This window comes from Chionomys nivalis, chromosome 14 (genome assembly GCF_950005125.1).
Source record: "Chionomys nivalis chromosome 14, mChiNiv1.1, whole genome shotgun sequence".
In the NCBI taxonomy this organism is placed as follows: domain Eukaryota; kingdom Metazoa; phylum Chordata; class Mammalia; order Rodentia; family Cricetidae; genus Chionomys; species Chionomys nivalis.
Genome location: NC_080099.1, coordinates 47,847,171 through 47,991,349, shown reverse-complemented (window position 1 = coordinate 47,991,349; position 144,179 = coordinate 47,847,171). Strand labels below are relative to the sequence as shown.

Genomic DNA, 144,179 nt, shown 5'->3' with positions numbered 1-144,179 from the left:
GTGACCTGTGGTGTTTATTATGTTACTTAATGAATGGGACATAAGAGATCATAAATGGTTTATAGACAGACCTAAGACAGGCCTTACTCCTTTGCAGTGTGGCTCAGTTCTACAGCTCTGGGCTATCACTCCTAGTCCACCTCCACACTCAGAGAGCCACAAACTAAGATGGCTGAGGCAGGTGGTCCCTGATGAGGAGCCAAAGCAGATACAGCCACTGCTCCTGAGCCGCCGCCTCGTCGGTACGATTTTAGAACTGGAACTTAGAACCCTTCAAAGTGGACATGTTTTATAATCATTATTTTTGTCCAGGCGAAATAACCAATCATAAAACCACTTTGGAAACCTTTTATTAAGAAAAAATGATAGGGTTGGTGTTGTAGGAGGGCTACTTGTTCATTTCCCGACCGCCCAGCATCTCAGACCCGAAGTAACCACACAGAAACTGTATTAATTAAACCACTGCTTGGCCCATTAGCTCTAGATTCTTATTGGTTAACTTTTACATCTTAATTTAACCCATCTCCATTAATCTGTGTATTGCCACAAGGCTGTGGCTTACAGGGTAAATTTCCCACGTCTGTCTTTGGTGGGGCTACATGGCTTCTCCCTGACTCAGCATTCAGTTTAGTTTTCCCCACCTAGCTCTGTTCTACCCTATCAGGCCAAACCAGTTTCTTTATTAACCAGTGGTATTCGCAGCATACAGAGGGGAATCCCACAGCAGGTTGGGGAGATGGCTTATCAGTAAAGAACACTGGTTATTCTTCCAAAGGACCCAGATTCAAGTCCCAGCACCCACATGGCAGATCACGACTGTCTGTAACTCCAGTTCCAGCAGATCCGACACCCTTGCCCAGACATACATGCAGGCAAAACACCAATAAATGAAAATAAATCTTTAAAAAGAAGAAGGAGAAAAAGGAGAAAGAGATGGAGAAGCAGAAGGAGAGGAGGAGAAGGGAGGAGGAAGAAAAGATGACGTACAATGGCCCTGGGAAGCTCCTCGCCAGCACAAGAGAAGTCTGAGACGAGAAGCTCCCCTTCAGTTAGGAGGAAAGAATGTTGTCATTGCTCTCCCCGACAAGCCCAGTCTGGTTTGCCTTTAAAAAATCCATGGTGTGAGCCAGGCGATGGTGGCGCACGCCTTTAATCCCAGCACTCGGGAGGCAGAGGCAGGCGGATCTCTGTGAGTTCGAGACCAGCCTGGTCTACAGAGCTAGTTCCAGGACAGGCTCCAAAGCCACAGAGAAACCCTGTCTCGAAAAAAAAAAAAAAAAAAAAAAAACAACAACAACAAAACAAAACAAAAAAAAAATCTATGGTGTGGTCTGTTTATGGAAATCCACCTGGGTGTAAGCAGCCGTGTTTAGTTCTTCTCAAATGGTTTTGAATTTACAGTTTCCAAGGTGTGTCTCTGATGTCAAAGGTTAAACAACTGCTCACATTCTCCAGGTCCCCTCGCCCTTGCCCCTGGGTGCCCATACTTTCCCCACGGTCCTTACCTTATAGTATGTGACATTTTGTGTTCTGCATTGTGTTTGTCTTTTCAAGACAGGGTTTCTCTGTGTAGCCCTGGCTGTCCAAGAACTAATGCTGTAGACCAGGCTGCCTACCTGCCTCTGTCTCTGCTGGAATTAAAGGAGTGCACCACCATCGCCCAGTTTGTGCTGCAGAGCCTCTTTCAGACTCACTGCCTGGCCCTTGCCCCTGCTGCTAGCTAACTGCTCGAAGAATCTCCTGGGCTCTCTTTCTGGGCTGGTGAACTTCCTCAAAGGAATGTAGGTGGCTCCCCTCAGAGTCTGACCCAGGAGCCAGAGAGGTAGAGGGAGTTAGGATGCCTTTTGGGTCCTGGGTACAGCTTTTCATCCCTACCGTCTCCTGCTCATTAGAAGACAGCCACTACATCCTTTCAGAACCAAGAGAAAAGGAATTAACCACTGTCTGTTGGAGGTAGGATGCCAAACAATTTGTAAGGTATCTCTAACCACCAAAATGAACTCTGAAAACTGAAGAGGGGCCTAGTGTCCTAGACGGAAAGGGACAGGAGAGGAGGGAGGGGAGTGAATGGAAGGCATCAACTTCTAGAACAGAGCAGAGGATCATGGGAATGCTCTTGTCCTAATTAAGCACCATTTTAGGCACTGTACAAGAGTTGACAAAATCCTGTCAAGGATTCTCACCAACACCTCAAAATCTAGAGTGTTTGTCAGCTTTTCGTCACTGTGAAAAAATCCTTTAAAAACGAACTTAAAGGAGAAAGCGGACTGGATGTGGCCACCCGGGCCTCTGATACTAACAGGGCAGGGTGGGGAGATCTTTGCACTGGAGGCCAGTCCTTGGCTACATAGCGAGTCTTAGGCCAGCAAGGGATAGGTAGCAAGACTCTGTCTCAAAAACAACAACAATTTAATTAAAAATGAAAGAAAGAAAGGTCTCTTTTGGTTTGTGGTTTCAAGGGTATCGATGCATAAGCATTGAGCTCCCTGTGTCCAAGGCTGGCACAAGACAGAACATGGTGGCCGGGAGGACATGGTGGTGACCAGGAAGCAGAAGAGGTTCCAACACGTCCTTCTAGGGCATGTTTCCAACCACCTACTTCCTTCAGCTCTACCTACTAAGGACTGCAACACTTTCCCTAAAGTGCCGCAGACTAGCAAACAAGGCTTTGGGGGACATTTCAGGTCCAAACCATAACCCTGGGGAGTGTTGGGAGTGGATGTGTCGGGGTGGAATGGTGCGCACAATCTGGGAAGAGCGAAAGGTTCCTCTGGGGCGGCCAGGGCAATCGTCTAAAACCTCGGGGTAATAGCAACATTGTTGCGGTTCTGCAACACCTGCGGAACGCCCTAGGTTCCCACGTCTGCTCCTCAAGCTTCCAGCTACAGCCACCTACAAATGTCTGAAGTACCCATTGCCCTGTCTGAGCAGGCAGAAAGAACTGGAAAGTTCGTGCCTCGGGGCAAGGGCCACCTGTTAGGATTCAGGCATTATGCTGGCCCCTGTCACCTGGCAGAACAAACCCAGGCAGTACCCTAGTCAGCCCAGGGTCCTACGACTGCTATGTCACTACCTAGTCTGTGTGTGCAAAGGACCCTTTAAGAGATAAGCCGAGAGAGAGAGAGAGAGAGAGAGAGAGAGAGAGAGAGAGAGAGAGAGAGAGAGAGAGAGAGAGAGAGACAGAAGCCCTGCCCATTCCTGCTCTGTTTTCCACTGCTCTTCTGGAGAGGCAGACTGATCCTTGCTTCTTCTTCCTCTTCCTCTTTCTCTCTCATTCTCTCTTTCTCTCTTCCCTCCCCCACTTCCTTTAACTCAATAAAACTCCCACATAAGCTCTGCCAGTATGACATGTCTGTCCCTCACCTGCCATGGGCTCTCACCTGCCGGGTGGCCCCTTGGCCCTCCAAGGTCCCTCTCCCACGGCTTCACAACATCAGCTGATAACTGACTGATCATAGGCAAGTCCTCATTCTCAGGCAGGTAACCCCGATGTGTCTTCCTGATCACGTGGTGCGCTGTCTGCCCACAAATGTGCCCTACTCTGTACCACCCCCTTGACCAACTCTTTCCCTCCCTTCCCTTTCTACTTCCCTGCAGGGCTTCCTGGAACCCTCAGGGATGAAGTCCTCCCTCTACCTTCCTTGTCTCAGGTTCTGCCTGTGGGGAAGCCAACCTAAGAATTAAGGAAAAGAATGCAATGTGGTAGGGGCCCGAGGGAACTCTATTTCCCCAAATTCTAAAAGGCAGAAGGGACCAGAAAAGCGCAAGCTGGCCTCCAGGCTCCCTCATCTCCTCCCCTACCCTAAACTTCTCCAGTGCATGGGCCTCCCTCCCCGAAGCTGCTCATTCTCCTTATAACCCTGCTATTTTGGCTACTTGACTTTTTAAAAAAAATATTTATTTTGTATACAATATTCTGTCTGCTGTGTGTATGCCTGCAGGCCAGAAGGGGGCACCAGACCTCATTACAGATGGTTGTGAGCCACCATGTGGTTGCTGGGAATTGAACTCGGGACCTTTGGAAGAGTAGGCAGTGCTCTTAACCGCTGAGCCATCTCTCCAGCCCGCTACTTGACTTTTTTGCCTTCCTCATTCACTTCTGCCTTTCTTTTTCTGTCTTCCCCTCCCCCCACCTTTTCTCTCTCCCCCTTTCTCTCTGCTCTGATCCAGTTTCTCTCACAGCCAGGTCCAGTCTGCCGACCACGTTTGGTCTACTACTTTCTTTGCTCCGGACTCTACCAGACGCCTCCGGCTGTTCTCTCCCTCATGTCCACGGCAAACACCTCCTCTTAACCATATCGTGAGTGGTCATGCCATCAGCTTACACAAACACAAACCCAAATGAAGGCAACAAATCAAGCTACAAACCAAACACAAAACCCCAGAAGGAAGAATTGAGGTCAGGCATAGTCAAAGGCTACACACCTATTATTATCTGTAGTATGACATCATTCTTCTTAAAGTAACCCCCCCTACTGTGAAGCCAGCCAGCCATACGCCCATCTGTCCTAATCTACCTAACTGTAGACATTCAGAAACTGTTAATCTAAAAATCATTCAGCATTGGGCCTAATTTGTCTGCATGGTATAACATATGTATATGTATATACATATTATGCACTACACACACATATATATGTTTATATAACACACACACACATATGGGGTGACTCTAGCCTTCACATTTGTTTCTAATGTGGATATTTTTTGTAGTAAGCATGTATAATTTTTATGAAAACAACCGCAGTATTCTTTTCCCTTAAAAATCAAAGACTAAAGGTTGGGATTGAGGGTGGGATATTGGTCAAAGCCTACAAACTTGTAGTCATTTGTTGGATAGCTGCACTGTGATATGTGCATGATAGTGTGCTGTGTAATTGTGCTTAAGTGTTTTCATTACCAGTAAAAGAGACAGTGGGACATGACAGGTGTGTTCATTCACTTGACCGAGCCTGCTTCACAATTCACACCAAAGCATCAAAGAGTAGACCTGGAGTATATACAATTTTGCTGGCTGCACATCAATAAAGTGTATGAATAAACAAGCAAATGCCAAGTAAAAAGAGGAGAAAACAGCCATGTTATCAGGATGTAAATCAGTAAATCTAGATGGTGTGGATACAGAGAACTATGATTTCCTGTTATGACTTTTGCATGTTAACAAGAAATTGTCTTCTTCATTCCTGACCAACAGTGATTGTTTTTAAAGCTGATAACTCAGAACACTGATGAAAGACAGCAAAATGGGCCGTTTTACACAATACAGTAAGACAATTAAATCGGTGAGACCTTTGCGGGAGATAAATTAACAATATAAATCAGAGGCCCTCACAGTCTTGGTGGATTTGAGCCAGTAATTCTGCTTCTGTGTGTTTATCCTGAGACTTGTTTTTCCAAAGCTCCTAGCACCAGAACCACCTGGCTTGTCCAAACACCTCTGAGTCAGCTTCCCTGGGCTCTGATCTGGGAATGGGGCATTGACAGCTTCTCCTGATGATTCTCCACACACTCAGGTTTGGACTTTCCAGGCCCGGGAAGTGAGTCATCATTAATGCAGATTCCTTAGCAAGGATCAGGTTCTGTTTCCCTCATGGGGAACATCTATAAACAGCACAGAAAATGGTCAGGAAGGTTTTTTAAATTATTATTATTTAATCAGACAGTTTATATAAAGAAACTTATTGACATGCTATCTATGATAAAAATTAAGATATAAGGGAATGGTTCAATGATCTTTTAAAGAATAACAAGAAGCCGGGCGGTGGTGGCGCACGCCTTTAATCCCAGCACTTGGGAGGGAGAGGCAGGCGGATCTCTGTGAGTTCGAGACCAGCCTGGTCTATAAGAGCTAGTTCCAGGTCAGGCTCCAAAACCACAGAGAAACCCTGTCTCGAAAAACCAAAAAAAAAAAAAAAGAATAACAAGAGTACTGTTCACCCTGTGCTGTCAGATAAAATAGCTATGGTCCATTGAAATGTGTGTGTGTGTGTGTGTGTGTGTGTGTGTGTGTGTGTGTACATTGGTTAAAAGACTAAATGCAACCAGAGATTCTCTGATCTTTGAGCTTTCATCCCCTAATATCTGTCTCTGGGATTTTATTATTAACACCAATTAGAACTCATGCAACACCCACCTCCTTGCTTCCTGTCTCCCATGAGGTGAACGTCTGTGCCCTGCCATACCACAGCCCAGGAACAATGGAGTCAGTCAAACACGGACCGAAAGTCTGAAGTCAGAAGCCAAAGTCAATCTTCCTCTGCTCTAATGTTTTTTTTGGATATTTGTTCCACCAATGAGAAATGACTAGCAAATTATCAGCTTAACTAAGTAAAATTTGGTCTTTGGGGTTCTAGAATGATTAAGAGACCCACGTTATCTACTGAGTGTGGGTCAACCTGTAGCCACCACTTGTTCTTCCACACTCTCTGTTACCTTTACTTAACCTCGCAATACACCCCAGCAATGGCGGCTTTGAATTGCAGGCAGTGAAGTCAGAATGAGGAGGTGGTAGCCTGCCGGAGGTTCTAATTTACAGTTCCCCACTTCAGGCATTATCCTGTCTCCAGTTTCCTGCTTCTGCCACTTTCTGTCACAGGAGACAAAAGAGTTAGGAATCCTTGGTTTGTGCTGTGTTTGCACCTGTTTTCTCACAAAGCCCTAATCCCAGCGGCATGGTGGCAACCTCGGCGGTAGAGCTGGCACTTAGCCTGATGCGCACGATGCCCTTGGTTCTATCTTGGCTGACACTTAGCCTGATATACACGATGCCCTTGGTTGAGTAATATACACATCATTTTTTTTACTTCATATATTGCCCTAAAATGCTTTTTAAATGACACCTTAAATAGAAGATAGAGCCAAGTCATTAAGTATCAGAGAGCTTCCATGGATAAGTAATTCTTGCCACATTTTGGTGGCTTGGATAACTAAACATAAAAACATTAATAAAACTAATGATACTATTAAGCCACTCAAGGAAGTTGCTTTGAGTTGAGCAGAGAGGAAGAGGATGTGTGTGTGTGTGCGCGCGTGTGTGCATGTGTGTGCATGCGTGTATGTGAGTGTGTAACCTTAGGTATCATTTTCCTTTGATACCATCCACCTCATTCTTTGAGACAGGATCCTGTAAACAAATCAGTGCTTTTCTTTTGTCCTGACCGCCCAGCTCCAAATAATCACACTTATTAATTACAGAATGTTTGACCTATAGTCAGGCTTACTACTAACTAGCTCTTCCAACTTAAATCAACTCATTTCTATTAACCTACATTTTACCACATGGCTTCCTGGCTTTACTTGTTCTCTAACATCTTGGTTCCCAGGCAGCTGGCTCCTCTCTCTCTCTCTCTCTCTCTCTCTCTCTCTCTCTCTCTCTCTCTCCCCCCACCCCCAACCTTCTTTCTCCCTGTATCTCTATTTGGCTTTCCTGCCTGTATTTATTCTGCCTTGCTGTTAATAAGCAGCTTCCTTATTAACCAATGAGAGCAACATATATTCACAGCAAACAGAAAGATTATCCCACAACAGGATCCTTCCCTGAGAGCTGGCCAGAAAGTCCCAGAAGCTGACCTGCCTTTGCCTTCCTGGCACTGAGACTCCAAGCACGCTCTAGCACACAGGTGGTGTGTGTGTGTGTGTGTGTGTGTGTGTGTGTGTGTGTGTGTGTGTATCAAATGCGGGTCCTTAGGCCCATTTTTATCTATTTGTTTGTTTGGGGGTTTCCAAGACAGGCTTTCTCTGTGTAGCCCTGTCTGTCCTGGAACTCTCTGTAGGCCAGGCTGACCTCAAACTCGGAGATTCATCTGCCTCTGCCTCCTAGCTTCTGGGACTAAAGGCGTGGGCCCCCATGCTTGTAAGACAAGTGCTTTAGCAACTGAATTGTCTTCACAGCCCTGGGAGGAGTTAATTTTTAAAAATTATTTCCACTCAATCTAAAAGGCAGAAAACTGAAGTTATTAAGGCTTTGGCAGAAAGGGGGGAACAAGACTCTCTGAGGTCAGCACAAGACTGTCCATACTAAGTTAGAAAAATTGGAAAGTTATGCTGTTTTTACTTAGCCTCATCTTGTTCTCAGTAATTGCTTCCTTTCAACCATAAAGTTGTTTAGTGTGGGAGAGATATTCCAAGGCTTCTCTTTATAGTCACTGCTGCAAGATCCCATTTTAGCATAATTACAGTCTTGGGGTTGAAGAGACAAGCTCACTCTATCTAGCTGTGCAGCTGGCTTTCTCAAATGACAATAGGATGTTCAGCAGCTTAGCAACGTCCCAGGCTGTCAGCTGGGGGGAGGCCCTCAGGCTGCAATTTGCCCTTGCTTTGTCTGTGTTTCCTCCCTGGAGAGGGAAAATGGTTTAGAGCTTTCAACAAGGGAGCTTTTTGATTCTCTTGGGGGCTTTTAAAGGGACCCACTTAACTCCCAAAGCAGATTTAAAAATCTCAACTCAGAGATCATCCACCTACACACCTCAAAGGGACATCACCGAGCAAAAGCATGAAAAGCCAAGCTGCCCCCCCCCCCCCCCCCCCCGTGATATTCTCTTCTCCCTCATGAGGAGCCTCACGGAAGTCCCACCTCCTTTGCCTCCCAGTGGCTCCATGTTGTGCTTGGCAGCTTACCATGCACATCCTCTCCGTGATCTGAAATAACAGCTGCTCGGCTCAACCCTCTGCCATCCTTGCGGAGACTGATGCTTCCGTGCATCCTCGCTGACTCCTCAGCTTCTCCCAAACACCTTCGTCCTAGGCGACTGACTGCCTCCCACTCTGAGTCCTCGTCTTTCCTGCGTGAAATTTGCTCATCCACCCCTCTCTACCTCGTGTATTACACCCTCCGTTTATGTCTTGACACGTCTCATTTCTCAATCTTTAGAAAGCTTTAGAATAGCCCGTGTACTTGTAGGGCCTCCCCACGACACTCTTTCTTTACATTAAAAAATACTTCTGATCACATACGCCAACACTGCCACTTCCAAGTTCAGCTGTTTACGGATCGCGGCATGCCGCGACTTCAGTATCATGACTATGATGTCAGACCGTCACTTGCTTGAGTCACTGGGTAGTGTCACACTCAAAGATTTCAGGTAAGTTTTCTTATAAAAATGAAGTGAGCGAAAGACTTTCAAAAAACAGTCCACGTGTGACAGAGGCCAAAATCAGAATGTGCAGTACAAAGGAAAGACACTCTCATGAGGACTTTCTGCCCTGGTCTAATTCAAACCCTCCCTGTTTGAGAGACAGGCTCATTCTTGAGTGGAGTGGAGCTACTGTGTTGCCTGTCAGGTAACATTTGCAACATTTGGAGATCGATTGTCATGACTGGTGTGGAATTAACTGGCATCTAGTCCTGGCAGCAAATAGTATCTAGTACAAAAATGTCCATGATGTCTGTGTTAGCTACCTCTACAGGTAAGAAACTCCCTCTGGAGTCCACTGCCACAGATTTCCCTCCTGTCAAGTCCTACAACCCATCTCTCCGAAGGCTGTTTTTGCTTTCCAACTCTTAGTGAAGCTATCACCTATCATCTTGCCTGGAAGTAATGCACTGTCCTCCATGTACCCTAGGACCTGTGACCCCATCTTGTCAGAATGTTGTTTCAGGTCACTGGGCCCATATTATGCTGTTATGTCCATAGCACTGAACACAGAGCCCGACACGCATGGCACAATTAGCAAATGCTTCTAATTCAAATGATGAATCCATTAGCACAGAAACTCACAATTGAAGTGGTAGAGAAAAAAATTGCTAAAGCTTGAGATTTGGGCAACTGATCTTGTTCAATGCAGAAGTGAAGGAAATGAGGATAGAAAGGGGGAGAGCAGTCATCAGAGGTCTTAGGGTGAGAAAGGATGAGTCTTCATTGGATTATTTTTTTTTATAGGTAAGACATAAAATGTATCATGTATCATCTTTTTTTTTTTAAATGTATCATCTTAACTACATTTAAGCCCACTGTTCTCTGGCATTAAGGACTTGCATACTGTTGTGCATGGTAAAGACATGTTCTTGGACATGTGGGAGACGGGGCAACACTTCCAGAGAAGGATGACACTTGATGTGGAAGCTGCTTTTCTCATTGCTGTACGCAGAGATCAGGTTTACTATGGCCCAAGTGACTACATACTGTGTAAGGCAGAGGTTGCAGTCTGGCTCTTGACCTGGGTGCCTCCATTTTACAAGCAACATGTGGTCCTGTGTTGCGTGCAAAGGCAGAGGAAGGGCGACTCTGACTTGGTGCATGGAGACATCAGCTCTTACGCAACCCCACTCGTAGGGCACAGACTGATAAATAACTTACTCCTGAAAGAGGAAAGGTGCTAGTCTATAAACTTATTATAGTAGACCACAGGAGTACACTGGAGTACCAAAGCCATATGAGGAAAACTAGGCCCGAGAACTTTCAAAATTCGCCAGACTGAGAAAGGGTGCAATACACTTGCTTGGACCCACAGAAAGGAAGATGCCTAACATCGTGATCCTGACCGTCTGAGCACTCGATGTGCGTGTCAAGAGATCAACCAACAGTCAGAGAGCTTCCGAATGTCCCAGGAGCTTCATGTCAGTTCCATCTATTGTCAACACAGACTATTAACGATTGCCATCAATTCATCCCTCCGGTCTTGGGCATGCACCTCACCTCTATGGTCTCCATGGTCTTGCAGTTTGCCTCCACAGCCTCCACAGTCCTGCTGGACCCCATGTCTGCAGCTTAACTTGGCATCTTACAGCTTTTACATCTTTTATCTCTCTCCACATTGACTTTCTTTACATCTATATCTGCTCTCTCCTCTGCCTTCAGTAAGCTTCTTTAACCTTTTTGTGGTCATTTAGTAAAACTATGTACGTACACACAATAGAGAGATCTATAATTATTATGTGATACATAATGTGTGATCTAAGAGTTAATGTTATTAATTAAGATGGGAATAAATGAACCTATGTTTGCCAGTGCCCGGATACCAAGAGAAATATGAGCTACTTAACAAGTTATAGCCAATGAAACTAACATAGCTTGTGAATGTCTTGTTATTCAGCAAACCCTGACATTGTGGAAGCATAAACACGTGGTCATTTACTTTTCTAATCCAGGGTGATTACAACACTGTAACAGAATGCCTGCAAAAGGCAATTTAAGAAAGGGGCAGGTTCTTTTGCTCACTCTTTGAGGAGATACATTGTATCTCCAATGCTGTGGAAAAGGAATAGCCACAGGAGGGTCATACAGCAGCTGGTTGCACTGCTTCCTCAGTAAGAAAGCAGAGATGAACACAGTTGCTCAACACCAGTTCTCCCTTTCCCTTCTTAGTAAGCAAGGATCGATCCCAGATCATGGAATTGTGCCACTCACCACAATCCTTCTTCGTTTCTTTAAACCTCTGTAGAAGCACGCTCACAGACACCAGAAATGTGTCTTTTCGGGGATTTTCAACCTATTCCAAATAACAATGAAGCTTAACCCTTACACTTGCTACAGCCACTCTGAGTGGTGAGTGGCGGAGAGTAAACACGTCCTGGACCCTCCTCAACCTTTAGCAACCATTAATCTATTGCACTCAAACCTAATTATTCTAGAAAACATGTATGAGAGGGATCATACCGTATTTGTCTTTTTGTGACCTATTTATTTCACTTTGTATGTCTTCAAGTTTCACTGATGTCATGTCAGAATTTTTCTTTCTTCTTTCCTTTTTTTTTCTTTCTTTCTTTCATTCATTTTTTTGGTTTTTTGAGATAGGATTTGTCTGTTTTAGCCCAGACTGTCCTGGAACTTGCTTTGTATGTAGACAAGAATGGCCTGGAACCCAGAGCTCCACCTGACTCTGTTTTCTGAGTACTTTGGTTAAAGGCATGTGCCACTACAGCACAGTGAGGAGTCTTATGTAGCCCAGGCTGGACTCATAACTAAGGATGGCCTTGAAATCCTGAATTACTATCTAGTAATTATATTATAATATATTTTTAAATTTTTTTTATTTAGCATCATGATTAATCCATAATGTGCATGGGTGTAGGCTACAACATCTGTGTGTAGATCAAGGGACAACTTTGTGATGTCAGCTCTTACCTTCCCATTTAATGGGTCAAACTAAGGCTGCCAAGCTTCAACTGAAAATCCCTGTAGGCACCAAGTAGTCCCATTGGCCCAGGGATTCTATTTTTTATGTTTTGAAGAGTCACTATATTACTTTCTGTAGCATCTGCAATGCCCACAGTTCTGATTTCTCCACATCCTCACCAACACTTGCTATTTTCTGGAGGGTTTTTTAAAAGAATAGTAGCCAACTTAAAAAGTACAAGGTGGTATTTTATTGTGGTGTTGATTTGCATTTCCCTATTCAGTAATGATATTAAATATCTTTTATTTTGTTTATTGGCCACTCGTTTCTTCTTTGGAGAAATATATATTCAGTTTCTTTGTCTAAGTGTGTGTGTACGTGTGTATGTGTGTGTGTTTGTGGATATGATGGTGCACATGTGTGTGGTTGCATGTCAAGGACGGAAGACAACCTTAAGTGTTATTCTCCAGATACCACCTACTGGTTTTTTGTTTTGTTTCGTTGAGACAAGTTCTCTTACTAGCCTAGAAGTGGCCAAGTAGCCTCAAATGGCTGCCCAGTAAGTTTGTCTCTGCTTTCTCAGTTCTGAAATTGTAAGAGGATGCCCCATGCCAGCTTTCTCTAGCTTTATTTCTTTTATTTCTTTATTCTTTTGTTTTGTTTTTCGAGACAGGGTTTCTCTGTAGCTTTAGAGCCTGTCCTGGAACTCAGTCTGTAGACCAGGCTGGTCTCACAGAGATCTGTCTACCTCTGCCTCCCAAGTGCTGGGATTAAAGGCGTGCACCACCACCGCATGGCTCCTTTGCTTCATTTCTAACTCTTTGAGTTTTGTTATTATTTTTGTGTATGATGTTATAGCGATTCCTTGCATATTATAGATGACAATTTCTTGTCCCATAAGAGGTTTTCAGATATTTCCTCCCATTCTATGAGCTGTTTGTTTGTTTGTTGCTAGTGTCCTTTGATGCACAAACTTTTTAAGCTTTAATAAATTCCAACTCATGTATTTTCTATTGCCCTTTCACTACCGAACAATCATGGCACTCATCAAAAATAGTGATGAGGGTGGCTCAGTGGGACTTAAAAGAGCATGAAGACCTAAATTCAGTCCCTAGAACCCACAGAGAAAAGCCAGGTGTGGTGGATTCTGCCATCTCAGGGTTACGGAGGTAGACACAGGAGAATCCCTGGCCTCACTGGCCAGCCTAACCTAATCTGTCATTCTCCAGACCAGCGGGGAGGAGAGACTCTGCTTCAAAACACAAGATGAAGAGCTCCTGAGGAACAACCGAGTTTGACCTCTGGCTTCCACACATAATTTTACACACACACACACACACACACACACACACTCAAATACATGTGTTCTCACACACATTCAAACAAAAACAAAGCAGAAAGAAGACAAGAAATATAAAGATGCCCCTAAGGAGTTTGTTTCAGTGCTCAGATGAAAATAGTTTAAATTGAAGACAAGAACAACTGCTTAATTGTACCTTCTTTGAATCTTATCTCTTTTTTGTTTTGTTTTTTTGTGACAGGGTTTCTCTGTGTACTGCTAGCTGTCCTGGAACTCACTCAAGTGACCAGCCTGGCCTCACGCTACCACTGAGAGGTCACTAACTCTTATTCTAAAATATAGTATAATAATTTTGAAATCTGTCTTAAGAAGTAAGAGCCCCACAGTGTCAAGAACATTTATTTGTGACACTTTTCGTGGTCAATGACTGTCATATTTCTGTCCATTCTGTAATGCAGTTACTCCAAGTCTTCAATGACTGGTCAGAAATTCTACAAGATTTGATCAAATGCAGGTAGAATTTTATATGAAGAATCTCCTTAGCAATATTTGGTCTTTTCATCTTTCTCAGAATGAAAAGTCAAGCAGACAGTGTTAGAAGCTGAATTTAATAGTATAAATTGGTGGAGACAGGTGCAGGGGCATTGCCATGTCAAGGTTTATCATCAGAACAGGGAGTGTTGCCCCCACGGCGAAGAGGTCTGCCTCCTAGAATTCTCTCTCCTTCAGTGGGTAGACGTGTATAGACTTGACTCCACTATGGAAAACTTCTGCTTTGCCATTCTTCCTAAGATTTGTGTTGTTTCTCATATGAAACTAGAAACTTGTGCAACGTAAGCACAGATCTTAGATTAGTTTTCTTTCTTTGGACTCTCCCCACTATTTCCTTAATTTGGAGATCATATTTTTCTCATCAGACATTTATCATAATTATCATCATCTTCAGTGTGTATGGGTAATTTTGCCTGCATATATGTCTGTGTATAATGTGTGACCGAAAGAGGTCAGAAGAGGGTGTCAGATTCCCTGGAACTGGAGTTACAGATAGTTGTGAGCTGTTGTGTAGGTGCTGGGAATGGAACCTGGGCCATCTGGAAGAGCAGCTAGGCCGTGTCTCCAGCCTCATTAAACAGACATTCCTGAGACTGTCCACAAGAAATCCCCTCTACCACTTCCTTTCCTCCCTCGCCATCATGAGACTTTGTTCCAGTTTTACAGCTGGTTTCAAAATGGCCTCAGCAAGACACATTTCTCTGCTGCACTAATTTTCCTGGGGCTCAGAAACTGAAACCTAGGAAGTACTAACCAATATTCCTTTTAATTAACTTCTGTTTGCTTTCCCACTCTGTTTAAAATGGAAACATTTTCTAACTGGAATATATTTGACAGGATTGATTAAAACTGTTTTAACTCCCAGAGTCCAAGTCTAAGAAATCTGAGCCCTTACGCAGATCTCGGAGGTTAAAACAGCAAACACCACTGACTAAACCGCTACTGGAGAACTCATTAGTTTAACGTCTTAGGCGGGGTGCCCACAGTGAACTTTCTCTATCCATGAGCTACACCCACCTAATTGTAAAGAACAGAATGAGCACATTCTAGCCACTTGCTTTTAACATGCTCTAGGGAGGCAGATAGCTCCATTAGTCCGTGTCATAGAAGATAAATGTACCCAAATTAGCTGCCAAAAGTGCTTAGTGGGCATCAAAGAGACACATTCTGCTTTCCAAATTATTAAGCAGACTATTCAAAACTACTGAAACATTCTCTTTTTTTTTCTTTTCATTGCATATCATTGACCATCAGCCAAGAGCAGCTGTCTTTCTCTGACACCCTGCAGTGATGCTCACAGGAAGTTCCCTTCTTCGATGATCAACACACAAACACACAAAAAGGTGTGAAAGGGTATTTAGTAGCCCTCACATTAAGGATTTGACTGGAGAATTTTGTGCAGGCACTTATGGGCCCTGGAAAGGCAAACATCTACATTTAGATGCATTTTTCTCGGTAGGATTAGTTTCTCTGTATAAACACATGGAAATAAATAATCAAGCCTGTATGTTTGATTTTCATATAAATGCACCATACTTGGTACATGTGTATCTTTGTGAGAGGCAGATGCTGAATCTAAGCCATAATGTGTATGTGGGGGACGTGCACAGGTGTGCCTGTGTGTATTGAGGATAGAGGACAACTTTAGGGTCATTCTCCAGGAGGCTACCCATCTTGGTTTTTATTTTTATGCATATGTCTGTGCATATGTAAGTGAATATATTTCATGTGTGTACAGGTACACAAGAAGCCAAAAGAGGGTTGGTATGGGATTTCCCTCTGTATGCTGTGAATATTTTTTGTTAACATTGGTTAATAAAGAAACTGTTTCAGCCTATGGCAGACAGAATAAAGCCAGGAGGGATATCAGAACAGAGATAGAGAGAGTAGGCAGATTCAGGGAGATGCCATGTAGCTGCCGAAGGAGAAGGACACCAGAAACTTTCCGGTAGTCCACTGCCTCATGGTGATAATAGGTTAATAGAAATGGCTTAATTTAAGATAAAGGAATTAGTTAATAAGAATCCTGAGCTAATAGGCCAAACAGTGTTGTAATTAATATAGTGTTGTGAGATTATTTGGGTCTGGGTGGCTGGGAAACCAAAAAGCAGTCTCCATTTACAGAGGGTGTCAGATCCCCTGAAACTGGAGTTACAGGTGGTTCTTCCTGCCCAACATAGGTACCAGGAGCCAAGGGAAGAGCAACAAGCTTGATTAACCACTGAGCCATCTCTCCAGGTCTCCATCTTGTTTTTAAAGATAAAGTCACACATTGGTTTGGCAAGCATGGATTTGTATTCGCTGGGCATTCAGGGAGTCCCAGGAGTCTCTTTGCCTCCACCTTCCCGGTGCTGGAACTACACACATGCTACCATGTATGTTTTGCCTGTTTGTTGTTTGTTTTATAACATGGGCTTCAACTCAAGTGCTCCTACATGTGTAGGCAAGCATTTTATCAAATAAGTATTCTCTCTAGCCCCACTATGCATTTTGAATATGACGTTTTGCTTCATGTAGTAGAGAAATTGTCCATTTTTAAGTAATGGTCAATTTTTGTTGTTTGTTTGTTTATTTTTGGTGTTTTGAGATGGAGTTTATCTATGTATCCCTGACTGTCCTAGAACTCGCTCTGTAGACCAGGCTGGCCTCAAATTCAGAGATCTGTCTGCCTCTGTGTCCCAAGTGCTGGGATTAAAAGTGTGGGTCACCATTGTTCTGCTTTTTTGGTTTTTCGGTAGCAATATTTTTTAAAGTTACATTTTAATTAATTAATGTTGTGTGTGGGCATGTGTGTATGTAGACATGCTTGTGCCAGAGCGCATATGTGGAGGTCCGAGAGCAGCTGGCAGGAGTCAGTTGTCTCTTTCCACTGAGTGGATCCTGCAGTCACACTCTGGTCTTCACGCGTGGCAGCAACAGGCCCATTCACTCCTGAGTCACCTCGCCAGCTCATCGGCTACGCTTTGAAATGAGACCCTGAACTACCTAACAGATAACAACTGAAGGTCCTCACCTTGTAGTAAGCCCCACAGGTGACAACCCCTTTCTTAGGCATCATATGTCTGAGAAGAATACCTTCAAAATCCCCCTGAGAGGACTATGTTCCTTCCCTTAAAGGAAGGAAGGAAGTGAGAGTTTATTCTAGCAAATGTAGACAGAATTGCTTGTAAAAAATAAACCCATTCAATAACATAGCTTTGTCTGTAGATAGTCATAGCTCCGCTCTCATTTCAGTGTTCTCTCTCTCTCTCTCTCTCTCTCTCTCTCTCTCTCTCTCTCCCCTTCCTTCCTTCCTTCCTTCCTTCCTTCCTTCCTTCCTTCCTTCCTTTCTTCCTTCCTTCCTTCCTTTCTTCCTTCCTTTCTTCAATTTTTCCCAAAATGAGGTGAATCCTGGTTCTCCAGACCTAGGGGTCTGTTTTCACATAGCTCCCTGAGAGCAGAGGCTCCACCATGGCCACTGTTTAAGGGATGGGTAACCAATCACAAGTGGAGTTCTGGTTAGGTTTTGTTTTTTCTTCTGACCACTGGGCTGCCTGGGATTGCTATAGCAAAATGCCACAGAGTTGGTGGCTTACACAACTGAAATTGATTTTGTCATGAAAGCCAGAAGTCAAAGATTGAGGAACTGGCTAGGCAATTTCTGTAAGGCCTCTCTTCCTGGCTTCCCTTAGGGCATTTTTGTTTAAACTTATGTGCATTGGTGTTTCGTCTGCGTGAGGATGCCGGAGGGAACTGGAGTTACAGACAGCTGTGAGCTGTGTGTGGGTCCTGGAAATTGGACCTGGGTCCTCTGGAAGAGCAGCTGAGCCATCTTTCCAGTCCCCCTCAGGGCCTGTATTTAGAGAAAGAAATTCCTGAAGTTTCTTCTTTCTTTCCTGAAGGCATCGACCTATCAGATTAGGGCCCCTCCCTCATGACCTCATCCAGACTTCACTGTTTCTACAGGCTTTATGCAAAGGCTGTCACTGTGCCATTCAGGTTCCATTCAGCAGTCAAGTTTAGAGGGAACAATTGAGCGCACTGCAGCTGCCGAACTTGGGGATGAATAAGTAGACTGCTTTGTCCCACGGTAATATATGACTGGACAAGAAAAAGGATAAACTGTTGATACACAAACCAACATAAATGAATCTCGAATTACTGTGCTAAGTGATACAAACGATGAAAAGAGTCTTGTATTATGAAATGTGTTATATAGCGCTGTCTAGAAAAGGCAACCCATGGACAGAGCACAGATCAGTGGTTTCGGGGTTGGTGAAGGGTTTCACTAATAGCAATATGTCTAATATCTGATATGAACCTGATACAATAAGGATGAAGTTTTTGGTGTGATGGAAACACCCTGTGTCTTGGTTGTCATGGTGCTTGAATGACTGTGTGCGCTTATCAATAGCTGAAAACCTCTACACTACAAGGGTGGCTTTACCATAGTCAAATTATGTGTCATTTAAAATTTTAAGAATTTTTCCTATATCCTCATCTGCCAGTGTTCATATTATAACGAATAGTGCTGGTGATGCTATAACAGTTCCTCCCTGATAAGGTGGTGTTTTCTTTCTTTCTTTCTTTCTTTCAAGTTGTTTTTTAAAATTTAACAGAGCCCTCCAGAAAAAAGAAAATGACTTAATAAAGCCGTGAAAAGCAGTAGAAGTTTAGGAAAAGATCTGTGTGTAGGGGAAGAGATGTACAGATGTGTGCCGGTGTGCTAACCCTGCAGACACATATGGAGACCAGAGGTCAACACGTCTTCCTGTGTTGCTCTCTGCCTTACTACTTTTAAGATGTATTTATATTTATTTGTGCTTTTGTCTGTCTATATTTGCAGCAACACTGCTTCTCAGTGGAAGACGTCAGGGGTCCCATTCCTCAACCCATTCCCCACCCGCATCCCCGCTCTCCATTTCCCTGCCACCGGCCCAGCATCGACGCAGCAAACAATTCATTTCTACCATGTTCTTTTTTTTTTATCACCAACCAAATAAAAAGTAAACAAGCGAGCAAAGCCTTTTGTTATAACAGCCCCAGAAACTTTGAAAAACCCCACCAAGCAGGAAATAACAGATGGAATCCGCCATCCCCGGGGGAACTAATTCAGAGGAAACAAGTGATGTAGCATTGACGGGCTGTCAGACTGGGCATGCAGGCAAGCTCCTAACACATTAGCCCACAAGGAGTTCCTCTATTCATTTGATAAGCAGTGAACCCTTCAAATACTCGCAGGGAGCATCAGACTCAAAAGTTCTAATGACGTCAACTTGTCCAGCGTGAAAATAAAAACAACTTTGCTCTAAAAGAAGGTTATCCACCAGATAGGCTCCTCCCACCACGGGCCGGAAGAGTTGACACTGGACCTCATCCCAATGGGTAGGCGTCTGGCACTCAAACACTGGCCAGTAGGCTTCCAGCCTATTCTGGAAGGCAAATGGAAGTGGGATGAGCACATTTGCTGAAGATACAGAGACCTATGTCTCACTTATCTGGACCTTTTGAGTCTTTACCAGGAGGCTGTGGGCTGTGTATGTTGGGGTTGGCGTACATGGGAAAAAAATGTGCTATTCTGCAAGATGGCTGGGGTTCAGATTTGTTGCCAAAGCTTGTTGCCCAGACTGCAGCTGCAAAAATCAACCCTGCACGGCCTTTGTCAGGTTGACGCTACTCAATGAGCCCCCTCGAACTATCTAGTCCTCTTTGCCTCTGGTCATTCTTCTCTAATTTTAGGACTCCTTAATGACTGAGCAGCCTGTTACTGCGTAACTAATATTTTTCTTTCCTGATGACCATCTCTGTACCCACAGCACCACCCCACCCTCAAATGTATGCCATCCGTCATCACCTGTGAGTTCCTAAGGGACACGAAAGGCACACTCATCAGTATGTTCTAAGCTGTGCACACAGAAAATTCTTCTCGCGTCCACACTAAGCTCCATCTAATGAGGCTAAGTCCCATTCCTAGATCTCCATCTTCCCCAGAGAAGAACTCGCCATGCAATATTTCTTCTGGAAATATGCTTTTATTTAATGTTATTAGAAACAAGAAAAACATGACAATAAAAAAATTAGTTTGCTTCTTTTCTATCAAAATCCACACACAAGACAACTATATCTCACTGCACAGCAGCTCTGTATGAGAGCAGAGGGGAGAATTGATGCTTTAAGACTCCAGGCCTGCTGTAAGCCACAGAAGTCTTTCTGCTGCTGCTGCTGTAAGAGGCCATACCAATGGGGGAGGGGAACCTCTGCTTCTGTTCTGTATTGGCCCATTTTTAATCAGCCCATCTTGGCAAGTCTACTTCCCACCCAGCACTCCTCTGAACTAACAGCTTGTTCCTATTCTTAGCCTGGTGAGAATATTTGGCTCTAAGATGTATTCTGGGAAAATCAACGAGAGTCATTGAATGTGCAATCAAGACATTCATCTTAAAGGTGCATACATTAGTGTCATGAAATACTACAGCGTTCAACTTTCGAAAGTCGATTTTTCACATGAAAGTCTAATTGCAAAAGTGTTGTAGTTCCCGGATGTGGTGACACCCACCTTTAATCCCAGCACTTGAGAGGGAGAAGCAGGTGGATCTCTGAGTTCAGGGTCACCCTGGTCTACAGAGTGAGTTCCAGGACAACAAGGGCTACACTGAGAAACCCTGTCTCAAAAAACAAAACAAACAAAACAAAAGGTATTGTATTCATTATGAATATTATTTTTTGGTGGAAAAAACATGTTTTTTTCCTAGTACCATAAGAACACAGCCAAACCCATCTCTTTGAACACGAATATACTTTCATATAGGGCGCATAGGTTCTAGATTCACTGGATGGCATCTACTCCTGCTTCCCCATGGCAACCGATTTGCTCCACTGGAGAGCATTCTTGGGGACAGGGCTTTCATTTACTTGCCGACTATTTGAAGTGTTGGCTGTGCACTTCACGGCTCCTCTCACCCTCGTACTTAATGGAATGATGGGAGAGGAATATGAGTAGATGCATTCGTGTGAAACTGAAATCGTGGGTTTAGCTTCAGAATATAATCTAAGTCTAATGTTGAAATCATCCCTCAGTAGATGTAAGGGAGAAGAGCCCCACAGATATCAACATCGGCAGATACTCGAGTAGGAGACATGCTCCAGCAGTATTTACGTAAACCCCATAGACTTCTTCCTCTGTGCTTTAAAACAAATGGTTGACAGACAGTTGTTCCAGTGTACCGCCCAGGAAGTAATAACAAGGAAAAAGGGGCACATATGAAGTACAGATAATATTTTTCCCAACTGTTCTCAATTTGCAATATTTGTGTTCATGGGTACAGAGAGCTTTTATCTTGTTTCAATATTAATTTCAGCTAAATAAATCAAGACAAAAAATAAAGACACTATGTGATTTGGCTAGGCACACTGATTGGTACAAAGAGCTCTTTGTTGTCCAGACTATTACACATTTCCTAAAATCCCAATGGAAAAAGTCACTATTATGAGGTTATCTATGAGGTTAGAATACACGAAGATTTCATACTTGATTCTGCAATTTTAGCATCAGAAACCTTAACACATTGTCATCTGCTCCTAGAAATGCTCTGGGTCTTCATCCTTGTTAATGTACCTTTGCAAAAAGCTATTCTGTGCTCTTGATACCTACCGCGTGACACAAACAGCTTTTATTATTATATGAAATCAGTAAGAAGATCAATTTGCATCAGTCATGTGTGTCTTTGAACAAATGTACATCTTGGTAGAACTGCTTAGACTGTTTGCTTCCATTTTCAAGACCCCTTTCCTCCAGCTAATGTTCTGTTTGTTGTAGCTAGTCCAGACCAACAGTGAGTGAATAGTGCCACGGGCTACACATACGTACACGGCTCTCTGCAGGCTGTGAGGACCTAGAATTCTGTCTTTGGTTCTCTAACTCTCAAATAGAAACTTCCAGTGGCAGAGCTAGGGGAAGAACTGAAAGACCAAACTGCTTCTGTCTTTCAGCTGCCTTCCCCGCTACAAGCCGGACAAGACCAGCACTTGGGTCCACCCAACTCCACCCAATATCCAGCTTGCTCTCTTTGTTTCAGAAAGCACCAAGAATAAGAAACGCTGTTCTCTGTGGGTACATCTCTTGAATTCCCACCAACAGAATTTGGTGCTTTGTTGTCTTTTCCATGGTCCTTTTGTCTGTCATCAGCAGGAACAATGCCGGGCATCATCTGTCTCCAACCACAGCCACAAATGGATTCCATTCTGGTATTTTGTTTCCTTACTAAAAACAAAGCCAGTTTCTTCTTTGCCTAGCACCCAAAAAGTAAGTCTGTATCAGGATTCTTTGGCAACATACCTAGAAACAATAAATCCGAGTAGCTCCTTATGAGGAGCGTTGGCCAGAAGCTCTGTTTCCATCTTACATACTCCCTAGGAGCTGATGCATGGAATGAAGTGTTGGCCCATGAAAAGTTCTTAGAAGTAAAATAAGAAATGGAAGCTACTCTTCTGTATCTCGACCCCTATGGATTTTAATAACTGCTTTTAAAATAGCTTGTTTTGAAGCGAGCTTTGTTTTTCTCATCGCTTCCTCCCATCTGCTAGGTTTTGTAACATATGCAGCTATGAGGTTAGTTACTGTGTTAATGAATGCACTGCTGTGCTAGCAATGCTTGCTGAGACAGCGTGGCTAAGTAAAGGGGTTTGGACCACGAGTATTAAGTTACAACAAACTCAAAAGACTAAAACATTTGTGAAACAGAATCAATTTTGGAATCAATGCATTATTGCTTAGCTGCAGGTGTAAAGGATCAGGCCAAAGACAGGTATATTTGAAAACACTTATTGCTTAGAAAATGGAAGGATATATGAATAAAGAGATTCAGCTCATATTTTTTTTCTAAATATATTGACCAATATACTGGCCCCATGAGTCCAGAAAAGTGTATTGGGTTCCCTAAAACTGGAGTAACAGGTGGTTGTGAGCCACCAGGTGGGTACTGGGTCCTCTGGAAGAGTAGCCAGTGATTTTAACTACTGATCCATCTCTTTAGCCCCCAAACCCTTATATTTTAAAGTAATCCTTCATTGCCTGCCCCAGCATAAAGTTAACTGACTTCTCTCCTTCCTTGGAATAGATTGTAAAACAGTGTGCATGCATGTGCGTAGGCGCACGTGTGTTGGGGGTAGACAATTGATACAGAGAAAAGACGAGTTCCCTGAAGAGGGATAGAGAATATTCATCTGCTTCAAATAATAATTTTCTTCACACCTTTCATCCTCACTCTAGAGAGAAAGGAAATGAAGACCTCATCTTCCTGGCTTCCCGGACCCTCAGCTCCCACTCCCACTTTTCTGCTATTGCATCAGCAGACTGCCCACCCCCACAGTGCGCCCTGTGTCTTCATTCCACTGCACTTTGCCAAGGGCTAAACGAGAAGGCCTCAGGTCAGAGAAAAAGACATTTCGGTGGCCACGATGTGAACTTTAACTGGTGGGAAGGGAGGGATCAGTACTCAGACTCAGTACCTCGCTCAGACGACATGCCAGTGTTTAGACAGCCCCTTTCCCATCGTTCCAACTGTGCCCTTCCTGCTTCAATGCCACCACATCCACTCTGACTCACTCGGTCCTGCCCCCGACTTCGTACACTGTCTCTTTGCTGCCCTTCGTCATCAAGGGAAAGGTGAAATCAGTCTATTATTTGAGAGATTTGGCCTGGGTTACATATCAAAATGCTCTTTTGGGGGGAGGGTTTTGAGACAGGGCTTCACTGTGTAGCCTTAGCTGTCCTGGAACTCACTCTGTAGACCAGGCCGACCTCAAATTCACAGAGAGGTGACATCTGTTGGTCTACTTCTCCCCTTGTTGCTATTAGTGAGCCCCTTGAAGTACCATCTTTCAAGCACGTTATTTACCGACCAGCATTAACATACCGTGCATGCCTGAGAAATGCTTCTGCCCTTCGCAGTCATGTTAAGATGACGAACAAATGGATAACGCAACCTAGCCTCTGAAGAAGCTGCGTCATCATTGAGCTATTATTACTGGGGGAAGCCAAAAAGTGCTGCAGTCTCTAAGCCATATGCCCAGAAAGGGAAATGTCCCTCAAGGTACCAAGAGTACCTCAGAGACCCACAAACACTACAGATGCTGAAGTTGCTTCTGTCCACACCACACACAAAATCTAAGACTTCAAAGAAAGAATATGATAGCGTAATGGGCTTAAAATTCACAATCTACAGCTCAAGTGGAAATGGTTTATTTCTCTATCAAGGAATTCATCTTATCTCTAAAGTCCCCATTTTCACTGATGGGAGCAAACTCAGCCATACCACTCTTAAGAAAACTCTTTACACTTTCAAGACCAGTCTCTTGGAGTAAATACTCATTTTAGCCACCCGCTCAACAGCCTTCAAGAGTCTCTTCTCTCCCCCTTAGGATGTACCTGGACGGAAAAGACTCACGGAAGGGCCACATCTGGTTGTGCCCTCAAATACCTCTGTTCAGCCTTCATCTTCAGCTTGTCATCTGACTATGATAAAGGCCCAAGCCACCACCCCTCGTTCATGTGAAGCTTGGAGACTCTTATGTCTGTCCTTTGGGCTGCCCGCCCTAGAACCTGAGCCACAGTCACTGTGTCCCAAGACAAGACAAGCCCACCCTTCTACGTGCTGGAAATCCAAGTCCATTCCTCCAGGCTGTGATCATCTGTAATCCCCTCACTTCTCTCTGTTTAACTTTCCTTTGTTTCTGAACACTACCTGTAGCACGAATAATAAAAACCCAGAGAGAGATGTTGGGGTTAAAGCTGAAGATCAGAGAAGCAAGAGTGCCAGCCACTAGAGAGTTCTTTTACCTCTACCACCGCTCTGTACCAAACCTCAGACTGCACCGCTCTGCACCAAACCTCAGACTCACCGAGACTGCACTGAACGACCGCCTTATGATCTTCTCTAGTGCTGCGATTAAAGGTGTGAGCTCTGTGTCTTTTTTTAGACAGATTCAGTCTCGAGTAGCCCAGGGTGGCCTTGAGTCCAGGGATTGAAGGTGTGTGCCACCACTCCCTGGCCTCTAGCGCTTACCTCTGCACTACACATAGAAAATAGGACTGCAGCTACCCAGATGGGTGGCCTCTCATGACTCCTGAGAGAAGAATTAGAAGGCCCCTTGGTCTAGTGCGCCTACCTTTACCTATAACTCTCTGCTACCAGGAAGGAAGGGAGGAGCCTGGAGCCACATCGGGGAATGGACCAGACAACACAAGCACTCTCAGCTAAATCCTTTCGAATTTTTCCTCTTCTTGTCATCTTGCTGGTTTTGTTTGTTTGTTGTTTTGTTTTTGAGACAGAGTCTCACTATGTGGCCCTGGCTGGCCTGTCTATGTGTAGACCAGGATGGCCTCAACTCCTAGAGATCTGCCTGTATCTGCTACCTAAGTGCTGGGTTTAAGGTGTGCACCACCACACCCCACACCTGACCCCTGCCAGGTCTTCCCAGGCAGGGAATGGAATCCACTTGAGCATCTAACCTTAACCCTGAGCACAGCAGCTAGAGTTCCCTTGGGGTGGGGGGGAGGGAGGGGAGTACTCACAGCGATGGGAGACAGGGTGAGACCTCTTTGTTATTCTCAGCTCCATTCACAGTTCCCGAGCCAAAACAAATCTTTCTCTTCTTCCATTTTCTCCTGTATTTTGTCATAAAACAGTTGGCGAACACCATCATGCCAGAGTCAACCTGGCTATTGGGGGTGGAAGCTGCTGGCTCTCCTAACTCCCCTTTAAGCACACATCAGCTACTCCCTGACACAGGGGTCAGCCAGATGTGCGGACATGTTGGGCAATGGCTTGCCTTCTTTCTCACAGACCTGCCAGCCGATGAGGACAGAAGGAGGCAGGACACAAAGCTGAACAGAACTGATCTTTCTTCCCATTCCTTCCTCTGCTATCCTTCCTCTCTCCTCTGGGGCCTGTACCCACAAAATTTTTCTCTCGCCTGCTGATGCTCTGCTTCGGGAGGTCAGTGTTGGGAGCAGACATCCATAGCAAGCCGGGCAAGCAGAAGACAGGTGCTGGGACATCACTCACTTGTCAACCATGTGAACAGCGTGGATGGCTCTGACAATTGTATTGAATGCTGGGAGAGTATGTCCTCGTCCTTTGTGCCATTTGTAATATGACAGTTATAGACAGGATAAATTTTAAATTAATTTACAATACTAATGTATTCTCCATCATCAGACAATTTACAAAGCAACGGATGAGCCCAGATTTGGAACATTTGTTGATACGCATAGGATGAATACTCCAGTACCAAAGTACCGGTGTGGCATCACTGAGCATAGATATGAAAGCTGTGCCCCGGGACACCATGCAGACACAGCAGCTGGAAGAGCAGCAGGAGTGTAGGACCCGAAAACGCAGTAAACTGATCTAAAAGCGATGGCTCGAGTAATCACTAGCTTTGTTTTCAATATAATTATTGCATTATAATTTTATGCCATTTAATCTTTAATAATGACTGTCTTTATTAGCCAGCTCATAAAACCTCTAAAATTTCACAACCAGCTCTCCTCTTCAAACCAGCTCCAGCCTCCTGAAGATCCTGATGCAACTGTGAGGATCCCTTCCTCATCCAAATTCTAGGGCAGCAGTGGCACCGTGAAGGGAGAGGAGTGGTTGCTTCCCTGGACCTCACTAGTCCCAGGCTGCGCTGGACTGCCTTAGTCTTATGGATATCCATCCCCTGAAATACTCAGACTGCTGTTAGTTATCAATGTCATTAGTCAAACCGTGAGTTGTGTAGGGACATGGATATGGCTTTCAGTGAAATCAATAGTCTCATTTTCTTCATTAAATCTCACTCATTAATTTAATCTTACATTTAAAAAGTAAGCATTTAAAACAAACTTAGATACTCCCTAGGAAGAAGGGATTCTATTTTGGGAGTTTGTTGTCCTTGTGTTGGTTTTGGTTTTTGAGACAGAGTTTCATATAGCTAACCCACCTTAGAACTTGCTAAGGGTCTAAGGAACTAACCAAGGATGACCTTGATTTTTTTTTCTTAAATGAATTTTGTATTTTAAGCCTTTATTTATTTATTTATTTATTTATTTATTTATTTATTTAGTTAGTTAGTTAGTTAGTTAGTTATTGTGTGTGTGTGTGTGGAGTGCTTGAGTGCCTGTGTCCTGGTGCCCTCGAGGAAGTCAAAGGCCTGTTTGGAATAGTTGGCTCTCTTCCTCCACAATGTGGGTCCTAGGGATCCAACTCAGGACTTCAGGCTGGGTGGCAACTGCCTTTATCCACTGAGTCATCTTGCCAGCCCTCTAGCTCTTTTTTTAAAAAACAGATTTATTGCTGATGAAGAAATTGTTAGGGGGGTGGTGGTGGCGCACACCTTTAATCCCAGCACTTAAGAGGCAGAGGCAGGTGAATCTCTGTGAGTTCCAGGCCAGCCTGGTCTACAGAGCAAGTTCCAGGATAGCCAGGGCTACACAGAGAAACCCTGTCTCAAGAGAGAGAGAGAGAGAGAGAGAGAGAGAGAGAGAGAGAGAGAAATTGTTATTCTGAGCTGTCACTTGTGTTAAAAGTAAATCTGGAAAATATCCATCAAAATGTTAGCAATTATCATAGATGATAAGGCTGTTGTTTTCCTGGTGATTTTCTATGCTTCTGGCTTTTGTTTTCAATAAATACATTACACTGGTAGCATAAAATGAGACAAATTTTTAGAAACTTAATAATCAAACTGAGCTGATGTTGTCTCTTTAAAGGCTAGAAGGACTAAATAGCATTTTCAATAAAAGCCAAGAGAAATAAACATCACTGTGCCGAGTTTCATTTAAAAGCCAGATACCCAGGAATTGGATACGGCTGATTGTCAATTTCTGTCCAGATGGAGTGTTTTCCTTTCTTCTGTCATTAGAGGGAAAAGCACAGCATCTCTGGCTGCTTCCTTACATCCAGTTGACTCCGTTGGAAAACATTCAGAGTAGGTGGAGCACCAAAGAAGGGTGGAATATCGGATAGTGAGCGGGAAGTTGATGGGCACGGGCGCAGCTTAGGTCAACCCCTGGCAGGTTCATGTGTGAGTGTACACATGTGCATGAGTGTGTGCATGCGCATGTACATGCACAAAGAGAAACAATAAAACCATTAATGGTTTCATGATGAAAGACCGCAAGTCTGTTCTACGCCCGCCCCAGCTGGGAATGGAATTCAGATCCTCCTGTACACAGCCATAATCGATTGCTGTGTAACATTTTGCCAAGACATAGCCACTTACAAGAAATGTATATTATTTTATAGTTCCCATGGAATGCGAGCCGGTTTTTGCTGGATGTGTTCGTCTCAAGATCTGTCATGAAGCTGCCAGCAGGAACTACGTAGACATCGGAAGGTTTGACAGGGGAAAAATATACATCCATGCCCCTTACGTTTCAAAATAATCTTTAGAACACAGAGCAAACTTAGAAGATTGTCTTAATAAAAGGGTGCCCCCGTTTGCTTCTCTGTTGCTGGGACAAAACAATTACCCAAAGCAACTTGGGGAACTAGGGATTTATTTGGCTTGTAAGTTCTAGCCCATCATTGAGAGTGCTGGGCCAAGGACTGGAGGTGGGGGCTGAAGCAGAGACCCCCTCGGAACACAGCTTCCCTGCTCACTCCTCAGTTTAAGAGGAAAAAAAAAAAAAGCATAGCTGATAGACAGGCCCACCGACCAGTCCAATAGGGGCAATCACTCAGCTGAGGTTCCCTCTTTCCAGGCGACTCATGTTTATGCCAACTGACAGGAAGCTAACCAGCACAGACGGGCTGAGGGCGTGGTTCATGTTAAATGATTGCTCAGGTGGGCATGGGGTAATGAATCCTGTGAGGTGTGAGAAGAACTTCCCTTTGGTGAAATGGAGGGGGTGCCATCGCAAACGTGGAGATGGGGGCCCGAGGATCAGGATGCCTGAGGCTGCTTTTCCAGACCAATCAACTGTTTTTTCCCTCTGATTTTTTGAGCCAGGGTTTCTCTCTGTTTCTGGCTGTCCTGGAACTCGCTTTGTAGACCAGGTTGGCCTCGGACTCACAGAGATCCATCTGCTTCCGCCTCTGGAAAGCTGTTAAAGGCATGCACCACCACCACCTGACCGGACCAATCAGTTTCAGAAGCAGACCCAGGTCGTGTTTGGAACTGAAGTACTCTGACTTGGCTCGTTCATCACTTTGTCTTCATTTGTCAAAACCTCTTATTAACTGATAGGACATGCTCTCATTCTCAATAGCTATAGATTTATTTCCCTTTATGTGCTCTTACTGTCCAGGAAGGAGATCCAGATTTTATTATGAAAAAATGTTGGATTTTATCAAATTCTTTTTTTGCATTAATTGATAATGATGCTACAAACTGTCTTCTTTAGCCTGTTGATATGTAATATAATTATACTGATTGATTCACATACAGCTAGGATAGATAATAGCTATTTGGTCATATTGTATATTTTTAAAATCATTTTTTTCTTGGCCTGCTAGCACTTTGTCGAGAATTTCTGCCTCTAAGTTCCTGAGAGATGTTGGCCCCTAGCAGTCTTTCTTGTACTCTGCACGGTTTTGGTGTCAGAGTAACAATGGCCTCCTGAAGTGAGCAGAGAAGTATTTCTTCCATTTCAGTTTCTGGAAGAGACTGCAGAAAGTTAGTAAAAATCCTGTAAATGTTTGCTGGAGTTCTCCAGTTGAAACTATCTGTGTCTTCTTCCAGGCTTTCAACAACGAGTTCAGTTCCTTAATGGATGTAGGGCTATCCTGTTTCGTCTCGTTGAGTCTCAGTACTTTGTGGTTTGTATAGATTGGCCCATTTTCTTCTAAAGCTGTCGGATTTCCAAGTGTAGCTGTGTCTGCAGCGTCCTCGCTTCCTTTAGTGACTCAGCGCTGCAGTGAGAGTCTGTTCTGTGACTGGCCTTGGTGATTTAGTGTTTTCCTCTTTGTTTCATCAGACTTGGGAGAGGTGTACTAGGCAGGCTTTTGTGGCACTGATTTTCCCTGTAGTTTTTCCTTTCAATTTCACCTATCCGTTCTTGTCTTGATCACTTGTTTATGCTTGCTTTGGGGTTCTTTTTGTTTTGTTTCGTTCTGTTTCATTCTCTAGATCCTGAAGACAGAGGAGTACAGATGATTATCTTGCGGTTTTCTCTCATTTCTTCTTTTCTTTTTTAGACATTTATACATTGACTTATTTGTGTGTAAGGGCATGCATGCCACAGCAATGGAGGGTGAGGGACAACTTGCAGGAATCAGTGCTCCCCTTCTGCCAGGTGGATCCTGGGGTTCAAACTCAGATCTTCAGGCTTGGCAGCAGACACCTTTACCTGCTGAACCTTAGCGTTGGCTCTTTTCCTCTTCTCTGATGTAGTTGTTAGCGCTATACATTTCCCTCTAAGAGCAACATCTTAGCTCTGTTTCAAATTTTGATACATTTTATTCGTGTTTCACTCAATTTGTGTGGTTTTTTTTCTCCTCTGAGACCTCCTCTTTGACAATATTTTTTAGAAGTGTGTTGTTTAACTTCTACAGTTGAGGATTCTTCTTCCGTTGCATTTTTCTCACTAATTACTCAATTACCTTGCAGTCAGAAGGCATAGCCGGCTTGGTTTGCCTTGGGGCTCCTAAAATAGTCTATCAAGATAAAATGCATTCAGTTTTTCATTCTATAGGGAATGCTGGGATTGCACACCATATGTGTACCACATCTAGTGTTTTGTAAAGAGTAAGTCTGTATAGACCAGTGTCTGCCTCTTTATATATGTCTTGTGTTCACATCACAATGATCTCTGGCTCAGCACCTTTGGGTCTTCCTGGAAGCGGTTCCTCTGCCACAAGGGTCTGCAGTAAGATACTATACACATTCTGATTCTGAGAGCTGGACTGTTGGTGTCTTCCTGGAAGCAGTTCCTCCACCACAAGATACTACACAGAGCAGTGACTGTGAGAAAATATTTGTGTCCCAAGCTTAACGTTCCCATAGAGGACCTCGAAATCCCTACAGCCATTCTAAGGATGCTCAACACAAGAAGAACTGTGACGGGCAGTAAGTCACACTAAGAAGAGATAATGCTCTTCACCAATTGTGGTTCGGATAGGTTACCTTTATAGACTCTTCTAGGTTTCCAAAAGATCTATGAATGTATCACTAAGATACTTTCCATCAACTTAGGGCCTATGAGAATGATGTTCCACAACATTCAACACTCCTTAGTTTCACCAGCTGACCAGAGGAGAGGGAAGTGCACATTTGTAAACATTCGTACGTAGTTCCTCGTTTTGAAGAAGCAGCTTCTGGGATGGCTTTAAAATCACTGTTCAAATTTCCTAGCACATACAAAAGCAGTAAGAGCAATATGAATCACTGTGTTCTTCATTTAGCTTCTAAAATTATTAATTTTGTTGCTTTTGGTTGGATGCTTTCAGTACACACATACACACACACTCAGAAAGAGAGAGAGAGAGAGGAAAGAGAGAGAGAGAGAGAGAGAGAGAGAGAGAGAGAGAGAATGACCAAATCTCATTTATGCCCTTATATATGTATCTAATGAAAAAAGGCATGAGCCCTGCAAACAACAATACTATTTTAACCAGAGGAGAATTAAAGGCTTAAAAAAAAGATATTGCCGGGCTGGAGAGATGGCTCAGCAGTTAAGAGCATTGCCTGCTCTTCCAAAGGTCCTGAGTTCAATTCCCAGCAACCACATGGTGGCTCACAACCATCTGTAGTGAGGTCTGGTGCCCTCTTCTGGCTGCAGGCATACACACAGACAGAATATTGTATACATAATAAATAAATAAATAAATATTTTAAAAAAGATATTGCCTTCAGACATGGATAGCTATCTGTAAATGCACAGAAGTAATGGGCTACTTAAAAAATAAAGAAACATTCTAACTTGTCCAAGCTGAGACAGAATAGAGATACCAAAAATATACATTGTCTGGATTTTTATCCTAGAGTTCTGATGTGGGATGTCCTTCTGTACACATGTTGCTTTTTATTGGTTGATGAATAAAGATGTTTCTGCCAGTGACATAGCAGAGTAAAGCCAGGCAGGAAATCTGAACAGAGATAGAGAGAGTAGGTGAAGTCGAGGAGACTCCATGTAGCCACTGAAGGAATAAGATACCAGAACATTACCAGTAAGCCACAGCCTTGTGGTGATACATAGATTAATAGAAATTTAAGATGTAAGAACTAGATAGGAATTCGCCTAAGCCATTGGCCAAACAGTGTCATAATTAATATAGTTTCTGTGTGATTATTTGGGTCTGGGTGTCCTGGAATCGAAAGCGTAGTCTCCATTTAAGGAGTTACTCTTGGTTTTGGTGAAATCTTCTAGCCTCTTTTCTGTTTACTGGTTCCTCTAACCATATGCTCAGATTTCTTCATATTTAGTTAACATTTTTGAATGTTTATTAAATATGATAGTTAATTTTCTATAGCAACTTAACTAGGCTTTGGCATGCCCGCAGCTTTGGTTAAAAAAAAAAAAAAAAAAAACCTTTTCTTTTTCCAGCTTTGTAGGTACGTTCCTGCTCCAGTCCTTGCACATAGCTACTCCTGTTTGGAGTTTTCAGATTCAAACCAGGACTTATATTCATGAGACACTCAACTCACAGACCTTCGGACTCACTGCATTATATCACTGGCTTCCCTTCTGGCTTGCAGAACACAAACTATGAGACTTCCTGAGCCTCCATAGGCCAGCCTATAACACACACACACACACACACACACACACACACACACACTGCTTCCATTTCTCAAGAGATTGTTGAATCTACCAGGAACTAGACACTTTCACATCCACTGTGTCATGGGATCTTTGAAACAAGCCTGAGGTGGACGGTATCATCCTTGTTTCTGAAGGTGAAGAGAGAGGTTCAGAGGGGTAGCTTGGCCAAGGCTGCAGAGAGAAGACATAGCTACAGCCAAGGACTTCTGGCTCAGTTCAAACATTCTCTTCATCACCAACATTTGCATGGCTCTTTCAAATCTCAAAGTACTTTCCCAGTTTACAAGATAGATAAAATTAATGGTAAAAGTCTTTAATCTACAATCGAATATAGTTTTATCTTCCATCTGCAAAACTGTATCTTAAGTTTCTTCCTCTGTTTAGGAAATTGTCCTTCTCATGAAGTGGAGCCCACCTCTTGCTATTGGATCAGCTTAGAACTGTTATGAAATATGGTAGCCACTCACCACACATGACCACTAAGCATGTGAAAGGGGTTAGTGTCCATGTTAAAAGGATATTTGGACATATTGAATTAAATGAAATATATTGTTAGGTGGCTAGAGAAACACTCCTGCAGTTAAGGGCTTATAATGTTCTTGCAGAGTTCACAGCACCCACGCTGGGCAGCAGACAGCCATATGTACCTCCTCCAGCTCCAGGGGATCCAGTGATCTCTTCCAACCTCCATGAGCACTGCACTTACGTGCCCAGCCCCTTCTTATATGCACACAATTAAGATCTTTAAAGTATATGGTTAGAATTTCACCTGCTATTTTTAAATATATTTTTATTAATTCTTTGAGAATTTTACACATGCATCCAATATATTTTGATCATATTTACCCCAACCCCTCCCCCTAACTCAGATCCATTCCCAAACCCCTCCAAACTTGGTGTCTTTTTTGCTTTTTTAAAAATAACACATCAAGTCCAATTTGTGCTGCCTTTATGCTTGTGGAGATGAGGCCATCCACAGGAGCCTAGTTGCCCCACTGGGGGCCACACGCTAAAAGCAAACTGACACCCTTCTGAAGAAGCCCTCAGCTGTCAACAGTCCCCACCTGGGGTCTGGGCTCATAGCTCCTCCCTGCTCCAGCTGGACCGTTGACTGGGTGGAGCTTGTGCAGGTAACTACAGCCATTGTGAGCTCAGGAGTGCAGCTGCCCTGTGATGTCCAGAACAGGCTGTTTTACTCTAGTCCCCAACTGGCCCTTACAGTCTTTCTCTCCCCCTTCCAGTGTTCCCCAAGCCTTGGCTTGAGGGTTCACTTGTAATTTAAAAAAAAAAAAAAGCCCTTTCTTAATGCATCTCTTAAAAAAAATCTTAAACTAAATATATAGCTTACATTATATTTCTGTTATTTTTGTTTTATGCTTTGTTTTTCGAGACAGGGTTTCTCTGTGTAACAGACCTAGCTTGGAACTAGCTCTTGTAGACCAGGCTGGCCTTGAACTTGAACTCACAAAAATCTGCCTGCCTCTGCCTCCCAAGATTAAAGGTGTCCGCCACCACCGCCCGACAGCTTACATTATATGTCTGTTGGACGGCATGAATGACACAGCTGAGATGTGACTGAATTGTGTCGATCACTTGTCCCCATTGTGGCTGAAAGCTGGTGCTATGAGACAAGGTGACCTTCCATTCCATCCCACCGGGAGTAGCGACAGTGATCATTGCTGGGTCATGTTTCAGGGCCTTAATCGATCAGGAACAGCATTTAATGTCTAAGTCATGAGGTAGCACAGTCTCAGTTGTTTCGACATCAACAGTGGCTGCAGGAGAGGTTTTAGGGACCCGTCGTGAGCACTGTCATGATTGTTGCACATGAACATCCTACAGGCCCCCAAGACCCAACTAAGAACTTCTTTTCCCATAAAGGCTCTTTCTGAAGCTCCCTCCTCTGCCCTAGTTCACAGGATCTTTCTTCCTTTCTGCAACAATGGCAAGACACAAGCCACACACTTGTCATCTGCTTGTGAGAGTCTCAGGGTGACGTGCCTCGTCTTCTCAGCCACACTGTCTCCAGTGGTAAGAATTGTGTTGCCTGTGGTAAGAACGATGTGTTTCAGTTCATCCTTAGTATCTGTCAGACCCTCTTGGTGACATCACTGAACTAAGCACTTGTTATTACTACAGATCTCAAAAGCAGGCAGGGAAATAACCATTATCCTTGTTTGTAGACAATGAAACTACTACTTAGTGACTAGCACGCAGGTTTGCAGCTGGTTTGCTGTCAAGAGGGAGCAGAAGTCACACTGCCTACTCTCTGTTCTTTATTCCGAGCTCTGCCACACTGATAAGATGGTGTCTTAGTTAGGGTATTTATTGCCGTGAAAAGATACCAGGACCATGGCAACTCTTATTTTAAAAACCATTTAATTGGTGATGGAGGAAGGTCATTGGTTAAATAATAAAGAAACTGCCTAGGCCCATTTATAGGCCAGCCCTTAGATGGGTGGAGTAAACAGAACAGAATGCTGGGAGAAAGAAGCCGAGTCAGGAGTCGCCATGATTCTCCCACTCCAGACAGATGTAGGTTAAGATTCTCCCTGGTAAGCCAGCTCGTGGTACTACACAAAATATTAAAAATGGGTTAGATCAATATGTAAGAGCTAGCCAATAAGAGGCCGGAACTAATGGGCCAGGCAGTGTTTAAAAGAATACAGTTTTCGTGTAATTATTTTGGGGCATAAGTAAGCCATGCGGACGGCCGGGTGCCGGGGCCGCAGCCCCGCCACTCTTATTACAACAGAGTGGCACCCAACGTGCTAATAAACTCCACATAAAACCTGAGAGGGCTTAAAAAGGACACAAAGAGAATTTAAGACAGCTTTTTGCTGTTTGTGGGTTGCGTGCGGCAAAAAAATTGTCCTAACTCAACAACAGAAAAAAACTGGCTGTTTTAAAATGCCGGCTTTCTGGGCTGTGCCGCCATTGCGATCTCTGTCTGGCTCCTGCAGGAGACAGAGCTTTTGAATGAAACATTTGGAGTAAAGTGCTACGATTTGTTTGATGGCAACTAGACTCACTGTGTGCCTAAAAGAAAGTCATTTTGTGCTGCGGCTCAGAGGCACAAACAGCTCCACCATGCTACTGGTGCAATGTGCAAGGATCAGAGACACGAGCGGCTCCGCCATGTTGGACTGGGCGGGGCAAGCAGGCAGTACCTGTTTTTGACCTAGAAATGTCACAGCTTAGATTCTTAAGTGCTTAGCAATTTAAAAGCACAAAACAAAGTGCTCCTGGATAGTAAAAAAATTAGATTCACAATAAAACTGATTCAGACACTGTTGGATAAATGTACGTAGGCTTGAGAGAGAGAAATATATATATATATAAAGAATAAAGTTAATGTCTTAAAAAAAGGGTAAAGTCTTTAAAGAGACAGAGTACAGATAGTTATAGATTAAAAGAAATAAAGAAAAATAAGCCACGTAAAAATGGAAAATTCACAGAGAGTCTGGATTCTTTGTATTATTGTGTTTTCTTTAAAATTTTTGACTGTAAAGGAGCTAAGTACAGAGAGACATTTCATTATATGGGCTGCCAAGCTAAACCAAAATGGATACAAGGGTATTATGATTTCAAAATATGGGTCTAAGGATATGATGCTTTGGAGAGGGTCTTCTTTTGTTTTCACAGAGGATGAGACTCTGTGGATTGCGTCTATCCCAATATGGTATGATAGACCACACCCTCCTAAAAGGTTGCTGTAAACACCTTCAAAAAATTACTTCACTCAACTGCCGACTGAGATGACCCTGACACACAGGTTACACCATAAAAGATCTAAATACAGCGCCCCCATTCAGCAAAAAGCAGTTTGGAGAGAAAAAAACTACGCCCATATTCCCAAATATTGTTTATAAATATTCTTTTACATTTAAAGGGGGATATGATATAGATATGAATAATTTGCATTGGTATAGATTTTAAGGTCAATTTTGTTATATGTATACATATTTCTGATCTTGATTAAGGTATTGTGATTGTGTAGTTCATTTAAAAATGTAATGTATAATTAGGAAATATAGGTTGCTAATGGATAATCATAAATAATAGTCAAGCTTGTAGTCATGTTAGTTAGATTTTCTAGATGTGCATAGATATATTTCAGATAGGCATTCTTCATATCTTTCAAAGGCTACAGAATATGGCATTTAAGTGTTTTAATAACTTAGGGCTTTTTATGACAATGAGACACATCTGCTCCTGGCAGCACCAATCTACTTCAAGAGAAAGATGGGCATCGAAGAGGCTCCTTATGGAGTTTGATAGCCATTTGGGCAAAAAATTGCTCTTGCCTGGACTGTTGCATAAACTGGACACAAAGAACCCGCAGAGAGAGGACTGCTAAACTTGCCTGAAGGTGAGATGGTCTTTTGGGGTTCCTGACTCATAAAAGAGTCTGTGAGACATTCTGCAGGACACAGCAGAAAGTGACTAAACTGTCTTTGGAATTTTCTGCTTCATAAAAATGTCTGCTGGTTACTATGGGCCTGTAGGCCAAAGATGGATGCCCCAACGGTACAAAAGAACTTTGGGTGATTGTCCAGGCAGCGAGATGTCTCTGTCATTTCTAAAGTTTGAAGTTTCTTATTTCTTGTTTACTTAGGTAATATTATATCCTTCTGGAGTCTTTGATGGAGTTGAAGAATGGTTAGTTATAGTTTTCCTTAGTTATGATAAAAGATAAAATAGATATAAATATTGTAACTATAATTCTTGCTTGATAACTGTTTTGCTATATGTAATCTTACTATGTTAAAATGAAAGCCTTTTTTTGTTTAAACAGAAAAAGGGGAAATGATGGAGGAAGGTCATTGGTTAAATAATAAAGAAACTGCCTAGGCCCATTTATAGGCCAGCCCTTAGGTGGGTGGAGTAAACAGAACAGAATGCTGGGAGAAAGAAGCCGAGTCAGGAGTCGCCATGATTCTCCCACTCCAGACAGATGCAGGTTAAGATTCTCCCTGGTAAGCCAGCTCGTGGTACTACACAAAATATTAAAAATGGGTTAGATCAATATGTAAGAGCTAGCCAATAAGAGGCCGGAACTAATGGGCCAGGCAGTGTTTAAAAGAATACAGTTTCCGTGTAATTATTTTGGGGCATAAGTAAGCCATGCGGAAGGCCGGGTGCCGGGGCCGCAGCCTCGCTACTCCTATTACAACAAATTGGGGTGACTTGCTTACAATTCCAGGTGTTCAGTCCATAATCATCATGGCAGAAGGCATGACAGTGTTCAGGCAGATGTGGTGCTGGGGCTGAGAGTGCTACATCTTGTAGGCAACAGGAAACTGACTGATAGTCACAATGAGGGGAGCTTGAGCAAAAGAGACCTCAAATTCCACACCCACAGCAACATACTCCTCCAACAAGGCCTCACCTCCTAATAGCGCCACTCCCTTTAGGGTCCATTTTCTTTCAAACCACCACAAGATGGTGTGTTAATTTCCTAGGGCTACCATAGTATCACAGGTTGGGCAGCACAAAACAGTGTATGTACTCATGATTCCAAAGGATGGACATCAAAAATTGAGGTGTCAACAAAGCTTGCTTCCTCTGAAACCTAGAGGCAAGCAAAGCCTTAGTCACCTTATCTGAGCTGATGGCTTGCCCATGGCATCTGGCTTTCCTTGTCTTGCTCACCTCAGGAGGTAATGGCTTGCCCATGGCATCTGGCTTTGCTTGCCTTCCTGCTGCACTTCTCCAGCCTCCATCCTTGTCCTCGCCCGACTCTCTGTCTGTCTGTACATATCTTCTCATACAGACAACACTTGCTATATCACTGCTCCCATTGCAGTGAGACCCAGTTTTAACTTAGCTGTAATTTCTAATGATCCTGCTTTCAATCATGGTCATGCTCTGGTGCTTAGCTGAACCTGTCTGGGGTGAGCACAGGTCAACTCATATCAGAGGGTCAACGTAAGGACACGCTGTCATGGGTCCATGATTTGCTCCAAGGATTACACTATAGTCAGAAAGAAAGCAGAGGTGAGCCTTGTTTATTTATTTTACATCCCAGCTGCAGTTTCCCCTCCCTCCTCAACTCCCAGTCCCTCCCCCACCACACCCCCTTTCCCCACCCCCTAATCCATTCCTCTAGAGGTATTAAACAGTCTCATCTACTACTTGGTTTCTACGTGGACTGGCAGAGTTCAGTTGATCAGCATATAACATCACTAATTTAGTGTACCTCTTACCTCATATAAGAACTGAATGGTCCCCACAAATAAGATGACAGCCCTAACCCCAACTAGCAGTTCTCTCCAGCCATCCCAATGATATAATTGTGAGAAATTAATAGGGAAAGAGGTTGTTACTGTGATCCTGTAACTCTTCCAGAAGATTGCTTCGGGGTCTAAGGGATTGGGAGTCTGGATGGAGGAGCCAGTAGAACACACTAAAGAAGTCTAAGAAGTGTAACTCGCACTTAGGATCTGATCCAGTCTTCAGGCATGTCTTAACATACACTGAAAAATGTTTTTAATAAAAATACAAAGATTAAAAAATGAAACTGGTAAAGTGAGTTCTGCTCTAGCTAAGAGGAAGGACTGCTGCAGTCTTCAGTCAGGACTTCAGTGGGAAAGCACAGGATGGGCGGCAGCTGCTCAGGTAGCTGATGAAAGCTAAGGACAGAGGCAGGTCCAAATAAGCTGCTTCTAGATCTGTTTCCCTTCAAAGGCAAGGGCATGACTGGGCTTTGGGTCAAGACTGTCTCCAAAAGTTTTCTTGGTCCAGTGACTTAATCTCTTTGTATCTGCCCACGTTCAAAGTGAGAATGGCTACCTAGACGGGCTGTGGTAAAGAGAGGATCTGCCGCAGTACAACAGACATACAATATACATCACATTTACTTAAATCTTTCCTTTGTCCACCCCTACAAATACATTTAATATAATTCCTACCTACTCCTCCATCCCCCTGACAAATATAAAAGGTGATTTACATTTAATTTTAAAACCCAGTAGGTGAAAAACAATATAACACAATTAGTTAGATTCAAATTCCCACATTCATTAATTCAACATTTACTGAGTAACCACCCTTGCCAGTCATATATATATAATTTAAAGACATAGCCAGACCCTGTGGCACATGTCTGTAATCCTAGCGCTTGGGAAGTCGAAGCAAGATGATCACAGTGTATCTGAGGGCAGAGTGGATATATGAGGCCCTTTCTCAAAAATAAAATAAAAACCGAAGGGCCACAATTATGGTGGCATGTACCTGTAATACTGTGGAAGCTAAGGCAGGATGATGACCAGTTCAAGGTCAACCTGGGTTACAGTGACGTCGTGTCTCAAAACAAACAAAGGCGATGGTTTTCGAAAACATCCTTCGTGCCAAAGAAGAAATGACAAGGTGCAATGCTGATGGGTAGGAAGGCAGATTTAGTTCGTAAACATGACCCAGTGGCCTTTCTGAGGTGGCAATTAAACCCCAAACCTTGAAGGACAAGAAGAAGTCAGACCTGTAAAACGCAGGAGGAAGTTCCTGCAGCTGGTCAAATCCACATGTCCGAAGGCAGCCAGGCGCTAAGTGTTCGGCGTTGTATTTGGGAGGTTCACAGGTTAGAGAGACCATTCTGCGTGTAAGTCCAGCTTCCGACCGTGGCCTGGAGGCCCTGAACATTGCCTCCTCACCCCTTCCTCCACTGTCACCGCTCTCTAGTTTTTCTGCCCCCCTTCCTCACAAACTCATTCCACCCGAAGCCCGTTTTCCTGTCCCCCTGGAAGGCTCTGTCCCAGGATCTTCCCAAGGCATCTGTCAGTCAGTCTTAGGCCGTATGTCACCTGTGGTAAGAGATTGTTCAACACTGTCCCACAGTGTCCGTTCTGTTTCCTGGTTTGCTCTTTTCCTATTCCTTACCACTACCGGTTTTTGCCTATTCCTTCACAGTAGAGTGTGAATTCCACGAGTTTATATTCTGCATTGCTGTAACCCTAGAGCCAGGATCAGTTTCTATAAGTGACAGATACCCAAAGGATACTTTTTAAACACCCCAAGAAAATTATGATGAACAGGTAACTCAAGGTGAAGAGCTGATTGCTGTTTGAGACAAACTGAGAGGGAGTCCAGAATAAGTAGGTTTGGAATTAAAACGGGCGAGGAAGGCTGGAAGGGCACCTACAGAAGAAAAACTGGTTTTGTCTTCTCCATTGGGAAAGGGACTGACTCCCTTAGCGCTAGAATTCATTTTCAAATTTTCTATCATCAGTACCTAGCCCAGGACCTGGCATTTGGTGAATGCTTGATAGGAACAGATGCTCACAGATAACCGTAGCGTACGCACAAAAAGTCTACTAATTCGTGGTTTCAGCTTAGCTGGGAAAGGTGAGCAGGTTGGAGACTCAGGATTCCCGGTGCAGAGAACAGAAGGGACTAACCAAACCACAGATGCAGGGCACCGGCCGCTGCGGCTGCGCAGTCCAGTCCCTCGGCCCCGAACAGCGGGACGCCCGCCCGCCGCGCCCACCGCGCGTGCGCACTGCACGCTTCCCGCCTCCAGCAAGATGGCGAAGGCCCTGTCCTGAGTGGGCGGAGTGTGGCTGCCGGAAACCCGGCTGCCGCCTTGGGGGAGCTTCGGGCTAAGGCCCGGGAGCAGCGGACGGAGGCTGGCGCGATGCTGTTCCCGGGAAGCGCGGTCGGCTGCCGCTGAGGAAGCTGGAGCGAGGAGTTGCCTTTCCAGCGCCCCCTATGTACGCCTCCTCGCGCTCGGGGCCGGTCGCCGCTTTGCCCGCCTCGGTACCGCCCGTGACTCTCGGGGCCCGGAGCTCCGGCGGCGGCCGGGACCGAGTCCCGCGGGAGGGGAGGCGCCCGGGCGGCGCCCGTGCTTGCGGCCGCGGAGCGAGCGTCTGGCAGGTGAGTACGGCTGCGCACGCCGGCGACTCCCACCCCGGCGACGGCGACGGCGACGGCGACGGCGCCGGAGCCCGGCGGCCCGGGGCCACCGCTCTCCTCCGGGCTGCACGTTCCTGGCCTGCCCGTCTCCGGCCTTCTGCTGGCCGCGGGCTCGCAGGCTCCCCGGCTCCCCTTCCCACACCGTGGGCGGGGGTCACCGTGGGTGGGAGGGTGACTCCTGCCGCCCTCGCACCTTTCCTGGCTTCGCAGGCAGCCTCGCCCCTGCTTGCAGTTCTTTCGCTCTAGGTGCGTGGGTCATCCTGCCCGTTTCATTTGAGCCCAGCCAGCTTTCTTCCCTTGAAAACTTTTGAGCTCCGGGAAGATTATCTGAGCCTAGTTTGTGGAGTTACCGAGGAAAGCGTTGCTTGTTGTGCAGAGGCTGGTGGGATCCGTCCCCCTTGAGAAGGGAACGAGTCCCGGTAGACTGGGATGGTTTAGGCTTCTGACTCCTGCCTAGTGGAGCCTGCGATGGCAAAATGATTGATCGCTTCTAAATCATTAATCTCTTTCGGCATAGTCAGTCTTTGGTCTCCAGATGGAGGCGAGTTTTGTGAAGCGTTCGGTTTTGTAGATCCATTGAAAGAATTGGGGAGTGTTCCGTTCCTTTGGGAAAAAAAAGACCTTAGACATGTAAGATAACACAAAATGGCACAAGAAAGGAGAAGTGGTTTATACTTTCTTTTACACTTTCTTTAGTTATTAGCCCACAGTGCGCATTGAAGCTTTGGAATCCCCAGTGTGCAAGCCCTTTGTTTTTTTTTTTTTGTTTTTTTTTTTTTTTGTTTTTCAGAAAGGGCCGCTCACATTTCTTGTATTCTCAGTTGTGACTAATGTTTAACAATGCATATACACCTGATAGTCGCTGTAACGGGGGTTTGTGCCAGTCTCGGCTACCCCTCAAGGATAATCGCGATTACTGTACGCAAAATTGTCCCGATTAATTTAGGGACCTTGCCAAAGCTTGCAAGTGCAAACTGCCCCATCACAGTGGCGGTGGAGGAAGTTGTCGGGGGTGTTTGTCTCCTCTGTTCCATTCCTTGGATATTTCAAGAGCCCCAAAGTAGGATTAAAAATACTTAGACTTTGCCCTTCGAGGCTGCAATACAGTGGGGCTTTGAATGCTAGTTCAGAAAACTGAGGCGTTAGCTCAGTGCTAGAGTGCTTGACTCCGTGTTTTATTCTCCAGGACTGTAAAAAAAAAAAAATTTAAAATTTCACCATAGGATTGCCCACTTTAAAAGAAGAAATCTTTTTGAGTCTTCCCTCGTTTGTGAGTGGTAGCCCTCACTCTTCCCCACTAAAGACTGCGTGTTCTTAGCTCTTGGCTGTCGCTCCTACGCTTTCATTTCCATTTGAAGGAATAAGAAGGAAGCTGGGGCTTCTAAACTCCAGTGACTGAGAAAAATCTCAGCTGTCTGAGGCATACTTCCTCGATTTCCCAGGTTCTCCCCCCCCAATATTATATCCCTATTTAATGCACATATTTCAGAGACAGAAATGTCTGTTTTTGCAAGAGCAACCCCTTCCCATCTCTCTTTATTTAGAACTGTCCATTATTACTGTCTGGAGGCCTTCTTCAGTCGCTCCCTCTCTCTCCTTTGTACATTTGTGTTTTCCACTGAGCTGCCAGGTACAACTCCAGGAGGCCATTCTGAGTTACAAATTTCCCTTCAGAATTCTTTCATCCAAGGACTTTGATGTAGTCAGATAAATCCTTCTGTCTTGGTTTTGACTGGTGTTAAAACTGCTTAGTAGTGGGTGTGATCATATTACCATTTAGACTATTCTGTATCTATAAAGTAGGATGAAATACCTTGCATCGTGGATCCAGAGGGAGTTGATATGTTAAATGTCCATCTAAGTGTTTGGGCACATCTTCATCTTTCATTTCACTATGAAGTCACCATGAAAGTCACAGTGCTGTAGGGCCATCAAGATGGGTCGGTAGGTAAAGGCGCTTGCTGTGGAACCTAACAACTGGGTCAGACCCCCAGGACCCACATGGTTGAAGGAGATAGCCAACTCTTGCACGTTGTCTTCTGACCAACATCACACACAGACACAATAAATAAATGTAGTTTTTAAAAATCCTTTAAAAAAATCCCCAGCTAATACTAAGCACCAAATCTATTCTGTTTCATCTTCATTTTGCGTAGGCAATTTGTAAAAAAATTATATAGTGCTCTGTAGTAATGAATGACCTGTTCTTAGCATTCTGCACTGTCCTTCCTGGTTTCTTCCAATGTCCTGCCCTCGCTCGGCTTCATTTTTCTCTTACTCCTGCTATCAGCTAGGATGCAAATAGGATTCTCAAACAGAGGTAATGCATTTGCCTCTTGTAATTGGCAGATACGTCCTTAGAAATGGCATGAAGTGTGGTTTGTTTAGCGATCATATAATCAGTGCTGAAACTCCATCTTTCCTCTCTTTTCTCAACATTGTCCTCCTGTTTGAGTTCTTTGCACAGACTTGCTTCTAGCCTCGTAAGAAGATGAGTAGATACAATGTTCGTGTATGATCTTCATTTACTATCAGAGGAAGGTAGAAGGCTTCTCTTCTAGCCTTTCCCCATAGTTCTCAGCTCTCCTGTGGTTGAACAAAACAGAAGGTCGTGCTGCTAGGTCTGGAGCAGGATCTTTTTCTCTGGGGGTGGTAGTTAGGTAGGAGTGGATCCTGTCTAAAAATGAGGACTGGAGCTCAACATGAGTGGGGTGTGTGAAATGGGTCCTAAAAGGGTTGCTAATATCCTCAAGGCTTTCTATGTTCTTTGGTGTGTTTTCTTGGTGGTTATGTACATTTTTCTTTTGATATAAATGATTTTGTGTGGATATTTCTAATTTCTGGAGCTCCCCTTCCCACTTCCGCTGTTCGCCGTGAATCCGTCCCTATCTCAGATGTGCTGCCCCACCCCACATGACAACAGAGCAAACCCGTTTAGTCTGCACCCACCTACATCTTCCGGTGTGCTGCATGTTTGTGTTTTCCTCCTTCTAGCTTCTCCCTTGTAGCACACTTCTCTCAGTCACCCAGTATTGAGCCTTACAGAGTTGTCAGATCTTAAACATATGTTAGTTAGGCTCCAAATTACAGAATACTTAATTGGTGTCTCACAGAAAACATGATCAGAATTAGAGGAGTTCATGACTAGTCAGTTGTGCTGCACAGTGAGGTTTCGGGGATCATCTCTATAATTGACAAGTACTAGTGTGCTGCCTCAGTTGGGTTTTCTATTGCTGTGAAGAGACACCATGACAACAGCAGCTCTTATAAAGGAAACATTTAATTGGGGTGGCTTGCTTACAGTTCAGAGGTCCTGTCTGTGGTGGGGAGCATGGCCATGTGCAGACTTGGTGCTGGAGGAGTAGCTGAGAGTCCTACATGTTGCAGGCAACAGGGAATGGTCTGAGTATCCCACTGAACAAAGCTTGAACAAAAGAGATGTCAAAGCCCACCCCACAGTGACAATCTTCTCCAGCAAGGCCACGCCTCCTAATAGCGCTATTCCCTTTGGGGGCCATTTTCTCCCAAACCACTACATGCACTAACTTTTGAATATACTCATATCGCATCATAATTGTCCATGACTCTTTTTTTTCTCCAAGTACCATACCCACCAAAGATAAGTATGTCCTCTTATCTCTTAATTAGGCAAGTAAACCTTCCACAAAAGGTCTGTATCAATCAGGTGTCTATCTTAATTGTAATAATAATTGGAAAGCCCACTTATGGCATTTAAGTATAAGAAGAGGCTGAAGAGAAAGTGGCATTTGGTGTCAGTGACATATTTCTGCAGTGTTCTATGGAGAAGTAAGCTTTACAAAGAGAATTGCAAACTAACAGTAGGTAGCATAAAGCGCTGTTTGCCAATGCACTGTCATAAACCATACATGGCTTTTTGCCAAACATTTTGATAACCATAAGTAACTATCTAAAGTGGTTTCTTATATAAAATTTGTAAGATTTGAGTGGTAGATTAGAATATTGGATTCTTTTAAAGTTGGTATGATATTAAATGTCTCTGTCTGAACCAGATATAAGCAATTATGAAACAGATTTGTGGTTCCTTTTCAGGGAAAGCATTTGGAAATTCAGGGAACATTTTTGGTTGTCACAGAACTGTCAGTCTCACCAGCAATTAGAGAGTAGAGGTCAGACACACTACGTAGTCTGTGACGTTTGAAATGACCAGTCTCACAAAACAGTCACACCTTAAAGCGCCACTGTATACACGCTGAGATTAGCCAGTGTTTTGCCTTTTAGAAGAATTCACAATGATCTACTTATAGTCTTATATTGTAAATGACAGGACAACAAATTCAAACTGATTTTCAAAAAGCAATGATTCGATCTTGTGTTAAATGTTAGCTCAGGCATCATCCAGTGGTTCCCATGAAAGGAAGAACTTGGCTCAATTGTTCTGGTTTGCTCTGCTGTCTCATTTCCTTTGATTCTGGTTTCATTCTTCTGCCTGCCTCAGGGTAGCAAATTACTTTGGCACTTTCAGACTTAATGTCCACATTTCACATACAAAATAAGATGAATCACTTTTTTAAAAAAATATTTATTTATTTATTTGTTATGTATACAATAGTCTATCTGTGTGTATGCCTGCAGGCCAGAAGAGGGCACCAGATCTCATTACAGATGGTTGTGAGCCACCATGTGGTTGCTGGAAATTGAACTCAGGACCTTTGGCAGAGCAGGCAATGCTCTTAACCACTGAGCCATCTCTCCAGCCCCATGAATCACTTTTATATTCAATGTTGTATTTGTTTTGAGTATCACTGCTCCTGACCTTCCCTAAGCACCTGTTCCTACAAAGTTTATTAGTTTTTCTGTCTTGGTACAACTTTGCAGACTGTGTCTTCATTATGTATCATACTTTGTTTTTTCTCTCTCATGCTCTATTCTCCCTTAATTATCTTTATGTTCTTAAATTCTGTCTAGATTATTTAATGGTTTAGTGGTTTGACCGTATATAGAATAATTTTATACTTAGCACAAAGATAGGTTGTGGAGAAAGCAGAGAAACGGAAGGTCCCACCTCTGTATTCCTTCAACAGCTTTTTTGAGCCCTGAAGTATGTGCATTGTACATGCCACCAAGCATGTGTATGATGTTCTTGTAATTCATTCTTTGGCATCCAAGAAAGATTTCATTTTGGACCTTCTGTGGATGACCAAGACTCTTAAATAAGTATGATAGTATTTGCATATAATCTGTACATCCTCCCAAATACTTTAAATCATCTTTAGATTGCTAATAATGCAAATTTAACATCCCTTGATACAAACAACTGAAATCTGAAAAGCTCTAAAATATTAATTTTTTTGAGCATCAACATGACAGGTGGAAAATTCCACTTACAACCTCATCTGACAAGTCACAGTCAAAATGTGGGCACATTAAAAATATATATACTATCTCAAGTTAAATGAACAAGGTGTCTGTATGCAACATAAATGAATTTTATGTTTAGACTTAACATTCCTAGGATAGCTCATGCATATGCAAATATCCAAAAATCTGAATATTTTTTAATCTAAAATATTTTGGATAAGAGACACTTATGTGTACTTAATGAGTGTTAATGGTAATTAAACTGTGTTGTTTAGATAACACTGACAAGAAAGGCCGTATGTGTTCAGTACAAATAAGTTTCTTCCAGTTGTTTCTAATCTACTGTCAGTTAAATTCAAAGATGCAGAACTTGTGAAATGTACAGTTCACTGTGTTTTCTTAGTCAGCAAATCTTAAACACAAATACCACTCATGTAACAAGTGTTTTAGGTAAAGTTCTTGTCTAAATGTGCAGGGCTCTGGATTTGATTTCCAGCACCCCAGAAAACAAAGCAAACAAAACCCAACTATTTTTGAGGCCCTGCTGTGTAAGTGGGGTGGTGAGAATGGAGAATCAAATAGCCTGTGCTCTTTCTGAACTTACATTTTAGAAGAGAATATAGACAACAAAGAGTGTACATCTGTGCGCAGGTCATGTTTAGGCTTTGAAGTAAATAAAATAATAAATAGGTAATAAAGCTCATTGCTCTAGATAGGTTGGAAAAGGACTTGAGTTAACGAAGTATTGGTAAAAGTCACGAAAGGATCTACTGAAGTGAAATAGTCTGTGTTGTCCTTGTCAGGATTTCAAATCAATGTTACACTAACTTTGTAAAATAAATAGACCCTCATTTCTGCTCTGCACAATCAGTTGGAATTATTTCTTCCTTGAATGTTTGTTTTAATCCAGCAGAGAAAACATCAGGGCTGTGGGGGTGTTTTTCTTTGTGGAAAGGTTTTTACTAAAGGTTTTACTAATTAATTTTCTCTTTTCTCTCTTTCTCTTGCCCTCTTCCCTCTCCTTACTGGGGATCGAACCCAGTGCTTTATACAGACTAGGTAAGCTCTACCACTGAGCTGTACCCCTGTCCTTGGTTCCTCATCTGTGTGCACAGGTGAATGTGGAGGTCAGAAGTTGGCCCCTGGCATCTGTCTGGGGTCTTCTACCTTGGCTGAGACAGGATCTCACTGGGACCTGAGCTTCAGAGGGCTTCCTATTAGCCTAGGCTGGCACCAGCCTCAGGGAACTCCATCACCATCGTCTAGGTGGACAAGTTCTTTACCAACTGAGCCATCTCAGTCACTGTTACTGTTTACTTCCACCATCAGTATTGTTTAGCGTAACGCATGTATTTACTGGTTTTAGGTTTCCTATAAACGTCTGTTTAGGATCCTTTTTATTTATCTTAAAGAATCTAAAACGCATCCTTTAGAATGTCCTCCTGTCTGCCTGAAAAGGTTTTACTTTTCCATTCTTGAAGGATGTTTTTGCTACAGAATGCTAGGTTAGCAGTTACTTGTTAGAATACGTTCTAGATTGATTGTTGCTTTATGTCGGCTCATTCTCTTTATTGATATTATTATTTAAATGTTTTCAAAGACAGGGTTTCTCTGTAGCTTTGGAGCCTGTCCTGGAACTCACTCTGTAGACCAGACTGACCTCGAACTCACAGAAATCTCCCTGCCTCTGCCTCTGCCTTCCGAGTGCTCGAATTGAAGGTGTGCGCCACCACAGCTAGCTGACGCCATGACTCTAAAATTTTAAAATCATGTTGTCATATTCCTTTGAAGGAAGGAACGCTTTTTAACATTGTCTCCTGCTCTATCATCAGTGATTCGGGTTTGAATCCATTCTTATCAGTGCGACACATTTGTCAGCCAGAGGCCTTCAAGTACCACCTTTACCTCAGTATTCGCTTTTACCCTTAGCAGGGTTCTGCAGTAATATGTGCAGATATTCCTGCCTCTCGTGTGCCCTGATCCCTCCTATGTTGTCTTAAGGCTTTATCCTTAAAGTTCCTATTTTATTCACCTATATCTATTATTTGGTTACTCATCAAGAAAGTGCTTAATTTAGGTTGTTTTACAGCCTCAATGTTTTTTTCAAATCTCTAATTTTTTATTCTTTGCAGTTACACACACGTAAGTTTAACTGCTAACTTCTTATGTAAAATAATTAGGAAATTATAATCTAACTCCAATATTTGTAAGTTTCTGTGAATCTGTTGGAGAAATAATTTGTTGTATAAGATAATGCTAACATTTTTATGAAGGTTTTTATTTGGTGTCATCAGGAGTCTGGGACTTATAAAATCACCTTCATCAATTTCACATTGTTAACTTTATGTGTGGCGCCAGAGTGTCATGATTTCTGTTATGATTTGAATGAGGGGAGTTCCTACAAGGTCCATGTGGCAAAGGCGTGGTCCCAAGGTCGTACTGTTAGGAGGTCTGCTGTGAGATGTTGGTGTTGATGCCACTTTGCTTTTTGGGTCATAAGATGAGCTGCTTCCTTTACTGTACATGCACTGTCTGTGCCGCTCTCTAGAGTCATAAAGTGGTGGAACCACTAGGTTATCTTGTATCTGTTTGTGTTAATTACTCAGGTATTTGTTGGAATGAAAAACACAATATGGTCTCTTGTCTTATTCTTCAAATGAAGGGCAAGGAGGTTTTTACTATAGTTGGCACTTCGTCTGGGACTCTGGCTCCCCATCTTTGAAGTGCAGGCAGCATTAAATGTCTATTCTCAGCACTAAGGAGGCAGAAGCAGGCAGATCTCCGTTGAGTTCGAGGCCAGCCTTGTATACAAGACAGGCTCCAAAGCTACTGAGAAACCCTGTTTTGAATCCCCCCCAAAAAAGATTATTTAATATCTCACTTTTAAAATTATTTTCAGAGAGATAGTTGGTCTGAAATGCCTGATACACCATTTCTACAAGTAGAAGTCCAGGCATTTGACAACTTGTCCAAAGAAGACTAAGCATTCCTGTGTTAGTGTGTTACTCATTTGTGTTAATGTCTCTTTGTAGCATAAATGAGAGACCCGAGAAACGTAAAAATTAACATGTAGTCGTTTCGTAATACCACTGTTTTTTTTTTTTTTTTTTTAAAGACAGTGTCTGCATAGCCCTGGCTGCCTATAGCTCATAGAGACCCACCTGCCTCTGGAATTAGAGGCCTGAGCCACCTCCTCCCTGCTCTAAAATGTATTATTTGCCAGGCTAGTTCCTGTTACCTGTGGGAAGGGAGGCGGGATATCACGTCTGATTGTGTGTCGCTGGAGCAGGCGTCGTCCTTTTGACCTGGCAGGATATAATCTTACATTGTAAAGTAGGGTTCTACAAGTTTGCAAAGGACATGAATTGAGTTGACAAGGTCTGCAAACAAATTGTCCTTTAATGGTTGTGCTAGAAGTTGAGTTTATTTTCAGTAATTAATGTGAGAATTCTTAAGCCATGTAGATGTTGTGATTTTTTAAATTACATGTATTTATCTTGGAGTGTGAGTGTACGTCTTGGTCATAGCATGCATGTAGTGATACTTTGTGTTTTAACAAATGAAGCTTGCCTGAAGATCAGAGAAGCAAAGCTGCCAGCCACTGGAGAGTTCTTTTACCAGTACCAATGCTCAGACTGAAGGTGCAATCCTGTCCTCAGACTGCATCTGTCTCCACCAAACCTCAGACTGCACTGAGCTCCCAGCTCCTCCCACCTTGTATTCCTCTCTCTGCCCAGCCATATAACTCCTGTCTCCACCTCCCTAGTGCTGGGATTAAAGGGTTGGGATCACCTTTGTGTGAGCTCTGTTTGTCTTTTAGAGGGATTCAATCTTGTGTAGCCCAGGGTGGCCTTGAACTAACAGAGGTTCTCTGTGTCTTCTGAGTCCTGGAACTAAAGGTGTGTGCCACCACTCCCTGGCCTCTGGTGGCTTAGCTCTGCACTCTGAGCAGGCAAGCTTTATTTGTTAAAACACAAACAGAATATCACTGCACAAGCAGATGGAGGTCCAAGAATTGCTTGGGGGCATCAGTCCTCTCCTCCCACCCTGCGTGTCCCTGGGATCAAACTCTGGTTGTAAGACTTGGATGTAAGCCCCTTTACCCACGGAGGCATCTTGGCATCCCTGGGGGTTGTGAATTTCTTTTTCAGGGATAAAATAAGAGTTTTAAATCTTAACACATCTATAAAAATGCATAATTTGTATTTGGATTTATTTAATTAAAAATGGAGGTCAAACTTTCAGTTTAGAAATTCTAGGCTTGCTGGGCAGTGGTGGCACATGGCTTTAATCCCAGCATTCAGGAGGGATTGGCAGGTGGATCTCTGTGAGTTTGAAGCGAGCCTGATCTTCAGAGCTAGTTCCAGGACAACTGGGGCTGTTACACAGAGAAACCCTGTCTCGAAAAACCAACCAAAAAGAAAAAAGAAATTGTCAACTTCACATTGGTTGACAGTCTTCCTTCTTTATAAAGTTATGTTGGGAATTTAGAATAACATTCATATTTTATAGTTATTTGACTTGGTATTCTTCATAGCCTTTAGCATGAGATGCCGTCCATTTCTGCCCTTAAATTGATGCATTAAAAAAAAAATACAGAAACAGGCCTCTTGGAAGGAGCTTAAAATTTCTGAATTTTGCCTTATTCTTTTTCTTATCTGCCAAATGGGTATACTAACTTGAAGATCCGTGTTGATTATGGTGCCTTTGCTTCCTGTTTATTTCAGATTTGTTCACTTGCATTCAAAACACTGGGTGCTAACTTGGAATTGCTCTGTGCTCGGCCATCTTACCCACCTATTTACACTGTGTGAAGTCAATGCCTTTGTCATTGTTCCTGAAGTGCCTTTCTGCCCTATCCCACTTGCTAGGCACAGCAAGATAATGATTCTCAGTGTCTTTTAAGATCCGTTCAATGGGTAATGCACCTTGGTTACTTACGTCTTAGTTGCCAGTGCAGTTAATTTTAGACCTCATGAATTAGTGAGTGTGTTTAATTTCTTAAAGTTTGCTACCTGACTGAATTCAGGATGAATCAGTCTCACCCTTCAGTCTTGGCAGCTGTTACTTTCCAAGCTGTTCCTTGGCCTGGCCTGTCACACAGGTTGAGTATTCCTTATCCAGAATGCTTGAGACTAGAAGTATTTTGGATTTTTGTCTTTCTTGGACTTTGCAATATTTGTATATGCATAATTTGAGGATGGGACTCAAGTCCAAACATGAATCAGTTTATATTTCTCATATACCTCAAGGTGTGTATATGTACATACACATATATTCTTCTGGTTGTGCTGGGACCGGACCCCAGGGCTAATGCTATGTTAAGCACACACTGAGCTATGTATTTTGTACATTAGTACATCAGTTTGTATTTTGACTGTGACCTGTTACATGAGATCAAGTATTAATTTCCCAAGTCATGTTGGCACTTAAAAAAGTACTGGATTTATGGGAAGTTGAATTTGTGGTTTTCAGATTGTTCAACTTGTATAATTTCTAAAGAATTTTACTTAAACAGTAAAGCAGCAGTTATGTTAGATTAAGTGCCTCAGAAAAGGAACAGATGATACTATTACTCTATCATAGCATTTAATGTATTTAATTAGGGATCCTGTTATCTTATTTTCAAAATCTTGTCATGCTTGACAAGGATAATGCTCACTTTTCCTGTTACATTCTTTTGTAAACACTGGAGTGTGGTTTTAGTACCTTATTTAATTAACCAGTGACAGTCTACCCACTTCATTCTTTTAAATTCTCTGTCTTTGCTATAGTTTAAGTTCAGAAAAAATCTGATGTATTTTATAATATTCTGGTTGTCTTTCAATAGTTTCTTACTTCAAACACATTTCTCCTGTGTTTTCTCTAACATTAATGTACATATTGACAGCAATTAAGAATATATTATCTACCTGGGCGGTAGTGGCACATGCCTTTATTTCCAGCACCCTGGAGTCAGGGACAGGCCAGTTCAAGGACAGTCAGGTTTGCAGAGGGAGTTCTGGGACAGTCTCCAAAACTACATAGAGAAACTTTGTCTTGAAAAACAACAAATATATATATATCCATTGAAGCAAATTTAAGGATTGGAAAGTGTTACAGTGGACAAAACTCTTAAAATTGTTATTATTTAAATACTTTATTCATTTAATTTTTTGGGTATGTGTCTGAGGTGTATGTAAGTTTTCAGGAGCCTGAGGTGGTCAGAAGAGGGATCAGAGCCCCCGATTTAAGATAGAATTAGATAGATCTTTGACAGAAAGTTATATGTAGTCAATAACTTGTTCACTAAATAGTGTAAGTATGTTGAGGACTGAACTTGAAAGAATGGCTTTCCACCTTCTGTAACAGGTGTTCAGCATCACTTTGTTTTTTTTCAGACAGGGTTTTTCTGTGTTACAGCTCTGGCTGTCCTAGAACTCTCTTGTAAACCAGACTGGCCTCAAACTCACCAGAGGCCTCAAACCTTTCTCTGTCTCCCTAGTGCTGGGATTTTACTGAGTTGCAAATTAAAATGTTTTATTTGTCTTATACTGGTTGTTAAAGGCCATATGATTATTGTAGCAGAGGCTTCCAGTTTATTACTTTGAGTATTTTCTGCAATTTAATTCTTACCTAGTAGATGTATACTCACTGTTTGTCATTTTTATTGAAATTAAGCACCCACCATTGGTATAAGAATATTGTGATGATAAATAAATATATTCTTTATTTATATGAGAATTAATTGCCTTTGATTCTTAGCGAATGGAAACCTGGACTCAAATTTGGCAGCTGTTTTAGTCAGTGTTCCATTGCTGTGAAGAGACACCATGACCACAGCACCTCTTATAAAGAAAGCATTTAATTGGGGCGGTTTTCAGAGGGTCATGCAGGGAACTTGGTAGCAAAAAGCATGGTGCTGAAGAGGTAGCTAAGAGTTCTGTATCTGGATCTGCAGGCAGCAGGAAGAGAGAGACACTGGACTTGACTCAGGCTTTTGAAACCTCAAAGCTCACCCCCAGTGATACATTTCCTCCAACAATGTCACACCTACTCCAGCAAGGTCACACCTCCTAATCCTTCTCAAGTAGTGCCACTTTCTAAACATTCAAATACATGAGCCTATGGGACATTCTTATTCAAACACCACAGCAGTTTTAATTAGGTTAGGACAAAGCATTGACTTCTGCCTGATTGATTTACTTGCAAGATAAAGGCATACCATATTTTATGCTTCTTAAATGTATTTCCTGACGTAATATACAGAACCCCTCTTTCAGGTAACTTTTCTATAAAAAGAGCTAGACACAGACATTTAAAACTCAGATCACACTTAGATTAGCCAACATAGATCATTTCTTGTTATATTTCCTTGGATGTTTCCAGAATTGTAACACTTGCTTATTGACCTTAAACCTTATAATAGTTATCCCCCACACACACCAACCCACCAATGATAGAAACTTGTCTAGCAGGTACATGGCCCTGTGCTCAACCCCTAGCACTAGGAAGGGGAGAGAGGAGGGGTAATGAATATGATTTCAGACTAAAAGCTAACTAAAGTAACTTGAAGCTTCTCCCACTGAGTATGTACACATGTTCCTATATGGTGGTGCACATATGTGCGTGTGGAGATGATGGTAGCCTCAATTGCCATTTCTCATTTGCCATCAGTGACTTGAAGCTTGCCAAATAGACTAGCTTGGCAGGACAGTGGGTTTCAGGGACCCACTTGACCTGTCTCTCCACCAGCTGGGATTACAAGCACATCACCATACCCAGCTTTTTAGATGTGGGTTCTGGGGTAAGATAAGCATTCTACCAATTATGCCATCTCCCCCAATTAGCATTATTCCCATTCTAAACATAAAAGAATTCATCTTTGTCAAGAGACTTCAGGTTTTTTTTTTTGTATTAGAATAGATATTGCATGCATGCAATATACATTTGAAAACTGCAAGTATGTGTCTATAAAATGAATCTCCTATACTTGCTTCCTAACTATCCACAGAAGCAGAGGAAATCAGTTCTGTCTACCTTTTTAAGTTATTCCAGACTATGAGTATTCTTTTGGAAGGCAGAAATTATATTATTAGAACATTAGCATTCAGGAATTGATGTACTTAAGCTTTTCATTGATAACTTTTTTGCACTACAACAAACACTATGAAACAGATGATTGAAGCCAGTCTCTGCTCACATAGCATTTCTCTTGGAAATCTCACTGGCTTGGAGTTTAAAAGTGGCCCCATAGTGGTAACAGAAAGATCTGGCTGGGGCAGCTCAGTTGCTAGCTATATAGGCAGCCATTATAAGGAATTTGCATTGGGAATTAATTACCAGCATAATTGCTAATTGCTTACCCACATAAGCAGTTTTTGTCAATGTGGCTGGAGCTAGGAAATTCACTTCCGAGTTCACTTGCTCACTTACCTGATTGGCAGGTTGGTGTTGGTCTGGGCCCTTAATGTTGGCTTCTCTGCAGGGTTACTGAAGTATCCTCAGGACACTATGACTGGTTCCAGAGTAAGCAGTCAAGAGAGACCAGAGCAGGCGCTATTATGTATAGATATCATATATTATAGATCTTTACTGTCTATTGATTGAGATACCAGTGTCTTCTAGAAAAATCCCATCGGTACACTCAAAAATAATATCAGATCTTTGGGTATCCTCTAGCTTAGTCAAGTTGACACATAAGATTAGCCATCATAAAGATGTGAATTTTAACTATATTCTCTATAAATTTAAAATGCTGTGATAATTAGGCTGCTAGATTAGTGTGGAAGAATAAGGCTGCCACACTATAAAATGGAATTGGGAGAAAATTATTATTATTCAAAGAAGCTTTTGATGGGCTGGGGGGGTGGGTGTCAGTACAGTACTTACCACACAAACATCAGGATCTGAGCTGAGATTCCCCGGCACCAGTGTAGAAAGCCAGAAATGGCAGTGCGCACCTGTAATCCTCATGCTGGTGAGGAGACACAGAGCATCCTTGGCGAGCTCCAGGTTCAGTGAGAGACCCTGTCTCAAAAAATAAGGTGAGTTGAAGAAGGTATTGAACATTAACTGTGGCCTTCAAACAAATGTGCACACACATATACACACCCAAAGTAATTTTTAGAGAAGAACTTGAAATATCCAGTTATAAGAGGGTGTGATGACAGGAAAGACTGATCACGTGTTTATTTCATTTATGTTTCATGCAGCTGAGTGAAATATCATGTTGAGTATTCAGGGGATAAGGTTAAGATAGAAACGCCAATTTGAGATTTAGTGTAACATAGTTTGGTATTCTTTGAAAGAAGTTTAAGATCAAGGAGGGATTTGTAAAGATTAGTAATACTAGGGTGTGTGTGAGAATGAGCCAATAGGAAAGGAGAGGCTGATTTGGGAGAAAAGACTAGCCAGATGAAGAGTAGTTGTAGTTTTTCTCAGGTGTGGACCATTTATGGGGCAAGGGAACTTAAGAGGGAGGGCAGCCCACACTCACGGCCATGGGACAGAACTCATGCTTGGAATCACAGCACTTGATAGGCTGAGGCGGGGGGTGAGCAATTTCGATGAGAAAAGAACTGGAACAAAAGGAAAAAAAAAAAAACAGGAGTAGGCAGCTGGGTCTGTGGTGGTGATGAGGTTCCAGTCCCACCCACTATTGCCAGCTGCATACTGTCTGGGGCGTGCTGGAGTGTGCACGAGTTGGAAAGTTGACTTCTAGTTGTTGGCAGTAAGAATTCACCAAGTCAGAGCAGAGTGGGAAAGAGGCTGGCTATTTATATGCTCGTGGCCCTTTTTGTTTGCTTGTTCCTAACATATACATGGTTGGTCAGTGTTTAGCTCTAGTCAGGGACAGGCTTTGTAGGGTCACAGCTCTGTGTTGGAAATTCATGTCACCATTTCTGTAATGCCCACCAGACCTAGCTTGTTCCCCCACAGCTAGGACTGGTACTTTCAGTGGTCCAACTGCCTAGTCACTTCTTGCTCATTCTCTTGTAAGCAGCTCAGTAAACTCACTGGTACAACCTAGCTGAGCTTGGGTGGAATCTTTGGTCTGAATCTGGATAAAAGAGTCATTTATTTATGTCTTTCCAGGAAAAGATATGCTTCAGATATCATTACAAATGTGTGTGATGTCTGGCAGATTATATAAGTAGTTTTTCTCCAATAACTTTTTATTGTTAAATAATTATATTAATTCTTGAGAATTTCATACATTTTGAACATGTTTGTTCCCCTCAACCTTTCCATCCCTTCTCACCCACCTGTGTTATTGCTTCTTTCTTTTCTTCTTCCTCTGTAGTGACATTTCATTTATATTTTAATAAATAAAGCTTACCTGAAGATCAGAGAGTAAAACAGCCCTACTGGTCAACTTTACAGACCAGGTAATTGTGCACACCTTTAATCCCAGCTCTAGAGAGGACTTTAAGACAGGAAGAGACAGCTCTTAGACACAGTCTCTGAGATTCTGGAAGGCAGGATCACCATTTCAGACTGAAGTAGAGGTAAAGAGCCTGTGGCTGGCTGTTTTTTTTCTTTTCTTTTCTTTCCTTTCCTTTTCTTTTCTTTTTTTCAAGACAGGGTTTCTCTGTGTATCTCTGACTGTCCTGGAACTCACTCTGTAGACCAGGCTGGCCTACAGATGTACTCAGAGAGATCCGCCTGCCTCTGCCTTCCTGAGTGCTGGGATTAAAGGTGTGCACCACCATGACTCAGCTGCTGTTTTGCTTTTCTGACCTTCAGTCTGAACCCCAGTATTTGTTTCTTGGTTTTTATTAATAATGTCACATTTCCCCATCAAGGCCAGCTTGTGTTACCCTACTAGTATTAGGATTGGGACATGCTCTGGTGTGTGATCAGCCCAATAGGTCACATTATTAAAAAACAAATAACTGACTCTCTCCCAGTACCATCAGATGGTACTAGCTCCTCAGCTGCTAGTGGTGGGATCTCTCTCTCTCTCTCTCTCTCTCTCTCTCTCTCTCTCTCTCACACACACACACACACACACGCACGCACACACAGAGTGTGCATGTGCTCTCTGTTGGGATTTTGTTTGGCTAGAGCATGTGCAGGTCTGTGCATGCTGTTACAGTTGATATGAGTGCATATGTGCCCAGTTGTGCCTGGAAAGCTAATTGCTTTTATATTCTCAGGGAAGTTGGTCTTTAACTGAACCTATCATAAGGAGTGAAAATAGATTTGTTACAGGTTTGAGGAGACATACAAAGCTCAGAGTAAGAAATAGAGTTGTCCTTCTAGGCCAGTGTTGACTCTCCTTTCATGTCTGTAGTTATAAATGTAAAGAGAAGTAGCCTCTCCTTTCATGTCTGTAGTTATAAATGTAAAGAGAAGTAGCCAGCGCTGTTCCTGAACAGTATGAGTGCCACTGCCACTTCCTTCTGTTGCCCAGGGCTAAAGAACTACTTTCTTTGTGCTTTCAGAGTTTACAAATGACTTATTGTTCTTAGGGCCAGAATAGAGTTACTTGTTTGTTTGTTTGTTTGGTTGGTTGGTTTCCCCTATTTTAGAAGGTAGAGGGAAAATGCCAGGCCTCCCACATGTAGGCTGATGAGATTTTATGTAGTCTCAAGTTCAGCTAGGTTGATTATCACTTCAGCGGATCTCTCTCTCTCTCTCTCTCTCTCTCTCTCTCTCTCTCTCTCTCTCTCTCTCTCTCTGTAAAAAGAACTTTGTATTCTCAGCCATGGAGAGCACTTGGAAAGGTGCCCCTTTTCTGCCCCACCTGTTTTATTGAACAATTTTGTTTTGTTTTAATAGCAGAACTTTGGGGAAATGTTAAGAAAAGGCACTTTTCATACTATCAGAGGTATAGGATAGTTTAAGATCAAGAGACTTTTTGATAGTTGTTATTAGTTGGGAAAGGTATTTGAATGTGAAATGAAATTTAGTACAATTCTTGAATCTTGCTTTTGGCTTCTATAAAAGAACCTATGTAGTGTTTCAATAAATTCTACCTGACTTTGGATACCTTTACAAAATACATTTTAAAAGACTTAGAAAATGAATGTTTCTGTTCTAAAGACATTAGTCTGGATGGGGGTGTACTTTAGTGGTAGAAAACATGTCTAGCATCAGAAGCAGCCAGTCCCCAGCACCAAGAAAGGTCACAGTGCCTGATGTGAAAGAGGGTTCGCATATACTAGGTGCATTGGATTCATTCGTCCTCGTCTCTCTGGAATGTAATATTAAACACTTATATGAACCCATTTGTTAATGACCATTCTTGCCCTGGAATGAAATGAAATCCGCATGTTAAGTACTACCTTTAGTAGTCCGGAAACCCAGCGTCTCCTACTCTAAGTGACACTGGCCTGTTACATTAGGGAAGGTTTAGAATTTGTTTTCCATTTAGCAAGCTTGGATCATTTGACCTATAATGACAAATTTTTTTTTTTTTTTTGGTTTTTCGAGACAGGGTTTCTCTGATGACAAGAAATATTAATGAGAAATTTTAATCCTGCTTTACTACGATGAATAGTCTCTCAAAAACATGTCTCTGTGTGCTCTTCACTCTCAAATAGCCCCTTCCTTTGTATTCATGTCAGATAGACAGAAGATGGATGGAGAGAGGGAGGGAGGGAGGGAGGGAGGGAGGGAGGGAGGGAGGGAGGGAGGGAGGGAGGGAGAGGGAGAGAGAGAGAGAAATGATGGAGGAAGGTCATTGGTTAAAAAATAAAGAAACTGCTTGGCCCTCATAGGTTAGAACATAGGTGGGTGGAGTAAACAGAACAGAATGCTGGGAGGAAGAGGAAGTGAGCTCAGACGCCATGCTCCCCTCTCCCGAGCAGATGCGATGAAGCTCCGACCCAGGATGGACATAAGCTAGAATCTTCCCGGTAAGCACACCTCGGTGCTACACACAGTAATAGAAATGGGCCAGGCAGTGTTTAAATGAATACAGTTTGTGTGTTGTTATTTTGGGGCATAAGCTAGCCAGGCGACCAGAAGCTGGGGCGGCAGGAACGCAGCCCACAGCTCCCGATAGATAGATAGATAGATAGATAGATAGATAGATAGATAGATAGATAGATAGATAGATAGATAGATAGATAGATAGATAGATCGATTTTACATGAGAGGAAACATTTGCCTTCCCTTACTACTCTTCCATCTCAAATAATTTGCCTTTTTTGTTGGGGCAGAGGTAACAAGACAGGGTTTCTTTGTGTAGTAACCCTGGCTCTGCCTCCTGAGTGCTGGAATTAAAGCCATGCTATAATCTGCCTTTTTATGTCATATTCTCTCTCTCTCTCTCTCTCTCTCTCTCTCTCCCTCTCCCTCTCCCTCTCCCTCTCCCTCTCCCTCTCCCTCTCCCTCTCCCTCACACTTTCTCTTTCCTTTTCTCTCTCCCCTACACACACATACACACATACACAAGCTCTCTGTACTTTACTAACATGAGAGAAAACAAAGTATTTGTCCGTCTGACTTATTTCTCTTTATGTGATGATCTTGAGTTCTTCTACCCATTTCTCCACAAATGAAACAATTTCTTTTTTTCCTACGGTCAAATAAAACTCCACTGTATGTTTACAACATTTATCTATGGTGGACAGCTAGACTGATTCCATATCTATTGTGAATATTACAACAGTAAACACGAATGTTCAAGTATCTTGGTGGTATGCTGACTCAGGTTGCTTTGGGTGTGTACCCATGAGTGGTATAGCTAAGTCCTTTGATGATACTAGTTTTAATTATTTTTGAGAAACCTCCATGCTGGTTTCTGTAATGACTGTACAGTCTCATCAGCAGTGTGTAAATGTCTGTGTGTGGTGTCCATTGCATTCCCACATCTTCACTAGCATGTATTGTTGATTCCTTGGCATTCTGACTAAAGTGAGATATAACCTTGGTTTAGCTTGTATGTGGTGGGGGTGTTGTGGGCCGGTGCATGTGGAGGCCAGAGGTCAAGCATCTTCTGTCTTTCCTTCCTCCCTCAACCCCCACCTTTTTTATTTTATGACACAGGGTCTCACTGAACCTGGGACTTGCCAAGTCAGCTAGATTGATCAGTCAAGGAAGCCCCCGGGCTCCTCCTGTATACTTTGCAACACTGGAATTTTAGGCCTGAACTCAGCTTTTTAGTGTGGATATCCAAACCCAGGGTCTGGGCCTTGTGCAGTAGGTGCTCTACCTGTGGAGCCTTCTCCACGGATCTACGTGGAATTTTTAGTTGCCTTTTCCAGGATGTTTTGAACAACAAAAACAAAAAATAAAGAATTTACTTGCTTACACACAAATTTAAAAGTTAATAAATAAAATTCCTATGGCAGTCCATAGAGCATTCCTATAAACATGTTCTTCCAGTTGAAAATACTTTTGACCGTTACACTTGGCTGTAATTTTATGGCTGTAATTTCTCATTATTTTTCCTTTTGAGTAGGAAGAGACACTAGTCCCGTTGCTTTTTGAAGACCTTGCTCTTGCCATACATTCCTCCTTATTTGAGATACTTATTCCATTGTCTGTAGAATAAAGCTTAAAAATTTAAGCTAACAGGTAAGATCAGACGCTCTGCCCCAGCACCCTTCAGGACTAGTTCTGTCACTCTGCTCTCTGAAGTCTTTTCCTGATAAGCTAGACAAGACCTAACCTGTCCTCTTTTAGCCATATAAAATTGGCCTTAACCTTTGTATTAGAGCTTACATTGTACATGCCTCAGTTCAAGTTAATAGATTGTTGTGTTCATCTTTATGTTGTTGTGTCATAACAACATATTCGTACATTGAACGGAATACATGAAACACCAGGTGTTCCAGATCTCAGAGAACAGCAGGGTCCTCATGGAGTTTATGTTCTGGTTTGGGAAATGAGAAGACACACACCTTAGTAAGTATGTAGGTAGAACGTTTTCTATTTCCGGTGGCTCTGCGTGAGGACAGCACCGTGGTGTGGGGGAAGGCGGAGCAGAGGGCAGTGACTCGGTTAGCATGGAGGGTCTTTAACAGTGGAGGCTGTGAAGGAACTGTCATAGTAAGATTTTGGAAGCAGAGTTGTTTTCTGGGGACTGAACCGAGGGTCTTTTTCTTGGTATGCAAGTGATCTTCCACTGGCTGTACCCCCAGCCCTTTTTGTACACATACATACATATCCATACACAGACATACACATAATCAAAAGTATTTTTTTTGTTGTTTTTGTTTTTTGAGACAGGATTTCTTTGTGTAATTCTGGCTGTCCTGGAACTCTCTCTGTAGACCAAGCTGGCCTTGAACTCACAGAGATCCACCTGCCTCTGCCTCCTGAGTGCTGGGATCAAAGGTGTGCACCCAGCTTAAAATTGATCTTTTTTAAAACTGTTAAGAGAAAATGCAGTACCTGGGTTGATATACTGTATGCATAAACAAGGTCTTGGTTTGTTCCCCAGCCCCTGCCCCCCAAAGTTAGTTGGTGTTATATATAATAATTATATAAAACATTATATATAAAATACATAATGTTCGGTATTTTTATAATACCACATGAATTATGTAATTATGTTATCTTCTACAATATTCTAATCATCTTGGAAAGGTACCAGAAGTTCAGTTAACTAGCCTGTTGTTAGAAATATGAGGTTAACATTTTAGTAATATAAATAATGCTGAATATTTTTTACAGTATAAATATTTTTCTTTATATTTATTTATTTGTCTCATTTTGGTTTTGGTGAAACAAGGATTGAACCTAGACATAAGCACTACCATTGAACATCTCTCAATTTTACCCTTCCTCTTTTTATTTTTTCAAAGTTTTTTTTTTTTTAATTTTACCTGCATGCATGTCTGTGTACCATGTGCATGATTGATGCCTGTCAGAGGCCAGGAAAGGGTGTTATGTACCCTAGAATTGCATCTCTTTATAGGTAGAAATTTGTTTTGTTTGAATTCTCCAGTAAAGAGACAACTGAAGTTACCAATAAAAGTAAGAATTAACTACAGCTGTCAAAAGGAGCACTGATTTAACTCACTTCACCAAACTCAAATGCTTTTATTAATATCCTTGTCAGTTCTTTAAATGTTCAGTTTTTTAAAAGACATGTATGAATGAGTGCCCTTTGAGGCCAGAAGAGGGCATGAGATCACCCAGAGCTGGAGTCATAGGCATTGTGAGTGGGAACTGAACTTGGGTCTTCTGGAAAAGCATTCTCTAACAACTGAGCTATCTCTCTAGCCTCTAAACTGTGAGTCTTAAATTAGGTTTAATGGATATATAAAATATAGAACATACAGTTGAAGACATTAATAATCCTATTAATCTTATTTGGTCTTTTTGTTTTATTTTTTTAAGACATGGTTCTTTGGGTAGCTCTGGCCACCCTGGAACTAATATTCTAGAGATCAGGCTGGCCTTGAACTTGGAGATCTGCCTGCCTCTGCCTCCTGAATGTTGGGATTAAAGGTGCACACCATGATTGACTGGCTTGGTCATAATTCTTTGTAAGGTTCAAATTTTTCAAAGATAAAATTTGCATTCCTGTTTAATAACACTTGCAAGTTGAGCCATTTACTGAAAACAAACTGGTAAAAATTTAAATTAAAAATATTTCTGAAAAAAAGATCTTAAAAGAGTCTATAAAATTTCAGTGTTATATTTTGAATAAAAGTTACCTTTATTAGTTTTTATCACTCCATGCGCTTGTGCGAGAGTACATGTACTTGCGTACAGAGGGATCTGTGGGGCCCAGAAGAAGATGCCAGAGTCTTTGGGAAGTTGTTTCAAGCGTCTGAACTACCCAGCAAGGGGCCAGCTCTCCTGATAGAGCAGCAAGTGATCCTAACCCTGAGCCATCTCCGTAGCCCCGAAATGCTGTCTTTAGTTCTTTTTTTTTTTTTAAGATAAAATTTAGTCTTGAAGAAGCTGGCTTAATGGCTACTGCTGCTGCTGCTTCTTCCTCCTCCTCTTCTTATTCTTAATTGAGTTTTATTGAATAATCCAGTTGGCAGCATGGTGACTATAAAAGTCTTTGGACTTCTTATACTTGAACCACAGTCTAGGTTTATGAACATGTAATGGTCATAGCTTTCTTTGAAACTTAATCATTTGATGGTCTGTATGTAAGGAAGCCTTGGGGTCATTCTTTAGCACCCCGTGCCACTGAATCACTGACTAATTTCAGTATTAGTACATGTAGTTAAAATTTAAACAAGTTTTGACTACCAATTCATTTCTTAAAGTAATAGCTTAAGTAACTCATAACCCGAGTCAAAAGTAACAGGCATAATTGTTTCATAGACTATTAAGAAGTTATTTTGAGGAGCTTTTAAAATACATTCTTTATTTTGCAAGATAATTTTTCTTTCTGGAGGGCCGATCCTGAATGAGAAATTGTGAATTTGTCATAGACGATGACTGTATAATGAGTCCTAGAGACTGAGTGATGCATTTCCAGTAAGAAGATCTTAAAAAAGTCTTTGTAAAGCCATGTCTTTCATGAAAGATGTTTAGAATAGAGTCAAGTTGATTCACGTTTCCTTTGTTCAGTATGAGGCTTTCTTTCTAAATATGTTTAAGATTTTAGTATATAATTCTAATTACAGTTATATTGTGGTCAGTGTGGAAGTCCTGACTTACAGCAAATATATACAGCATATTAGGCATTTATAGAGACTAATAGAGGAAAAAAGACCCAAAGCCCAAAAGAAAATTAGAAATCCCTCCCATATTCTGACCTTCAAAAGAATATCCCTATTTTGTTGTGTGTTATCCTTTTTAAGATTTAATTTTTATTGTATTTGTGTATTTGTGTGTGGTTCTGTGACATGAGTGTATTACCAGTTGATAGGTCTGGAGAGGGAGTCAGATTCCCCTGGAGCTGGAGTTCCAGGCCACGTGAGCAGGCACATGGGGTGCCACAGTAGTGTGGTTCTTACCACTAGACTCCCACTAGCCCCTAATTTTCTTCTGTGTGTAATGTTTTATAAACGGGAATTGCCTCAAAAATGATACTTAGTAGCTTCTTGTCATTTTATTTGAAAAAAATGCAAGAAATTATAGTGAATATACTTCATTTAGAACTCTAAATTTTAGTTTATTTTTAACACTTCAGTAGATAGGGCTAGGGAAGGGATGTAGCTTCGTAGGTAGAGTGCTTGACTAGCCTATAAGAAGCCCCGAGTTTAGGATCTAACTCTGCATAAACCCTGGGTGGTGGCATACACACACACCTTTAGTCCCAGCCTTTGTGGAGGCAGAAGTTCAAGGTCATCCTTGGCTCTCTTAAGTGCTGTGCTAGCTTGGCACGCATGAGACCCTGTCTTAGAAATATTTGTTTGAAAAAATTTTCATGTTTAAGACAAAGCTTAAATCAGACTTTTAAGCTAGAACTTAATGTGAATCCTTGCCCTTCTAATGCATAAATCAGTAAATGTGGAGTATGCAGTAGGATTAGTGGTAATTAACAGCTTGCCCTATATGCCTGGGAGTGCTTTAAATACACCCTGCATATACTAACTCCTATTTTATGCTTGTTCTTGTTTAATAAAAGAAGGAATTTAATCACTGAGAGGTCAGATGACTAGTTAGAGGGTGAGAGGAGCAAAAATATTTAGCCCAGGCTGGAACTCTGAGGTCAGACACAAGTCACTGTGTTTTGTCATCATGGCTTTTCTGGTAACTGTCCTAAATACAGTCATAATTAGAGTTAATCTACTGAACAAGTTAATGATTTATAATGTCAGATTATTCATTGTAAATCACTGACTAGAATTCTGTTTCTCTGCTGCATGTCAATCATGAGAATGAAATCTAATTTACTGCCCCTCCCACCGTCAGTATCCCGCATCCCATGAGGGGCTTTCCACCCTGTGAACCTCCTGGTTTTGAGTGTCAGCTAACCTGGGTTGCCGAGGTAGGGATGTCCGGCTGGACAGTGCGGTGCAGTGGGGTGGGTCTCTGCCCTGCTGTGAAGCAGGTCAGAAGCGTGAAGCAGCTGTGTAATCCGCTGGATGCTGACCAGGGCGCTCCCCATTCCAGTCAGGAGCCAGCGGATTGGCTGGGCGCAGACACACGTGACCGACATGTGGCTGTATTGGCGCAGCCTGCCGGGGTGTCACTGGAGACAGAATGGAGGTGCTGCCGGGCTCGAAAATGGGGTAGGTGCTGGAGCTGCGATGGCCCGGCTTGCTGCAGGGGAGAGGGAGGAGGTGGTTTTCTCATGGACTGCCTTAAACCGATGACCTTTCCTTGGCACAGGGTCTACTGCCACATGCCAAGCCTAGGAGGCAGGGGCGTCGTCCCACTCCTCTCCCCCACCCCCCACTGCAGCACAGGAGATGGATTTCCTGTGCTTCTGATCCTGGGATTTTGACAGAAGAGGAAGAAGGGGGAGGGGTAGAAGTGGTAAGGGGAGCCGGGAGAAAGCCGTTTTGTTTTTTATAATGCCTGTTGACAGTGGAGTGGGATAACAGTATCTAAGGAAACGAGTAGAGGACAACAAAGAATGGAGCACATTCATGGCGAGGAGAGAAAGCCCTAGCCCTTTGAAAGGCTCCTTTTCCTCCTTGGCCACAAGGACACAGGCAGTGGTAGCCAAGAGTGGGCATACAAAGCTGCAGCTGATGGAAAGGGCTACCGAGGACGGGAGGAAAAAAAGCGGAGCCCAAGTGATCTTTCGCTTGACTAGCGAAATAACGTTCAGTAGTAGTAACGTGCCGCTTTCGTACAACATGTAGGTGAACTCGTTGAGAATAGGATGGCACAGATAGCCGTGTCTTTGTTAGCGGCAGGATGCAGTGGTAGTGGCTTTCGGTGGTGATGCAGCAGGGCTCTGCTGTAGACAACTGCAGAGAGTAAGCACCCTGAGCAGATGGAATGCTCAGTCCGTCTACAGGAGGCCAGCGCACAACTACACCCAGATAGGAGAAAATGCATAGTTTGCCTTTTTAAAGTGGGAGGAATATCAGATTATGAATGTTTTGACAGAGGAGGATATCAAACACTTTGATTTTATATCACAAGAGATGTCAAATGCTTTGCTTTAACATAAATCCTATAGGAAGTCTTAATACATTATGTATGGAACTCGGTCTTCCCCTTTGTTAGTCTAGTTCTTATGCCGTTAATTAGATCATTCGAGGGCAAATTACTTTGTGAAAAATTTCAGACAATACATTTTTTATAGGCCTGATATTTAAGACTTATATTTATTACGTAAATTTCTATTTCTCTTCTGTCACTTTTTAATGTAGTTTAATAAAATCTACAGATATTTTAGCTATATCTCTATTTAGTGAGTATCCGCAAGATACAGTCTCAGTCTAAAGTGTTTTAATGACATTAAATGTCTGAAAGCGTCTGTCTGGGATGAGTCTTGGCCTTATTCCTGTGCATGTCTCTGGCAACCCCCCGCACCTCAGGCTCAGAGCTACACCAGCAATGGCTTTGTGAAGCCCTCCAGGATCAATGCTCCTCCAAGATAGTTCCTTTTAAGTTGTTTATGTGGTTGTCTTAATAGAATTTCCAATTTTGTCTCAGTATTTTTCAAAATAATTATACCTGAGTAAATAATACTATGCAAGATTTTCATTGACAAATGAAAATTAACAGTTTTATTATTTTTTGTTTTGTTTTGCTGTTTGTTGTTGTTATTTTAAAACAAAGTCTCATTGTGTAGTTCAGGCTGGCTTCCAACTTACTTTGTACCTGAGTGACTTCAAACTTAGGCTCCTCCTGCCTCAGCCTTCCAAGTGCTGGGGTTATAAGACTATGCCAGTGTGCCAGTCCTAACTTTATTCCTTAATATTTTTAATATTTTAATTTTATGTGATTGTGGATGTCAGGATTAAAAGTACTTGGGATAGCTTTTAAATCTAATGGAAACCATACCTGGGGTTAAAGGTGTCATGTTGAACTGGCAATGAAATTTAATAGCTAACATTATCCAATCCCTTGAATCTCAGTCTACTTCTTGAGTTTATGGAATTATAATTTTTACAGATGTATTCTCATTTAATCACCTAGTGAGTGTAGCATTATTCTCATTTTATATGTTTTACAGTTATTCTATCCTAGTATGTGACTTTATCCAAGGTCATCAGGTCATCTACTGTGTAAGGATAAGAGCTTGCCTTTTATTTAACTTCTGTTTTGTTTTGTTTTTTGAGACAAGATTTCTCTATGTAGCCTTGGCTGTCCTGGAACTTGCTCTGTAGACCAGGCTGGCCTCAAACTCACAGCAACCACCTGCTTCTCCTCCCCAGTGTTGGGACTAAAAATCTAAAGACATGCACCACCACTTACTGGCCAGTTTTTAACTATAAGAACGCATTATAAAAGATTTGATAACTTAAAATTACATGTATATATTTACTCTGTGTGTGTGTATTTGCATGCATGTTGCCAAGAAGCTTATGTAGAGGTCACATGACAGCTTATTGAACTTGGTTCTCTCCTCCCTCCATGGGAGTTCCAAGGATCAAACTCAGTCTATTGGGCTTGATGCCAAGTACCTTTACCCACCGAACAATCTTGGCAGTCCCATTAATTAGTATATATTTTTATTAGTGTTATAAACATTTCTACAATATTAGATTACAGTATTTTTCCAAGTTAAATGAGAAATAAGGCTAAATTAAGAAAAGATCTCCCTTTAGTTATAATAGTCTATATTTCACTGAGCTTTGTAAAGGGGTCTTTAAAATTGCTTATTGCTAACTTTTATAGCTAGAATTATGTGACCTACTTAGAACTTCATAAATTAAATATTCAGAAGTGTATTTTGTGAACTAAAAGCTACTCATGATTTTGTTTGGAAGAATCACAGTGTGAATTTATGTCTTACTGTTTTCTCTTGTACTGATTTCACACACTGTAACTAGTACTAACTTCGTGTTTAAACACTTCGCAGTGTCACTCTCCCATTGGACGGACGAGGCCAAGTGATAGCTGTTCGCACAGGTGCCAGAAATGTGATAGCATGTGGTTTAGAAAGATGAGTAACACTTGAGGAAATCTACTCAGTACATATTTGCTAGAGTACCAGCCACATGCCAAACATCAGAACCAAATAAAACCCGGGAACTAACCTTCATGAGACTTACAGTAAACTGTGAAATCTGAACGCGGGTTGGATACTGATTGCTTTGGCTGGTCCTGGGCACCTTTTTAAAGGTTTGTATAATCTGAAATATTTTCTGATTTGCAGAGAAGGAATGGATTGTTCTTTGAAGTACTGTACCCTTGTTTAAGACCTGACATCACAGATTGTTTTTGAATATCATCAAGGTTGAGTGGAATGGTTTCTGTATCATTTAGTCCTGGCTGCCAGTTATATATTTAGTTTTGTTTTTAGACAAGGGAGGACACCGCCGTTGTTTGGTAAGATGATGTGTTGTGTGAAAGGAGCTTTGTCCTTTGTTTTCACCTTCTCCTGTTTTTCTTTCAAAGTGCATGTCTTGTTTTTACATTGCTGGAGGTTGAACCCCACAGCCTTTGCCTCTGCCGTTGGACCAGAAGCATTTTTAAGTTCTGTGGTATTAAATACATTGTGCATCTATATCCACGGTCATCTCCAGAACTTTTTCATCTTCCCTTGTGGAAACTTTGAGACCATAAAAGCCCCAATTCTCTTTCCCTTGACACTTAGCAACCACTTTATTACCTCTATGAAGTTGCCTGTTGTAGGAATTTCATATAAAAAGATTCATATATTTACCCTTTGGTGACCAGCTGGCTTAATTCATTTATCTTAGTGTCTTCATGAATCATTTAAGCTAGCCCGCATGTATTTTAGTTTCTTTCCTTTTGAAGACTGAGTAATTCCATTCCATGCACACTACATTTGTTTATCTATCTGCCTCTTGGAGTCTGCTTCCATTTTGTCCTGAGTAAAGCTGTGATCATGTATGTGCTGAGAACTCTTGTCTCTGCTTTCACTTTCTTTGTGTGCTGACAAATGTTTTAACTCTTAAAATGTTGTCTGTTTTACTTCCTGTCCTTTGAATTTGTGGTGCTAACATCGCTGTTTAGCACCCCATAATGTTCATCATTACTCTAGTGGAGGCTGTAGGTTTCCTTTTCTGGATTCTGTTTACCACAGACTACAACGATTCGTACTTGCTATGACTACTCACTGGTTGTCCTAGTTATGTGTTGCTGCACAACAGACCACACCAAAACTTAATGGCTTGAAACAACATTGTGGCTTAAATTATAAGCATTTATTGTTTCAGTTTCCATGAGATAGGAATTCAAGAGCATCTTGTTTGTGAGAAAACTGTTTTCTCAGGAAGCTGCAGTTAAGATTTGGTTATCATTTTTTTTTAAGATTTATTTATTTATTATGTATACAGTGGTTTGTCTGTGTGTATGCTTGCTGGCCAGAAGAGGGCACCAGATCTCATTACAGATGGTTGTGAGCCACCATGTGGTTGCTGGGAATTGAACTCAGTACCTCTGGAAGAGCAGTCAGTGCTCTTAACCTCTGAGCCATCTCTCCAGCCCCAAGATTTGGTTATCTTGACAGTCATCAGGCCTTGACTAGAACTGAGGCTACTTCCAAGATGACTCGTTCACATATCCTCTGTTTCCCAGTGGCTACTGACCAATAGTCTCAGTTGCTTATTTTGTGGGAAAGAGGCAAAAAAGGAAGCCATTTATGGTGTGGTCTCAGAACCTGTACACCATTTCTGTTGTCTTATGGAGTCATACTTTCTTGGCCTGCCAGCCTGCAAAAAGTGACTTGGAGACTTCTTATTAATTATGAAAGCTTGACCTTAGCTTAGGCTTTTTTCCAAGTAGCTCTCATAACTTAATCTGTTTTTATTCGTCTATGTTATATTATGTGACTTGGCTACCTTCTCTGTGCTGCATGTCTAACTTGTTCCGCATCTCTGCATGCCTAGATTCCTCTCTTCCTCTCTCCCCACAAGTCCCACCTATCCTCTCCTGCTCAGCTATTGGCCAGTCAGCTCTTTATTAAACCAATCAGAAGGTGTCTTGGCAAAGACACATCTTCACAGTGTACAAAGATTATCCTACAACAGCCCTACCTTTACTAAGAGTGCTAAGTCTAGTCTACAAAAGAAATGAATTGGACCTCTCAGGAGAGTATGGTCAGAGATTTGTATAAGCATTTGAAGGTCATTGCATGGATCCGGATGGCACTGGAATTTAGCCTAAGGGAAGTACTCACCATATTGGCATCGCTTTCTATTATTGTAACAAACTTCGTGGGTGGAGTGGGTTGGTTATCTGTGGGTTTTGTTTGTTGGTTTTTGAGAGGGTCTTGTATAGCCCAGATTAGCCTTGAACTCCATGTGTAGCTGAGGATGGCCTTGTTGCTATTACTGATCTTCTGCCTCTACTTCTGGGATTATGGGTGTATACTTGGTTTTATGTGGTGCTGGGACCAAATCCAGGGCTTTGTGCCTGCCAGGCAAGCACTCTACCACCTGAGCTATCCTCAGCCCACTTCAGGATTTAAGACAGAATTTACTATTATGCATTCTTGGAGGTCAGAAGTCGGAATGGTTTCCACTGGCCCGAAGTGAGGAAGCACTTTGGGATCACGGCCCTTCCTAAGGCTAGAGGGAAGTATTTGTTTCTTTGCCTTTTCCCCTAGCTTCTAGGTGCCTCCTTCATTCCTTTTCTCCACCTTCACTGTCAGCAGCGTAATTACTTTCCCTCTGAACCTGACACTTGGCCTCCACTGTCACCGGTCCTTTTTTGGTCAGCCCTTTCTTCTTCTGTGAACATCCGTCATAGCATTGGTTCTGCCCGCGAAAGTCAGGAAAATTTGGTCCTCAGGCTTGACTGATTGTACCGACAAAGTCTCTTTAGCCAAGAAAAGTAATGCATTTATGGGTTTGGGAGGTTAGGGCACGGACAACTTTCTGGTATCATATTTTTTTTTTTTTGCCATAGGTATGCATACTAACAGTTTATGTTTTTCTCTGAAGCATTTTGAAAATAATTCTTTTGTGAATAAGTATTACTTTTGAAGTGAGACTAAAATTTTTATTTAAGGTATAATCGGTAAGTATTGAAATAGGTTTTTAATTTTTTTTTTTTAGAATACTGGCTTTATTACCAGTTAAATGTTTATCTGTATATTAGCTACTTAGGACAGAGTCTATAATAGAAACTCAGAAATGAAGTCACTCTTTATACCTTTAGACTTGTAGCACCTTTTCTGGACTCCAGTCAATGACAGCCTCCTTATACAATCTAATTCCAAGCCACAGTGGTGTTTATGTCTCTTCCTCCCTGGTCTCCTTGATTATTTAATGTAACTAAATACTGTATTTAGTTATATTAGATAATTGTGTGCTCCCCAATATATATCTTGCTTTGTCAACTTCTGGACTTTGATTATGGTATTCGTGTTAATGAACTTAGGGGTACAACCTGTACCCCAAGTCAGGTCTGGTCACCCATCCTCAGCAATTAAAGCCAATTGAAAGAGCCAAATTAAAAGTGGGAAGCAGAAGATTTATTCAGTGTGGCCACATTGGGAAGAAAGACAGAGCTATAGTCAAACAGACACATGCACACACGTACGGATGTACGTACTCGTGCAATACCCCAATCATCTTCTCTGTCCTGAAGTGAGATGAAGGTTAAAGAGAGGACCAAGGATATGCACATCTAAGCAGTCCAGATCAAGATGTGGGGCCAGCACCATCCCAGATGTACCCATCTTTGTCTGGACTTCAGTCTCCTGCAAAGTAATCTGGAAGGTTCTTACAGCTGTGTGAATCTCTCCAGGAGACAGGTTCCCCTCTGGCTGAGGCTTTTTCCTTCTCCCAGCATGAGATTCTTGGAAAATTTTCTGGTTTTTTTGAGGGCTCCCCATTTCAGTGGTATGATAGTCAGATTGAAAGACACAGGTATCGCTTTAGAATATCTTTATTTCCTCCATGCCTGTTGGAATTTCCTGGAATTCTGTCCTCTAATGGTTCTGTGTCTGCAGTGAGCTGATGGAAGAAGCAGTGCACGGAGTTGTGAGCCAGGGAATAGAAGGTGGCACCCACAAGCCTGATGGTTTTATATAATGATCTTGTTTATCCTTTTCCAGGAGCTATTTCAGAACAAGGAATGTATTAACTTACCTTTTATCACTATATTATTTTCCCAGAGCTGTTGGAGCAAAGTGTCATAAACTGTTGATAGTTTAGAACATTAGAAACCTGTGATTTTACTATTCTGGAGACTGGAAGCCCAAAGCCAATGTGTTGGCAAGATTACTTTTTTCTGAAGACTCCAGGGAAGGGCCTCTTCTCTCTCTCTTAGCAACCTCCCCTTTCCATTGTCACAATGTGTTCCTTCTGTGTGTCTATGTTGATTCACATGTCCTTGAATTCCACAAATTGATGTAGATCCCACTTTAATATAGTGTCTTAGCTCTATTACTAATGCAGAGACCCTGTCTACAAAAGGTTCAGATTCATAGGTTTCTGTGACTCATTGTTAGAAATGAACCCATTGTTAGAAACAAAAATCAGCAACACACAAGAGAATACAACAAGCCAAGCCAAGCAGTGATAGCTCATGCCTTTAATCCCAACACCCAGGAGGTAGAGATAGGCAGATCTCTGTGAGTTCAAGGCCATGCATATCAAGTTCCAGGACAGGCTCAAGCTACAGAGAAACCTTGTCTTGAAAAACAAAAAAAAAAAAAAAAAAATAAAGTAAAATAAGAAAGAAAGAATACTCGAACAAAGTAAAAATAGTTTTGCAAGGTGATTTCTCTTTTGGCAAAAAGGTTAGGCAACAGAACCAAAACCCTGCTAGCCAACATACTCTAAAAATGAAAAAAGGCAACTGTGTTTTATCCCTGACTTACATGATGGTACCTCATCCCACTGAGAATTTGGTTTTCCAAGTGACATGATTGGCACTATCAGCTCAAAGTGGAATGGGAGGACTTAAAGTTTCTTATAGCATTAGCACCGCCTTATACTGGCGTGGTAGTGTATGGATTAGAAATTGTCAGAATTTGTTGATCCCATGATGCAGCCACAGAGAGCCGTTATTTTTTTTAATATTTATTTATTATGTATACAATATTCTGTCTGTGTGTACCCCTGACTGCTCTTCCAAAGGTCCTGAGAGCCGTTATTCTTTAGTGAAGGTTGTCTTACATTTTTCTCTGAATTTGTCTTGTTTTCTATTTGCTTGCTCCTGTAACTGATGATGCATATCATTTACCTTCTATGTGACTGTCACTGGGAGCATTGGGTTACAGAGACTGCACATTACATACAGCCCTCTTCTAAAGATGTATGTGCCTTAGCTGAGGAGATAAACACACCAGAGAAAAGTAGACCATAACTAGGCCAAGGTGTGTCATACTTACTGCTCCTTCAGCAGGATATGTGTTGTTGATTAGACATGTCAGCAGGGCTTTGTGTAAAGCAACCGAACTGGACCTAGAAGAAGCTATGCTATAACAGAGCAGCAGATAAATAATGTGCCTTTCAAAAAGAGGATGTTAAAACACATGTACCACAAAGGTACAAGCCATATGCAGAAAATATTGAGAAGAGACTTATATGGGGGGGGGCGTATACTGGAACCTAATAGAAGGTAAGTTGAAAGCTGTTATCAGGGTAGAGCCTTGCTTGCTTGGTAAGAATGTGAGCATTGGACACCAGTATGGGTTTGACTCCTGACAAACCTTTGGTCTGAGTTCTGGGGAAATTACTTGCCATTTGGACATCACATTTTCTTTAACTCTACAAGAAGCATAATACTTACTTCATGGGTAGTTGTAAGGTAAGGGGGGTAATGGGTTTAACACATGTACAGCTTATGGCATATACTATCTGGATTTCACGTCTCAGATACATAGAAGTAAGGGTATGTGTAGAAGATATAAATAATATGTCATAGCTAGGAAACAAGGTATAGAATTTTGAGACTTTTATATGCTCTCAATTTTTTGATAAAGTTTATGAAAATTAGTCATGTTCCTGAGTACCATTCCAACCTAAACCATATTAATCCTAGTGGTTTTCACAGTGTCCAGCTGGTCTCATGGCAGTATATCATTGACAGTCAGGACGGAGCCATTCCTTCCTCACAGATGAGAAATTCCTCAAAATACCATCTAGATTAGCGCTTCCCAACCTGTGGGTCAAATGACCCTTTCACAGGTTTTGCCTAAAACCATCGGAAAACACAATATTTATTTGCATTACAATTCATAACAGTAGCAAAATTATGTAGTGTGAATTCTAATTGGTGTTAATAATAAAAACCCAGAATCAAATATAGGGGTTAATGTTGAAGATCAGAGAAGCAGAGCGCCAGAGAGTTCTTTACCTCTACCAGTGCTCAGACTGAAGGGGCGACCCTGTCCTCAGACTGCAATCTGTCTCCACCAAACCTCAGATTGCACTGAGCTCCCAGCTCCTCCCATCTTGTATTCCTCTCTCTGCCCAGCCATATAACTCCTGTCTCCACCTCCCTAGTCCTGGGATTAAAGGGTTGTGATCCCAATTTTGTGTGAGCTCTGTTTCTCTTTTAGAGGGATTCAATCTTGTGTTGCCCAGGGTGGCCTTGAACTAACAGTGATCCCTCTGCCTCTGTCTTCTGAGTCCTAGAACTAAAGGTGTGTGCCACCACTCCCTGGCCTCTGGTGGCTTAGCTCTGCACTCTGATCGTCGGGCAAGCTTTATTTGTTAAAACACAAACAGAATATCACTACAAAATTACAGTTATGAAGAAGCAACAGAATAATTTTATGGTTGGGGAGAACATGAGAACTGTCTTAAAGAATTGCATCATCGGGAAGGCTGAAAGCCACTGGTCTAGTGAAAGAGGAAATCATGAGTTTTCTGGAAATAAAAAGGGCACTTATAAGACCCATAAACCATTATCAGGCCTGTAATCCAAGAACAGTTGGTGCCCTTAGCAGTTCTGTCATTAAGGAAACCACTATAAGAAATGTGTTAATAAAAGCAAGTAAATAATCTTCAGTCTAAGCACTTGGAAGGCAAAGCAGGCTGATCTCCGTCTCGGTGAGAGTCCTGAGACACAGTATGATTCAGTGTCATTAAAAACATGTCTCCCAAATTAATAAAATATTATTGGGTTATAACTTTACATTTCTGTTCAATGAAAAAATGTAAAACCATTATGAATATAGTTGATTTCCTTCATAGAAGATCACTATACTCATCAGGTACACAGTTCTGTGTGAACGAGTATAGAAATGGAGTTTCTGGTTTGGCCCTTCTGAAGTAGTCAGCCACAAACCCGTTCATTTCCTGAGTGAACACCACTCGTTCGTGCTTTATTCCTGACAGTACTGGGAATTTTCTGTCCTCGGGTACCTAAGTGATAGTTAAGTTTTTGAAAGTGTGAATTTACAATCTCAAAAACCTGAGAAGCAGCTAAAAAGGTAAGGAATGGAGTGACTTAAAAAATCAAGGGGCTTGAGATGAGACCGTGGAGTTCATTGTTCTTTTCAGCATAACAGATCACCTCTTACTGGCTAGAAGTAAATACTAACTTTCAGAATTTTTCAGTAGCCTTAGAAGTTACGTGGGCTGCCCTTGAATGTTTGAAGATCAGATAGATGCCAGGGTTTTGCAAACTGCTAGCAGTTTCTATAAACTGGCTGTATTTGAAGATAGTCATGCTGTCCCATGTTGTGGTTTCTGAGGGTGCTTTTATGCTACAAAGACCAGAAGGTACAACAGTCATGTGGGCCTGCAAAGGCTTATAATGTTTGCTGTTTTCTCTTACAGAAAACGTGTGTAGCTTGACGTGGTGGCCCATGCCTTTAATCCTTGCACCTGAGAGGCAGAGGCAGGAGGATCTCAGAGATTGTCAGGTCAGCTTGATCTGTATAGAGAGGTCTAGACCATAGTGAAACCCTGTCTCCTTCCCCCAACAAAAACATTTGCTCTTCACCCTCTTAATTTAATTGTGATGACCACCTTAGCGCTTACCAGTTTTCCAGACAACATCCATAGCCATGTTCAGGGAGTAAGGACTGTCATTGACTATGAGTGAGGCCTTGCGGAGAGCAGAGGGTGGCTAGGGTATGCATTGCTTGTTAGAGAAAGTGACAGAGAGTCTTCTTGGAATTAAACCCTTTCTTAATCTGACAGTTTTATATTTTCACGTTTAAGTTTCGGGGGAGGTGTTGGGTGGTGGTGGCGCACTCCTTTAATCCAGCGCTTGAGATGCAGAGGCAGGCGGATCTCTGTGAGTTTAGCCTGCCTGTTCTACAGAGAAAGTTCCAGAACAGCCTGGTCTACCCAGGGACGGGGGACACGTTCATTGTTTTTGTTTGTTTCTTCCTTTTCCAGTCAGTATTCATCATGTCGTTAAGATTTACAATGCCTATTAAGACCTAGGCTGTGGTGAAAACTGTGGTGACACCGTGGGTTTGTTTTGTTTTATTGTAAAGAGGCTGTATGCTTCTAATTTCACTGAGGCGTGTGCACACGCGCAGCGCTCATGTGGGTACTGGCCGGAAGTCAACTTCAGGGGTCATACGTTCTCTCATTGCCCTGATTAGGCTAAACTGGGTGGCCCTGTGACGCCAGGGATTGTTCTGTCTCGGCCTCCCCCGTGCTGGGATTAGAGGCAAAAGCTACCTTTGAAACAAAAGAAAACAACTTGGATATTGAGCATCAACTCAGCTCCTGTGTTTGTGGTGTACGCACTTTGCCAACTTGAGCCATCCTCCAGCCTGATATTAGCTTTGTGGGATCAGGCATGGTAGCTCGCATCTGTAATTCCTGTTAAGGACTGCTCTCCGTTCTAGGTCAGCCTGGGTTACAGAGTGAGATAGATCCTGTCTAAAACCAAAACAGCTAAAATTATGTAGTAGCTAGGGACCCAGTAATAAGAGCTCTTGCCTAACATGCAGGAGCATCTAGGTTCAGTGTCCAGTATCTCAGAAACGAAACAAGAAGTTTATTGTAGAAACTTTTAGCAGCCTCCCTCCTATTTCTACTTTATAAAGATTTTTTATCAGACTATACTCTGACTTTTGTCAAGAGGTTTTTTTTTTTTTATTTTAGTAATCAGGTCTTTCTAAAACCTCAGTATTTAAATGGACTGAATGATATTAATAAACTGTACTTACATTCCTAGAATAAGCTGTTTGCTTCTTTACTGTGCATTTTGTTTTCTGATACTTGCTTTAGGGTTTTTGAATCAATATTTGTGAATAACAATAGCCTATGTTGTTTCGTTCACAGCCTTTGAGTTTCAAACCATGATCGTCATACTGTTCCTATAGATGGATTGAAGGATATATACTGTTTTTCTGTTCTTGAAAGGGTTTGTGTAAGGTTAGGGTGATTTTTTTCTCCCTTTTTTTCCCCTCCTAGTGGCCGTCCTTCTGTTTAGGAGCAGGGCACTCCTCGTGGCTGTACTTCTGTTTAGGAGCAGGGCACTCCTCGTGGCTGTACTTCTGTTTAGCATTACTAAAACCCTTCTTTTCCATATTTGAAATATTACCTTTATCATAGACTCAATTTCTTATGTTTGCTTTCATGTTTTAAAAATTATATTCTAGTGATTGATTTATTTATATGTCGATATTACAGCTTTTAAAAAAACTTTTATTTAGGCTGTTTGTGGAGGCACGCATGATTAATCCCAGCACTGGAGAAGTAGAAGCGGTTGGATCACTTAAATTCCAGGCCAGCCAGGGCTATGTGGTGAGACCCTGTCTCAAAACAGCATGTACACACACACCACCACCGCCACACTTAAATAACTTTGAACTTAGAGACTAGCTACAGTAAAGAGAAGGATTAGTTCCCATGCACACTCATTCAGTTCTCCACTCTTTCTGACTGTCAGAACTAAGGAAACTGGAAATGGACTGTACCATTGGAAGCCAGGGTGGTGTAGCCCCAGCCCTTGGGAGGCTGGGCAAGAGGCTTGCTACAAGTGGGGCGCTAGCCTGGGCTGTGGTAATTTGAGGACAGCTTGGGCCTCATGTGAGTATGTGATGGGTCTGCTCCACTGTCATTTTATATCTTTGCTAGCCTTTTTTTCCCAATTGTGTAGCTACAGAAAACAACCAAAATAAACCTTATGCAAAATTTTTATTGGAATTATAAATTTATGTTACTTTAGGGAAAGTAGCGTGTTTATGATGCTGATCTTAATGCACAGTCATGCCTTCCCACTTGTTGGCGATCTATGTAAGTTTACAGCATCCACCTATGTTTTCCCCACGGATTACCGCTAGGAAGATAAAGCCATAAATTTAGATATGGAAGCATGACTTAGCAGTTCTTGTAAATGGGATCTGTTTCTTGTGTTTCATCTTCTATCTGCCTTCTATTTGAACATAGGAATTTTTAGTGTTTGTCCTATAGTATATTCATATATTGTTCCCCACTATTTCAGTTGTGTAATACTTCATCCAAGGTTTGCCTTCTAAATTCCTTTATTAATTTGTGTCAACTACTGCTGTAATCTAATGTTTCTGTATAAGGAGGACTTCTTCTAGGGCTGATGTGAGTCATATTAAGGAAGTTGGAGTGTTCGGTTGTCTAGTGTTGGGGTTGAACCTGGGGCTTCACACCTGCTAAGCATGCCCTCCACATTGAGCTAAGGCCTGGCCGGCAAGAGCTCTTTCATTCATTGTTTTCAACAAGGACGGCTGCTGGAATAGAAAACACCTCTTCTCCTTAGTTCTTTTCTCTGTGTGGTCTGTTCATGTCCAGTGATACAAACTAGTAGTAACAGCTTTGCCATCGTGACTCCTCCAACCCAGTCTTTCTATGCAGAATTGCTGACCTTGGGGGCTGGAGAGATGGCTCAGAGGTTAAGAGCACTGGCTGCTCTTCCAGAGGTCCTGAGTTCAATTCCCAGCGACCACATGGTGGCTCACAACCATCTGTGCTGAGATCTGGCGCCCTCCTCTGGCGTGTGGGCATATATTGAGGCAGAATGTTGTATACATAATAAATCTTTAAAAAAAAAAAAAAGAATTGCTGACCTTGAATTTGTAATCATCCTCCTGCCTTAGTCTTTAGTGCTAAGGCTGATTATTGGTATACACCACCATGCCCAACTGTATTGTGAGTCTTCCTAGAAAAATGGCCCATTTCTTTATGGGGATCAGTTTGGTAAATTATGTTTTCTGGTATATTGTTTGACTAATGGTCTTTTATGATCTTACGATTTTAGGAGATCTTTTATGATTTACTTTGGTATTTTTCCATTAATGTTTACTCCATTATCATCTAAAAGTATTAGCAGATACATCTCTTTTTAAAACCAAGACAAGCAGTTCTATTATTTAAAAAAAAAAAAAATAGCAGTCCCAGACTTAAGTGAGTAATAATGAATTCTCCACGTTTAATCCTGGTCGTACTACTTTTGCCTTTCTGTTCCTTGCTTTGTTTTCTGCAGTGCATGTGTTTTCTGTAAGTATTTAGGTAAAGTCTGGGTTATAGCCTCCTTTTGCTTGCTCTTGCCCCACCTCAAGATGTGAGCAGGGATCTGAGCTGGCATCTTAACTACAGGGAAATAAGTTGAGGTGTTTGCATGCTCTCGGTCAAGGCAAGTTTTTGAGTTTCCAATTCACAAGGCATGGTGGCATTATGTGATCACGTAAGCTCTGTGCTTGGGTGGGTACTGGAGATTGACCCCTCGTATATTCGAGGCAAGAACTTACCACTGAGCATCACCTCCAACCCTTTTTAAAAAAAAAGCTGTTGAATGACTTCTAGTTACACTATTTGGTGTGAAATTCTTATGATTGCTTGAAAAGTATTCCCAAAGTAAATGCCAAAATTTCCTTTTTTTTTTTTTTTTTTTTTTTAATTTTCGAGACAGGGTTTCTCCGTAGCTTTTTGGTTCCTGTCCTGGAACTAGCTTTTGTAGACCAGGCTGGCCTCGAACTCCGCCTGCCTCTGCCTCCCAAGTGCTGGGATTAAAGGCGTGTGCCACCACCACCCGGCTAAAAATGTCCAATTTTTGTATAAGACATGACAGCTTCAGCCTCCTAGAAGGGTTATAAGGTAGAGTAATCCTCCGTGAAACATCTCATTGTTTTCTTATTTCATTGTTAGAGCAGAAGGACTTTAGTGATTGAGATTCTTTAGGGGAGTAGAGGTCATGAAAATCTTGACCACCATTCAAAACAAATCTGGGGCCTTTGGCCAATAAGAGTGCTTGAGTTTTCAGCACTAACATTGGGTGGATCCCAACCACCTGCAACTCCAGCTCCAGAGGATCTGATGCCCTCTTCTGGCCGCTATGGGCATTGCACTCTTTTACTCAAACAATGTACCGACATCAATCTGAAGTTTCTGCCTGCTGGCCAGAGCTTGCTTTTTTTTTGTGGTTATGTAAATTGACTTGTCTCAGCACACCCCCACATGAGCTTTTCCCTCGTTTTGTTATTTTAGTGTAACATTGCCTGTAATTGTATTTTAAGTAAATTATTTTGAGGCTTAATTATTCGAGCTTTGTTGGGTCCCTACTTGTCAGATGATTTCAATATGCTGTGTATTTCTGAACCTGCTTATTATTGACATATATAAAACAGAAAAAAAAAGATTAATCATATGAATTTTGCCGTTGTCTGAGAGCTCTCCTTGGTCCTGTTGAAAGTGGTCTGCTTCTTTTCCTCTCATCCCTGGTGTAACGGAAGGGCAGCTTCACCGTAATAAGGTCTCACTAAGAAGTTATGCTACATGTGTGCTTTCAGAATATATTTACATAGGATCGTTGGTTTTCAGTCTCTATTTTGTTACTCCTAACAGCATTCCTCTAAGTTATGTTGAAGTAGGTGGTAAATGCCTTCTAGAAATGAAGTAATGAAGGGGTGAAAGTTAACCGATAGATGACCGTGCCTGAGCCTAAGACCATGCTTCCAAATACGAGTCTCCTTGTTTTTAACTTTGGAAACTTCCGGTAGACGGTCTCCAGCCCAGGCCTCCCCTTCTTAGGCACCCTTGGGTTGTCCCAGGTTCACCAGTGTCTCTGGTCTTGTAGAAATGACTAGATTCGAGTCCCTTGATTTGTTGTTAGGGTGCTCGAGTTGTACAGCTCCGGTATTGTCACGAATAACCAATGGTGCAAGCAGCCTGCATTGTCCTAATGGACTCCTTTCCTTTTATGGAAGCAGTTTATATCAGGGTCTTTAAATGTATGTGATGATTTGTATTAAATAATTTAGAATTGTTTATTCTTAATTTTTATTCCAAAATTAGTTGACGTTAAACTAAAAAGAGAATCTGGGTTCCCTGACTCTTGTTATTCTTTCTTTTTCTTCTTTTGTTTTTCTCTTGCTTAGTCTTGACATGCCCTGTGTCATCCTGCATCTGGTCATCCCAACAGCGCTCTCTTTCTTGTCTCCTCTGTTCCCTCCACTCTCTTTGAAGTCTTATCTGTAAGGTCATCCCATCCACTTTCTTTTGTCAAATACCTTTCAGCCTCAGTTTGAACACAGACCGCTTCTGCCATAGACTGGGCTATCCTTTCCATCAGCAGTCTCAGTTTTATCTTTGCCTTTGCGACAGTTTTGTGAATGGCTGCTGTTCTGTGACATCTTAAATCTTCAGAACTACTTCACCATGGATGTTTTAAGACAAACCTTTCATTAAATAAAAGTGGTAGAATGGTCTTGTTAATCTGTTCTGACTCTGAAAACCTATAACCCATGCTCAAATCTAAGACTGAAATCCATTACTATACAAATTCCTTATCGGTGGCTCTGTTCTGTAAGTTTGACATAACAGGGCTAGTTAGATCATCTTTAACCTTGAAAGATTCTTACAGATAGAAATCTTCCCTGTGCAAATAGGCTGAGGTCTGCCTTCTGCTTTTACCCTGTTTCTCTTCAGCTAGGACCCTGTGTTCTATCCTCTCAGGAGGTGCTGCTGCTTGAGTGGCGTCGTTTGGAGACCAAACCCGCACACAGGCACCATCCCTGTCTGGACAGCTTTGCTGTCATTGTCTCTTCCTTCAAAACAAAACAAGCAGCTTCTCCATTTTCAGTAGTGAATTTCAAAATCCTTTTTAACCCTATAGGTCCAAGGGTAGCCAAGGATGGCTGCAGCTTCATATGATCAGTTGTTAAAGCAGGTGGAGGCCCTGAAGATGGAGAACTCAAATCTTCGACAAGAGCTAGAAGATAATTCCAATCATCTTACAAAACTGGAAACTGAGGCATCTAATATGAAGGTATCAAGACTGCAACTTTTAATTGTAGCTGATCCACTTTCATTCCGTATCCTCTTGTCAACTTGGGGTAGCTAAGATGCTTTACTGACTCAAAAGTATACTTTAAACTAAACAATAATATATGAACTCTTTCTTAGAAAAGTTAACATATTCTTAGTAAATGTGTTAAATTAATATAACAAATCATTCAAAGAAAATAAATTAGCCCTGGTGACTAGTTCTTTCTAGTTTTTAAGTTTAAAAATAATAACCCCAACTTTATCATTGTATTCAGTTTAGAGGGAAGGGTTTCTGTACAGCTTATAGAAACTAGCTTTATTTTACAGTGTATCTCAAATATTTCATTGCATTATTTGGAAAATGCAGGCATCATAAGCCTAGAGAATGATTTCCGTGACACTTCTAAGCACTGATGTTGGTTTGCCAGGTAGCAAGAAAACTTACACAGTAAAATATTTAGTGTGTAGAAGGGAAAAGATTCAAAGTAATTGATTAAAACTTTAGTTACTGTAATTATCAGTTAGGCAGATTCCCAACAAATATAATAACTTCATAAAATTGGAGATTGTCAACAGAAATGGTTTACTTCCTTCCCTGAGGGAAAGTTGTATTTTGTGTTGTTTCTGTTGCTTGGCTATTTTAACATCTTGATTTCTGACTTTTTCCTCTGAATACTCCATTTTGCTCATCTATAGATATCTCCTATTCTGTCTAGTTCTTTTCTGTCATTTCAGAGTCTCCTTTTCTAGACTGCTGTGTCTCACTGAAGAAACTGTTCTCTTTCCTGCTTTCTCCTTTAGCTCCAGCATCCTAACAGCTCAGCCTTTGCTCTCACACACTGTCTTCCTATCTTCCTAACAGCTCAGCCTTTGCTCTCACACACTGTCTTCCTATCTTCCTAACAGCTCAGCCTTTGCTCTCACACACTGTCTTCCTATCTTCCTATTATCTTTTTCCCATTCTAATTGCCATAAAAACTCTCTGGCAATAACGTCTTCAAAATAGACACTTCATATCATTTTGGAAATAGGATAACTATAAACAATGATTTGGTTTTTTCTTACCACAAGCTACTATCAGTGATTTAAAACACTAGAGTCAGTTACCTAATAGGTTAAAAAGCCATTTGTTATCGTAACACTTACAGCACAGCGCCCTTTAAACTTGTACAGGGCATCTGTTTGAGAGTTCAGGGAAACAATGTGCAGACACATTTTGGTTTGCTTGACTGCATATACATTGCACATTTCCTCCTGAAGGGCCTGTTTAAATTGTACATATCTAATTTGTCATACAGAACTCAGTTCTAGCTTGAAGTTTTCATTTAACTATTTAAGCAAGTCCAAAAATTGTTTTTAAAAAACACTTTGGAGGAGACATTTTAGTCGACATTAGGTCCATCTCCATGCTGAAAGTAGAGTGTCTTTGAGAGTGACCATTCGAGTCATACCTTGTGTTGCTTGCTTATAAACCAGGTACAGGAGGAATATATTTAAGGTGCGTCTGAATTCAGCGATTTCTCGAAGGTGTCTCTGCACACACCCTTGCAGACCTATTTCATTAGGACTGGGCTTACAGCATCATAGTAATTACAGCCATCAGTCAAGTTATTGTTGGATTGCTTCCTAACGGGCTCTGTGCTGTTAAAGAACAGGAACTGTGACCTGTTTTGTCTTATATTGATTTGTAAAAAGATGCTTTTGAAAGTGTTGGTGTTTCCCATGTTGGGTTAAATTTAATGCAACACAGTAGTTCAAACACTCTTTAGAACACATAGAACAATGGCAAAGCTTGTTTCCTGACCTTTAACCTAGTCACCACAAAGCAAGGCATCTTCAGATTAAACCAAGGAAGCCTAAAATATAAGCAGTACTACCACCTAGTGGCAAAATAGGGTACTGTTGTTGGCCACCTGACATCACCATAAAAACATTAAAATACTGTGGGATAGATAGCACAGGAGGATGCATATTAAGAATTAGAGGATATGAACAGGGTGCTGAGGAAATACTTCAAGTTTAGTTACAAGTGTGTGAGTGTGCTGTGTTGAGAGCCCCTCTATAAATACACCTCCTAAAAGACTGCAGAAGAAGTGCTGTGTCACGGGAAGCAGAGCAAGCGGAGATTACTGGTGACTTTCCTCTCTGGGGACATAAGTGCAAGCCAAGCTGGGCACAAGCTGACAGCTTTGGCGGGGGAGCACACATGAAGGCAGGGGAGAAGAGCTCCAGCCATGGCAGTCTTTGCTGTGGATGCTGAGTCGTGGAGAAGCGGGGTTTGGGGGGAGATAGAAGGCATAATATTAGCTTATAGGACGTGGCTACAGAGAGGGTAACTTTAGTTTCATAAAGTGTTTGCCAGGATTTGAACTTATTGGACCAGATTAAAAACCTCAACTCCAAGAGATGGATTTTTAGTGCTAAAGAGATAAGAACCAGAAAATCATGCAGAGAAGCTGTAGTGAGATGTTTAATGGATGCATCTGCTGTGCCAGGCGTGGCTTGTTCCCAACCACGTGTCAGATCTGGAATTGTATAGAGTAGGGGGTTGAAGGCCGAGGAAACAGACGCCCATGGTTTCAATCCAAATAAAAAGGACATACTCAAGAAACAAAATAATAAAATGACCTGCAAACCATTCACTGCATCTGGTGGGATGGAAGAGGGCAGCCCCAGCAGGGGTAATCTACAGAAAGAATACACTCATCTTAAGTCTTTCTTGTTCTTATAGACACACCATTGGCATATTGTCAAGTTTTAAGAAATAAGAAAATGGTAATCAAGAAAACAGAAAGTAGGAGGTAATGCAGAAGTTGGAGTTAGTCAAAGATTCTTGACATAAATAGAATAATGAAAAAAATGAAAATTTGTAAAGTGCCAGAAATACTATAAATTTTTGACAGATAATTGTATCCACAGTAAAAAGTGTTCTGACTCTCAGGAACCAAGCACTTCCCAACTTCCCAGAAGATCTCACCTGCTGGGCTCCTCTTAATTACCACAAGTTTCTCGGCTCCAGCTGAGCAGCCTCGAGTATCCCAGCAAAGCAGTTTCTGGTATCTTGTTTTTTTGTTTGTTTGTTTTTGTTTTTTGTTTTTGTTTTTTAAATTTTTGAGACAGGGTTTCTCCGTAGCTTTTTGGTTCCTCTCCTGAACTAGCTCTTGTAGACCAGGCTGGCCTCGAACTCACAGAGATCCACCTGCCTCTGCCTCCTGAGTGCTGGGATTAAAGGCGTGCGCCACCACCGCCCGGCTTCTGGTATCTTGTTTATCACAGCTCTTCTTCAGCCCCAGCTAACAAGGCCACAGAATTGAAAATAACAAATGACCGTGATCGACTCTTAACTTCCCTCTGAAACCTCACAAGCTGGACCTCTGCACTGCCCTCAACATTCTCATCTTCCAGGCTCCTACAGAACAGCTCACCAAACCCTGAACACTCGGTGACTTTTCTAACCCAGAGTTCCAAAGTCCTTCCACAGTTCTCCCCCAAAACATGGTCAGGTCTGTCACAGAAACATCCCATTATCCTGGTAGTGACTGGCCTTAGGGTTACTACTGCTATGATGAAACACCACAACCAAAGCAACTTGGGGAGGAAAGGGTTTATTTGTCTTACACTTCCACATCTCAGTTTATCATCAGAGGAAGTCAGTCAGGGCAGGAACCTGAAGACAGGAGCTGATGCTGAAACCAAAAGAGTGCTGCTTACTTGCTTGCTCCTCATGGCATGGTAATCAATCTCACTTTCTTATAAAAACCAGGACCAACTGCCCAGGGATGGCACCACCCATCATGGCTCAGCCTCCTCTATCAATCACTTATTAAGGAAATGCCCAGTAGGCCTGCCTATAGCCCGATCCTATGGAGGCTTTTTTCTCAATTGAAGCTCCCTCCTCTCTGATGACTGTAGCTTGTGCAAGTTGACATAAAACTAGCCAATATAGGCTTCATCAGAATTAAAAATTTATATCTTCAGAGGCTTCAATAAGAAAATTAAAAACAGGCCATTATCAACTAAGGAAAATCACTTACCACACTGCACATATATTTGACAAAAGAACTTGTTTCAAAATATATAAGGGACTTGTATTATAAACAGTAAGAGCTAGTTTGGGGAGCTGGGAAGATGGTCAGTTGGTAAGGTAAAGCACTGGTGGCACAAGCAGGGTGACACCCCCCCCCCCAGAAGGAAATGCTGTGCTCCTGACATCTGTAGTCCCGGCACTCCTAAAGTAAGAGGAGAGCAGAGACAAGAGAATCCATTTCCCAAAAGCTCAAGGCCTCGTTAGCCTGGAGTATCTGGCTCGGCAGCAGCAGCAGAAAGGAGAGTTGCCCTTGCCTCAATAAGATGGAAGAGAACTGACCCCCAAAAGTTTCCTAATCCCCTCAAGTGTGCCACACACACACACACACATAGACAAATAGGTTTCAATAGCCAGTGTTTTGCAACATGAATTAAGACAGTCCAAGGAGGAAGATAAGTGGCCAGGTACACTAATGGAAAGTAATTGGGTATCACCTGTCATTGGGGAAATACAAAGATCATCTTACACCTACTCAAATGACTAAGATTTAAAATGTGACCGTTTCATATAAATTGGAATATTGAAGTGTTCACACACTGCTGGTGGGCCTATTTTAAACACACATACACAACAACAACAGTTTCTTCTTAAGGTAAACACTGTGATTCAACATTTGAGCTTGAAATCACCCCAAGAGAACTAAGTGCTTACACACAAGATGCTTGTCCAGAGTGATCATACTAGCAGTCTGCATACAAGATGCTCATACAAGATGATCATACTAGCAGTCTGCATAGTGGCCTTCAGACTGGGGCCATCCAAATGTCCCATCATATAGTAGATTCTATACTTCACCAAAGGAATAATGGATGAATACATGCAGTAGTATGAAGGCATCTTACAGGTGATTGTTTAAAGCAGAAAACAGAAACTCAAAGGGCTGTATACTGTCTAGTTGCAGCATAGTGGCTGTTTCTGGGGACTGAGGATACACTGGTCAGAACTTGAGGCCACCGAAGTTGGAAAGGTTAAGCCATTGAGGACTAAAGATCGGTACCTGTATAAATTGAGCCTCACAATAGAAATACAAGTGGGGTTATTTTTGTTAGGGGTAGGCATAGACTGTTCACTGCAAGCTGTAAGCAGTATAGATCATGCGGAATGTTGTCATCTTAAGGTAGAGTGACTGGATCGGAGCGAGGTGGATGTCCAGCTTTGCCTAGTGAAGGTCATAAGTCAGAGCACTTAACAAAATAGCATGAAAGACGAATGGCACACGCTGATACTTTTTAGAATTGCTACTCATAAAATCCTTAAAAAACTTTTAGCCTTAAATTTTGTTCTAATTACATTGCTGCTTTTATCAATATATTTCTAACAGATGTGTAGGGGCTTTTGTATCGCCCTGAGAATTAAACTTACGGTGACACACATTCTCCACAAAAAGCATTCTACTGCTAAGCTGTGCCCAGCGCAGTTATTTACCTGCTATATGCATGCATGTATGTGTGTGTGTGTGTTGTACTTACGGAAACCAGAGGACAGTTTGTGGAAGTCAATTTTTTTCTGCCATGTGGGTTCCATGATTCAAATTCAGATTGTAAGTCTCAGAGGCTTAAAAAAGTAGTTTTATTACAAGTTGTGAATTTAACCAGTTTTAAGATTAGGAAATGCAAGCAATCCCAGAATCATTCAGTTTGTATAGGGATTTGGGGAGGGGCTAATGCTCAGCCCTAGGGCCTGTGTGTCCTAGATAAGCACTCTACCTCCGAGCTTTCCATCCAGCTCATCCACTGATTTATATTTGTAATTCCAATAATTCCATCACCGACGTAAAGAGAAGCTTTTTCTTGTCATTCTATACAAACGTGTTCAATGGTATCTTTTTTTTTTTTTTTTTGCACACTTTGTTTTTCTGTATGACGTGCTGTGGTCATCTTGTCATAAGATGATAAGGTTAAAAGACTGCTACAGGCAGTCGCCATGATGGAAGGAGATTAGAACCCTGGGGGAAAGTCACAGGCAAAGAGGTGAAGTGACCTGCATTTGACAGCTGACCATTGGGCATGCTCTGCACTCATGTAAGGGAGGTGTCTCCATATGAATATGGTCTCATTCTCACAGTGCTGATACTCTCTTGAGATGATTTCCACATGAACATCATTCACCTTCCCAACACCTCCCTACCCAGGATCAAGGCGGAGCCGTGGAGCTGCCCCTCCTGCTTTGCTCACTTTGCGGCAGATCACTTCCCCACACAGTAACGCTGCCTTTAGTTTTAGGGTGCCAGCATGCCAAAGGACATGCTGGAGGCTAGAATGACGTGCTTCAGTATACGGGAACTATAAGTAAGTTACCAAGGAGTACAAGTAAAAGACAAGGTTTACAGAAAAAGTAGATTGAAAATGACTTTCAAACTTTTAAAAAATTTTATGAAGTAATCTTTGTGAGAAGGAAGACAATGGTATCAAGGTCAAGAGGCAGCTAGCACGTGGGTGTCTGCCAAGTGTAAGTCGGTGCTCTAGTGTGCGCAGGTGTGCTGTGGACTTGGGCAGTAAGCTGCTAAACAGCAGGCTCGTGCCCTGGTCATGCAGATACAGGCCCAAGAGGTACAAGTTCTAAGCAGTCATTTTTTTACAGCTTAAGCAAGTCTGTAGTTGTCAGCTGATTCAGAATGATAATAATTCCACTTTTCATAAAAGTTAGCTGATGTTTTATTAGCCTATACTGTACAAAATAAGTGTTTGTTTCATTAAGTCTTTTCAAGTTTGCAGGTAATGCAGTTTGATCATAACACCCCATACCTTCCTTTTAAGTGTGGCATGAAGTGTCTTGCATGGAGACTCCTCGTAATCCCCACTATCACAAAATGCCAATTATTATTGTTATTGAGATATAACAGTGAATAATAGTAATATATTTAATATACACTATAGCTTATGGTATGTTGTCATCCTGAATTGAAGTAGCTTTCTCATCCGTGGTCATATTTAAATGCCAAGAAATACAGATTTGTGTCTTCAAGGAGTGACTTAGAATTTCATGTTAATGTACTGTGCTCTTTTCAATAGGAAGTACTTAAACAGCTACAGGGAAGTATTGAAGATGAAACTATGACTTCTTCTGGACAGATTGACTTTCTAGAGCGTCTTAAAGGTACATTTTTTTAAGTATTTTAAAAATACTGTTTTAGGCCGGGTGGTGGTGGCACACGCCTTTAATCCCAGCACTCGGGAGGCAGAGGCAGCCGGATCTCTGTGAGTTCGAGACCAGCCTGGTCTACAAGAGCTAGTTCCAGGACAGGCTCCAAAACCACAGAGAAACCCTGTCTCGAATAAATAAATAAATAAATAAATAAATAAATAAATAAATACTGTTTTAGGCTCAGCATGACAACTGATTGAAGTTCAGCTGCTCTCAGTTTGAACACTGGGCTCAGCTTGCACTTCCATGTTTGGTCGTAGCTCTTGAATGCAAATAGATAGAAGGTCTGTTTGCCCGTTGTTTTAAATGTACGATTTTAAGTTTTCATCTTGGAAATTCTGAGCTACTTTTTAAATTCATTGCATTTGACCAGCCACTAAATATGCTTCAATATGTCATGTCTCACAAGACTCCCTTGGCAGGTAGATTATCTCTTGTGCTCCGTCTGGGATGGAGGTGATAGCTTTTCCTATGCCGCTTCTGATAGGATCTGTTTTAAAATGTCTTTCTCACTTTGTTGCCTAGAAATTCTAGTGTCAGACAGGGACCCTGCTTAGTAATAATTCAAACTAGACTAATTGCTTTTTGAGTCCCTAAATATTATCACAGGAATCTAATAATGGACATTTTATTTTATTTTAAATTTATTTATTTCTTTATTAAAGATTTCTGCCTCCTCCCCGCCACCGCCTCCCATTTCCCTTCCCCTCCCGCAATCAAGTCCCCCTCCCTAGTCAGCCCTAAGAGCAATCAGGGTTCCCTGCCCTGTGGGAAGTCCAAGGACCACCCACCTCCAAAGGATGGACATTTTGTGTAATTCCCATTAACATACTTGTTTTCTTCATGATTCAAGCTGACTTTGCAAGGGAAATTACAACTATTCTAAATAATTATTTATTCAGCCTTATACATTTGTAGTTAAAATATAAACCTGAGACTTCTTTTAAAATAATGTAGTAGCTTTAGGAATATTTTACTTGACATAAAGCAGTTACTACATAAGGATTTGTCTCTGCTTAGAATTTAACTTAGATAGCAATTTTCCTGGAGTGAGACTGCGCTCAAAAATGTCCCTTCGCTCCTATGGGAGTCGGGAAGGGTCGGTGTCCAGCCGTTCCGGAGAGTGCAGTCCTGTTCCCATGGGGTCCTTCCCAAGAAGAGCGTTTGTAAATGGAAGCAGAGAAAGTACTGGATATTTGGAAGAGCTTGAAAAAGAAAGGTAACATTTGTTCCTATGTAGTAGGTACGGCATGTGCATGGAAGTGCCTTTGCGTTTCTAGTGTAAGATACCGAGGACGGGCTGACCGCAGGTTCCTTTTGTCTCCGCTTCTCTGTGGCAAATGCTCATGGCTCATGTTTGGCATCATTTATCTCTTGCCAGTTCCTACCCATTTATTTTCTTACGATTAAGGTTGCTTGTCTTTGAGATTATTTTTGAGGAAAGGTGATCTCAGTAAGATATACAACCTTCTACATGCATTTGTACTCGTTATGGATGTTTTCAAGGAAACACCAAACAGAATTTTAAAAATATCATCAGAGTGGGAAGCATCTTCTCATGTGTCCAAATTCTAGATTCCATAATAGAAAACATTCACAGGTCTGACTACATGAAAATCCAAATTTTCCAAATAACAAAACTATTATAAGTGATAAATTGAAAAAATGCATATGCAACCTAGTGACTAAGTACTGCCATTCTCAGTATAGAAGTGACTAAGTACTGCCATTCTCAGTATAGAAATCCTCTAAATAGGAAGCAAAGTTACAGAAAAGGGAGGTTTGCAAACTCAGAAAAATAGTCTCATGTACAGTAAAATAAATCAATTAAAATCATGGTGATATTCTGGAGGTTTATAAATTCAGATATGGAAGATATTAAAAGTTGTGTCATAGCTGGGCGTAGTGGCACACGCCTTTAATTCCAGGACTTGGAAGGCAGAGGCAGGAAGAGCTCTTTGAGTTCTAGGGCAATCTGGGCAGTTGTACAGAAAAACTCCGTCTTGAAAAACCAAACAAAATACACACACACAAAGTTGTGTCATATACTTAAATTCATGAAAATTGTATATTATAAGTTGGTATAACACCTTACTGGAATGGTAAGTTAAAATGCATGTGCCCTCAGAATTTATTATGGAATTAAGTACTTTATTATTATTATATAAAGACAGCCATGTAATATTTATGTTAATAGAAAAATATTTAAAAGATGCTAAGTACTCCCCAGCAAAGAACTGGCTGGCCATAGTATGTCTCCTTTATGGGTTCATCAATATTGTTAGATACATGGGCTATTAGCCAGGTATCGAGAAGTACATAGTAGGTCTTTTGTTTTCACGTGGAATGACCCCCCCCCCAGGTAAATTTTTTTAAGTGAAAAAATGTATAGGGCAACATATGCTAATAATAGAATATTTTTAAACATACATGTAATTATGCACATTATTCTGTGCATCCTTATAGAAAACTTCTGGAAACAACACAAGAAAATTATAACATACATTGCTTTGGGAAAAGAACCATACAAAACAATAAGGAGCTTGTGCTTTTATAATCCTCTTGAGTTTTATCTTAGTAACAGTATTTTGTTTATATTTATAATGGTAAGGTATATGGTGGGTCTGGTTCTTCAGGAATTACATAAATTCATCGAGATTCCAAGCTAAGTTCCTCTATGCAGAGCAGCTTTCTCTGACTGCAGATGTGATAGGTCTGTCCAGTGTTGTTGCAGCTCAGCAGCTGACATCACGCTTTTCCCAGTGTCATTGCTGCTGGCCTAACTCCTTTAGTGCAGTGTTTGTTCTTCCAAACAAACTGAACTTGGTGCTGTCCACACCCTTCACTTACCTCTTAGACTGTATGAAAGCAAGCCCTCGGCTGAAGCTTGTTACTGGTCAGGTTGAGAACTGTCTTACTCAGGGAAGGAACACTCTGGGCACCCATATGTCAGTGAGTATGAATCCATAAGTCCTACTACACAATCCAAGTCAGATTTTTCAGCAGTTCACTATCGTTTTACAGTGACAGCTGGAGAGTTATTCTTAGGCAATATGCAGTAGCTTGTGTAAATTTACCTTTCTTTAAACACAGGTCATTACTCCTTGCTGATCTTGACAAAGAAGAAAAGGAAAAAGACTGGTATTATGCTCAACTTCAGAACCTCACAAAAAGAATAGATAGTCTGCCTTTAACTGAAAACGTAAGTACCTGGGCAGCACAGCTTAGATTGAATAACTTGATCTTTTAAAGTTCTCAGATTATATATGAAGAATTTGAGATAACTGCATATCTAATGATTTATAAATTATAATGTGTCTTAATTAGCTATTAACCTAAGTATATAATGGTTAGTAAGCATTTCTTGTTTTTTTGTTGTTGTTCCATTTGTTTGTTTTTGTGGGCTTTGGTTCTGGTTTTGACACAGGGTGTCCTGTAGCCTGGGCTGACTTCAGACTCACTGTAAAGCTGAAGAGGACCTGATCCTCCCAAGTGCTGGGAGTGCAGGCCTGCCTCGCCATGCCAGCTCGTTGACAGCTTCCGTTTACTGTGTACCAACAGATGTTTATTTTAATCCCCATGAGTTTGGATCCAGATTCTACTAGATAACTGCATGTTTAATTGTTAGAAACATTAAACCATCTGCTTGGGTTTTTCTGTACAATACAGGAATCCTGCCAGATAGTTCTTACAACTAAACTATCCTGGAAGGCAGTTTGAACCTTACTCTCTAGGTGCAAGTGCCAGTAGCTAGAGTCGTGGATCTTACTGTTCCGTGAATTCTTGACTCCCTTTAGCAAATACTCCTAGGTCTAAAATTTTGAAAATGGAGGCCAGTGAGATGGCTCAGCAGGTAAAGGGGCTTTTATGCCTACCTGGCATCCTGAGTTCAGTCTCAGGAATTCATCTGGTGATAGGAGAAAACTAACTTCCATAAACGGTCTCCTGGCTTCCCCATTCCTGCTGTGCCATGCACATGCATTTGTGCACACACGTGCACACACACACACAAACAGATAGTTAAAAATAATCCTGCAGACTTGTCCCTCGCTGTGTTACTTTTACTTGTGGGATAACCTATATTAAGGATGTTTCTCAGAGTCGGGGTGCACCTTTATTGCCCAACATGCATATAGCTCTGGGTCAACCCCAGGAACGTCATAAACTGGATACAGTAATACATGCCTGTAATGGCTGGCCAGCACAGCTCCAGAGATGGGCCTGACTGAGGCAATGGGGAAAATGAAGAAAAGACAAGCACACATGAACACAGAAATAGTGGACTGGATTCTCTGATGGAGAATATTAAACAAGGAGGTGAGGCTATTGCAGATGTAGTAGGAGCAGTTTCTGTGGGGGAGCAGTCTTCAAGTCATAAAAACCCAGAGGGAGAACATTATGGTGGGCATTCAGACCAGGAGGGAAAGCTTCGCCATTTCCCATGGGTCTGGGCTATGGGGATTTTGGCATAGCCTTGCCCATGTTAATAATACAGATTTGCTCAGAACTTCACATCCTCGGGCCTCTCTCTGTTCCCCACATGTACTCTTAACACTCGGGGATTTGAGGCAGTGGTGTCAGAAATGAACAGAGCTAGAGAGAGCTCAACAGTTAGGAGCACACCCTGCTCCTCTGCAGGACCTGGACTTGCTTCCCAGCACCCACGTGGAAAGTCATAACCATCTATAACTTCAGTCTTCAGAGACCTGACACCCTCTTCTGGCCTTGTGGGCACTAAGCACACATGTGGTATACGTGATACATACATGCAAAATACTTGTACACGTAAATTAAAAAATAACTCTTAAAAAAAATAAACTGAAGGTCACCCTCAGCTATCTAATAATTTGAGGCCAGTCTGGGATATATGAGGTCCTGTTCAAAAATAAAAGAGAAAAGAAAGCTTCTGAAATACATTAAGAATCTCAAGACTGTATCTTTCATCAATATTTTATGTGATATTTAAAAAGGGGAAATGAGACAGGTGTGTGGCGCGTGCTCATAACCACAGTATTCCGGGATGCTGACCCTGAGGGTGTTCGTGAAGCCAAAGTCTGGGCTGCAGTAAGATTCTGCCTCGGTGTAGCCTCTCGGTGTAGCCTGTGCCCTCAGCCTCGGCTCTTTCTTCCTTGTAGAAGTGTTGAGAGGACACAGTAGACAGAAAGCGAAAATAGAAGAAAAGCCTTTCAGAATATAGCTAACTGGGTTTCCTGAGTTTACTAGTTAGAACTCCAGGCTTGAAGGGAGAAGGACCCCTCTTCCTGCAGTGCCTTTCAGATTCTCCCTGACCACTAAGACATCATACACAGGGAAAGATGGCTGCTGGGGAGTTTATAATGAATGAAAATTAAGAGATCCAGAAGGGTTGATGAGACTTTCAATTTTTTTTTTAATCATTGACTATGATTGGAGAATATACAAAATCCAGAACCCTGTTGTCTCCATGAAATCAGGGTCAAGAAAGGGCTTTGGTATATTTTACAACTCAAGAGCTGTGGGTTACTATCGGAAGTAAAGATGGGCTGTCAAATTCCTTAAGTAATCATGTTTAATAGAATATACCAGAATATGTAATCATTATGGGTCATTAATAGCATTAGTAAATTTAAACTTGCTTATATTTTATAACCATTTACTATAGTTTGCTTTCTTTTTGGGAAAACAAGTTAACAAACTATTTCCACTTGTTCCATGTGGAAATATTGACCTGTTTATCAAAGTACCACCCTACTTACTACTAGAAATATTTTCTAACGCGAGCTCTCTGTCAATGCAAAAATCCCAGTCATGCCAAATCAAAACAAGCCGAATTAAAAGATATCCAGGTTTGATAGGGCTCCTGCGCTCTCAGGTGGCCCCGAGGGGAACTGACCTCCTCTGGGAAGGGGTCAAGGTTTGGTGGGCTACCTTGACCCTCCTCGGGTAGGTGGCAAGGGGCACAGGAGCAGGGCCTCCAAAGATGGAGGCCAGAGACTGGGATTTACACTTACCAACTCGAAACCATATTATCATGACATGCTCTGTCCCTTTTAGCATGTTGGGAAGTGGAGGACAAATAGAGAAATAACGATAGAGACTCAGGGAGAGTAAGAAATGGCATTCAGTGGGGTGTGGTGATACTTCCCTTGAGTCTCAAAAGCCCAGCACTTGGAAGATAGAGGAGGCAGGTTTTTGTAATTTCAAGTCCCGCCTGGTCTATATAGTGGCTTCAGGCCAGCCAAAGCTGCATAGTGAGACCCTGTCTCTAAATAAATAAATAACATGCAGACCATTTGCTGTGTCTGCAAGAATGCATTCTGTACATGAGTGTTTTGTTTGAGGGCAACTTAAAAAGACACCAGTCTGGAGTCATTGGGCACTCACAGCATGAGGAGTGTGAGCAGTCTCACAGCCTTGCTTCATTCTCCCACGGCTCCTAGTGTCTCTGCTGACTGCTCTGCTCTCACTTCATAGTCTGCCCTCTGTATGCCTTTGTGCACCTGGCAGCTATCCCAGTGTGAGGACCAGTGAAGGGTTAACACCACTTTGTGAAGTACTGCCACAGTCGGTGTTGATTTTGTCGGGGTAGTAATATTTATTTTAGATACAGGCTTTTTTGTTTCTTACTCCATTTTCTTCATTCTAAAAACGGAGTTTTTATCTCTATTTAGCCTGTACACTTAAGTCAGTTAATGCTTACCTTAAAACCAAAACATTAAGAGTAATGAATGGCTGTTTTTGAGTCTCCCCCAATGTTGTCTATGTTAATATACTAGTTTTTGTTTTGTTTTGTTTTGTTTTTGTCTGAGACAGAGTTTCATGTAGCCCAGTTCTCTTGTGCAGCCAGGGATGATCTTGAACCTCTGATCCTCTTTGCCTCCACTTGCTGAGGGCTGGGATTCCAGGTCTGTGCCATCACACCTGGGTTTATGTGGCATGTTAGGTAGGTATTCTGCTAACTGAGCTACATCTGCTGTCCAGAATAGTAGTTTTAAGAGTTGAAAGCAGTTCCTCAGGGCTGTGGGGTGTAGTTCAGCGGTACTGTGCCTGCCTAGTATGCATAAGGGTCTGGTTGACCCCTGGCATCACGAAAATCAACTAATCAGGTACCTCTTTCGCAGGGAAAAGTCATAAGGGTCCACTTTAATTGGACCAATTACCTGTTTTCAACGAAACAGTCTTAAGTTGATCATTTTTTACTTTGAGGCAGCTCTGAATCTTCATTAGGAATGCCAGCTACTCCTGGTGCCCGTACTCAGGTTTAGGATTCCTTGGAGGAAAAAAATAGATTTCTCAAGTATGGTGACTTACATAGTTATTTACTCAATTTTTCAGTTGACATTTGTGTGTTCTTTGGTTTTACTAGTAGACAGTGAGAAATTAATATGTTATTTGTGGTTTTAGTTTTCCCTACAAACAGACATGACAAGAAGGCAACTGGAGTATGAAGCAAGGCAGATCAGGGCTGCGATGGAGGAGCAGCTTGGCACCTGCCAGGACATGGAGAAGCGAGCACAGGTGAATGGCATCTTCCCACACTGCACACGTCACAACTCTGATGATGTTCTTAAACTCCATACTGCAGCTAGGGTGTAGTTCAGTGACAGAGCACTGGCCTCTCCTACAAGGCCTTCAGTCCACCCTCCAGCACCATCAAGGAAAGGACTTCAAAGCCTGTCTTATGTCGGCACTGTTTACAGGGTGACAATTTCTTGTGACTGTTGGCCAGGATAACCAGTATTGACATCACTCTGCCTCTGCTTATTTCTGCATAGAATCACAGGGGAGGTGCTGATTTCCTGGCAGCCAATAACTAGTTTCAGCTGCTTTGAGATTGTTATTTCTTGTAATCTAAGTTTGTGTGGTAACATTCAGAAGTTTTCCAAAAAATAAAAATAGAAGCAAGCAGCAGTCCATGTTTGAGAAACAAAGGAGGCATGAAGAAACCCTGAGGGAAGACGACCTGAGGGATGAGGATGAGAGTAAACCACACTAAGGTCAGAAGAACATTGCCTGATTTTACTGTTGAGCACTTGTGTGTGAACCATCCACACTGCCTGTCATCCCAGTCCAGCCCGCCTGCTCCCCCGCCCCACCCCATCAGCTCCAAAGTGAACATGGGGAATTTTTTATTTTTGCTTTTCTAAAAAACTTTTAAGACATATTAGAAGAACATTCAGAGATTATATTTAAATAGCAACTAACAGGACAAATTAATATTTGTATAGTGGTATAGATACATACTTGTATTTTGTAACACTGATCTTGTCTTTAAGTTTTCTCATACAGTATATTTTGGTCACATCCTTTCTCCTTCAACTCCTCCAAGATCCACTTCATATTCTCTCTCTTAAAACAAAAATAAAACCAAAAAGGGGAAGAAGAAAGAAACCAAAATACATGGAGCCCATTTCACATTGTCTAAATAGTTATTCCTGAGCAAGTGGTCAGCCCTGGGATGTGACTGATGGACCCAGTGTCTCTCTATTAAGAAAATTGGGCAGCCCTCTCCCAATAGCTGGTATTACAAATAAATTCTTGGTTAGGAGTGGGATTTATGTTAGAATACGATTGTGTCCGATGTAATAGTTAACACCCATAACATGACACATTTTATAGTTGGGGAGATAACTAAAGTTACGTGCATATACATATGCATGTATGTATCTGTTTCTATTGGTTATCAGATTACAGTTAGTATATATAGTTCTTGCCTTCCTGCCCACATTGCATTCAGATAGATTAGTTATTTAAATATCAAATGTAAAGCTTTTATTTTTTTGATTGAAAATATGCATAAACATGTCTCTGATACTGCATAGAAAAGAATTTCTTTTTTTTTTTTTTTTTTTTTTTTTTTTTTGGTTTTTCCAGACAGGGTTTCTCTGTAGCTTTGGAGCCTGTCCTGGAACTAGCTCTGTAGACCAGGCTGGTCTCGAACTCACAGAGATCCGCCTTCCTCTGCTTCCCAAGTGCTGGGATTAAAGGCGTGCGCCACCACCGCCCGGCCAGAAAAGAATTTCTTAAACAAGATGAGATTATAAAATATAAGACTGATGAAATTTTACTGATTCAAATTAAGAATTTGTCTTCATCAGGAATAATCAGGATAATGACAAGCACGTCTGGATTATAAATCCACAGAGCTTGGACTAATCTGATTATAACCCAGCGTTCAGGAGGCTGAGCAGGAAAGTCGAGTTAGAGGTCAGCCTGAGCTCCGTACTGAATGAACCCTGTCTCAAAAAGGGGCTCAGATGTGAACACCTCCACCTTAAAAGAAATTTGTTGGTTACTAGTTGTGAAAAATGCTAGCACTTAGTCTTAATGGAAAAGGGCTAAAATTAATAGAAGAAAATGTAAAACGTTTGATGCCTTAAGAATGAAAACTCGGGCTGGAGAGATGGCTCAGTGGTTAAGAGCACTGCCTACTCGTCTAAAGGCCCTGAGTTCAATTCCCAGCAACCACATGGTGGCTTACAACCATCTGTAATGAGATCTGGTATCCTCTTCTGGCCTGCAGGCATGCAAGTAAGCAGAATACTGTATACACAATAAATAAATCTTTAAAAAAAAATGAAAACTCTGCGGGCGGTGGTGGCTCACACCTTTAATCCCAGCATGGGGGAGGCAGAGGAAGGCAGATCTGTGAGTTCGAGGCCAGCCTGGTCTACAGAGTGAGTTCCAGGACAGCCAGAGCTACACAGAGAAATCCTGTCTGGGGCGGGGAGGGGAGGAATGGAAACCTAAAAATAATAAAGATTATTTTCATAAAATTTTAAAGCACCTGTCCTATAAGAATAGAAAGGGAAAATATTTTCAGTAGTATAAAGAAATGTAATTAATATCCCTAAAATATGAGAATCTTGAGAATTAATTCTTGAAGACAGCCCTTGTTTTTAAATGGACAGAGGATTGGCCAACAGTATGTTTAAAGGGTGGAAAAGTCCAGTACGACATGTAGAAATAACTGGTAAATAATTCAGGGAAATTCAAAGCAAAACCCATTCTTGCCCTGCCTTTGTGAAATCTTTTATCAATTTGTTATTTACTTGCAGTTTTTTATCAGTGACATCTGGTCTCATAGCATGTTAGCAAAGACTGGAAAGGTGCCTGTTGGGTTGTACTAGAGCCTGCTTCTAGCCTGGTGTGGCGCATGCCTTTAATCCCAGCAGCCACAGATAATGTGTACGTGAGCATACTGTGTTTCAGTGGTTTCTTCAGTGTGAATGCAAGACTGTACCATTGTTGTTGTCCTTGTAAATAAAATAAAAGCAATGTTCCCTTGGAAAGCAAAGGCCAAAGGAACACAGTTCGAGGCCACCCTCACCACACACCCTCTAGGCTTAGTGGACTAAGGAGACCCTGTGCCCAAACAAAAGGAATGTTTAGTTGCAGTAGGTACTTTAGGAAACTTCTAAAAATATTGACTTATAACAGGAGTAAATTTGAAGTATGTTAGTTCTGCTGTTTAAATAAACCCTGATATAAAACAATGTTTTTTTAAAAATATTTATTTATTATGTATACAATATTCTGTCTGTGTGTATGCCTGCAGGCCAGAAGAGGGCACCAGACCCCATTACAGATGGTTGTGAGCCACCATGTGGTTGCTGGGAATTGAACTCAGGACCTTTGGAAGAGCAGGCAATGCGCTTAACTGCTGAGCCATCTCTCCAGCCCCCAATGTTTTTATCTTTACAGCTGTGTTGTGTTTTATATAAACCTATTACCAGTACACATGTCAGGCAGCTCCACAGGTACCCACACATACATGTGCACACAGACACACAAAAATAAATGAGTATCTGATTTGTTCTCTTTTATTTTAGCGAAGAATAGCCAGAATTCAGCAAATAGAAAAGGACATACTTCGTGTACGACAGCTTTTACAGTCCCAAGCAGCTGAAGCAGAGGTTAGTAAACTGCCTGTTTGTTCACGTGTTGACGTCCATAGCTCTTCCCAGAAAAGAAACGCATGTAATTAACGTAACACGATTGAGAAAGTGGAGCTTCTAGAGAGAGACTTTTTTTTTAAAGGTTCATTTATTTATTTTTATGTGTGTTGGTGTTTTGCCTATATGTCTGTCTATGTTGAGGATGCCAGATACCCTTGAACTGGAGTTACAGACAGTTACTGTAAGCTGCCATGTGGGTGCTGGGAAATGAACCCAGGGTTCTCTGGAAAAGCAGCCAGTGCTCTTAACTGCTGAACCATCTCTCCAACTTGGAAACATTTTATACCTTTCAGCAGTTAAAATTTAGTCACTTTAGCGTTGGCTGTTGATTTCTAGAATGAAATCACCATCTTGGGCTATCATTACCCTGTAAGTGGGCTTTTTCTTATATGTAATTCCTAGTTTAAAAAAAATGATCAAACATTATTGCTTGTAGTTATCCCATAATCCTTATAGAAATGGTAGTAAAAACATTCAATGAAACAGTCACAAACACCAGGGGAAGTGACAGGAGTGAAGTGGAGGCTTTGGCAGCGTTGCCCAGACCTAACTGGTAGAGCATGTTACAGAGTAAGACAGCCATGCCAGCGTGTATCATGGAGTCCTTAAGGGCTCCGAGACCGGCTGTTCAGGTCAGCTGTAATGTAAGTATTAAAGGGGCTGAAATGAGATTAGTTGAAGAGCTGTTTACAAGCAGGTAAGGGGGACGGAGAGATGGCTCAGCAGTTAGAGCACTGCCTGCTTTTCCAGAAGAACCAGATCAGATTCCCAGCACCCGCCTGGTAGCTCACAACCATCTGTAACTCCAGTTGTAGGGGATCTGTGCTCTCTCCTGACCTCCATTGGTAGCAGGCTTGTCCATAGTGCACATACATTCCTTTTGTTGGTGGTGTACCCTGGTCATCCTGGAACTCACTCTGTAGACCAGGCTGGCCTCTAACTTAGAGGCCAGCTGCAGTGACCACAGAAGGGGCTGTGTTGCTTCCGGAAGCGCGCTGAAAGACAGGGTTGGAGGACAGCAGGAGTTTCATCATTAAGTACATTTTCAGCTAACGATAAATAATTGTAAATTTTTGTACAGTATTTCCAGTTTCAGTTATATAGGTTTACTGTAATCTATTCAAAGAGCCTTATCCTTGGGGCGGGGCAACTGATTTTCTGTCAGGATAGAATAGGGGAACAGCAAGCAACTATGTTGAAATATGTAGCAGTGTCGCGGTCCCCCTCGGCCAGCAAGGAGGACGCACGACACACTGGAGCTCTTCTTGCTAAGCAGTTTATTCAGGACCTTTTTACAATTATCTCTCTCTCCCTTTCTCTCTCTCATTCATTCAACTCACTAACTCACTCACTCTCTTCCTCTCTTTTCCTCTCTCCCAGGGCAAACCTCTCCCAGCCCTTAAGTAGGCATGGGCTACCAATCCTGGATTGCCAGGTGGGCACTGCTCATAGGTCCACGCATATGCAAGCAACTGACAATCATTGCATGATAATAGCATAAGTCAGGCCTAGTTGATATTAGCAGTTGATTATCACAGAGAACACTCGCTTTCGGGATCGCGGAGGGCAGGAGCCAGCACCATCAGGTGCGACTCCACACAACTCTCTACACATAGCCAACAGGTGTGACTCCACACGGCTCTCTACATAGCAGTTTTGGGAGCTCGCTTGCTTTTTTAAATTTTATTTTAGTTGTATGGGTGTTTTTCCTTCATGTATGTATGTGCACCATATGGTGGAAGTGGCTCACACCTTTAATCCCAGCATTTGGGTGGCAGAGGAATTGAGTTTCAAGGCCAACCTGGTCAGTGAGCCCTTCTCTCCCAAACAAAAACTCAAAACAGGACAAAGTAGATCAGCTGTTGCCTGGTGCTGTGTGTGGTAATATGGATTGAATGTAACTAGGCAGGAGAGAACTTACTGTAATGATAAAAATATTCTACAACTGGATTTTGGTGATGCTTGGTAAATTTACTGGAAATCATTTTAATTGAACACTTAATGTGTATATTTTGTGGTACTCAACTGCTTAAGCAAAACTGCATTTGTTTGTTTGCCAGGCAAGTGATATTATCCAACATTCAGGAGGCAGAGGGATCAGAAGTTCAAGGCCAAGCCTCAGCTACATAGCAAGTTCAAGATTAGCCTAAACTACATGAGCCCCTGCCTCAAAAAACACATACTTTCTTCTCAGGCCCATCACCTAGGGCAGGAAACTGTTTCCGTTTTACAGAGCCATAGGAATACAGCTTTCGCTGGTTACTAGAAGTCAGCAAGCAACAGCCTCTCTTGTGTGCAGAGAGTGGTAATTGAGGACAGTCATCCAAGAGTACAGGTGTGCTTCAGTCTGGGGTCCGTGGGGAAGTAAAGGGACGGGGCGCAAAGAGAAACTTCTTCATCTGAACATCAGTCACAGGCAGTCCTTAAGGTTTTTTGTTTTGTTTTGTTTTTCTGTGTATCTTTCTTTCTTAGGCCACTGCACCCAATGAAGAGCAGTGTGTGACTCTGTCGACTGGGCGTGGGAATTGCTCTGTGGCCCTTGTAAATTTCCTTTGCTGAGCGTCAATCACAGGCAGCCCTTAAGGCTTTTTTCTCTGTGTCTTCTCTTTCTTAGACAATCTCACTTAATGGTTTAAGACTTTAGGTACCATCTTTATGCTGTTCAATTTGTTTTTCTTGTCCTTAGCTCCAGATTCTTAATTCTTAATTCATGCTCCTACCATGTATTACCAGTTAGGATTTGCCAAAGACTTTAAATCCAACATATCAAAAACCCAATTAACAGTTGAGTTTGGTGGCAAACACCATTAATCCCAACACTCAGGAGGCAGAGACTGGCAAATCTGACTTTGAAGCTAGTCTGGTCTACCTAGTGAGTTCCAGGCCAGCCAGGGCTGCAGTGAGACCCTGTGTCACAAAACAGAACAACAGAAGCCCACCTACACCCTGACCAGCCGGCTACCTTCTCATCTATCTCTAGGGACTGTGTGAGCTGAGGAGCATTAGAGTAGTGCTTCATATCCTGAGCCATTGTTGGTTATTTCTACATTGCTGTGGCAAAATAGCAGAAACAAGGCAAATGAAGAGAAAGAGTTTGGGACATACAGTCTGTCTTGCTGGGTATGGCTTAGGAGCAAGGGCATGAAGTAACTGGTCTGACTACTTCAGCAGTCGGGAAAAGGAGATGGGAATGCCGGTGCCCTGTGCTTTCTCCTTTCTCCCCTTTTTAGTCAGTCAGAAACCCCAGCTCCTAAGTGGTACCGTCTCTTTCAGAGAAGGTCTTCCTGTCTCCTAATTGATTCCACCCTAACCCTCAGATGGCATGGCTACCTCATAACACAAAGTGCATTTAGTCCATCTCTAAATGCTCCATAGTCTTACCAGTTCTAACACGGTTCAAAAACCCACTCTCTTTGAGACTTAGGATACTTCCTTAACTTCATAAAACAAAGTAACAATTATAACATTCTTAACAGGTGACATACAGTGGCACAGTAATACAATTGGTGGACTGGAGAAAGCTTATTGCAATGATAAAAATATTCTAAAACTGAATTATGGTGCTACTTGGTAAATTTATTGAAAATCACTTAATTGAACACTTAATGGATATATTTTGTGGCACTTGACTGCTTAAGCAGAATTGTATTTATTTATTTATTTGCCAAGCCAGTAATGCATTCCTGTTACCCAGCACTCAGAAGGCAGAGGCAGGGGGATCAGTAGTTCACGGCCAGCCTCAGCTACATAGCAGACATTCCCATTACAACATGAAGGACTGGGAGGATAGCAAGGAAAGATCAAACCAAAGTAAGTGGGAAGCCCAGCATGGCGGATTCCAGATGCTGCCCCACCTCTCCAGTTCTGCCTCCTGCAGCGCGTGCAGCCTCTGTTAGGGTGTTTCTGCTGCACATGCGCAGCTCTCCTTAGGACACCTCACAGTCTGCCGTCTCTGGATCACTTCACAGCCTCACGAAGTGGGCTCTCGGGCCTCCTTGCAGGGACTCTACCTCTGCCACGCGTCCACAGCAGTTTCCTGAACTCTTGTCCAAGTTTTCATGAACTATAAATCTTGAAGTTGTATGCCTGCAAAAACACATGGGCAGCCCTGACCAACTGGCCAGTGTGAGGAGTAGTCTAGCCAGTTCTTACCTTATCTGGGGTGGCCCCTGTGCCCCTTGGCAGCAGAACTTGAGAAACATTTTCTGTGGTGGTTTTCAAGTAAGGGACATTCTCATTTCAGTTCCCCTTCCCTGTGAGTGTCTACTACAGGCTGGAGCCTGCAGTGAGTGGAGTATGCCTGCAAAGAGAATGTGAATTTCATAACTGTGCCAGCCTCTAACATTTTAAACATTTATCTACACTGATCCCTAATCCAACTTCAGACTCTCTGCCTACTCCTTCGTTTGATAGATTTCACGTTTTTCATATATTTTTGTTCTCTTTCACTGTAAATCTAAGAGCAGTAAGTGAAACCATCCCCAGCCTGTATGTTACGCTGTCTTGAAATTTCCTCCACCAAACAACTTAATTCGTTACCCTTGAATTAAGTCTCACTCATTTTTCAGGATACAGTCGGAAGCAGCCTTGTTTTTTGCCAGATATAACACAGCTAGCCTCCAGCACGGTTCCTTTAGAGTCTTTGCTCCTCCTGTGAATCCAGAGAGCACAGTTGTCTGCCTTCCTGTCAGCGTTCTGATTGTCAGCACTCACACCAGAATACCTCATTAAGCCCTGCTTAGCAGTACTTCTCAACCTGTGGGTCACAACCCTTTCACGGGGTCACCTGGGGCCATTGAAAAACACAAATATTTATATTACAATTCGTAATAGTAGAAAAGTTTCAGTTATGAAGTAGCAATGAAAATAATTTTGTGGTTGTTGCTCATCACAACACGAGGAACTGTTTTAAAGACTGAGAAGCCCTGGTTTATAGAATCCAGGGCTTCTGTGGCCCACAGAGCAGTCTAGAGCCTAGCTCCCATGTGTTCAAGGCTGCGACAGCAACAGCGCTCCTCATACCTCTTTCTGCTTACTGTGAAATTACCTCACAGAGTTAAAGAACGGGCTTATTTTGGCTCACAGTTTGAGGGGACACAGCGTGTGGTGCCGGGAAGGCATGGGTGCAGGATTGTGAGATGGGAATCGCGCCACCCCTGCAGTCAGAGAGCAGGTGAGTGCCAGTGTCTGGCCACGCTCCTTTCTTTATAGTCAGTGTCAGGACCCCAGGGGGTGTGATGCCCGCATTCAGGGTGCTCTTTCTTCTTGGTTAAACATCTTTGGAAAGGCACGCTCACACGTGCTGCCCAGAAGTGTGTTCCTTCAAGTGAGCCAGGATTAACCATCACACTCACCTAGCACATCACCACATCCTCTCAGATTTCTCTCTCTGGCTCCATGTTTGCATCCCGACTGCTGCTTCCTCTTGTGGAGTATCTACCTCTTTACTAGCGTCACTCGATTAGCCTACTTGTTAATATGTTAGTGTTAGCCGTGTGAGGGGCTAACCTAGCGTCCACCACATAAAGCCAGGCACAGTGGCACACACCTACTATCCCAGCACTCTAGAGGTAGAGATACGAGGATGGGAAGCTCAAGGCATCCTCAGCTATATAGCAGCTTGAGGCCAGCCTTGGTTACATGAGACTAAGTACATAGGCATAGAAAGTGAAGACAGTGGTGTGGTAGCCTCACAATAACTTAGAAAAGGCAAATCCAACAAAATCACTACATTTTTAAATTACCTTTTAAAAAAATCTTTTATTTATTTGTTTGTTTGGTTGGTTTTTTGAGACAGGACTTCCCTGTGTAGCCCTGACTATCCTGGAATTTGCTTTGTAGACCAGGCTGACCTCAAACTCTAAGAGATCCACTTGTCTCTGCTCCCGAGTGCCGGGGTTAAAGGTGTGCACCTCCACTGCCCAGTTCAAATCATTTTATGTGTGAGTATCTTTGCTGCTTGTATATCTGTGATGCCAATGGAAGCCAGAAGAGGTCATCAGATCCCTTAGTACTGGAGTTCCAAACAGTGGTAAGCCACCGTGTGGATGCTGGAACTCTAGCTCGGGTGCTCTGGAAGCCAGTGCTCTTGACGACTTTAATTCTGCCCGCTATTTTACTTGTGGTATTCAACAACATTGTGAACTTTTGATATATTACAAGAAGACGTCCTCCTGCTCCAGCTCCTTTGCATGTTTCTTCATTGCAGTGGCGCATCCTAAAGTCGACCCACCTCACAGCTCTCCTTCACAGCGCTGTCAAAGTTCTGACTTTATTGATACTGGTTTCTTATTCGACAGTGTCCCGCTAGACTAAGCTTAGAAAGAAGATTGAATAGCAGCTAGTTTTAGCAACATTGTATCCCTAGCACCTAGAACAAGCAGATAGTAATGTTTTTCTGCAGATACAATGACATCTTCACTTGTGCTACTGACATGTCTTTGTGGTCTTCATAATCTGTGACTCATTTTGTCATAGGGTTCTTGTATATTTGTACTCTGGTTGATTTTGCTCTTCTGCTTCTGAATTACTAAATCGCTTCCCTTTTGCTTAGCTACAGCAGTTACTAGTTTATGGTGAATATGCTACATGTAAAGTTATTTTTTAAGTCATATTTTTAAATAATCTAGGAAGGCTTAAGTGTTAAAATTCTAGGCAAGGCATTTTGAAATATAATGATACACTTTTATGTCAGATATCTAAGGCATAATCTTTATATTACGCTAGCATTTTCCTAAAGTAAGCAAATAAGTTTCTACAAAAGATAGTGGTAGATTATTTTATTTTTTATATTTTGTGATGCTGTTTTACAGAGTGGCCACATTGTATTACCTGTTTTGAAATGACTATGTTTACTAGGTGGATGTCTCTTTTATTTCATACAACAGATGGTGGCTACATTAGCAAAGTTTTCTGTTTTACACATCAGTTTTGAAGAGCTTGTCATTTGGTTTCCTATGACATTTGCAGATGTGCACATATTCTCTGTAAAAAACATGTCTACACAGGAGCCTAGGTGTTAGTCTAACTGCTCTGTTTGCAGCAGCACCATTAAATGCCACAGTCATGTGACCTTGCAGAAAAGGATAGTTATTTGCTCTAGTAGGCTTGTATTCCTGATAGTGAGGAAAGCACATCTGGTGGAGGATGTGTTCTGTGAGCTCAGAAAATCCTTTGTCTTATGCAGCTCAAATGCTCAGGGGAACACTTCCCTTCCCACTTAACCAGGATAGTCGACTGCAAGCCATGCCGGAGGCTGGACGTGTAGCGTGTGCCTCTTGTCTTTTGTCAGCCTGTATAATTATGATTCGTTAAGAGGTTGGAAGAAAAAGACAAGCTGTGAGCTATAAAAGCGTACTCCATTTTTCTACATAATTTATGCTAACTCCATGTTAACAGAGGTCTTCTCAGAGCAAGCATGAATCTGCCTCCCATGAAGTTGAACGGCAGCATGACGGTCAAGGAATGGCAGAAAACAGCATGGCAACTTCTAGTACTAGCCAGGTATGAACCATTATGTCATATTTTTGTATTGATTCAGTATTTAAAAAGTAAATGATCCACAAATCCTTCCTGTTTCCTTAGAATGTGTTTGTAGAAACATTCAATTTCAAAGTCCTATCTTCTCCTTATTACATTGAAATATACTCTCTGAGTCTGCTGGAATATCTTTATGCTCCAGATCATGTTTCCGCGTTGGTCTCCAGTGTGTGGCGTGCATAGTTTTGGAGAGTGTTCAGTTCTGTGTGGTTGACCCTGCTGTTGCTACATTGGCATGGTTCTGCTTTCCTCTGAGGCTCTCAGTACAAAGACATGTTTCTGGGTTTGTAATGATTGCAAAGACCCTTATAGCATTTACTTTCTGATGTACTTCACGATTACACAAATTTAGAAATAAATCTTAACTGGAAAAGATTAATGTGATGCATATAAACAATAAGCTGTATAGTTCATCATGTTTAGCTGGTTACTGTGTTATATTTTTACCATCTGTACAAATTGTCACCAATTTTCAGTTAGTGCTTATCAAAATAATATGACAGCTTTTCATTGGTGTGTCCTATATTTCTCAAGTTTCCTTTAAAAGACATTTTATGTTGTAAAAAAATATTTTAAAATGGAATTTCACCAAAATGACTTTAAGATAATTTTCCTACTATCAACAAAAAAGATTAGTCTTTCTAGGTTACTTCTGATGGTACTATTTATAACCCAAAAAAAAAAAGAGAGAGAGAGAGACTATTCTACTAATTCATTAAATAAAGCTTCAGATGTTCCTGTTTAAAGATATTTCCTTTTACTGAGCTAAAACAGATACTTAATTCCGAATCACTGGTTAGCACTATACGGGAAATTTATTTGATGGTAAATTAGGGTAAAATAATGAGAGTTAGATAGAAGAGTTGAGTTAGTTTTTGAGAACTATGTATTCCTACATGGTAGAAGCATGAAGAGTTCAATTTAATTTGACAGTTGTTCAGACTTTATTATTACTCATCTAGTGGAAGCTATCTATACTAGTTAGGTCTCTGTGGTACTATAGAAAAAACAACTCTAGGTTGATTATGCTAAATATCAGAAATGGAGACTGTTGCAATATAAAACGATTAAAAGGACAGCACTTGGAAGGCAGAAGCAGGCAGATCTCTATGGGTTTGAGGCCAGCCTACAAGAGCTAGTTCTGGAACAGGCTCCAAAGCTACAGAGAAACCCTGTCTCAAAAAACTGGGAGGGGGGATGAAAAGGAAATTTTTATGATGAAATGGATGAGAAAACCACAAAAGAAGGATCAGTAGGTTTCAGAAGAATGTGAATACTTTAGTATTTGGAGAAATTGAAACAGGATTGTTAGACAACAGAAGTCACAATCAGGTGCTGGAGAGATGGCTTAGCAGTTAGCAGCACTGACCAGTTAGTTGCCCAGAGGATCTGAGGTTCAAGTCCTAGAACCCACATGAAGGCTCACTCCATTCCCAGGGGGTCCAGTGTCCTTTTCTGGCTTCCAAGGGCATTAAACACTCATGTAGAACACAGACAGACATACATGCAGACAAAACACCCATATAGTTGGTTTTGTTTTATTTTATTCTTTGGTGGCCCACTACCCAGCTCCCAAATATACATGGAGATATATTCTTACTTATGAATGCCCCGCCTTAGCTTGGCTAGTTTCTAACCAGATTTCTAACTTAAATGATCCTGTTTCTCTTTAACTACATTTTGCCTCTTGGGCCTTTTACCTTTCTCTATTTTATAGAACTTTCTTTCCTTCTTACTCTGTGTCTGGTTGTGTAGCTGTGTGGTGGGGCCCTGGCTCCTTTTCTCGTTTCTCACTCTCTTCCCTAGATTTCCCCTATTTATTGTCTGCCCACCAGTCCCACCTATTCCTGTCTCCTATCTAGCTATTGGCTGTTCATCTCGTTATTAGACCAATCAGGTATTTTAGGCAGGCAAAGTAGCACAGCTTCACAGAGTTAAACAAATGCAACATAAAAGAATGCAACACATTTTTGCATTGTTAAACTGATATTCCACAGCATCAATGAATGTAACCTGTTATTCCACAACACACTCATACATGTAAAATGATTTAATTAAAATTTTGACAAGTGAGATTATTTTTTTACTTCTATTTTCTTAAATTAAAATATAATTACATCATTTTCCCCTTCCCTTTCTGCCCTTCAGTCTCTCCAGTATTCATCTATCTGTGCCCTCCCCTCAAATTCGTGACCTCTTCTTTGTTATTACTGCATTGTGCATATATATAACACATAAATCTATAGACAGAACCTGCTGAGTGTGTTTGGTATTGCTTGAATGTACATGACTGCAGAGCTGACTGACCACTTGGTATTGGATTACCAGTTAAGGGACTTGTCCCTGAAGAAGACTAATTCTTCGACTCTCAGCATTTTTAGTTGCCTGTCCTTTGTCTAGGCATGTCCCCTCCCCACTCCACCCACTAGATATTCCTCCTTCCACAGTAGCATATCTATTCAGTGTTGTTCTTGTTCAGACCTTATTTAGGCAGCTGTATTGTTGAGCATCAAGACTAAAATGTCCCTGTCATTTCTAAGAGACACAATCCACAGCAGATTTCCTGATCCTGACTTTTACAATTTTTTGACTCCTCATCTGAGATGTTCCCTGTGCTTTAGGGACAAGAGTTGTGTCATAGATGTATTTGCCATACAGGTTTTCTCTGCATTTTGACTTTTCTGTAATGGTCTCCATCTATTTCAGAGAGAAACTTCCTTGCTGTAGGGGGAACGACACTGGTCTGCAGTGTGAGGCTAAGTACCAAGAGTGCAGTTAGGAAGTACATTGGCTTAATCAATTATTGGTGACGCTGTCCTCTTAGACCCATGATCTCACTTGCCCTGGATAGCAGGCTAGGTTTCCAGTTCCAAGCATGATTTCATTTCCCTCCTGTTTAGCAGGTCTTAAGTCCTGTTACTGTTGGTTACCACCAAGCTATGAGTGCCACTCTGCACCCTTAGGGATATCTTTTGTTGTGTTGTGTTTTGAGACAGGGTTTCTCTGTGTAACTCTGGCTGTCCTGAAACTCGCTCTGTAGACCAGGCTGACCTCAAACTCAGAGATTTGACACCACTGCCTTCTGAGTGGGCCTAAAGGTGTGCACCACCACCTGCCAGCTCCCTTACCATGCTGGTTTTTGTTGTGGTTCATCGGCATCACAGCTGGGTAGGACTATTGGTTGCTTTTCTCCCTTACCAATTGCATAACATCTTCTATGAAAGCTAGTCCTCAGCGGGGAACTTGACCTTTAGAAAGTCAAGATGGGCTGAGCAGTGAGTTCTAGGATAGGCAGGGCAATACAGAGAACACTGTCTCAAAAAACGAAAAAGCAAACAAATAAATAAAATAAAAAGCCAAGATCACAGCTAGTCATAGTGGCATATGCCTGTAATCCTAGAACTTGGAAGGTAGGGACAGTTAAATCAGGAGTTCGTGGCTACCTTTGGCTACAGAGACAGTTAGAAGCCAGTCTGGGTTACAACAGATCCTGTCTCAGAAAAACAGCAAAAAAGTCAAGATTATCTTATTTTCAAACATTTATAAAAAGCAAAAAAAAATGTAAAAATATATAGATATTTACATCAGCTATTTAAAGATGCTTCAGAGTGGGCACAGGAAGACCAGTGAGACAGTTCTCTGTGCACATGTGTGTGCTCTGCATAGATGTCTAGGTCAGTGTCACAGTAGATCAGCATGTGTTGAGATTTTTGTAGCTTTTGTTTTACTGTTTATACATTTGTATATTTTAACTTTTTAAATGAGTGTCAAGTTTTTAAAGTGTATAGCATCTATGAAAACAATTCTTTTTTTGTTTGTTTTTTGAGAATATACTGTGCTGCTTTCCATTTCTGTCGTGTAAGGGCCCCTAGAGTCTTGTTTGAAGCCTCATGTTACTTATTTAGTGTGAGAACGACCAAGGAGGGATCTACTGAAAGGAGTAAAATTACCAGTAATCCCAACACTATGACAACTGAGGTAGGATGCAAGTTAAACCTGGGCTACATAGTGAACTCTAGGCCAGCCTGAGCTACAAAGCAAGACACTGTCTCAAAAAAGAAAAGAAAAAGAAAAGAAAAAAGTGATAATTCAGGGTTCAGTATTTATTTCTCCTTCAAATAATAAATTCTTTTGTTTTACATGAATTCCACCAACACTGTTGATTTAGTTATATTATCAGTTGCTGCTCTCAAATCCTAATATAGATGGGTAGACTATGCCTATGATTTATTTCTCCAGGTGTCTTCAAGCATTAATTGTAGCTCTCTGAAAGACTGATGCAGAATTTACCACTGCAGTTTGCCAGCCTAATGCCTCCAGAGCGCTGAGGCTAAAGGCATGCACCTCCAGACCTGGCCTTTCGACCTGTCTTGATAAGATCTGTATATGTGACATCTTGAGGCCTATTAATTTACTTTATTATTTCTTCCAAAAATAAATAGGAAACACTGACTTCTCTTTCTGCAGTAAATATCCTCCTGTTGGTTCCATGCCGTGCTGTTCTCATCGCATACTGCTCCATAAGCCCAGCCCATGTGTGTCTCAGCCGAACTCAGGTCAACACTCAGTTATCAACAGGCTGTCATAGCATGGGCCTTCCTTGGAAGACGCCCACACTTGCAGGTTTACATTTAGGTTTCTGGTTATTTGGTTGATAGGTTTATTTCCCCACTAGTCTGCAAGCTCCAGAAAAGCAAGAACTCCTGTCGTGCTTAGAGTGCTGGTGGGCGCCCGTAGTCACAGCCTGGAAACTCGGGAAGACCCGAGTGAAGACAGCCAGGGCTATACAGCAAGACCCTGTCTCAAAAGTAAAGAATTCATGCTGGGCATAATGGCATACACCTTTAATCCCAGCTTGAAGCCATCCGGGTGTACAGAGCAAATTCCAGGACAGCCAAAGCTACATACTAGGACCCTGTCTCAGTTTAAAAAAAAAAAAAAAAAAAATCATACCTAGTTCATGCTGTACCACAGTCCCTGATGAATAATTGAGTGAATGACTAGAGGTTGTAAGAACTGATAACCTTGCTAGGAAGAGGGTGTTCTGATCTGTGTTTATTTCCTCAGAAAGTTAAGTGATAGGAAAGGCTAGAAGTAAATTACTCAGGCTAGTCCCTGCTTGTTCCCCTTGTTTGGAGAGCTTTGATAAAGTTCCAGCACAGTTGGGAGAAGTCGTGCACAGGCAATTCCAGATGACACAAAGGCAGAACAGTAGTGGTCCATACAGACCATATCCACGTGGGCTACCCATTTTGTTCCGAAGACTGTTCTGTCATTTGTTCCGTAAATATTTTACTGTTCATTTCCAAGCTAAGAATGCTTTTCAGAATGCATACCTGATGTCATTATTATATTTCAAAGAAACGAATGATTCCTTCCTAGCACTGGATAGCCTCTCGTGATTCATTTGCTGTTGTTTCATAAATGTGTCTATCATGCTTTCTTTGACTTTGAGCCTAGATAAGGGCCATGAATTTGTTGGTTTATATCTAAAGTTTGTTCTAATCTCTTGGCCACCTGTAGGTTTTCCATCCTGTCCTTTGTTCTTTTTAAAATATAATTCTGATTTTGCTAGTCTGCCACCTAAAGTTCAGACTCCACAGCTTGAATATAACATCTTTAAAAGCCCCCCAGATAATTATTTACTCCACCCTGTGTCCACATTAGAATACGTCATGCTCTCCATGTTTGTCTTGGTTGTGTTTAGATGCAGCTCTCATCGTCCACAGCAGGTCATCACTCCTTCTCTTTTCCTTTGCCATTCTGTGCAGTCCTCTGCTGTGGTGCTGCGTTATGTTAGGCTGAAGTTTCTATTTTTCCTCTTTACCTGTGAGAATTCCAGTGAGCCCTTTCTAAACTGTGAGGGCTGGAGTTGCCTGTGTTTGTAACCTAAATTACACTGTTTGTAATTTGCCCCATTTCTAGAGTCCAGCTACACGAATGGATCATGAAACAGCCAGTGTTCTGAGTTCTGGCAGCACACATTCTGCTCCTCGAAGGCTGACGAGTCATCTGGGGACCAAGGTAACAGCAGAGAACAAGTCCTCTTGTCGAGGCTAGGCATGCTTTGCTAAGACGGTCGTCATGGACATTCTGTTCTCTAAAGATTTTGACTCAGTCTCCTGGGGAAATAATGTTTTTAGACAAAGAAACATAAACGAGAAAATGAGAATTATAAAAACTCCCGAATTAGATGCCTGTTAATTTCTTGTTCAGCTCATTATCCATTTACCTGCAAGCATCCAAAGCCCCAGCCAAACTGACTGCTTCAGCACCCTGTGTCTTTCTACTTCTGTGCCGTGCCTGTGGCGGCACCTGACACTTTTTGTGAAGGGCTGACACCGTCTTTGCATGGCTCGGGACTCTGAGCCCTTCATCTCCAGAAGACATTTTCTTAATTCCTAGCGTCCTCTTAGCCACTGGCCTATGTCCTCTCATAACAGTTGGCTTGAAACTTGCTCTTAGAAAACAGATTGTTGTCCTCTGTCTTCAGCATCTCACAGTATCTGCACTTGATGTTAACGAATGTTTATTGAAATGGATGGAAAATCATTGAAATTGAGCATTAGCCAGTGCTGCAAATATTTTCAGGTTAGGGGAGAGTGTGAGAAGAAAATCCCTTTAGTGTTTTGCTAAAATGACATTCTGAGCAACTTGTTTTCAGTCAGGAGTGCAGGCCATTGTCTTCACAGCCTACTCTGTGTTCTCTTGCAGTGTTATGACAGTGCTTAGGAAACGCTGAAATAACTAACGTTAATTTAAGAAATGAAGTCATTGCCTAGTGTGTCCAAGGCTCTGGACTCAATTCATTAAAAAGAAGAAACAATAAAAATTAAAGAAATAAATTTGAATCATTCATGCTAATCCACAATGGTTTGTATTTGGGGCCTCTCTGAGGTGTGCCAGTAAGGAGTTGCCCTACATCACCAATTCTCTCAAACACTTGTTATCCCTCTGAGGAAGAAATTGGAAAGGAAGAATCTGCTTCGGGCCATTAGTCTGAAGCTGATAAGATTGATTCAGCATCAACCCAATATTGGCTCTTGGCACGTGGACGTTGGCATTCATACTGTGTTTCCTTTAGAAGTGATTTGTGCATAATAATATTCAGGCTTTGCTATACAATTTGAATGCCAGACTATTATTTTATGTAGTTTTCTGTATAATGTAAACCCTTCCAATTTGCAGTGGAGAAAATGCAGAGAGCTTATGCTCAAGAGACATCAAATAAATTAACTAATACTACATAGCTTGCTTAAAAGTGCTGGAGCCAAACTTGGAACCTAGGTCTGATGAAAACACATTATCCCCAGCCCTGTAACTGCCATAATAGAGCTAGCACCTCTAGGAACTGTGTTACACTTCTGAGCAGCGTTTTGCAGTCAGCAGCATAGCTAGGTCATTCTTGGTTACACTATACGATGTTAAGCAGCACCTACAAGATGCCCCTAACACTCTTCCAACACTGTTGTTAAGACCAAAAATACGTATCCTTGTGGATTGCTGACTTACTCAGATGATGCGTTCTTCATCTCATGCCCTCTCTTTTATGGAATAGCCTCTAACTTTGAAGGGAAGCTGATAACGACCCATGCTAACTGGATGCTGTTTTCCTGTTTCTCGTTTCCTTCTCAGTTAATCCTTCCAACTTACTGTCAAAGCAACTAATGCTTACCAGTTGCTTTCTAAAAAGAAAATGATGACAGTTCTTGGCTTTGTCACTTTCTATGTGTTTGTGGCATTTGTCTTTTTATGACAAAATAATTTTATATGATAACAGATCATATAAGTTTAAATGTTGTAATTATGAGCCTGATGAAATGTAATGATTGCGGAGAATTAGAATTTAGTAGATTATAATTGTTGCAAAATGTTTTCTATTGCTTAGAAGTAAAATGAAGTTTTAAATTATATAAAGAATTTAATAAACACATTCCACAGAGAGAGAGAGAGAGAGAGAGAGAGAGAGAGAATAAGAACGAATGGGTATGTGAGAAAAAGAAAAAATTATTTTCATTCATGTAACAGTTAGCTTTAGCTGATGTAGGCATGTAGCAATTTCAGTACTGTAAGAACCTATTTTTTTCAGCAGTCTGCAATATTATCACTTAGTCACATAAACCAATTGTGGATGTTATTTTGAAATAGCACTCATCACTTCATCCAGAAGTTTTTTTTATTTAATTTTGTTTTGTTTTCATTTTTAATGACTTTAGTAAATAATCCCATTCATCACTTCATTAGATCTGGCTTTTGGGTATCAAAGTCATAATTTTGTTTCTAAACTCATTTGGCCCACAGGTGGAAATGGTGTATTCATTGTTGTCAATGCTTGGTACCCATGATAAGGACGATATGTCACGAACTTTGCTAGCTATGTCTAGCTCCCAAGACAGCTGTATATCCATGCGGCAGTCTGGATGTCTTCCTCTCCTCATCCAGCTTTTACATGGCAATGACAAAGACTCTGTATTGTTGGGAAATTCCCGGGGCAGTAAAGAGGCTCGGGCCAGGGCCAGTGCAGCTCTCCACAACATCATTCACTCACAGCCTGACGACAAGAGAGGCAGGCGTGAAATCCGAGTCCTTCATCTTTTGGAACAGATACGAGCTTACTGTGAAACCTGTTGGGAGTGGCAGGAAGCCCATGAACAAGGCATGGACCAGGACAAAAATCCAAGTATGTTGTCTGTAGTGTGCATCACATTGCATGTTTCAAAGCATATGTAAGTTACAGGTTAGAAACTCTTTGTAGTTAGTATGCTGTCTTTATTAATAGAAAGGATTTGTATTAGCTAGCTATTGCTGCTAACACATTAAAGGCTTAAATCTGCATTTCCCTAAAACTTTTTAGCAAAGGAAAATGTTATATGCACTACTGAGCAATCAAAACAGAACAAGCAAATCAGTTGTGAGGGTGATCTGGCTGGGCAGGTGTTCCCTTCCTCCCTCACTGCTTTATTGCTTCCCCCAAACTGAGTACACAGTTAAAGAGGACAGCCTTTCCCAGAAGAGGAGGGCCGTCATTCAGTCAGGGGTATATGAGTAGCAGCAGTCCCTGCTAGAACCTCCAGGCAAGCTTTCAAGAACAGACCAAAAGACACTTGTAATTAAAACTTACAGCTACCTGCTTTGATGGCTCATGTGTGTAATCTCAGCATTTGAGAGGTGGAGATAAGAGGATCAGGAGTTCAAGGTCTTCTTGGACTGTACAGAGTTCAGAGTCAGCCTTTGTCATGGGACCCTGTTTCAAAGAACCACAAAAAGAAAAAAAAATTCTTGGTAGAGCTAAAATCAGTGTGAGCAGCTAGGTTGCTCTTTGAATGGAGCTCAGGAAAGTAATTTTTACGTAAGTTCCTTCAGTTGTTAGCAACCCAGCCATAATCTTCTACATTGTACGTCGCATACACTGGACGCACTCTACCTGCTGTTTCTTGGTCCTCACAGCAGCCTTTATGGAGTAGGAGAAAAGGAAAGGTGTATCGTCTCCATTTGTAAATGAAATTGATGTTTAAGCTAAAAACACTTGCGTATGTCCTTGAACCTATATAGCAGAATTTTTCTAAGCTTAATATAAAGATTATTTCAAATCTTAAGAGTGTATAAGGAAAGGAGCAAGGATGATTTTTTTTTTAATTCACTTAGGGAGACTTGTAGTGAGAGCCAATACACACTTTGTTTCGAGAACATTCCTTTCTTGATGGGGGAGGAGTACCCACAATTATTTAATAAGTCATATTATTGCTTCTGAAAAAAATAATTTAAAAATACTTTGTGTCAAATACTGACTTGAGACCTTGCATATAATATTAAAGATGTAAGTGCATTTTACACTTTATTTCAGACACCCTTTTCTTTACATTTTTATTATGTATCTGTTTGTATAGGAAACTTTCTGCTAGGTATCACATTTGTATGCGACCATATGCTTTTAATCCATAACCATCATAGTTGTTTACACTGAAATTAGAAACAAAATCCAACAGTATTATACCAAAGTGTGTTTATTTTTTCATGTGTAGTCATCATTTAAAATGATTACACATATGAGCTATAGCAAAACCTATGGGAGACCCAGTCTGACAGGCTTGGTCACGGCAGGCAAGTGAACATGCTGTGGAACTGGAAGCCTTGGCACAGTCGTGTTCCACTACTGTGGTGTTTGTTCATCATTCAGCAAGTACTTGCTGATCTGCCAACCTTAGGGACGTATTAATAACCCCGGCACATTTTAGAAGTATAATAGCATCTCTTCTATAATAACAAAACATTATGGCTTAGGTAAATTTATTTTTCAGTGCCAGCTCCTGTTGAACATCAAATCTGTCCTGCTGTATGTGTTCTCATGAAGCTTTCATTTGATGAAGAGCATAGACATGCAATGAATGAACTTGGTAAGATAAAAAGGTTTCTTAGTGCCATAAGTAAATGCTGCTGAATCTTTAAAACAACTATAGAAATTCATCATTGGAGTAAATACAGATGATAAGTTGATATAATGTAAGGTTACTAACTTCCATCCATATAGGAAAAAAGGAAAAATCACTGTACCCTGGTCTCCATGGGAAAATGGGTCCTGAATCATAGAAATGTCTACCTTCTTATAAACCAACTTCAGTTTTTAAAATCTTAACTAAAGTTTGGGAAAATTACTAACTGGACCACCCCTGTCCCTGTTGCCCAGATAGATCCTGTGTCACCTCTGATGAAGAGGAATTATTTGAATTATTTGTTAAAACGTCATTGTTCTTAGCCAGTCAGTGGTGGTGCATGTCTTTAATCCCAGTACTTGGGAGGAAGAGGCAGGTGGATCTCTAGATTAAGAACAGCCTGGTCTACATAGTGAGTTCCAGGACAGCCAGGGCTACATGGAGAAACCCTGTCTTGGTTGTGGGGGAGGGGATCAACGTTCTTGCAATCTGTCCGTGACTTTAAATGGACACCAGGAAGAAGAGTTATTGGGATTTTAATTTATCTTAATGGTTATCAGTATTTTACTGGTTTCTCTTGAAACTAGCATATGTAGAAAGATACGTTCCAATTGAAGTTAGAAATATTGCATTAATTTTGGAGAAATAACTCCCTTATATACATATTATCACATCCTCTAAACCCTTTGTGACCATTGAGTACCCATTTTTTCATGTAACGGTTTCTTTAATTTCTCGATTTATTTTACACATATGTTTATAAAGCATGTCATGCTGAGCCATCACATGTAAACTGGATTTCTGTAGTCATGCCACATGCAAGAACCATACACTGAGTTTCTGTCTTGGCATAGCTGTGCCCATGCTTTTGTGCTATTTTTGTTACATTGCATTCCAGCCCCTGCACTGTATTCTTAGCACCCAGTCATTGTTACCCATCATCTACTATAAAAGTCGTCCAGTTGTGAGACTCTTGACTACAAACTGCACCGCAGAACGTGAGTGCTATCTCCTTCAGAGTCATCACTTGGGAGAACTCTGTGCTCTGTGGCTTGAGGCCTGCTCTCCAGCCGTGCTTTTCTTCCCACAGGCCCATCTGGTCCTCTTTCCAGTGTCCTGTGAAACTTCATTTAATCTTAAGGGTTTTCCCATTTCAGTACAATCTCAGCATTTATGACCTTTTTTTCCTAATGCCAATAATTATGAAAAGGAGTAAAACTAACAACAGGAAAACGCAGTTTTAAGATATTGCAAAGATTTTTCTATAAATGTTCATATGTTCCAATGAACTATAGACTAGGACTGACACATTAATTATCTGAATTTGAGAATAAAACTTAGACTCAGTATTTGTTCCTCTTCTTCTTCAGGTAGGAAGGCTACCCGGGGCATTTCACCAAAGGAGCTAGGTCAGGGGCTCTCAGGTGAGGAGCAGGAGGGGCTCTGGGGTGTGACTGCGGGGACATAGCCACAGGGTTACCTTCCTCTCACTCCTCGCCTTCAGATTTGCACTGGGGCAAAAGAAGAGTTAAAGTTTCTGTGTCACGGGAGGGAGTCTAAGATAGCAGAGGATCTGGCCGTAAGGACTAGGGAAAGTGTCAGCCCCGTCAGATGAGGACAACTCTTAGGCCTAGTCATGAGCACTGTCACGTATATGTATGTGACGATCTGCCTGCCCAAGAACGTTTGATAGACACTGGAATTTTCAAGTGATTAAGATACCCATGGCTTCCAGGAAAAACATGATTTATCTACATTAATATTTCACAACACTTCTAGATCATAACAGTCAGCAGAGGCACTTGCCAGGCCAGATAGATTTTCCAGCCCATAGCAAACAGACTCCCCAGAGTAGGACCCCAGGAATTAAACATAGTCTGAGTGATGCTTATGGTTGTCAAATTGGGGTATCAATCTACAGAATATTGATGTGGACCCCAATACTTACTTTAGAAGAGAATATCTCAGGCTAATAATGGCTGTGTAAGCCATATGATAAAAATAATTCCGTACTTTTAAAAATTAAATGTCCTATTATCTTGTTTTAGTGTAACTGCGATTCTCTTCAATATCACTTGAAGCAGTTGGCTCTTCCTTGCTCTTCCTTGTCTGTAAGGCAATTGAATGTCCTATCATTTAATAGTGAGCTCATTCTAGACCTCTGCACTGAGACACTGTCAATAGTGAGCCCATCTAGACGCTGTTTCCTCTGCATAGACACTTCAATAGTGAGCCCATCTAGACACCAGTGCAGGAGGGTATATTCACTTTTGCATTGAGACATACTTATTTTTCTGCTGATTATGAATTTGCATCATATTTCAGTGAATCTTTTTATAGTTTTAACCTGTGAATTATATCTTTGCCTCAGAATTCACTGATTTTTTTCTTTTTACTTGCCTAAAATTATAAAGGGATCTCTTTTATCTAATCTTCCAAGTTTTACTAATTTTTTTCAGTCAGTTATAGTCTTTATAGAATTGTTGACATACAGTATATCTTTAATTTTTGTTTAAAATCAAATCCTAAAATTGATATTTTTGGATAGGAGAGTTTCCTGACAATTGAAGGCCTTCTTAGCACCTTCTTTAGACCATTTTATCTTTCTTAGGAAATAATACAGATACTACACTAGGCAAGACTTCATGCAAAAACAGAGCGTAGTGTGTTTTACCCTGGTACTGAGACCCTGCTTCACGGTACTCTACGTCGACATCCAGAGCCACACGGTCTTCAGGTCTTTACTGACTCCCTAGTATCTTGTATCAAAATATCGGTTATGTTGCTGTCTCCTTCTTTACTCAGCTCTACAAAATGCTAGCCTTCGTTGGAGCCTGGACTGAGGCTCTCCTTCTCTGTCCTTGTGCTCCATCTTTTACTGTGTTAGTTACTATTCAGCCAGTGTTCTCTGATTCACGTGTCAATCTAACTTTTCCCTCCCAAGTTTTATGTGTGTTAGGCAAACACTCTACCACCAAACCCTTTGGATAAGTTTTCATACTACTTACCTGGCGTCTTCCTTTATATGGTATTCTAGACACTTCCAACTAAACTCTCACAAATGGAAATTGTTACCTTCATCCCAAAATCTGTCTCTTCCAGATTTCCTTTTGGCATTCTAATAAACCACTTGCTCAAATCAAAATCTTAGGAAAATCATCCATGACTGCATTGGTATCTCCTACATTTAGTAAAGGAGCACTTTAATCCTAATTCTTGAGTGTATCTCAAGCCAGGCGTGGTGGCACACACCAAGTGCTTGGGTGGCAGATGAAGCTTTATCTCTGAGTTCAAGGCTGGTCCAATCTACGTAGGGAGTTCCTTCCAAGTCTATCGGAATGCATAGTGAGACCCTGTCTCAAAAACAACAGCAGTGTGTGTGTGTGTGTGTGTGTGTGTGTGTGTGTGTGTGTGTGTGTGTGATTGCTATTTCTCATTGTGAAGCGAGGCATCATTGTCTCTCTGGTTCTGCATATCTTGTACTACTTCCAGTCATAAGCCGTTTTGCACCTTGCACTCATGCTTTATTTATAATGTGCCTCTAATTCTACTCCTCTCCTAACATCCTGATCTGCTCATTGTTGTGGCTTCAGTTGGTGGCCTCCTCCTTGTTGGGCCCTTACACACACAGTTTATCCTACCTAGACTAATTCTTTCTCTTCCTTGCTCTGCCCTTGTTAGATACTCAGTCATGCATTAGACTTTACCTTAAACTTGGTTCTCAGACCTTTTTGTGGGGCCTTCTCCACAGCAGATCTGGGTGCTGCACACCTTTCATAAGTTTTGTGAAGACAGTGACTGGATTTGTTTCACTCACTACTTACCCGTTATTGCAAATAGATGGAGGGAAATCTTCATAAATATGGTTTAGATTTTCTTTATACAAATTAATTTGCTTGCCAGTGTTCAGAGAATTGCCTGTCATCTCTTCTTGTCATAAAGATCTGCATGAATCCTCCTGTAATTAAGATACCTTATCTTACAGTTTTAAGCTCAACATTGAACTCCATTTTGTGAGTTTACAAATTCTTCTGCTGATCTTTTCGTGTTCTTCATAAAATGTTAGTGCTCTGGTCTTTCAGGTTAGCAACCTGCTGAGACCTCCAAGCTCATTTTTTTTAATGCCTGAGCAACCTTTCTTTAAAAGACCATACCCCGAGTCCTGTGGTGCTTGCTGCTCAACAACCTTTAATAGTCCATGTGCTTTTTACCTTCCCTTTATCCTCGTCCTCGTTTCACTTCACTGTTTATAGCTCGTTCCTTTGTTGTCTTCCCTTTCCTCCCCTTTTACGTTTCTCCTTTCCTTCCTAGTGTTGGCCACTGTGAGCATTACTGAGCATACCTGCTCGTTGAGTATTAGGAAGGAGGAAAATACTGAGTCCTGGTATGGCTGGTATGTTGTAGTAGCCAAGGGAAGTAAGATTATTTTGTAAAGAAACTTTATAGTTGGTTGAATAGATCATTCTTTATATGAAATAAGTTTTACTTCATGCACAATTTAAAAGTTTCATTATTCCGAAGGATACTTATTTGACACTTCAAAAAAAGTATTAGGCCACAGTAAATGACAATGGAAAGTAGTTTTAAAGCCCTTACACTAGCAATAAGTTAATTTTTCTGTTAGGCTTAGGAAGACCCATGTTATAGCAGATAGCCTCCATTGTTGCCAAGGCACAGTGTGTGTCAGTGAGCAGCAGTGGTGTCTTTCAGTAAAGCTAGAGGCTGGAGGGTGGAGACACTGGCAGGGAGTGGAATCGTGTCGGTTGGACTTTATATTACACAGAGATTGTTTATAGCAGCTTTGTGGCTTTTTCATTCTAAAGGCAAATTTATTTAAATCATATAGTCTCATTCTTTGAGATTTTCCCCTAGTTTTTAAGCTGCTAAATTATACCAGTTTATTTGATTCTAGATTATTATGCTTTTCCTTTTACCCTTGTTAATTAGGGGGACTGCAGGCCATTGCAGAGTTGTTACAGGTGGACTGTGAGATGTATGGGCTTACTAATGACCACTACAGTATTACTTTAAGACGGTATGCTGGAATGGCTTTGACAAACTTGACCTTTGGAGATGTTGCCAACAAGGTATGTCTTTTTATAAGATTTACTTCTTAAGGTAACTCAATTACGAGTCAATTTATTTTCATAAAAACAACTTTTTGAACTAAAGAAGCAAAGAATTTCTTCTGAGTTTTTGGTGTGTCCTATCCCACCTCAGTTGAACAATGGCTGGTAAAAGTGTCCTTTCTCACTGCTGCACATCCCAGCTTAGTAGGTTGTCTTTTGCCTAAACAAAACAAAAGTGCACCTGACGTTAGATTGCTGTGCTGAATTTACATAGCTGCGCTAGCAGCATTGCTCCTTGTACTGGGCATGTAGCAAAAAATGGTGGTTCATCTACCTCGACAGTGCAGACCACCAGTACTGGAGGAAAGAATAATTACCAAAGTACTGTTCCAGGAGAAAGCATAAGCTACCGCGACAGACAGTAGAGCGCCACGCTCTTCCTTATTATTTCTCAGGGCTTTGTTTGGCTTTTCCAGTTAGGTAAAGGATAGATAACAGAAATGGGAGGCATCTGTCTTCCGTCTAGGTAGTTTTGTTCTGGGTCTTGTATAGGTAAAATAACATTTATGATTTAAGTAAGAACCAGCTTTGAAATTCAGTAGCTAGAAAGAAGCCACCTGAGGCCGTCTCACTAACGATCCTGCTCCGCATCTCCCGTTGCAGGCTACGCTGTGTTCTATGAAAGGCTGCATGAGAGCACTCGTGGCCCAGCTAAAATCTGAAAGTGAAGATTTACAGCAGGTACTACTTAGAATTTCTAACTGTTTTCCTGGATAGTAACAGTTAATGTACTGATTTACATTAAACTTTGGCTCAGTATTTAGTGGTTTACATTAAAGTATGGTCCCATTAACACTAAAGTAAAGGAAAATATTTATGTTGAACTAATTCCTTTTGGCATCCTTGTAACATATATGAGAAATTTGCTATAGGCAGAAAATTCCTATTTTTATTATTATAATCAATCATATTTAAATTAGTGGTTTTCATTTATGACCTTTCGAGACATGCAAATGCCATGCTTTGATAATGTAGCTGGAGCATTCCTAATCATAAATTTGAAACTATTTGTATGCTGCTTACATGACACCACGTGTGGAAAATTTGTGTTGTGGAACTGTTCAGTGCACTAAGTTATTAAAATACTACTTAAAGTTGCCTTTGGGTTAAATATGTACGATACATATATATAGAATGTAATCTTATACCCAGGGAATGTCATGCGTGTACTAATATTCAAAAAGCCAATTTTAAAATCAAAACACGATGCCAAGCTTTTTAGGTAAGATGTATTTAACTTGTAATAGATTCCTATTCTTACCTCTGGCATTAGAAACAAAAGGGTAACTAGTATGACTCATTTTGTATGCAAATTATTATAAACCTGATTATTTGCAGGTTATTGCAAGTGTTTTGAGGAATTTGTCTTGGCGAGCAGATGTAAATAGCAAAAAGACATTGCGAGAAGTTGGAAGTGTGAAAGCATTGATGGAATGTGCTTTGGAAGTTAAAAAGGTAACTTTTAAATGTTCAGTACTGTACTAGGTAATCCACCTGTCTCTGCCTGCCTAGTGCTGGATTAAAGGTGTAAACCACCAGAGAGACCCTGTCTGAAACAAGGTGGGAGGCAAGACCCAGCATCAGAGGCTGTCCTCCTTGACTTGCACATCGTGGTGTGCACACACCTATTCTCTCACAGCTCACACAGACACTTGTGTATTCACCAAACACAGGTACACGCAGCCTTGTTTAAATGTATGTAGGTTCTATAGAAAGATACGCTAAACAGCTGACAGGTGACTAGCCACTACATGCTGAAAAGAGTACAGGATATCATTCGTTGTTAAACTACAGTGAGGTGCTATTATGCATACCATACTGAATTAATGTTAAAAAAAAAATAAGCCACATGTCAAGGTGGTTGAGCCACTGGAAGCATTCTGTACTATTGTTGGGAATGTGAAAGTGTGTGTGAGCGCTTAGGAAACATTTGGACAGGATCTATGTAAACACACACCTTCCAAACTACCCAACCATTCTGTTCTTTCCAACTTTCGTACAGGGACAAAAACTAACGTCCTCACACAGATTGAACATGAATGTGTTTCATAATCTTGTGGTGTCCAAAAATCAGAAGTAACCAAAGTCTTGAGTGTGTCACTGCTTCGGTCTCCCCTAATCTGCATCCTGATACCTTTTCCTTTGTCTCAAAATCCACTTAGATTATTTAACTGGGTTTTTCCCCTCTTTCCCTGCACTTTATACTTTCTGACCAGTTGTTCTGAAGCTCCTTTCCTAATTCTAATCGCTAATCATTTCTCCTCCTTCTCAAGCCCTTCTGCACACCCTTCTCTCACCCGTCCCGAGTACTCTACACACAGCCGAGTGCCTGAGCTCCTTCCCCAGCTTGTAATCATTTTATGCCCCCTGTAATTTCAGCTGGAAAGTTTGTTTACTGCAGACCATTGGTCTGGAGTCTCTGGAGCATTTGTGTTCCTGTACCTCTGTCTCCCACTTTTAAGTCAATTACAGTTTTCCTGTTGATCATCCTACCCTTACTTCAATCACATTGTAATTAAAGTGAACTCCAGACCTTCCTACTTGTGTGCGCGTTTGTGTGTGTGTGTGTGTGTTGGGGTTTCTTATTGTTTTGTTTGTTCTTGTTGTTTTGATACTGGGTCTCACATAGAGAAGCTGGCCTTGATTTTGTAACAGTCTCCTATCTTAGCCTCCTAAGTTCTGGGATTGCAGGCCTGCATCACAACACCTGGCTAGGGACTTACGTGAAACTGGCTATTTAGGTAAGGCACCATGAGTTGCTGGAAATTAGACTCTGTGTGCAGAGACGTTAGGGTTCAGACTCCAAGTAAAATAATTCAGACTGTGTTCAGAACCTAGTTTTTGTTTCTGGTGTTTTCTCTCTACATTGTCTATATAATCCTCCTACAATATTGTCCCATTTGTGAGGTATTTATATTAAATTCAGACTGCAACAGCCTTCTTTTTAGAGTACTGTATTGCATCTGTATTGTCTGAAGTGCTTCTTGTCCTAATAGGAATAAATACATTTCTAATGAAGATTCCTTAATGGTATCATAAAAAGAAACACTGACTCGGGAATGTGACAAATTATGACCAGATACATTAATTGTGTATCAAAGTGTATCTGTGGCAGTTACATTTTTTTTATATTAGGGAGCTTGGGCATTTTCATAATTACTTTGTTTCTTTAGGAATTTTAAGAATTTGTACATATTCTAGTACTTTTCAGAAGTTACATTATTTTTAACCAACAGCATATGAATACATATATTTATTTTTAATACAAATAGAATATTATATAACCTTCTCTGCAGTGTGTTGCCATTTAGTACTTAGATATCCTTCCATATACATACACAGGATATGAAGGTGTTTTAATTGAGTTTCTGTTATCCTCCTGATAATATTATTTTGTGATAGTGAATACAATTAGTGAATATCAATTCTGCTTCATATTCTGGGTTCATTAAAGATATATCTAACATCTAAACACTTGGAACAAAGGTCACTGCTTTAATACTGTATAATAGGAACAGTGCTGACCTAGATTTCATTTGGCGTGCATGAAAGTGTTTGTAAACGAGAAGTTCTTGGTTTCTAGTGAGGAATGTGCAGGAAGGAGACAAAAAGAGAAAGGATTCTAACATATGGATGCATACTCTTTTTCCATCGTTAATAGGAATCAACCCTCAAAAGTGTCTTGAGTGCCTTATGGAATCTGTCCGCACACTGCACTGAGAATAAGGCCGACATCTGTGCCGTGGACGGAGCACTTGCATTTTTGGTTGGCACTCTCACTTACCGAAGCCAGACAAATACGTTAGCCATCATTGAAAGTGGAGGTGGGATATTACGAAATGTGTCCAGCTTGATAGCTACGAATGAAGACCACAGGTATATACTAAGTTTTATATTACTTTTAAATGGATTATTATAGTTTATTTTCTTTAAAAAGACCTAATTGTAAAATATTTTTGTCATTATGAAAGCTTTAAGCAAAATGTCCTTATTGCAATGTGAAGATAATTACATCTCCAAGTATAACTCATTTGCATGTTTTTGCTAGTAAAATTTGAAGTATCTTATAGAAATTTACAAATAAATAAATGGTAGTTGAGAAGTACAACCTACCTGTAAAAATATGAATAAAAGTCAGAATATTTTCAGTTCTTTTATGCCTGTTTAGATAATGTAAAGGAATATAAAACTAATTTTTAAGCAAAGAAAAAACTACTGAGTCTGATCTAGGAAGTATAAAGGCTTTAACAATTTTCTAATGGTGTCTTAACCTCAGTCTTCAGATTGCTTAGTCATGAACTGTTCATCCAGTCTACTAAACTGTGGAGCTGCAGAAGTCACTTCAGGTTAGGGCAGCGTGTTGTCCTGTAAATGTTACATTTTCATAGTGCATATTATGTTCTTTTTCGTGTGCCAGCAACCACATACAAAGGACATGGCACTTTCACAGGTACAGAGATCATTCTAGAAAGTAAGCTTGCTATTCTAGAAGCATATGTGCTCCCTGACTACATAACGATCTATCAATCACGTGTCTTCTGCTTCCAAGATTCCTCAGTATTTAACATGGTTGCTTCACCATAAATTAAATTGCCACAGTCCCTGTTTAATTTAGATTTCATAATGTGTTTGTAGTTCTCCAGTTAGGAAACTTACTGTGTGAATGGAGAAGATGTATTTGTTCAAAAATAATTCTTTTTCTCATGTAGTGGATCAGAGTAGGATACAGAGTAAATGAAACCTAACATTCACTTTTCCTACTTTTGGTCTGACAGATGGATACTTTAAAACAGTAAATATTAAATGAACCAAGAGAACAAAAGGAGAGGTGGCTAGCTTGGAGTTGACAAGATAGCTGATAGACTCATATTGTGCTGGTTGTGTCTAGTCGTCAGCTCAGGGTTTACAGTTGCTTTCTGTCCCTTTATTTGTTGTCACTAATCACATTTCCCCCTGAATCTTATGTGCTCTTGTTTTAATTCAGGCAAATCCTAAGAGAGAACAATTGCCTACAGACTTTATTACAGCACTTGAAATCTCACAGCTTGACAATAGTCAGTAATGCTTGTGGAACTCTGTGGAATCTCTCAGCAAGAAATCCTAAAGACCAGGAAGCTTTATGGGACATGGGGGCAGTGAGCATGCTCAAGAACCTCATTCATTCAAAGCACAAAATGATTGCTATGGGAAGTGCTGCAGCTTTAAGGAACCTCATGGCAAACAGACCTGCAAAGTATAAGGATGCCAATATTATGTCTCCTGGGTCAAGTTTGCCATCTCTTCATGTTAGGAAGCAAAAGGCCCTAGAAGCAGAGTTAGATGCTCAGCATTTATCAGAAACCTTTGACAATATTGACAACTTAAGTCCCAAGGCATCTCATCGTAACAAGCAGAGACATAAGCCAAATCTTTATGGTGACTATGTTTTTGACACCAATCGACATGATGATAATAGGGCAGACAATTTTAATACTGGGAACATGACTGTTCTTTCACCATATTTAAATACTACAGTATTGCCCAGCTCTTCTTCATCGAGGGGAAGTTTAGACAGTTCTCGTTCTGAAAAAGACAGAAGTTTAGAAAGAGAGCGAGGTATTGGCCTCAGCACTTACCATTCAACAACAGAAAATCCGGGAACCTCTTCAAAACGAGGTTTGCAGATCTCTAGCACTGCAGCCCAGATTGCCAAAGTTATGGAAGAAGTATCAGCCATTCATACCTCCCAGGAAGACAGAAGTTCCGGCTCTACCACCGAATTCCATTGTGTGACAGATGAGAGGAGTGCAGCACGGAGAAGCTCTGCTTCCCATACACATTCAAACACATACAACTTCACTAAGTCGGAAAATTCAAATAGGACATGCTCTATGCCTTATGCCAAAGTGGAGTATAAGAGATCTTCCAATGACAGTTTAAACAGTGTCAACAGTAGTGATGGCTACGGTAAGAGAGGTCAGATGAAGCCCTCTGTTGAGTCCTATTCTGAAGATGATGAAAGTAAGTTTTGCAGTTATGGTCAGTATCCAGCTGACCTAGCCCATAAGATACATAGTGCAAATCATATGGATGATAATGATGGAGAACTGGACACACCAATAAATTACAGTCTTAAATATTCAGATGAGCAGTTGAACTCTGGAAGGCAGAGTCCCTCACAGAATGAAAGATGGGCAAGACCGAAGCATGTAATAGAAGATGAGATAAAGCAGAACGAGCAAAGACAGCCCAGAAGCCAAAACTCCAGTTATCCTGTCTATCCTGAGAACACGGATGATAAACACCTCAAGTTCCAACCACATTTTGGACAACAGGAATGTGTTTCCCCATATAGGTCTAGGGGAACCAGTGGTTCAGAAACAAATCGAATGGGTTCTAGTCATGCAATTAATCAAAATGTAAACCAGTCTTTGTGTCAAGAAGATGACTATGAAGATGATAAGCCTACCAACTACAGTGAGCGTTATTCAGAGGAAGAACAACATGAAGAAGAGGAGAGACCAACAAACTATAGTATAAAATATAACGAAGAAAAACATCATGTGGATCAGCCTATTGATTATAGTTTAAAATACGCCACTGACATTTCTTCCTCCCAGAAACCATCGTTTTCATTCTCAAAGAACTCATCAGCACAAAGCACCAAAACTGAACATCTCTCTCCAAGCAGCGAGAATACATCCACACCTTCATCTAATGCCAAAAGGCAGAATCAGCTGCATCCAAGTTCAGCACAGAGAAATGGTCAGGCTCAAAAAGGGACCACTTGCAAAGTCCCATCCATCAACCAAGAAACTATACAGACTTACTGTGTAGAAGACACCCCCATATGTTTCTCAAGGTGCAGTTCATTGTCATCTCTGTCGTCAGCTGAAGATGAAATAGGATGTGATCCGACGACACAGCAGACAGATCCTGCTAGCCCTCTGCAGAGGGCAGAGATAAAGGAGGGCGATGGAGCTCCATCAACTGAAGACCCTGCAAGCGCAGTTGCAGCAGTGTCCCAGAGCGCCAGATCCAAACCTAGCCGGCTCCAGGCTTCTGGCTCATCTTCAGAGTCCACCAGGCATAAGGCTGTTGAATTTTCTTCAGGGGCCAAGTCTCCCTCCAAAAGTGGTGCTCAGACGCCCAAAAGTCCCCCCGAACACTATGTCCAGGAGACCCCACTTGTGTTCAGCCGCTGCACTTCTGTCAGCTCACTTGACAGTTTTGAGAGTCGCTCCATTGCTAGCTCTGTTCAGAGTGAGCCTTGCAGTGGAATGGTGAGTGGCATTATCAGTCCCAGTGACCTTCCAGATAGCCCTGGCCAGACCATGCCACCAAGCAGAAGCAAAACCCCTCCTCCTCCTCCTCCCCAGACAGTCCAGACCAAGAGAGAGGTGCCAAAAACAAAAGCACCTGCTGCGGAGAAGAGAGAGAGTGGCCCTAAGCAGACCGCTGTAAATGCTGCGGTCCAGAGGGTCCAAGTGCTTCCAGATGCTGATACTTTATTGCACTTTGCCACAGAAAGTACTCCAGATGGGTTTTCCTGTTCATCCAGTCTGAGCGCACTGAGCCTCGATGAGCCATTTATACAGAAGGACGTGGAATTAAGAATAATGCCCCCAGTTCAGGAAAACGACAACGGGAATGAAACCGAGCCAGAGCAGCCTGCAGAGTCCAGTGAAAATCAGGAGAAAGAGGTAGAAAATCCTGATTCTGAAAAAGACCTTTTAGATGATTCAGATGATGATGATATTGAAATATTAGAAGAGTGCATTATCTCAGCTATGCCAACAAAGTCATCACGCAAAGCCAAAAAGCTAGCCCAGACTGCTTCAAAATTACCTCCACCTGTGGCAAGGAAGCCAAGTCAGCTGCCTGTGTACAAACTTCTGCCATCACAAAACAGACTGCAGACACAAAAGCATGTTAGCTTCACACCAGGAGATGATATGCCCCGCGTGTACTGTGTAGAAGGGACACCTATAAACTTTTCCACAGCGACATCTCTAAGTGATCTGACAATAGAATCCCCTCCAAATGAGTTGGCTGCTGGTGACGGAATTAGAGCAGGTACACAGTCAGGCGAATTTGAAAAACGAGATACGATTCCTACAGAGGGCAGATGTTCAGATGAAGCCCAGAGGGGGAACATCTCATCTGTAGTTAAGCCAGACCTGGATGACACTAAAGCAGAGGAAGGAGATATTCTTGCAGAATGTATCAATTCTGCTATGCCCAAAGGAAAAAGCCACAAGCCTTTCCGAGTGAAAAAGATAATGGACCAGGTCCAACAAGCATCAGTGACTTCTTCTGGAACTAACAAAAATCAATTAGACTCTAAGAAAAAGAAGCCAACTTCACCAGTAAAGCCCATGCCACAAAATACAGAATATAGAACACAAATGAGAAAGAATATAGACTCAAAAGTTAACGTAAATGCTGAAGAAACTTTCTCAGACAGCAAAGACTCAAAGAAACAGAGCTTGAAAAACACCCCCAAGGACTTCAGTGAGAAGCTGCCGAACAATGAAGACAGAGTCCGCGGAAGCTTCGCCTTCGATTCGCCGCATCCTTACACCCCTATTGAAGGAACTCCTTACTGCTTTTCACGAAATGATTCTTTGAGCTCTCTAGATTTTGATGATGACGATGTTGACCTGTCCAGGGAAAAGGCTGAATTAAGAAAGGGGAAAGAAAATAAGGATTCAGAAGCCAAAGGTATCTGCCACACAGAACCAGCCTCAAGCCAGCAGTCAGCTAGTAAGTCACAAGCTAATACAAAACATTCAGTAAACAGGGGACAGTCCAAACCAGGGCTTCAGAAACAACCCACTTTCCCCCAGGCCTCCAAAGACTTGCCAGATAGGGGGGCAGCAACGGATGAAAAATTGCAGAATTTTGCTATTGAAAATACTCCAGTTTGCTTTTCTCGAAATTCCTCTCTGAGTTCCCTTAGTGACATTGACCAAGAAAACAACAATAACAAAGAAAATGAGCCAATCAAAGAAGCTGAACCTACTAATGCACAGGGGGAACCAAGTAAGCCTCAGGCATCTGGGTATGCGCCCAAGTCATTTCATGTTGAGGACACCCCTGTCTGCTTCTCAAGAAACAGTTCTCTCAGCTCTCTGAGCATCGATTCTGAAGATGACCTGTTGCAGGAGTGCATCAGTTCTGCAATGCCGAAAAAGAAAAGACCTTCAAGACTCAAGGGTGATAGTGGAAAGCAGAGTCCCAGAAACATGGGAGGCATATTAGCTGAAGATCTGACCCTTGACTTGAAAGATATACAGAGGCCAGATTCAGAACACGGCTTATCTCCTGATTCAGAGAATTTTGACTGGAAAGCTATTCAGGAAGGTGCGAACTCCATAGTGAGTAGTTTGCACCAGGCTGCTGCTGCTGCGTGTTTATCTCGACAGGCTTCGTCCGATTCAGATTCCATCCTCTCGCTCAAGTCAGGCATTTCCCTGGGCTCACCCTTTCATCTCACACCTGATCAAGAGGAAAAACCCTTCACAAGTAATAAAGGCCCAAGAATTCTCAAACCGGGGGAGAAAAGCACATTAGAAGCAAAAAAGATAGAATCTGAAAATAAAGGAATCAAAGGTGGGAAAAAGGTTTATAAAAGTTTGATTACTGGAAAGATTCGATCTAATTCAGAAATTTCCAGCCAAATGAAACAGCCCCTCCCGACAAACATGCCCTCAATCTCAAGAGGCAGGACCATGATTCACATCCCCGGGGTTCGGAATAGCTCCTCCAGTACAAGTCCTGTTTCTAAGAAGGGCCCACCCCTCAAGACTCCAGCCACCAAAAGCCCTAGTGAGGCTCCGGCAGCCACCACTTCTCCTAGAGGAACCAAGCCATCAGTAAAATCAGAGCTGAGCCCTATTACCAGGCAGACTTCCCAAATTAGTGGGTCAAATAAGGGGCCTTCAAGATCAGGATCTAGAGACTCCACTCCCTCAAGGCCGACACAGCAACCATTAAGTAGGCCACTGCAGTCTCCAGGGCGAAACTCGATCTCCCCTGGTAGAAATGGGATAAGCCCTCCTAACAAACTGTCTCAGCTGCCCAGAACATCGTCTCCGAGCACTGCTTCAACCAAGTCCTCAGGCTCTGGGAAAATGTCCTATACATCCCCCGGCAGACAGATGAGCCAACAAAACCTTACCAAACAAGCAGGCTTACCCAAAAATGCCAGTAGTATCCCGAGAAGCGAGTCCGCGTCTAAAGGGCTGAACCAGTTGAGCAATGGCAATGGGTCCAATAAGAAGGTAGAACTTTCTAGAATGTCTTCAACTAAGTCAAGTGGAAGTGAGTCAGATAGATCAGAAAGGCCTGCGCTAGTACGCCAGTCTACTTTCATCAAAGAAGCCCCAAGCCCGACCCTAAGGAGGAAACTGGAGGAATCTGCCTCATTTGAATCCCTTTCTCCATCTTCTAGACCAGATTCTCCCACCAGGTCGCAGGCACAGACCCCAGTTTTAAGTCCCTCCCTTCCTGATATGTCTCTGAGCACACATCCGTCTGTTCAGGCTGGTGGATGGCGAAAGCTCCCGCCTAATCTCAGCCCCACTATTGAGTATAGTGATGGAAGACCAGGAAAGCGCCACGATATCACACGCTCCCATTCCGAAAGTCCTTCCAGACTGCCAATCAACCGGGCAGGAACCTGGAAGCGAGAGCACAGCAAACACTCCTCGTCCCTCCCTCGAGTGAGCACTTGGAGAAGAACTGGAAGCTCATCTTCTATTCTTTCCGCCTCATCAGAGTCCAGTGAAAAAGCAAAGAGTGAGGATGAAAAGCATGTGAACTCCATGCCAGGACCCAGACAAGCGAAAGAAAACCAGGTACCCACAAAGGGCACGTGGAGGAAAATCAAAGAAAGTGAAATATCTCCCACAAACATGGTTTCTCAGACCACTTGCTCAGGTGCTGCCCATGGTGCTGAATCAAAGACTCTGATTTATCAGATGGCACCTGCTGTTTCTAAAACAGAGGACGTTTGGGTGAGAATTGAAGACTGTCCCATTAACAACCCTAGGTCTGGAAGGTCTCCCACAGGTAACACCCCTCCAGTGATTGACAGTGTTTCAGAAAAGGGAAATCCAAGCATTAAAGATGCAAAAGACGGCCAGGGAAAGCAGAGTGTGAGCAGCGGCAGTCCTGTGCTCACCGCGGGCCTGGAGAACCGCCTGAACTCCTTTATTCAGGTGGATGCCCCAGAGCAGAAGGGAATGGAGGCGAAGCCTGGACAGAGCAGCTCTGTGCCTGCAGCAGAGCTCAGTGAGACGTGTGTGGTTGAGCGCACCCCTTTCAGTTCAAGCAGCTCCAGCAAACACAGCTCACCTAGTGGGACTGTTGCTGCCCGAGTGTCGCCTTTTAATTACAACCCGAGCCCTCGAAAAAGCAGTGCAGATAGCACGTCAGCCCGGCCCTCGCAGATCCCAACGCCAGTGAGCAACAACACCAAGAAGCGGGATTCAAAGACTGACAGCACGGAATCCAGTGGAGCCCAAAGTCCTAAGCGCCATTCTGGGTCTTACCTCGTGACATCTGTTTAAAAGAGCTGGAAGGACAAACCTAGGAAAAGCTGGTCTTATCACAACTGCTGTATAGAGACTTTATTTCAAAGAAAACTTTAAAGGTTGAAAATTTTTGTAAATAGGTTTGACTCTTGTTAGAGGGGTTTTGTTCTGGAAACCATATTTGATAGTCCACTTGGTCCTCACTGGTCATTTTGGAAGGCACTCTTGTTAGGTAGGAGAGAAATGGTAAAGCCAAGTGTATTTGTACAGTATGTTTCACATGTATTTAAGTGGCATCCATCCCTTCGTCCTTTAATTATCGCTTATCTTAACACTACAGATAGATGCTATATGATATATTGCTGTTATCAATCATTTCTAGATTATAAAATAAACTTACATCAGGGAGAAATTGGTATTTATGCAAAAAATAGTCCTCATGAATCCATCTAATGTCATAATTAATCATGTGGCTGTGAAATTCACAGTAATATGGTTCCCAATGGATATGTTTACCCAGCCTGCTTTGCTTTACTGCATGAATGAAGCTGATGGTTCAGTTTCAGAAGTAATGATTAATGGTTCTGTGATCACATGGTGTGCATAGGGTAGCTACAGTGTAACAATTCAGATCTGTGTAACTGTAAAACATTGGATGGAACTATTTTACCTGAACTAGATTTTATCGAAAGTAGGTAGGTTTTTTGCTATGCTGTAACTGTTGTATATTCTGGTATTTGAGGTGAGATGGCTGCTCTTTTATTAATGAGACATGAGTCTCATTAGTGAACATTTCAGAATAAATTATTGCTGTATGTAAACTATTACTGAAATTGGTATTTGTTTGAAGGGTCTTATTTCACGTTTGTATTAATAATTGTCAAAAGGGCCTCTTTTAAAAGCTAAATGTAAATTTTTTCTTGAGATTCTATGCATTAAGAGTAAAATTCCCTCTTACTGTAATAAAGACAATGAAGAAGATTGTTGACACTTACCCATTCCTAAAATTTATTTTTATGTACTTAGCACCTCTCAATGGCTTGATGTCCCTCCACTTCTTTTTTTACTACTCTAGAGTCTGATTAAAGCAAATGCCTGGAATAGCACAAGATGAGGACAGATCGGCCCACATAGAAGAATAGCTCCTTTTCCTTGATAGGATTCATACTTGAAACATTGGTTTTTGACAGGTATCACTTGTGTCTTTCAAGCTTTACAGTGCAACTGTCTTACCCCGTCATCTCTGCCATGTTGAATCTGGGTCTGAAATTAATGCCTGTCACCACCCTATATGTTAAAGTAGATTGTTTGTGACCAGGTATAATCAGTATTTTCTCATGCTCAAAAAATACAAGTCAGTGAAATGTCAGAGATAAATTTAATGCTGTTAGAATAATTTTTACAGAAAGATAAAGGTGATTGCCATCAAGCCTGAAGACCCACATGGTAAAGAAGAGAGCCAACTCTCTGAAGCTACCCTCTGACCTCCACACGCGTGCACACACAAAGCTCATACGTTTCCAAAGGACTGCCTAGGGCCAGTAGGTGATGTGGAAGCTGCCCTCTAACTTCCACACATGCACCATAATTCAAAAGTCAAAAGGTTTCTTTAGTTCCTGCCTGTTAAGGACAACTTTGTTTTTAATGGGTACAGTGGTGAGGTGATTAGTGCCCACTTCCCATATGGCAGAGAGACTCCATCATGAGGGAGAATACACTGATACATGTAATTAGCCAAGAGTTTCAATTTTTGTCAGACTTTATCTGAAGTGTGGTTTTGTTTTTTTTTGTTTTTTTTTTGTTTTTTTTTTTTTTTTTAACAATATCCCATCATGTTCTTCTGGGCTGCTGTAAGCACAGGGATGGGAATGTAGTCATAACTGTCTTTCAGTCCTAATTTCCATTAGAATTACTGCACGCCAGTTTTTATAAGCCACTTCAAGTATTTCTGTGGAAAGATATGAGGTATTAGAATAAATTGCTTTTTAGTAAATGTCTTTAAAAATCAATGTTCAAACTAAGAGTTCATTCCACCTGTTGGAGACTAAAATCCCCATGGGCAGCCCTACTGGAAGGGTCTGTCTGTGTTGTCCCTTGTAGTTGTTGGGTAAAACCCTCTGGCTAGAGGTAATGGCTGTGGAAGTGAAGGGGTTTACTCGGTTCTGCTTTGGATTTTTTTTTTTTTTTTTTTTTTTTTTGGTTTTTCGAGACAGGGTTTCTCTGTAGCTTTGGAGCCTGTCCTGGAACTCCCTTTGTAGACCAGGCCGGTCTCGAACTCACAGAGATCCGCCTGCCTCTGCCTCCCGAGTGCTGGGATTAAAGGCGTGCGCCACCACCGCCCGGTTCTGCTTTGGAAAGTTCACTGGGTGATGTCTTAACTGGTAGCAAGCCCAGTGCTCCAGCTTCTGCTTTAACGGCACAGTAGCCCACTGTTGGGATCAGCTACTACTTAGCAGGCTATTAAAAGGGCAGGAGCCTATTTAGTTTTGGACTACAGCAAAGAAAACCTAAGGTAGCAGTTTTCCGACAGGTAGGTGTGTTTGGGTCATCAGAAGTGTTTATTAAATCACAGCTGGGCCCCACACCCCCGGTTTGAAGGAGTTGATCTGGAGAGGGTTGCAAGAATGAGTTCAGGGATGATACGTGGCCTTATGGGGTGGGGACCATACAGAACCACTGTCCTTAGTAGCCACAGCACAGCTCTTAACACTTAAACAACTGGACCTTTAATCTGCCGAGGAAGCTCCTTGGCATGAAAGACCTGAGTATTGAGTTGTTCAATTCCACAGCCTATGTCAACTCACAGTAGGGAATAAACTCGCCAGACTAACGAACACGCAGTTCTCAATCTGTCCACTGCATCTGAGGATCAGCTTGTGTTAAGGAGACAGCTCCCGTTGAAGAGCCTCACCAATACGTAGTCAGGGCATGCAGTACGAGACCATGAGAAGAGAAATTCGAGATGAGAGAAAATTGGTTGTAGGTGAAAGGGAACTCACCCATTGGTTAGTGCGCGGTAGCAGTGGTGACCGATGGTAAGCTTTGTAGATCACCAGGCACAGTAGCGGTGATGACCGATGGTAAGCTTTGTAGATCACCAGGGCACAGTAGCGGTGATGACCGATGGTAAGCTTTGTAGATCACCAGGCACAGTAGCGGTGGTGACCGATGGTAAGCTTTGTAGATCACCAGGCACAGTAGCGGTGGTGACCGATGGTAAGCTTTGTAGATCACCAGGGCACAGTAGCGGTGATGACCGATGGTAAGCTTTGTAGATCACCAGGGCACAGTAGCGGTGGTGACCGATGGTAAGCTTTGTAGATCACCAGGCACAGTAGCGGTGGTGACCGATGGTAAGCTTTGTAGATCACCAGGCACAGTAGCGGTGGTGACCGATGGTAAGCTTTGTAGATCACCAGGGCACAGTAGCGGTGATGACCGATGGTAAGCTTTGTAGATCACCAAGGCACAGTAGCGGTGGTGACTGATGGTAAGCTTTGTAGATCACCAGGGCACTAACAAGGTAAAGGAGGAAATAAGATGGGCCCTGTGGGAACCAACCAGTACTGTTCATGCAGTCAGAATTTTCCTTATGTGTAAAATGTGGATCATATTACCACAAAGTTAATTGAAAAATGAGTTTATTGCTGAAAATGGGAGACAGTTGCCAGGGTTTCTTACAGCTAAGAATACCAGAAATGCAAGATTTAAACTGCCCAAAGTTAAAGATGGGTTTGCGTGGTCAGATGATTAAAATCTCCCAAACTTTTCAAGAGTCAAGGAGGCTAACATGGAGTGTTTCTTCTTTCTCACTTTCTGTAAGCCGGTTTCCCTCACATGCTGACCTTAGAATACTACTCTGTAATGTGGAAATCTATGAACTGTGACTTCTGTAAACCCACGTCATTTTCCTCCTGTTCTCTTAACTCTGGTCTACAAAAATATGTTCTGCTTTTTGTTAGGCCATTGATGCATCTTTCAAACTGTATGTTCTATATGTGTAATACTGTTCTTGGTGCTAAATATACTTTCCTCTGGTATTCAGGATAATTTTTCTCTATATTTCTGTTCACTTACTTTCTTGAAGTTACCTGATTGTTATTTTTAATTAAAAATGCTTAACGTATACTAGTGAAGGTTGCCATTGAATATAAGAAACACTAGAAAGAAACATCTTTTGAAGGAAGTGCCAGCATTACCAGCCCATTTATTCTTGGGACCTAAACACGTTATCCCACTGATAAACCATTGAACCATGTACCCAGCCTTTCTCCTGATCATGACTGCACCTGAAGACCTATGTGGCCTGGGTTAGATAAACTGACTAGGCTAGTGAGTTTGAGATAAAAGTCACAAATGTTCTGGCCTGGTGTGGTGACACTTGGGGGGAGGGGAGTAGGAGGGTCAGGAGTTCAAGGTCGTCTCTAGTTTGGGGGGGTGAAAGCCAGCCTACCTCCAGGCTCAGTGAGAGACCCTTTTCTCAAGGGAATAATGCAGTGTTAGAGTAGGACCCTGACCTCTTCCTCTGACCCCCATGTGCACATAGACCACACACACAAGTTTCGGCTGGAGAGATGTAACTGAGAGGATCTGCAGACTAAAGGCTGACTTGGGACCGTGTAACAAGCCAGGCAAGAAAGAAAAGCAGATTCAGGAAAGAGCAATTAAGACACAATCACTAGCTACTAGAATTCCCCGTTTCTGTTTTCCTGACTTGGCGTTTGTAAACCAACCCCAATTCCTAAAGTGACTGGAAGCTAACAAAGCCACACTTAAACATGTCATCATTGGGTTTGGTAATGGGGGAGAATCAAGTGTAGAAGCCAAGTACTTCTACCAGTGATCCACACTCCCAGCCTATTCAAAAATAGAGGGAGAAAAGGAGGAGTCACTGTCAAAAGAACTGGACTGATGTCAGATTCCCACAATACTAAATGATAAGATTACCACAGTATTTGCATCCCTTGGAAGGAAATAAAAACATCCCATTTGTCTAAAGTGCTTTTATCATTTGAGATTCTCTTAAGTTTCTTAAGTCTCTAAACGACAGCTGTCTTAGTCAGGGTCACTATTGCTGCGCTGCAACACCGTGACCAAAGCAGTGAGGGCAGGAACCTGGAGTCAGAAGCTGTTGCAGAGGCCGTGACAGATACTGTTTATTGGCTTGCTCGGCCCGCTTTCTCACAGAACCTATAATGTGCCGGGTCCTCCCCCACCAGTCTTTAATTAAGAAAATGCCCTGTGGCTTACCTGCAGTCCCACTCTATTTCTCGGTTGAGGCTCCCTCTCAGACAAATTTAGCTTGTGCCCAGCACACAAGGTGCATGTTTAGAATATCAGCTCACAAAATGTGAGAGCTAGAAAAATAAGTCTTAAGAACTGTAATAGAAATGGCCTCCAGAACAGACCTACTGCAGTGAAAACCTAGCTGCTGCTCCTGACACCAAGATAAAAACAGACGGCCCTCATTTCGTGCTGCCTGCTCCCCACTGAAGTCTCGCTTCAGTGAGTGAGTGGCGAGTGATAGGTTACACACTTAGTCTATCTCTATGGAGGAGGCGAGGTCTGTAAGACATGGATTGTCTGAACCTCCTGGGGACCCTTAGAAAGCACTGGGAAATCGGACCACGGCACAGCCACATTGGAGCATCAGTTAAATACAAAGTAACAATTGGAACAATCAGAACAGTGAATAAAGAGGTAAATAATCGTGCATCTCAGTCCAAATATTCCTGTCTTATTTAGGGCTCCTGTGCTGTGAGGGGAACCATGACCACAGCAACTCTTATGAAGGAAAACACTTCATCGGGTGGCTTACAGTTCAGAGGTTCAGTCCGTTATCATCATGGTAGGACAAAATGGCAGCCTGCAGACAGACATGGTGCTGGAGAAGGAGCTGAGAATTTTGCATCTTGATATGCAGAAGTGAACTGAGACACTGGGTGTATCTTGAGCACAGGAGACCTCAGAGCCCACCCACAGTGAAACCCTTCCTCCATAAAGCCACACCTCCTAATAGTACCGCATCCAATGAGTTTATGGGGGCCAATCACATTCAAACTACCATAAACTCAAAGCAGAAAAGATGAAATGCTTGGTAATTTTAATCTTGTGCTTTTAGTCTTACACTAAAAATTAAATTATTTCTACCCAAACTGGGAAAGAAGGGTTAGAAGTGAAGTATAAAAGCTTACGGATCCCTAAGAATTTCTCCACAGGGCAGCGGAAGAACACTGGGGAGGAGAACACTGGCGAGATGTGCGTTTCCTGTGCGCAGCTCACTGGGTCATCAAAACAAAACACAGGAAAGAAAGGGGGGACTAACTGGGAAGAGGAAGGGCATTCAGGAGTGGGAGAGGGACCAGAAGGTACTGGGGAGTTACTATCTAGATACATTATATGTGTATATGAAATTATCAGTAAAACCCATTGTTTTGTGTAATTAATATATAGATATGCTAGTAAAACATTGAATTATTTCATCTTCTAGATAGTAAATCACTAAAACAAGACATAGTAACGAAACAGATGAGGGAGAATGAGTTAGAATGCATAAAATGGTAGGGGAGTAACATGTTAAGCATATGATTAACCGCAATCAAACTGGATAAAGTCATAAGCATATGATTAACCGCTATCAAGCTGAATAAAGTCAAATCCTCCATTAACAAAAGACACGGGATTTTCCAGAGTAAAAACAAGACTGCAGAACCTCCCTCTCGAGTGCAGAGGGGCAGCAATGGCCAATCCATGCAGAACATTCTGGAGGCAAGGCGTTCAACATGGCACTCATGGCGTAACAAACTCCTTACACGCCAAGTGACACAGAGAGAAACTGATTTCGACATGAATGTGTGCACCTATAACCCCAGCACTCAAGAGGCAGGAAAGTCACAAGTTCACAGCCAGTCTGACCTAGATAGTGGAGCCATTGTCTTTAAAAACAACAACCAAACCAAAACAAAACAAAAAAAAACCCTAGCTCAGGAGGCAGAGGTAGGCAGCTTGGTCTACATAATGAGTTCCCTGCCAGCCAGGACTACATAGTGAGGCCCTCTCAAAAAGAAAAAGGTCACTGAGCTTGGCTGTTTGAGAAAGGACTTGTTCTACAGAGAAGAAAGAGCTGCCTACAGTCTGAGTTTGAAAGAACAAGTCCTGTTAAACAGTTTCCTCAGAAGGTTCCTTCATGAAGACCTTGATGTGATTTGAGGTCCAGACAGCTACCCCTGGGGTTGAGATGTGGAGATTAGAGAAAATTTACTAGTTTCACTTATGGTGGACAGAATTTGGAATTCTTGGAGTGGTCCAGGAATGAGAGAAATGGGAGAAAGTGTAAGGAAACAGGAGGCCACACATTTGTGGTGGTCCAGAGCCCTGGGCAGGGCGGGGCATGGCAGGGCGGGGTGGGGCGGAGCAGGGCAGGGCAGCTCAGAAACAAATATACACCCTTCAACTCACAACCACAGATACTTTAAAAAAAAAAAAACAAAAAAAAACAAAAAACTGTTCCTGACTTAATTTATTGTAGTTGGAGGCTGCTTGTTCATTTCCTGACCACCCAACTCGAAATAATCACACAGAAAATATATTAATTGCAATATTGTTTGGCCAATAGCTTAAGCATATTTCTAGCTAGCTCTTACATCTTAAATCAACCCATTTCTATTGTTTGGGATTTTACCACGAGGCTTGTAGTTTGCCGGTTCAGGTATGCTAACATCTTTCTCCTCCAGCGGCTACATGGCATCTCTCTGACTCTGCCTACTCTCTCCTCCTCTATCTGCTTGGAATTCCCGCCTTGCTTTACTTTTAAGCCATTGGCCGAAAGCAGATTCTTTATTAACCTTTGGCAATAAAACATTCACAGCATACAGAGGGGAATCCCACATCACTTATCACTTGTGGGGTTTTGTGACTGTCACTTGTTTGTGTTGTTCTGAGTGGATTTATTTTGTGGAGGGTGAGTTAGAACTCTGTAACCAGGCTGACCATAAACTCCTGACCCTCTTGCCTCAGCCTCACCCACGCAGGGATTAAAGGTGTAACCACTCCCACCTTATTTTCTTGTTCTTAATTTTCAGGCTATGCCCTTAACTAGCAATACGAGCTTCTCATATTGCCAATGAGTTATTAGCTGTAGGTATGCACTAGATTTCAATATTCGCCGTTGTTTCCAGCACATGCCTTGGTGGTCTTCATCTGTGTTAATTTGGGATAGTTGGAGGATTTCCTCAAGTACTTGCTTTTTCAGAAAAGCTAAATGATGAATAACCTTTTCCAAATCTACACTTGGTTTAAAATTCCCCTCACACAATAATAATTTGGATCACAATTTTGGTCATATTTCTTCTTCCTCCTCAGAGCTCTCATGTCTGCCATTTGCTATTAATAAGTTCACATC

The 144,179-nt window shown here is 41.9% G+C and overlaps 1 protein-coding gene across 16 annotated transcripts; it reads left to right on the top strand.

Annotated features, from left to right (window-relative positions):
- Window positions 1–41,162: 41,162 nt before the first annotated feature.
- Apc (APC regulator of WNT signaling pathway) lies at window positions 41,163–137,570 on the top strand. Of its 16 annotated transcripts, none has more exons than XM_057788990.1 (17): window positions 41,368–41,504; window positions 82,842–82,994; window positions 90,092–90,176; window positions 91,245–91,443; window positions 93,318–93,426; window positions 97,608–97,721; window positions 101,036–101,119; window positions 108,560–108,664; window positions 114,626–114,724; window positions 117,305–117,380; window positions 118,999–119,094; window positions 120,501–120,554; window positions 124,078–124,217; window positions 124,863–124,940; window positions 125,598–125,714; window positions 127,921–128,135; window positions 129,244–137,570. In XM_057788990.1, the coding sequence occupies exons 2-17, from the start codon at window positions 82,860–82,862 to the stop codon at window positions 135,812–135,814; spliced, it is 8,277 nt and encodes a 2,758-aa protein (XP_057644973.1). In that variant the 5' UTR covers window positions 41,368–41,504; window positions 82,842–82,859; the 3' UTR covers window positions 135,815–137,570. The 16 variants fall into 16 exon arrangements, with proteins under 16 accessions (XP_057644972.1, XP_057644960.1, XP_057644965.1 ...); XM_057788978.1 differs by having other exon boundaries at window positions 117,002–117,380; XM_057788979.1 differs by lacking the exon at window positions 41,368–41,504 and adding an exon at window positions 65,936–65,968 and having other exon boundaries at window positions 117,002–117,380.
- The last annotated feature ends 6,609 nt before the right edge of the window (window positions 137,571–144,179 follow it).

Bases quoted from the DNA above. Each gene is read 5' to 3' on its own strand.
- Apc (XM_057788977.1), top strand. From the start codon at position 41,340: ATGTACGCCTCCTCGCGCTCGGGGCCGGTCGCCGCTTTGCCCGCCTCG. The intron at 125,715-127,920 runs GTAACTTTTAAA...CATCGTTAATAG, and splicing joins GTGCTTTGGAAGTTAAAAAG to GAATCAACCCTCAAAAGTGT. The intron at 128,136-129,243 runs GTATATACTAAG...GTTTTAATTCAG, and splicing joins GCTACGAATGAAGACCACAG to GCAAATCCTAAGAGAGAACA.